The sequence below is a fragment of the Aegilops tauschii genome, chromosome 7 (assembly GCF_002575655.3).
Source record: "Aegilops tauschii subsp. strangulata cultivar AL8/78 chromosome 7, Aet v6.0, whole genome shotgun sequence".
Lineage (NCBI taxonomy): Eukaryota > Viridiplantae > Streptophyta > Magnoliopsida > Poales > Poaceae > Aegilops > Aegilops tauschii.
In genome coordinates this window covers 614,312,588-614,454,371 of record NC_053041.3, presented here as the reverse complement: position 1 = coordinate 614,454,371, position 141,784 = coordinate 614,312,588, and the positions used below count along the sequence as shown (strand labels likewise).

The 141,784-nt window shown below is 45.2% G+C and overlaps 3 protein-coding genes and 1 pseudogene across 5 annotated transcripts; 2 read left to right on the top strand and 2 right to left on the bottom strand.

Moving 5' to 3' along the window:
• The first annotated feature begins 17,180 nt into the window (after positions 1-17,180).
• LOC141027506 (protein FAR1-RELATED SEQUENCE 5-like) lies at positions 17,181-17,837 on the top strand. The gene has a single exon (XM_073504569.1). It carries the CDS (start codon positions 17,181-17,183, stop codon positions 17,835-17,837), a length of 657 nt encoding a protein of 218 aa, XP_073360670.1.
• A 19,196-nt stretch (positions 17,838-37,033) lies between these two features.
• Positions 37,034-75,916, bottom strand: LOC109744110 (citrate-binding protein-like; annotated as a pseudogene).
• Positions 70,738-74,412, top strand: LOC120968346 (uncharacterized). Of its 3 annotated transcripts, XM_073505403.1 has the most exons (5): positions 70,738-71,119; positions 71,331-71,482; positions 72,791-72,940; positions 73,254-73,316; positions 74,097-74,412. In XM_073505403.1, the coding sequence occupies exons 1-3, from the start codon at positions 71,025-71,027 to the stop codon at positions 72,892-72,894; spliced, it is 351 nt and encodes a 116-aa protein (XP_073361504.1). In that variant the 5' UTR covers positions 70,738-71,024; the 3' UTR covers positions 72,895-72,940; positions 73,254-73,316; positions 74,097-74,412. The 3 variants fall into 3 exon arrangements, 2 of the variants coding, with proteins under 2 accessions (XP_073361504.1, XP_045087004.1); XM_045231069.2 differs by lacking the exon at positions 71,331-71,482 and having other exon boundaries at positions 70,761-71,119; XR_012189855.1 differs by lacking the exon at positions 70,738-71,119 and adding an exon at positions 71,120-71,207 and having other exon boundaries at positions 71,331-73,316.
• Positions 75,917-95,658: 19,742 nt separating the features above from the next.
• LOC109744111 (uncharacterized) lies at positions 95,659-97,826 on the bottom strand. Its single transcript, XM_020303204.2, has one exon. The coding sequence runs from the start codon at positions 97,824-97,826 to the stop codon at positions 95,820-95,822; it is 2,007 nt and encodes a 668-aa protein (XP_020158793.1). The 3' UTR covers positions 95,659-95,819.
• Positions 97,827-141,784: the final 43,958 nt, after the last annotated feature.

Sequence of the window (141,784 nt, the reverse complement as noted above, 5' to 3'; positions counted from 1 at the left end):
GCAAAACTTTAATAAGGCAACATTAGTCCGAGATGGGTACTCCCTCCGTCCGGTGAAAAATGTAATAAAAAAAATTTAGGATAAATTTTGGAGTAGAGAAAAAAAATGCATTGGGAAGATGCAAGCCAACATCTCTCTCCTTTTTAATTATCCAACCCTCAATGAGCTACTCCTTCCATCCGGTGAAAAGTGTACATGTAGAAATTTTAGAACAAATTATGGAGTGGAGTAAAAAATGCATTGAAAATGTGCGAACCACCATCCCTCTCCTCTTTAATTACCCAACCCCCAATAAGCTAAGTGCATGTAGAGATTAAGAAGACCATGTGTAGAATGTTATTGATCTTGATTACCGTGTGATGAGAGAGAAATATTTTTCTTCTTCTTTAAAGTGCATTGGGAAGATAGAAGTTCACTCTTCTGTGGACAAACTTTAAATTCAAATGTACACTCTTCACCGGACGGAGGTAGTAAGTGCATGTAGAAGTGAAGGAGACCATGTATAGAATGTTATTGGTCTTGATTACTGTGTGATGAGAAAAAATTATTATTATTTTACTTTAAAGTGCATTAGGAAGATAGAAGTACACTATTTTATGGATAAATTTTAAAGCCAAACATACACTCTTGATCAGACGGAGGGAGTACATTCTAAAAAGTGATTGTGCCTCTTTTTTGAACACACTCACTCCTATGAACGTACATACATACACTTCACTTTTGTGAGCACCTCTAAGATATTAAGCATGCACTACATTTTGAGATTAACTAAATCATCGCAGACACCTCGTAGTCGATGAGACCGTCTTCTCCCACTGAACGAACACCACTCGAACTTCCTTGAAGTTGGTTCTTCCTAAACTTGTCAAATATCACACAACTTACGAATAAAGTATAATTATACTTTTTTTCCGTCTAAAAAAAACTCAATAAAAGTAGCCCCATCACCATTCCAGCGCAGGTTCATCAGGTTGCAGGTCAAAAATCATCATATTCTCCCTGCCAAAAAAACACCATCATATTCGAAAGTCAAATCGTTCTTGTAAATCTTTTTTTCTTTAATATGTACATGTATTCAGTAAGTAAACTTGCAATATTGGATTCTGAGGAGAATACGCCGAACGTATAGAGTCGTAGACAAAAACTGTACCGAAAAGAGCAAAGGTGCTAACATGCAATTTAGCTTGGTAAAAACGAGCGACACGCGTGGTGGACTGCTTGATCTAATGACGAATACCATAATTCACTGCAGCTTAACAAGAATTAGAAAACCTAGAAGTGCCCGGTGCAGGTTCTTCGTGTCAAGTCGACTCACATGCATTCTTCTACCGGGTACCAAGCCGGGAAACGAAGAACGTCGGCCAGTCCATCTCAAACAAGACGAGCTAATGACGGTTAAGCCCACGGACCCAGCCAGTCATCCTCTCCATTGCTCCCGTCTCAAGGTCGCCAATGTACATATGCCTATGGAGACCCTTGAGTAGCACCGCGCCACTCTTCTCCCCTAACAAACTAAAGTACATTGAGCTTGTTTCACTTCGCTCGGGCTCCGGTGGCTTCAACCTGACAAGACGAGTGTCGAGCCACCCGCCGGCAGTAGCACCATCCTCAGTCTTCCCGTTGTCTTGCCGCGTGCAGATCTCTAGTCGGAGCTTTGACCATGGCAGAAATAACACGGAGAGCGTCCCGTTGGCCGCGACGCTGAGTTGCGGCTCGTCGTAGGATCGGGAACAAACATTTGCGTTGGTTGTCGGAACGGCAATCTTTGTCCGAGATACCCGATAGGTCTCCGCGTCCACGTCAAGAGTATATAACTTCGAGCAGTTCATTGACCAGTCCCCAACGATCCAATGCACCTTGCCGCGAGACACAACACCGTCGGGATGCCTGAGTGGCCTATAGTCACGGATCTCCGGATCAGCATCGAAACTTAACACCGTAGGCGTGCTCCACCTGGCCTCGCCGGATGAGAATGTGTAGAGGTGGGGCGGGCGCCCATGTTCTATCACACCCATGATTATCACTTTGAAGAAGATCGAGTAGCCTGGTAGGGGTTGCGTGCTTGACGAGCAGTCGGCACTAGTTAGGATGGCGTAGCCGCTTTTGCTGAATTCGAAAGTATTGCTGAGCGGGGGAAGCACGTCGCACACGCCGGCGAGGGGATTGCACATGGCTAGACAAACACGAAGCTCGTACTCGTAGTCGTAGGCGAGAGGATCCTCTGCGGTGAGGCGCACGAGGAGGAGGCCGCGGCGTGCGGTGAGCGGCACATATTTGATGGCTCCTCCAATCATTAATCAATGATTTTACCCTAAAAGAACATTAACGTTCGTTAAGGAGATACTACTATATGGCAGGTCTCACATCCACATTGTGCAAACCATATATATAGTCCTAGGTGCATCGTGCCTTGGCACATGACGGTGTTGGAGTACTCGAGTGGCCTATAGTTGCCGAGTTTAAGAGCATCAACAACAGCTGCCCTATTCTAGGGCACAGAAGGTTGATGGAGTAAAAAAATGGGAAATGATCTGCCCCGGCGCGTTGGCCCAAATTTGGGCAGTCGGCCCGCAGCTGCACGACTGCGCACACTACCACTGTTGGGTCTCCCTCCCGCAGGTATGTCGTCTTCCTCCTCCGCGTTCACATCTCTCCACCCCCCTCCTTACCTGCAGCTCCCCCCCACAACCCCTACCTCTCGCTGACTGGTCCTCTGCTCCTCGCAGCCCGGTGGCCGGTGCTCTCCACTCCCCGCGCGGCCCGTTGGCCGGTGATCTCATCGTCGCCGGTTGCAGTTCGACGTCGGTCGTCGCGCCGCTAGCATGCAACTCCCGTGGCCACTTTGTCGCAGCTTTGTTTTCCTCGGTTGTAGGAAAACCAAACGCCCATGGTAGCATCCCCGACCACCATGCGTTGTATTGTCTACTCCACAACTTACTTTTGTAGACTATTGTTGGGCCTCCAAGCGCAGAGTTTTGTAGGACAGTAGCAATTTTCCCTCAAGTTGACCTATGACGCCTATTCGTCGCCGTACCCCCACTACGGTGCACCGGCGCCCCCATCGTCCTACGGCTGGTCTGCTGGCAACTCGACGTTGGATACGACTGTCTCCTCGCTCGTCCCTGCTGGTGCTCCACCTCTGGGATTTTATGCGCCCAACTACGCCACGCCTGCTCCCGTGGATCACGCTGCGGCCTCATCGCCGTTCTACTTTGCGCAGGTGCTGCCCCTTCTCCGAAGTCGCTACCTCGAGTGGTACGTCGATGGTATCCTGTTGTGCCCACCACTGGAATGGGTGGAAAGCCAAGGAACTTGACAGGGGCGTCGCCTATCTCCTTGAAGCTTTTCCATATAGTGAGAGTAATTTAGAGGAAGAAGATAGAACTAACATGTGGGCCCCACATGTTGATGGTCAAAGTTAACAGAGTTGACTTTTTTAGCCCCGACGGGTGGGCCCAACCTGTCATAATCGGGTTTAAAATGCTCGAAACCGTACTTAACTCAAATTGGCAGTTTGTTTGCATAAAATTAGACGTAGAGTGGTAGTTCTTAGCTAAATTTTATAGAGTGATAGTTTGTAGTCAGGGTTGGTTAGAATGTGGTAGTCTTTTATTGAACACTTGGTTTCCTAAGAAGCTTCATATGTCCGCCTCATAAAAAGAAGAAGTTTTAGATGTATAGGACAATGTCTGTGCGTTGCAACGGGGTATAAATATTCTACTAGTACGTTAGTTTGTGATTTACATGCTCATATTAATGTGATCGTGTAAAGAAATGTTTATCAAATCCTGCCCGTGATTTACCTTATACTTTTATGAGAAGTTTGATAAGTAAATTAAAGTGAAATTGGGTCAGAAGGTAAGTAAATTAATATGATTGATTAACATACGGGAAGGTTCCATGGATGAATAGTGCGAAGAAAAGTGAAACATAAAACCTTATATTCTTTTTAAGCAGTAGAGATTTATAATTTCCGCGGTGCTTGTAAAGACTTTAGGGTGTTGATTGCAATATTCTAGGGGTCTTGATTTCAATATTATCATGCTATTTATGGGGATGGACACACGTGGCCCTTGTTATCCTTGAGTAGGGTAGGATCATATCACCCTTTGTGCAGGCATATGTTGTGATTCTTTGTTCCCAACGCGTTATGCTGCCGGAATTTCCAGCGGAAGTTTGCACGACTAGTCAAAATTTTGTCCTTGTTTGTAAGGAAACGAAAACTTTAGGATGCTAGCTGCAAATTGTTAGGGACTTCGTGGCGAGATTTTGTCGTCTGGGCGGATGTTTTTTTAGAGGATTATTACTAGAGATAGCTAGTGCATGTACCCCCCAAAAAATAGTAATAATAATTTTTTACTAATAAAGCAAGGTGCGTTTTGCCAATTTTTTAATCCGTTCACCACCGAATATATATATATTTATATCTAAGGTGGTACTAAATTTTCGTGGCCCATCTGCTACAAAATAAAAAAAATTGTCCAGAATTTCGTATGTGGGCAGCACGCGCTAAGGCCAGAGAAGCCACCCATTTATGTCTTGCCCACGTAGCTGGGAAACCTTATTTGTTGCATGGAGCAGCATATAGCTGGAGCTTCGCATAAGTCGCCCAACGTCGGGCCGGCACATTTTCTTTTTTTGTGTGTGCCTATTCTATTTTTCTTTTTCCCCTTATAAGTTATTTTTTCCTTTTTCCCATAAATTTATTATTTTTTTATTTTTTTCGGAATTTTGTTTTTCATACACATTTTCGTTAAATCTTCAAAATTTCAAAATTTGTTCCCATTTTCAAAAATATTTGGAACTTTAATTTTTATTCTCGTTCCATATTTGTTCAAAATTCAAAAAATGTGCGCATTTCTTCAAAATAATAGATATTCGAAAAATATTCCTTTTTATTGAAATTTAAAAATTCGAAATATTGTTCATGATTAAAAACACATTTTTGAAAATGGTTTTCAATGTTGAAAACAAGTTTCCATTTAAAAAAATCACAAATTCAAAAAAATGTCCGTTTCCTTGCCTTACAAATGGTTCCTGTTTTCAAAAAATGTTTGTAAATTTTAAAAAATCTTCCTATTTCAAGTTTTGTTTACCTTTTTCCAGAATTAATGATTTTTTCAAAAAAAAATGCTCGCGTTTTTTTATAAAAAAATCAGGAGGGCACCACAACCTTGACAAGGAGGCGGACCTGAAGTAAAAAGGGCACGAGTTGGGTTGTGGCCGTCACTCCGACCAACCCCACTACTATAAAGATCTTGCGGGCCAAACATGACCTGTTAGAACACCACAGCTCTCCGCTTTGTCGCCCTGTTGTTGTGGAGACCGTTTTGATAGACAGATCAATTATCTCTCTTCCCGTTGCAAGGCACGGGCATATGTGCTAGTGATAAAAAAGAAAACTAGTGCACGTACCTAGAACGATCGAGGCTGAAGTATGTAGTACGTTTCAAAAAAAAGCCGGTATGATTCAGTCAGATATGTATGCGTGACGCGTCTTTACTCGTTCCTCTTTTTAAGCCTTGTTGATGCGCGCCAGCAGCTTCAGGAAATAATAATGGTAAAAAAAAAAACAAGAAGGAACGCGTACGCCAGCAGCGAGATTCTGCTCCGTCCAGGGTAAAAACGAGTCTGCTTGATCTAATGACGATCGATTACCATGCATCTTAACAAGAATGAGAAAACCCACGGTGCGTCTTCTTCTTGTAAGTCTGACTCACATGCATGCTTCTACCGGTACAGGCCGGGTACCAAGCCCGGAAACGAAGAACGTTGGCCAGTCCATCTCAAACAAGACGAGCTTATGACGGTTAAGCCCGCGGACCCAGCCAGTCATCCTCTCCATCGCTCCCGTCTCAAGGTCGCCAATGTATATATGCCTATGGAGACCCTTGAGCAGCACCGTGCCACTCTTCTCCCCTAACAAACTAAAGTACATTGAGCTTGTTTCACTTTGCTCGGGCTCCGGTGGCTTCAACTTGACAAGACGAGTGTCGAGCCACCCGGCAGTAGCACCATCCTCGGTCTAATGGTGGCGAAGGAACACCATTTCCGTTTTGGATCCTTCACGATAAAAGATGGGTCGGAGATTCGTTTCTGGAAGGACAACCGGCTAGGCAATTCCAGCCATCGAGAACAATATCCAGCTTTGTACCGCATTATTCGCAATAAGAATGATCCCCTGGCGCAGGTGCTCAGTTCATTCCCGCCGAATATTTCTTTCAGGCGGGATTTGATTGGCCCCCGTCTTATGTCATGGCAAAATCGGCTATCTATATTGGAGTCGGTTAACCTGACAGAAGGACGGGACGTGTTTCGCTGGAACCTCACTACATTTAGGTCTTTCACAATGGACTCTATGACCGTATACTCACGCATGAGGTCCCAGTGAATAATAATAAGAAAATTTGGATGTCGAATACGCCACTAAAAGTTAAAATCTTCATGTGGTATCTACGAAAGGGGGATGTGCTAACCAAAGACAATCTCGTCCGTCGCAATTGGCAAGGAAATAAGGACTATAGTTTTTGTACTCATGACGAGACAATCAAACACCTCTTTTTCCAATGCAAGTTTGTGCGTTTTACGTGATCAGTTATCCAAATAGCATCCAATTTGTATCCACCCGAGTGTTGCTAATATTTTTGGTCATTGGTTGGATAGAATTTTAAATAGGTTCAAAAAGCTAATTCAGGTAGGAGCATTTGCCTTATTATGGGCGCTTTGGCTATGTAGAAATGAATTGGTTTTCAAGGGCAAAAACACCCCCCCTTTGCAGGTTATTTTCCGCTGTATGCACTCGCTCCATACGTGGTATATGTTGCACCGAACGAAGGACCAATCTGCAGCTCTCCCCCTATTTCTATTTTTGCCTCTTCTCTTCATTGTAAAACTTGTGATACGTTCCTCCTTTTCATTTAATGCAGCCTTTTATTTATGATGATGGTGATGCAAGTAGTACTGCTACCTACTATATTAGGTTGCGATTGGACATATTGATCGAATCTTGAGATGAAATGCTTGGCTAGATATTTGAGAGATAGCGAGACAAGTCGAAATACTCCAACGCCAGCCGAGTAGCATTCTGTCATTTTTCTCTCCTATTCAGCTCAAATATATTTGCATTGCTTTTCTTTCAATCTGCCTAGGTGGTTTCAACTTGACAGTGTGAGTGCAGAGCCATCCAGCAGCAGCACCATCATCACTCTTTTTACCGTCCAGCCACTTGTAGATCTCTAGCCAAAGGCCTGGCCTTGCAGAAATAACACCGAGGGCGCCCCATTGGTCGTGATCTTGAGTTGCGGTTCATCGTAGTTTGCGGAACTTCTCATCCACGTCCGAGAGACTTGAAACGTCTCCATGTTCACCTCAAGATTGTATAAATCCGACTGGTACCCAATGCTCTAGTGCACCTTACCACGACACACCATTGTGTCGGGATGCTAGACTGGCCTACACTCGTATACTCGTGGATCTCCATGGTAGTGTAAAAAATTGGGTTTTTCGGCGGCCTCCACCTAGCCTTTGCTGGATGATAACATGTATAGGTTTGTCGAGCGCCCATGACAAAGAAAGCCGAGTAGCCTGGTGGACAAGTAGGAGGCCGCAATGCGTGGTGAGCGGCACCGCGCCGTTGAAGAGGCAAGAGTCGGCCTTGTTGGGGAAGGAGTCGAGGGAGCAGAGTCTGTGTTCGGTCCTGGAGTCCAGACGTAGAAAGTCATGAAGGTTATGTCCCTAATACAGGGCCCGATCCGTTCTTGATTGAAGAACCTAGCTAGGAAGGTCAATGACGCCCCCTATCATCTGACCACGGACGGCGGAGGAAGGAGGCGCCGCCTACAAGGTGGCTCCATGGCTTGCACGTCATGGCACAGCGGAAGAGAATGGTTGTATACTTGTATTCTCCACTTAGAGGAGGATCTTGCGGCGACGTCCTTCGGGAGCGACACCACGGTGGCAACCATCGCCACCACCGTTGTCTCTTCCATCTTTCAATCTGTAGCATGACCACGTGTGCAGCCTAAGTATGATTGGATCTTCGAAGGAGGATTTTGTATCAGCAATGTTTGTTATGTCCTGGTTTGCTACAACTTATGATTTCTGTGGCTAAAGCAATTGACCCACAGCTGGGAGGCCCACTACTCGGAAGGGTTTCATAGAGTGCCTGGTTTGAGGGTTCTGTTGGCTCTCTTCAGGTACGAACGAAGAAGGGGCATGGAAATCCTTATGGAAAACTGAGGTACCAGGAAAAATCAGAATGTTTTTATGGCGGCTTTCGAAAAATCATTCACCACAAAGATGTGAGGACCCTTGGCGGCACTCGCTCCAGGAAGATGTGAGGACTCTTGGCGGCACTCGCTACGGGAATTCGAATGCACGACATCGAGCTGTTCATGGGCCCTAGTCGATGGGGAACTAGGTCAACGTTTGGTTGCTACGACGAAACCTAATGCAAAACAATGGCTCTTCTCTCTTCTCGAGACATTATCACATGAGCAATTTGTGAAGATGGCGGTCACACTGTGGGCCATATGGTCGTCTCTCGACGTAAGGCTATCCATGAAGGAATCTTCCAAACACTATGCAGGTTCATTTAGGATTTCTCAACAAAAAAATGCAGGTTCATTTCGGAGCGCCCGCGAGTACACGAGTTCAACGTCCAAAGGAGCTCCCATAGGGAAATCCTAAAAGCCATCTTGATGCGGCTGTAAGACCAGGCAGGGGGGGGGGGTCGGCATTGGCTATTTGCAGAGATAACGTTGGAAGCTACCTTGGCAATTCCTCTCTGGTCATTGAAGGAGTTTGTGACCCTTTCACGCTGGAGGCAATAGCTTGCCGAGAAGCCCTATGATTAGCACAACATTGTTATAGCTTCTGACTCAAAGCAGGTGGTGGAAGATATAAAGCAAGGCAGCAATGGCGAGCAATCATCACGAGATCAAAACTAGAGTAGCTACTTTTAATTGTAACTTTTTTATTTTTGAAGGTTGTGCGGTCAATGTCGAGTTTAGCTAGAATTTCTCTTTCGCTAGCCCGGGTCGTCATGTTTGGTTTGGCCAATCACATAAGCAAAATTATGTCCCACTAGCTGTACTTTTTGATTAATAAAGTTGGCTTTACCCCTTGAAAAAAACTACCACATTCCAACCAACCCTGACTACAAACTACCACTACAAAATTTAGCTCAGAACTACTACTCTACATTTATTTATTTTTTTGCAAAAAACTACCATGTCACAAAAGTGGTCAATTCGACGGCTTAACAAGGATTATGACAGGTTGGGCCTGCATGTTGCGCACCTTATTAGGGTTGACCATTATGACACTACGACCCAACATGTTAGCAATCTCTCTCCTCCATCCACTCCATTTTTCTCTCATGGACATTCTCTGAAACACCTTGAGGCGCCCAAAATGTTCCTCCTCCACCATCGCTGCCGGACCTCGCTGGTGAGGTGAGCTCTGCCATTGAATCTTCCCTTTTGCAGCCGCATCTCACCTCTCTCTCTCTCTCTCTCTCTCTCTCTCTCTCTCTCTCTATATATATATATATATATATGCCGTCGGGCTGCTCCTTATGGCCTTGGGCCGTCGTCATCGTGGCGGCTGGGCCGTCGAAGGACGACCTACTACTGGCGCTCCGGGCGACCCTGCGTGGACCCGGGCGACCCAAAGCACCGGAGTAGGACGTTGCGGTCTGGCTGCCCATCTAGCCATGTGAGGCACTCGTACCGCTCTTCCGCCTCACCGATGCCAAAGAGGAATGGCCCCAGCCCAACGCAGTACACGCAAGGCACTGGGACGCCAAAACGGGTGGAAGGCCAACGAACTCGGTAGGGGTGTCGGCTCGCTCCTTGAAGGTTTTCCGGCCATTGAGAGGAATTTCAGCCCTGACGGGTGGCCCGGCCAGCCTGTCATAATCGGGTTTAAAATGCTCGAAACATTACTTAACTCAAAGTGGCATTTTGTTTGCAAAAGTTTATGACGTAGAGCGGTAGTTCTTAGCTAAATTTGTAGAGTGGTAGTTTGCAGTCAGGGTTGGTTGGAATGTGGTAGTTTTCTTTGTTAAACACTTGGTTTCCTAAGAAGTTTCAGATGCCCCCTGATAAAAAAGAAGTTTTAGATGTATAGGAAAATGTCAATGCGTTACAATGGGGTATAAATATTCTATTAGTACGCTAGCTTGTGAATTACCTACTTGTATTAATGTGACGGTGTAAATAAATGTTTATCAAATTCTGCCCCGTGATTTACCTAAATTTGGTAAGTAAATTAAAGTGAAGTTGGGTTAGAAGGTAAGTAAATTAAGGTGATTGGTTACCCTATGGGGAAGGTTAGACGGAGAAATAGTGGAAAGAAAAATAGAACATGAAACCTTGCATTCTTTTTAAGCGGCAGAGATTTCTAAATTCCACGGTGCTTTTTCTTTAAAGGCGGCGCAATGTTTTCTCTACAGTCCGCACTTGATCTTCTAATAATCAACCTATTAGCTCGAGTGCAGAGTTGAATATTCGGATAAGAGAGCGGCAAAATGGCTCCCGGGCTTATCTGCTCCCGCCATAAACAGTGAAATCGAAATAAAATACTACTCCCTCTGATCCAAAATAATTGATGCAACCTCTATACAATCTCTATACAATGTTGTATAGAGGTTGCGTCAATTAAGATTGAGAGAGTAATTTTTTAAAAAAAAATCTGATTTTTTTGGGAAAGATGTTTGAGTACATGATGTGCAGGTCAATTTTCAGCGTGTTTGGACATCTGAGTAGCTCTTGGCAAAAACAAAACTGGGTTTGTAAAAAAGTTTACTATTTGTTCTGACTGATTTTTTTTCTGAGAGCTACTCAGATGTTTGAATGCGCTGAAAATTGGCACAGAACTCACACACTTAAATATCTTCGATGCAAAAATATATATTATAAATTTTTTTTAGTATTTCACTGAATTTACTGTTCACCAAGATCAGATGATCTCGAGTGCAGAATTGAATATTCACATGAAATAAGCCTTTTATGCAATCTAATTTTCTGCCACTAAACATATTCTTCGGGGTACTAGTAAGCTGATCCATCCACACCAAAACATAATGATTTACCCAACAGATTCTGAAAGTAAATGACATACAATTATGAGAGGATGGTTCCTTGAAGTCAAGTTCATGTGAATCTATAGCGTAAACACTGAAAACGATTAGCACACCGGCCAATATATCTCAAAGGGCACGACCTTCCAGTAGGTAACCTTACCGCAATACATGAGACTCTTCATGACCCCTGTCTTAAGATCGACAGCGTAGAGGTTCATGCAGTTGTCCTTGACGAGCAACGTGCCATTCTTCTCTGCCAGAAAGGTCAAATGCATCTCTTCTGCTCGAATCTGTTTGGGTGCTTTTAGCTCGATGACTCGGCTGCATAGCCATCTACCGCCACTCTCACTCCCCTCACTAACTTGCCACATGCATATTTTTACCTGGAGGCCTGGCTTTTGCAGGTAAAGCAACGATAGTGTCTTGTCAGCAGAAACAATAAGTTGTGGTTCTTCATATGTTCCAGATAAAATGTCATGGGTCGGGTTCATAATCTTCATCAGGGAAACATGGCAAGTCTCAGCATCTACATTAATAATATGCAAGTGACTGTGGCTTGGATAATACCCAATAAGCCAGTGTGCCGTGCCTTGGCACACGACAGCGTTGGAATGCTTGAGTAGCCTGCAACCATCGAACTTTACATCCTCATCAACCAAAATTGTAGGCGTGTTCCACCTCCCCTCGCTGTATGAGAACGTGTGGAGGATGCACGGCTCGTCATCTCTAACACTGCTGTAGATGACTAGAACTTTGTACAAAGTCGAGTAGCCCCATGGCAATGGAGATTGTTGCTTATCGTTGGAGGAACAATCTGCATCGGTAAAGATGGCATAGCCACTCTCGCCATACCTCCAGCCGCTCTCGAGTGGTGGGAGCTCATCGCACATGCCGGCGAGCAGATTGCACACAGCCAGGTGGACGGTGACTTGTTTTGAGCGGGCCCGGGCATCGCAGGAGTCGAGAAGCACCAGAAGGAGACCGTGGCGCGAGGCGAGTGGCGTTGCGTGACTGAGGTCTCTTGTGCCGCCTCGAAAGAAGGAGCCGAGGAAGCGGCGATCAGGCCCGAACACCGATCCCGGCGTTGGGGTGAGGTGCTTCGCTCTGCCTTTCTTAGTGAAAAAGCCAGAAACGAACGAGGACGTCCACTCCAGCCTCCCGCGGCGGACGTCATCCGCAAGGCGGCTCCACCGCTTGCACGTACTGGCACAGTGGAAGAGGTCGCCCATGTCCCCCACGTGCGCGAGGATCTCGCAGACCATGTCGTCCGGGAGCGACATCGCCGTGAGCTCTTCAGGGACGACCATGTCTCGCGTGAGCTTCGCCGTGCGATCGGAGGGACACTCGTGATAGATAGACTTTGCGTACGTGTCTAGCTAGGTCCACCGGCCGTGTATATGAAAACCTTGGGCCTGGCCGGTTTGGACTCTTCGTCGAACTCATCGTGTCCGAATGTGTCACGAGCTCACGATGTTTTGGAAGTAGAAACAGGCGACAGGAGCAGCACACGGCCGGGACACCTCGAGATACTACTACGTGGGAGGCCTTCCCGGTTACGAATTGTAACACACCGCGGACGTGAATTCGATCGTGACTCCAATTCGGATCCGGGCCTTGAGGTCCTTCAAAACCACGTCCTCGAGACACGTTGGGGCCTCCTCGTACGGGGAGTAGACTCGTCCAGTCACACACTCCGATGATCGCGGTACGGCAGAAGATGAAAGGGACGGTGGCGCAGGCCGCGGCGTCGCTCCCGGACGATGTGGTCCGCGAGATCCTCGTGCGCATGGACGATGTGACCGACCTCTTCCGTTGCGCCATGACGTGCAAGCAATGGCGCCGCATTGTAAGCAAGGCCTCCTTTCTTCGCCGCAGCTGCTGGCCAGACCATGATACGGCGTCGTTCCTCCCTGGTTTCTTCCTCTGGGAGAAAATCGTTATCAAGGACGACCATACGTTTGTGACACGCTTCGTCCCCACGCCGGGGTCGGTGTTTGGTTCTGACCGCCGCTCTCTAGAGTCGTTTTTTCCGAGAGCAGCAACAAGTGGTACAGGAGGCCATAAAAGAGGCCTGCTGCACAACGCGGTGCCGCTCGTCACTCGCCACGGCCTGCTCCTCGTACGCCTGGATGCACCCACTGGCAAAGGCAAAGGTTGCTTGGTCTCATCTGTCCGCCTGGCTGTCTGCAATTTGCTTTCGGGCGCATGTGACAAACTCCCTCTGTTAGAGTGTGATTGGGATTTCGACAAGAGCGGCTATGCCATCCTGACCAGCGCAGACTGTACAAGGAACGACGAGCAGCAACCTTTGGTGCCATCAGGCTACTCGTCTTTCTTCAAAGTGCTCGTCATTGGCACTGACATGCATTACCGGCCACACAACCTCCACACGTTCACGTCCGGTAAGCTAAGATGGAGTTGGCCGAGTAAGCTAATTTTTCCTGCTAAGGAGAGTGGTAGTTACTACTTGCCGCTTAGGCACCCCCGCGCCGTTGTATGGCGTGGCACGGCAAGTTGGCTCGTTCATTACTTCACAATGCATGACCCGATCTTGCATACCATTGAAGTGGACGCCGGGACCTTCAACATCTCCTCGACTAAGATAGATACCTCGGGCGAACTGATCAGAGCTCCAAAGTATAAACCTCACAATTATGATGAACCACAACATACTCTCCTTACTGTCGATGTTGACGGGCAACTCTCGTTTCTTCATGTGCAAAGGCGAGGCTCCCAACTAGAGAGATGGACGCGGCAAGAGGATGCCGCTCCTATAAGGTGGCTCCGCACTCAGGTTATTGAGTTAAACCCACCTAGCAAGTCTTTTATGTTAACACTTCTGGAAGAGAAAGGTGGCATGTTGTTCGTCAAGGATGACTCCGGGAACATGTACACTATAGATCTTGAGACAGGGGCGGTGAAGAAATTTACCAACTTTGGCACAATCAAGCGCCGGCAGCTTGTCCCCCTCGAGATGGATTGGCCGGCGTTCTTTATGTCTTGTCTCGGTGCACACGAACCTCACTCGAAGAAACCATCCTCATAATTGCCTTTTCCTTTTACCTAGTTATAAAGATATATGAGGTAAACCATTATATATGATTTAGTGTGGGTGAACTCTGGCCTTTGTCAGTATTTTTGTCATGCTGCAAGTAACAGTGGTTTGAAAAATTATGCAATATAATGTATTGTTCAGAAGCCGGGAGGAAGGCCCGACCGGACACCGGGATGCGCACGCGCCTCCACCACCTCAGCCACGCCACCAGCACTGTCCACTGATCCACGGCAGGGCTGGCCACCTGCGGCCCCTGCCAGCCTTAGTCCTCGCCACTGAACGGGCCGCCAGCGCCTGATCCAGCCGGATTGGACCGGGACCGTCCCGCACGGTCCTCCCGAAGGAGCGGCCGGCACACCAGCTCGCGGACACTTTTTTCCTTCTCTCATCTCCGATCACTGACCGGACACATCCGTAAACATTTGAGATGACCGGCTGTAGATGCTCTTACAGAGCGATGCACTGGACCGACCGGGGTGATTTGTAATCATGGATGTGCCACAACATTTTCTGCATTAATATCTGAGGGAAGATAGAGACATATGTAGTCTAGAAGTCAGGCGAAGTCCCAGTCGAGTGACGTCAGCGTAGTTGTGGTGCTGCAAGTAGCATGGCTAGATGCTGCAAACGGTGGTGAAAAATGTTGCAACGGTACCGCAAGCAATGACAACATATGCTACAACCACTCTCACAAAAATGCTACAACCGTCAAAGGAGGATGTTGCGACCGGTGACATAATGTGCTACAGACGACGAGGGACGACATGCTGCAACCAACAAGACGGATGTTGCAACTCTCAGGAAAAAAATGTTGCAAACGATGGGATAAATGCTGCAAGGTTGACTGATACTTCATTAAATCTCAGTCGACTGATTTTTAGCAAGCCCGATCCATTAATCTATTGCCTCATCATACTAATTCAAAATTCTTTCCTTCCACTTGCCAATCAAATGTACTCCAGTCCCTAATTCATGAGGCTTGCTCCGGTGCACCCCCCTAACTCAATTTCCTAGGGGTATTCTTGACCCCCGCCATCTATTTTTTCTCCGGCCCGCCGCTGCCCATATCCAAGCCCCGTAGCCCATATCCAAGCCCCGTATAACCCGTATAACCCATACGTATGTATACGGTGACATCCCGAAAAAAAAGGATGACACGACCCCACAACCAGGTAGGACCTGCCGATGGCCGATCCATCAATCACGCAGCTCAATCAATCACGCAGCTCCATCATTCACGCAGCTCCTCCATCATTCTGGTGAGGTTCTGTAGGAATATCGGCGGCAGCGATCTTATCGCCGGCGATCTCGTCCGAGAGCGCGCGCGGCACCGTCGTCAACCTCCAGCGCTCGCAGGTACCGCATCCCGTTTCCCCACGTTTGTCTCGCTCGCGGCAGCATCAAGCGAACTGCCGCTGTTTTCGTCGTAGTGGTTAACCTAGCGGGGCGGGCAACCTAGCTTTCTGGCGGTCCAGGCCATCGCAGATCTTGTTTTGGTAGTGCTGCTCGTCGTGATATACACAGTGATCCCGCGGGCTAAAGTGGGTTTCTTCTTTCTAGGGTTAACCTAGCGTCGGTTGCCGTCGGTTGTGTGCACGACGGCTCCGTTATTTGATGCGGCGGCTTACCTAGGTATCCGGCGATCCAAAGTAATCATGACTGGTGCCGTGGTCTAGGAATCTGGCGGCGCATGTTATCACGGGTAGCGCTGCTTCTCGCGATCCAAAGTGATCACGTACTGGATTCGTGGGACGTACCTTAACGCCGCTCGGTGTGGAGAGGGGGGAGGATCCATGGGTGATCAGAGGTTGTTGGCGTCGGTTGTGTGCACGATCTGAACGCCCTCAGTTGGGGCGCCCTCCGGTTGGTGTAGTTTATTTAACATCCGTGATCGTGCGCTAGGTGTTGTATATGTCAGCATTGATAATGTTTGCACATGTGATGATACATATTAATTGTTGTAGGAAATGGCGGACGATGAGTTAACTGATATGATGTATGACATGGAGTTTGGAGAACTGATGAAAGACTGGATAGAAGATTGGTCAGATGATGAAAATTCAGATCGTGGAGATAGGTCAGAGAATGGGAACGTATTGGAAGATCTTAATGTGAGTGGCATTATCATGTTGTAATTTTTTGGTGGCATCCGACAATATTATATTTTGAAAATTTATAGATGGATGAACATGATGATGGTCAGGAAAACAATGAGCATGATGATGGTGAGGAAAACAACTCGGAGATCTCGAATGAAGATTACATTAGTCAGGTATGGAAGTGGAATTTTTTGTTGGCATGCATGCAAATTGAATTAATCCTGGAATATTATATGATAAGTACTTATGTATTTGTGTTATATTTTTCAGCTCATTTCTGAATGTCATAATGCGTACGACTATTACGGTGAATCCGACGCGGAGACAGGCCTTGATGTCGAATCATTAGCTGCACCTGATTCTGGGGAGTCGCAATCGTCGGTCATCATGAGTGAGGTATGTATGTAATCAATGTTGTATGGAAGTAATGTTATACCATAGAAAACTGTTTTCATGGCTATGTTATGATTGTGTAGGTGACAGAAGTTGAGGGGAAAAAGAATGTCCAAGATACTGCTAGTGCAGATGATAAGAGGGATATGTTCATGCAGATAATACAAATGACTTTTACGTCTCACGAGGCTGCGTATGATTTCTACAACAGCTATGCTAGAGATAATGGTTTCAGCATTAGAAAGAATAGGGTCAGGTATAGCAAAACCGAGTCACGTCATATGCGTTATAGGCGGTTTGTTTGTTCCAGACAAGGAAAACGAGACAGCAGGTTGCTAACCGAGGAAGGACACAGCCGTAGGCTCAGACCCGAGACACACTGCCACTGCGAAGCGCACCTGACCGTGAAGCTTGACCAAAAGCGTGGGTTTGGTATGTTCATAGTTTTGAGGACAAGCATAGCCATATCTTGGCAGGACCGGACGAGGTACCTTTTCTTTGGTCCCACAGAAAAATCAAAGAGTACCGGAGAGCTGAGATACTGTCCATGGGAGCTGCAGGGATTAGAATTCATGACATGATGGATTCCTTCATCAGCAAACATTTATGGTATGGCGGTGTTGGTTTTACCAGGCGTGAAATATACAACCTTTGTGCCAGGGAGAAGAGGAAGCTGCTTTCAAAAGGTGATGCTGCCACAGTCATAGGCATCATGGTCAGTAGGAAACAGAGGGATCCTAGCTTCTTTTTCGAGTACAAGCTAGACAAGGAAGGACATATGAATAGGATGTCCTGGTGTGACTCCCAGTCTCGTCATGACTATGAGGACTTCGGCGACGTGCTTGTATTTGACAGCACGTACAAGATGAACCGGTATGGTATGCCATTCATACCCTTTGTTGGTCTTAACAATCACCGGAAGACCACTGTTTTTGCTTGTGCCATAGTTTCGGACGAGACCGAAGAGACATATGTGTGGCTGCTGGAGACTTTTTTGAGGTCCCTGTGTCAAAAGATGCCGAAGAGTGTTATCACGGACGCCGACGCTGCGATGATCAAGGCAATTCGCCAAGTCTTTCCAGACGTGTGGCACCGTATATGTACGTGGCATATAGAAAAAAAATATGAAGATTCACCTCAGTCACAAGTCCTTGAAGGAGTTCCGAACTCTTCTGTACTACAGCACGTCCACGGCCACGTTTGAGGAGAGATGGCACGCGTTTTCCAAAAGATGGCAGTCGGAAAAAACTGTGACATGGTTGAGACGAATGTATAAGAAGAGGAGACTGTGGGCCGCGGCTTATCTGACAGAGGGTTTTTGGCTTGGCATGAAAAGCAACCAGAGGAGTGAAAGTCTAAACTCATGCCTTCACCTCCACCTAGACGGTGAAATGACCCTGGTGGATATGATTTTGCACTATGAGAACGCCCTTGTACGTATCCGTGAGAATGAGGCACGAGATGATTGCACGGCCTCACAGAGTTTACCGGTGCCAGTTACTAGCTCGAGGGAACTTGAGATAGCTGCTTCTCACGTCTTCACTCCAGCAAACTTCTATATGTTGCAAGCTGATCTTAGGAAAATTGGTGGCATGGAGATTGTAGAAATAAAGCTCGGAAACGGATCACAGCAGTACATCGTGGTCTGGAAGAATAACCGGAAGAGCCGTTTTTGGGTGGAGTACACTCCAGTAAATTCCGCAGAAACTATAAGGTGCAGCTGCAGAAGAATGATTCGAAAGGGTCTACCTTGCAAGCACATATTCCATGTACTGAAGTACTTGAATATATCTGAAATACCAAAGTGTTTAGTTCTTGTGCGGTTCACGAAAGACGCAAGGTTGGGACTGCCCGCCAGGCGCACAAGCGATCTGTTGGGATTTGGATGGACTGGAGCAGCTGAAAGAATGAAATATAGCCAGGTCAGTGTGTTGGCTTCAGAAGCTATGCATGCAGCATGCAAACACCCAACTTTGTGGGATCAGTTACAGGAGAGTTTGAAGACCGTGATAGCTAAGAGCCATGAGTATGATCAGCTAAAGGAAAATTTGAGTAAGAAAACGACTGATCTTAATACTTGTGCAATTGAATATGTAGACGATGGTGAAGGCAACATAGTTGAAGTTCATGATCCTATTAAAATATCAACGAAAGGTGCAACTAAGGTAGATGAGAACCGCCCTATGTCGAAAAATGGTAGGCCACTTTCGTACGACGAGATCAGAATCAGGTGCGGCGCATGCAAATTGCTAGGGCACACTAAACGCAGCAAGAAATGCAAACTAAATAAGAAGTAAGTTTTTGTATGCATTGTAGGTTATATTTGTTTTTAACTTGTCATTCATTAACTTTTCCTGTTATCCTATGCACAAGCATGGTGGGCGAAGAAGAGTAGAACAGTTGCTAAAGTTATGTTAGGATGAATCCAGTGATCTAATAGTGAGGTGTTTACAATGTGTTACTGCATACATGATACATGATATATACTATTGCAAGAGGCCAGTACCTTGAGATAGTGCTTGTAGCATATATGGACTAAACAGGAGGCGGTCACTAGGGACTTTAATCATGGAAAATGGATAGCATTTTAGCCATTGTAATGATGGCATCTGTTGTGTTGTCCACTGTAGTTATATTATATTAGAAAACTAGACGATACCCGGCATGTTGTTGCGGGAATGTTTTGCAATATATTCATAGAGAAATGGTTACGTGTAACATGTATATGTTGTTGCGGGAATATTTTGTTTGCATGTTGTGGTGGACCTTTCTCCATACATGTTGAATGACGAGGTGGCAAACTTGCATGTTAAGAGAAATAGGTTAGTGGTGGCTAGTTGTTTAGATATAGAAGATGTAATTATGTGTGGTAATAATTAATTTTTTTTCACTCCTTTGGTTCACCACCATTTAGATATAGAAGATACCAGCTCACTTTGGTCTATAGTATAGATTTCGTACCAAAAACCCACCATTTTCCCCTCATAAAGAAAAGAAAAATCCACCATTTTATGGCTTGTAGTGTAACTCGGGCCGCTTGTCGCGATGACGTGGAGGGGGGGTGACGGATGCCGTTAGACGGCGCGACACACGGCCGCTCCCGTTGCCGAGCCCATTTAACAATTTTTATTTTGATTACAGCCCGTTTAAATGGGCCGCGCTGGCCACCTGGTCGGGGCGGTTCTTCCCTCGCGATCTCCACGCGCGTTCTATCTATCCACTGCGACCGCCGCCGCCGATCCACGTCTTGTCGCCGGTCACGTTACGTCATGGTTTCGTGGAGCGACGAGTCGAGCTCTTCTTCGGATGGCGAATCCGTGACTAGCCTGCAGGTACGCTCCTACTATATAATCTCCAAATAGTGCTAGGCTTAGGGTTCTTCATTTCCGGTATTTAACGCAGGGCGTTGATTTGTGCATTATCTCTGTTGTTTCGTTTAGCTTCCTACGACTATCCCTTCCTATGAATGGAGTGGCATTGCTCACGATCTGTCTTCTCGTTGTCTGCATCGAGAACCTTGTGTCAGGCTAGTTGCTTTTGATTCCTTGGACACCGGCAGATGTTTTCTTGCTTGTGGTCAGAAGATATGTTGTTCCGTACTGTAAATATATGTTTAAATTACCTCGTGCTCGATTTACTTCGCGGTAATCCATTGTTCTGCCCAAAATTGCATACAATTTCAATTAATTTGTGCATTTACAAAGTCCGTATTTATGTTTTTTTATGGTCTAATATTTGTTTTAGCACATAATAGCATATACTTGTAGTTAATTGATCCATATATATATGTATATCATTGCATGCTACATTTTGTGTTTATATGATTGAGACCATATTTTTAGTGCATTGCATGTAATTGTATTGCATTTGTGCATATATGATTGAGACCATATTTTTTCATACTGTAGGAAGAAGTGAAATGTAACTATGTGGAATGGGTAGACCCGAAGTGGTCAGTGGCTATGAAGTTCTGCCTGAGAGAACTGTGGAGCATGTATGATGAGAAGCTGAGACAGAATATTAAGAATGCTGAAGAAAAGTGCATGTTAATTGGAGAAAAGAGGAGGACGGAGGAAGAGCTGAGATTTTTCAAAATGGACTTTGCTAAACTGGTGGGTGATAAGGAGGATGCTCTCACGCAGTTGGGCAATGCAAGATTGTCACTTAGCGATCTCAAAGAGGAGCTGGAGAAGAATAAGATGGCAGACCATTGTTGTGCCAATCTACATCAGGTCCTAAGGGTAAAGGCTGAGAAAGATCGGGACCGGGTGGTGCTAGAGAGAGACCAAGTGATGAGAGAGAGGGACTAGCTGAAGCAAGAGAAGAAAAAACTTGAGTATATTATTGCAGATTTTCTCAAACAGAAACATGGGTACGTTGATAAGATCAAGAAGCTGAAGGAGATTTGTGATGAATTTTAAGTATGTTTTGTGGTTTATTGTTGAACAGAATGATCAAGTCCTATCTGCATTGTGGCCAGTTCATTTGTGTAAGGTCTAAGTATATTATATTAACCAATAAATTATATCACTTTCGAAATAGTTTGCCCTTGTTTGACCTGCATCCTAATGCGGGTTCTCGGCTAAGCACTGAAATTCTTTTGCTTCCACAGTAGCTCTAAATCGTACTAATCAAGGGGGCGAAATAGTAGTTGATCATGTGATTGATGGTGCTACTGATCCTGATCTTCATGCTGCAGAAAAGGAAAAGGCTAACAAAAATGCAGCAAAAAAAACTGTGCAACGTGATTTCAAGCAACACATAACGCCAAGGGAGTCTGGCGCAAGACACGAGGAATATCCACCCGCGGACGCCGATCCCGAGAGATCCAGCGGCAATCATGCGCACGGGATCCCAGGCGGATCTGCCTACTCCACCAATCGCAGGATCCACGGGTGGCCCGTCTGCGTCCGACACACGGGCTGTCTCCACCGAGCGGTCGGGCGGGACCGGACCTGGCGCGTCCCCCCGCGCGAACTGGCGCTCGTCGACTGGGTCGCCCGCGCGGGGACCGGATCTGTCGTTGTCTCGGGCGCGGGATCCCACACCGGATGGCACGACAGCCGAGGTTGATTCTCAGGCAAACAAAAAGGAATTTATCAATTTTTTTTCTTATTGTTGAATAATGCCAAATCAAATCAAAAAAATATGCAAAAGTAAAAAAGAAATGACTTACTCTTCCATGACAGAAAAGAATGAACACAGCAGCAAAAAACATTAAGGTAGAACGAATGAAGGGAAGCAAAAATTTATTGGTACGAAACGTACAGTCTGACTGCATTACACATACACAAGTATGTGTGAGCGACCAAAAATCCACACAAAATCCATGGTATCGTGCTTATTATATGAATGATAGAAAATCAAAGTTGTCCATGCCGGGAAACGTGCTTCCGGACTTAAAACAAACGACTAAAACTAGAATCTTGAATCATGTATGATGTCTTCACGCCATGCTTTTCTTTGCGATGTCGCGGATTTGTTCTTCACACATTCGAGCGTGTTGGTAGGTGAGAGAACCAACTCGGCGACGAGACGCCTTCTCCTTGCATTAACCGTGCGCTGCAATTTTTAGAACAAGGTTTAATGAATAGAAGTTGGTATTATACGACAATTGTACAAGTGTACGAACAGAGAGGACAAATTACCTGGGTAAAATCGGCGGTCCATCGATCCCCGTCCCAACGCTCCATAACTTCAATCACAAAAAGGCCACAAGAGTTCCTAATATATATGCAAACATTAGTCACCGTGCACACGAACATGTCTTTCGTAAGTAGAAAATGATGAACCATAACTCACCCGTCCTCTTGTAGTGGCATGTCAATCTGAGGTATGATAGGCCACTTAGTGACGTCTGGATATTTGCCAGGTGTAATACGGTTTGCCTCTTCCATATCAATTGCTATTGCTAGTCACTATTTGAAAGAAAGTAGTAGTGAGAAACCATATGACATTTCATATGAAGAATGCTCAATGTTGGGGAGAGTACCAATGCTTTCACAGTGTCGAGAGAGAACTCGAGAGGATAGAGCGAATCAAAAACTCGGAATTCTTTCTTGAGGTTTTGCATCACCACGGTGATCCAGTGTGTATTGCCGACGTTCAACGGGATAAACGACTATGCTTGTTGAAATGAGTGTTAATGAACTAGTAAGAACATATCGTACCTTATCACGGACGGTATACTCGTCCAGAACCCTACGTACTGCTCCAGCTCTGCTCATCGCACTATCCATGTTGTATTTCGAAGGTTTAGGGTTGTCTCGTGCCTTAGCATGATCAACAAGGTATTTGGACCTCCAGGCTGGACAGAGGTGCCCAACGCGCAGAGCCAAATGTGTCTGATAAGCATCGATAATCTGCGTAAAATAATAGAACATTTTATTTTCATAGGTGACACATAGATTATGCACTTAAATAGCAGGACATGGTAATAGATCTTACGTCATCCGCCAGCCATGTATGCTCAAGTACCGGTCGTATACTCTCCACAGTCACAGAGGTGCCACGTTCATTGTAGTAAACTCTTTTTGTCATATTCTTCTCAGACCGAGCAGCTGCCTCCACAAACGCAACAGCAGCATCGATGAGTTCCGGTGTCAAATCGTCCTTAACAGAGCCTTCCATGTCATTGTCACTAAACAGAGCTGCATGATAAATTACGAACGTCACGAACGGTGAGTACATGAAATTGTAGCAAATTAAGCACTAAGATAGCTACTAACGGTACCTCTAGTTGCGGTAGTGTTGCCGGATGGCTTAGTACCACGAGCGCTTCGCTTGCCGGGCTTGTCAAGTTTAAAGGGGGATTCAAATTTCTTGGGAACAGTTCGTCGGCGCTTCCCGGATATAACATCGTCTTCTTTTGCGGTTGCTGCAGACTTTTTCCCCTTGCTCTTACCCACCATCCTGTCGATAGAACTTGCAGAAATGTCAATGTCGGACGATTCTGCTCGAGGAGAATTACCTACAATCCAAGGGTTCTCCGGTGTTGCGCCGCACTCATCAGTAGGCTTCGTTGTCTTGTCAACATTTAACTTGGCAGGTGTTTTCTAGTTAACAAAGAAATAATGTGATAGGTTCAGTTAACGAAAATGAAGATGCATAATTGAGATAAATGAAGACAAATAAATGAAAACATACTTCCTCATCATCGTTGTTCTGGTTTACAACAGGCTCGTCAGGCTGTGTCAAATCAATCACCGGCTCTAGACCGTCAGAGTCATCCTTGTACATGAATTCTTTTTTTTCTAGCGGACCATTCTCAAAGGAATCCACTTCTAGGTCGGCATCGTTTTGCCGGAAGCCGCAGCAGCCGCTGGCTTGTACATCACACCATTTTGGTTCAACTTCTCTAACAATCTCTGCATTACATAAAAAATATTAATTAATGTCGGCATGGTTTTGCAACTTCAAAAATGTTGTAAACATAGAATTAAGGGTGTGTCACCTCGGCTACTTGTTCCGATATTTCCTTCATTTGGCTGCGTATGTAATCCATACAGCGCTTCATGATGAGGTTCATCATCTCGTCCGCGTTTGAGGCTAACTTGGACTTCTTTGCCGCACCAACGACAGGCTTCATTTTTGGCTTTTCTGGTTTGGGTACTTTGCGCTCCTGCGCCCTATACTCCTTGGTTATGTTGTCTTCAATCTGCATGTGAAATACAAGTATATGTGATCAATAAAAATATTAATACAACTAATTATGTTATATAAAAGATTTAAGAAGTACCCAACGTAATGAATTACCTTGATGTTACCACGGCCACGGCCGTGGTCATAATCAAACTTGTCTCTCCTTGAGGCTGCAGCTTCAGTCCAATTCCTCATTAGAGGTTCCATGGACAAGCTAGGATTGAATGCGCATTCACCTTCCAGAGGCTGAACCTTCTCCCAGTACAGGTACTGCATGAATATGAAAAATTACAATTAGTACTATACAGCAGGTAAATTAGCAATCATATATTTTTTGCAATGGTACAAGTCTGAAAGGTGTACCTGTAGGAGAGCTAAGTTCCCTCTCGGCCATTGGCGGAGGTGTTTGCCTTTCCTCACGTTGCGAAGGCAGTCCAGCAAAACCCGGAGGGTGAATGCATTCCAATTAATCTTGAATATGCACTTCACATCGTTCACCAATGCGTAATATTGCTTTGGTACAGTCTTGCTCGACATGGGAGCAAGAACTGTTCCAAGCAACACGAGGACAACTCTCCAAAGGAAATCGTCGTCGGCGAATTTATTTTTTGTGATGTCCACAATCAGATCATCGATGACTATGTTACCTGTGGTCTTGCTCACGAATTGAGGCGGCACTCGATCTTTAACATCCTCACCTTCCTCACCGAGAATACCTTCTGCCGACAGTCCATGGTTCTCCAAGGCCAAGATGCACTCAACATCCACGGCACCGAGAGACACTTCGCCAACCAAGTCTTGTATAATGAATCTGCCCTTGCTAGGATCAAAAATCTCAACCATGTACCGGATCAACAGTGTATGCATCTTCAACGAAGGTATCTGAAGCATGCTACGGAGTGGTGTTTCGGCAAGTGCGGCCCGTTGACCGGAAGATAGACCGGCAATAAGTTTGCACCATTTTTCTACGGCGCAAACAATTTCTCCGTTGAGTTCATCCATCCTGTTAAAAAAATATACTTGGTTATAGTACCATATATTATGTAATCAACTTTTTTCCTAACATATTGTTGCATAAAACATAATAATGGAATACACTATCCCATAGTAGATAGAAAACTATACAACATAATTTATTCATACTGAAACATTCAGCAGAGACACGTGCAGCAGATAAAATGACAGTTTAACAAGTACTTATTTAACCAATTAGTTTCATAATAAAAAGCAACATAATTTATCTAATCATTTATTTTCATATGGTACTGTACAAATAGATATAAGAATCGGTGACAGTGCCTAATTAACAGTAAATCGAAAAGAAAAAAACGAAATTATGCATAGTGGAACATGCATCAAACAAACGTGCAACACATACAATATTAGTCGGCGTCTCATAGTTGTAACATGCATGTCTTAGGGCATTGCTATAACTTAAAGTGACTATGCTATAACTAACACTGATTAAAAATTGTTGTTTATTCATCAATCCAACCTACAAGTGAAAGACAACAAACAACATGCAGAAACTAATTTGCAATCGTATGGCTATCTAATCTAATACACGCACAAATAAATGTAGTGTCATAGGCCTATCTAATCTAATACACGCACAAACAAAAAACATCTACTCCAACAGATGTAATGCGAAGATTATGCGCTAATTAATCTTAGTCCTATCGAATCTAACACACGCACAAAGAAAAGCATCATGGATGCGGTACGGTTGCCAACATATTGGATCGCTCGATGAAGATGGAAGTTGTCGGTGTTGTAACATGGACGCAGTTCGTCCACGATGGCCAGCATGCGCTGACGATCTGGATGTTCTCGACGATCTTGCTGGGGTTGGGCCGATGCTAGGTACGCAGCTGTCGTCGACTCGGCGGTAGGAGCCGTCGTAGACGACATGAAAGACGATGCCGAGACTATATAGGAGGAGGAGGATCTCCTAGGTCGTCGTAACCACCAGGGAAAGAACGCCCGTGATCTTTGCCTTCCTTGGTTGAGGAGAGGCAGTACGTGCTCCTAAATTAAAGGGATAGGCTTCCCACGCTCGAGTTTTTTTTTTGTAGATTCCGATCCGGGAATTGTGTAACAAATCGCAGCTGCTCCTCTCTTTGAGCGACGAGGGGCTCGTTTCATGTACTTTTTTTCTTTTCTTTTTCATATTAGAAAATTTTGATATCAAATAATTATTTCAACTCAACCAAATGGCCCCAAATTTTTTTCACACAATGGGATGACCATGGACATCATGCATGCCAGTTCTCATCGATTTCCGACACTCGATGCATTTACTAGGATTTTGCCGGCGAAAAGAACCTGAAACGCTGCCCGGACGTGACGCAACGTTCGTTCGGTGTCAGGATGGCTCACATGTTGCATGGGGGCCTACATTGGGCATCCTCACATGGTGCCAAAGTTTGGTGTCATTTCATGCAGGCCAGCACATAGCACATGTGCAATCACCATCATTCGGGTCTGCCGTAGGGGGAGCCCGAAGGACGTTGTTTTTCTGGATTCAACCAAATGGCCCCAAATTTTTTTTCACACAACGGAATGACCATGGACATCATGCATACCAATTCTCATCGATTTCTGACACTCGATGCATTTACTAGGATTTTGCCGGCGAAAAGAACCCGAAACGCTGCCCGGACGTGACACAACGTTCGTTCGGTGTCAGGATGGCTCACATGTTGCATGGCGGCCTACATTGGGCATCCTCACATGGTGCCAAAGTTTGGTGTCATTTCATGCAGGCCAGCACATAGCACATGTGCAATCACCATCATTCGGGTCTGCCGGAGGGGGAGCCCGAAGGACGTTGTTTTTCTGGACTCAACCAAATGGCCCCAAATTGTTTTCACACAATGGGATGACCATGGACATCATGCATGCCAATTCTCATCGATTTCCGAACTCGATGCATTTACTAGGATTTTGCCGGCAAAAAGAACCCGAAACGCTGCCCGGACGTGACGCAATGTTCGTTCGGTGTCCGGAATGGCCCAGATGTTGCATGGGGGCCTACATTGGGCATCCACACATGGTGCCAAACTTTGGTGTCATTTCATGCAGGCCAGCACATAGCACATGTGCAATCACCATCATTTGGGTCTGCCGGAGGGGGAGCCCGAAGGACGTTGTTTTTCTAGAGTCAACCAAATGGAATTTTGAAAATAGAATGAAAAATGTATTTAAGAAGTGAAACAGAAGACAACATACATTCATGGAATTTTGATTTTTATAACTATAATAAGAAATAAAATACAAAACATATACTTCAATTTTAAAACTCTAAGAAGAAATAACATAGAAAAATATATTTGATATACCTTTTTTGAAATAGAAAACAGAAAAGATATATTATAATAAAGATGAAACATATTATATTGCATTTTTTGAATTTTAATAGTGTGAGAATAACTGAAAGAGTAAAAATATATTAGATTTTAAATTATTCTACATATAAAAATAAAATAAATATTTGATTGAATAAGTGAAATATAAGACATTAATTTTTCATACACATTGAATAAGTGAAATATAACACATTGAAGCAGCTCAGTTTTAAATGTGGTAATAATCTGCGCGCGGGTGAGGTTGGCCTGGGACGGCCCACCTGAATTAGGCCCAAGCGAGCGTCGCGCCGGGCACATCCCAGCGGTGCTGGGAGTTATGTCCCACCTTGCCAAGCGAGGGGAGCTCGCACCGGTTTATATACTGGGCTGAGCTTCCCTTTTCAAGTTCCTTTCTAAAGCGGGCAGCACATTGCCTAACCCTGTCCGTCCCTGCCCAGTGGGGCCTACTAGCTGCCTATTATCACAATCTGGTGGGCCTGCATCCTGGCCCATTAAATGATTGGGTTGCTAGTCGTATGCTGGCCGTTGAATTGTGTGGTATGCAGCTAGTAGGCTGGCTTTTTTGTCATATTTCACTTTTTGCATTTGTCACCATTATTTGTTGTTCTTCAAATCACCCCATAAAAGAATATAACACAACAATTTTTCACACATTCATGAATTTTCTAACTGTCAGAACAAATAATACAGAAAAATATATATGTGATTCAAAATTATTTCAAAGATAAAACTAAAAAGAAATATTTTAATTAACAAGTGAAATGAAAGAGAATGTATTATCTTGCATAATTTGAATTGTAAAACTGTCGGAATTAATGAAAGAGGAAAAATAGATTTGATTTTCAAATATTTGAAATATATATAAGAAATGAAATACGTAAACATCATGGCAATGCACACATTTCCATTGCAACCAGTAATTTAGGTTAACTAGGATTGTTTTCAAACACAAATGTGAGATTATGATAACCTTGCAGGGTTAAGCTATGTATTTGAATCTAGAACCAAATTAACGCAACCTTAGAGTTGAAGAACTGGCTGATCCATATATCAATAATAATGCTCTATTTTCACTTCAAGCTAGCATAAACCTATATAACCAAAAGCCAGCATGGCCTGCAGTCTACCTAACCCATCATCCTAGGCTTACAAAGTTCATGAGCACCGCAAAATAACAGCAACAACTACTAAAACATTGCAACAAAGTAAAGGCCACATCTTCAGCAGGAAGTAGAGTCTTCTTTTTTATCCTTCCAGTCTTGCCACGTTGATTCTCCACCCCTGCTTCGCTGTGTACACTTCACTTGCTACTCGCTCTAGCAGTCTTGCTCCCACCTCCAGCACCTTTTTTGTGGATCCTTTGTCTGCAAAATAGATCAATCAACAACCCAATGGCTCATTAGTTTGATTATAGAGAAAGTAGTAATTGGATTATTTTTGAAAATAAAAGGATAACATATGCGTTACATTAACAACTGCATTACATAACTTAACAATTTGAACACATCACATTTGCACTACATAAACTTCATCAGTACATAACTTAACAGTTACTGCAGTTCTCTGGGTTTGGTAGCATGGTACTATATGAACCAACGTATTAAAAACTACAGTATTCTTGCGTATACATATGAGATAACATGGTTTGACTAAAACAGAGATTTTTGGAGTATTTACAATAGATACAACTGTTTGGTATGCTGTAAATTGTGCTGCCTAGCCATTGCAATTAAGCACTCACAAACTCTGTTTTTTAAAAGAGGCTACATTTTTCATGCAGAGAAATAACTATAGTTTTCCCAATACTGCAGTACTAAAATCACATTTATTAGGGGCAACCAAACAGCTCACTGTAAATACAACTAACATAATCTCAAATACTGAAGTATTCTCAAAGAACTTAGAACATAGTATGCTATCAAACGGGTCCAAACTGACTCACACAGATAGACTAACTGAAGACACTGACATGCCATCACTTTGTTTTCTTGTCCTTCAACTTGTTGATGCGCTCTGAGTGACGAATGCCCATACGGATGTAGGTCTCCGCTTCAATCGGCATGGTCCTGTCTCCGAGCTGCGGCATCCCTGGACCCACAATCTGCACGTCCGCCGGCTGCTCCTGGACAACATCATCCTGCTCCTCCTCTCCAGCACTGTCGTCCAGCAGCAGAACAACCTCCTCTTCCCCGCTCTCATCCTTGCTTTGCTCCACATCTTCGCTATCACTCACATCCTCGCTATGCTCCACATCTTCACTATCACTGTCATCCTTGCTCTGCTCCATATCACTGCCAGAGTGAACATTGGACTGATCAACCGAAGCAGGCACCGCGAGCAACACTCCGACAAGATCTGGCACTGGAATAGGAGGGGCGCAACGGCGGGAGCGGTACATGTACCACCTCGCACGCTGACGCGGATCCAGGGAGTTCTCCGCTTCGTTCATAGCCCAGAGGAAAACCTGGACTGGAACAACTCCTCGAGCAAGACCAAACAACGATTTCTTCTCATTGCCCGTAAGCACTTTGATGAGACCCCTACCATGGTCGATGAACATCTGCAAGCTGGGAAACCAGCTGCAGATCTCCTCCACATTCGCCCTCTTCTCCAGATCGCCCTGACAGAACTTCCCAACTGCCTCCTCCCACTTTTCTTGAGCGCGGCGGCAATCACTTGCCGACCGCGACCTCCTTCCCTTCTTGGCCCCCATCGCCGGCAACGCCAGATGTGAGATTTGAGCTCACGGAGTGAATGGGGAACAGAAGCAAAGACCTAGGGTTCGTATCTGCCAGATGAAATGGGGAATTTTTTCCATCTCCAGCTGATAACCACGTGTGAGGCCAGCCTGGTACGGCCCACCCAAATTGGGCCCAAATCAAAGCCGCGGCGGGCACTGTTTCGGGGTGGTGGGAGTTTAGTCCCACCTCGCCAACGGAGAGGAGCTCGCACCGGTTTATAAACCCACCTGAGCTAATCATCTCAAGTTCCTATCTAAAGCAGGCAGCTCATTGCCTAACCAGTCTCTCTCTGCCCCGTTGGGCCTACCGGCAACTTATATACAATCACCGCGGGCCTGCATCCTGGCCCAATGGGTTACTAGTCGTATGCAGGCCGTGGGGTTTCATATAAATGCTGTTGGTAGGCTGGCATTTTTTTATTATTTATATAATTTTTTTGCATATGTCACATGTCTAATTTTTTGCATATGTCACATGTCAAATTTTGCAAACAAGTTTGAATCATTAAATTTTCAAATTTTAAATTAAATATAAATTTTAAAAATATTAAAAATATTTGGACCAAACATTTCCACCATGTGAGGATACCCAAAGTAAATTTTTAAATTTGTATTCAATTTTTTTGCATATGTCAAATGTCTAATTTTGCACACAAGTTTTAAACAAAATATGTCACATGTCTAATTGTTTGAATATTTCACATGTCAAATTTTGCACACATGTCAGGACCACCTCCAAATCACCTCAAATTTGGCACACATGATATCTTGCACAAACAAAGCTTGGTTTCCAAGGTTTAAATTTTTCTCTAATTTGTTTTTGAATTTATAATGACATCTAGACTGACTGGTCAAAACATCGGTCTATACCTCAAGGGGGCATTGTAAAGTATTGTTTTTCCAAATTTTCTTTCATAGCCATGTTTGGCACATGTGGGTCACCATGTACAAGAAAATTTGGGTGATTTGGAGGTGGTGGAAAAAATCACGTATGTTCAAAAGCCGGCTTAATGACCAAATGGCCCCTCCTTAATGCGATGATTTTTTCGACCACCTCCAAATCACCTCAATTTTAGCACACATGATATCTTGCACAAACAAAGCTAGTTTTCCAAGGTTTTATTTTTTTGAATTTTTTATTAATTTATAATGCCCTCTAGACTGACTGGTCAAACCATCGGTCTATACCTCAAGGGGGCATTGTAAAGTATTATTTTTCCAAATTTTCTTTCATAGCCATGTTTGGCACAGGTGGGTCACCATGTACAAGAAAATTTGGGTGATTTGGAGGTGGTGGAAAGAATCGCGTATGTTAAAAAACTGGCTTAAGTTAGACCAAATGGCCCCTCCGGAATGCGATGATTTTTTCGACTGCCTCCAAATCACCTGAAATTTGGCACACATGATATCTTGCACAAACAAAGCTTGGTTTCCAAGGTTTTAAGTTTTTTCTAATTTTTTTTGAATTTATAATGACCTCTAGACTGACTGGTCAAAACATCGGTCTATACCTCAAGGGGGCATTGTAAAGTATTGTTTTTCCAAATTTTCTTTCATAGGCATGATTGGCACATGTGGGTCACCATGTTCAAGAAATTTTGTGTGATTTGGAGGTGGTGGGAAAAATCACATTTGTTCAAAAACTGGCTTAAGTTAGACCAAATGGCCCCTCTGGAATGCGGTCATGTTTTCGACCACCTCGAAATCACCTCAACTTTGGCACACATGATCTCTTGCACAAACAAAGATAGGTTTCCAAGGTTTTATATTTTTGAATTTTTTATTAATTTATATTGCCCTCTAAACTGACTGGTCCAAACATCGGTCTATACCTCAGGGGGGCATTGTAAAATATTATTTTTCCAAATTTTCTTTCATATGCATGATTTGCACATGTGGGTCACCATGTTCAAGAAAGTTTGGGTGATTTGGAGGTGGTGGGAAAAATCACATTTGTTCAAAAACTGGCTTAAGTTAGACCAAATGGCCCCTCCGGAATGCGGTCATTTTTCCGACCACCTCCAAATCACCTCAACTTTGGCACACATGATCTCTTGCACAAACAAAGGTAGGTTTCCAAGGTTTTATATTTTTTTGAATTGTTTATTAATTTATAATGCCCTCTAGACTGACTGGTCAAAACATCGGTCTATACCTCAGGGGGGCATTGTAAAATATTCTTTTTCCAAAATTTCTTTCATAGGCATGTTTGGCACATGTGGGTCACCATGTGCAAGAAAATTTGGGTGATTTTGAGGTGGTGGGAAAATCACATTTGTTTAAAAACTGGCTTAAGTTAGACCAAATGGCCCCTCCGGAATGCGGTCATTTTCTCGACCACCTCCAAATCACCTCAATTTTGGCACACATGATATCTTGCACAAACAAAGCTAGTTTTCAAGGTTTTGTATTTTTTTGAAATTTTTATTAATTTATAATGCCCTCTAGACTGGCTGGTCAAAACATCAGTCTATACCTCAGGGGGGCATTGTAAAATATTCTTTTTCCAACATTTCTTTGAAATTTCTAATGCCCACTTATATTTGTTTATAATGCCCTCTTATATTTTCTTTGAAATTTATAATGCCCTCTTATATTTTCTTTCTATTTTTTTGAATTTTTTTAATTTATAACGCCCTCTTATATTTGTTTATTTTTTAATGCCCTCTTATATTTGTTTATTTTTTTAATGCCCTCTTATTTTTTTGAATTTTTTTATTTATAAAGTTAGGTTTCCAAGATGGCTACACTGGCCCATGCTTTTCCTTTTGTTTATTTTTCCCTTTTCCTTCAGTTTACATAAAAATTACCTGAGCACTAAAAAATTAACATAAAAATTACATGACCCCTCAAATAATAACATACCAAAAATTCAAAAGGTATTTTTATCAAACACATCTTTTTGAATATTTATATTTTCTTTTCTTATAAATAAGTGACATTTTCAAAATTCTAATAAGTAGGGTAATATAACTTTATTAAAAAATAAAGTAGATCTTATTTTGAATTCCTTTTTTTGCACACATTATTTTTAACTAGTATTACATTACTCTTCTAAATTTACATTTAATTCCTTCACACTTTGATGATGGAATATTTGCTCTGTTATTGCAACATTGGTTCAAATGATGGAACATTTGATCTTTTTGCTTATTCAAATTATGCATTGATGGAATGTGTGAGGATGAACAATTATCAGTAACTTTACGAAACCCCATGTACTATAATTCATGACAGCCAATTTGGAACATTGCGAGATTCAATATTTGGTATAATTGGCACATGCGCACAGCATGTTGCACTTGCCCACAGCATAGACAAGTGTTGCAGCATGTCTGAAGCAACACTGAAGCGCCATTTGTGATCATTGCACCATCGAAACAACAAGTAAACATGAAGGAAGCATTCACCACCAATAAAGTTAAGGCCACACATATATAGATAGCATTCTAGGTTACCACCACAGGTACCAGGCAGTTCACAACAGATCCAATTCAGACACACAATACATTACATTACATTACATTACATTAATAGAGGTAGTTTCCAACCAGTACAGACCCAGATGCAGCTTTCCAAAAGTAAAACATCATCAAATATACTGATGATGAGTACGGATTCCAGCTTCTGATGATCAGCATGATGTAGGACTAGAGGTTAGGGTTTCTCAGGACCTTCAGGAGGGCAGAATGCTCAGCCCTGATCTTGTACTCATCACTGGAGATCGATGTAGCCCGGCAATGTTCCATCAGATGCTCCAATAACCCAGACCTGGGCTTGGGCTTGCTGCAGAAGGGGCAGCGGTACTTTTCCGTCCTCCAGTTGTGGTACATACCAGGTCCTTGGGCCCTGATCTTCAACACCACCTTCTCTTCAAACGACTCGACGTTCCCCTCGACCACATCATCTCCAGATTCATACTGGACACATTAATGACTGACATTAATACATTATGCATTCAAATACTATAAACACGTAATAGTAACTCAATGCACAAATAACATTTCAACTAGGCCTTACCTCATACGGCTCATCTTCATCAGAGTCATATGGGTAGAACCCAGTCTTGTCCCACTTCCTCTTGTTTCCCACAAGCTCCTCTTCCTCTTGCTATATTGTCAAACAAGCACATCAATTACAATGAATTGAATTGCAGTTCAAAGAATGTCATTACAGACAAAATTGTGAATGTGAACCACATTGGTATGTTGCAAGTGACCAAATGCTTTCCTTATAAATACAGAATCTAAGCAATCAATCAACAGACAAATGCTTTCCTTCATAAATGCTAATGAAAATCCAAGCTGAATTCTTGACATTCCCTGGATTAACCCAACACTTTTCTTTTGAGGGAATCCCCCCCACACTACTTAATGGAAACATATATAGTATATTTTGTTGCTAGGATCCTGCCTTGGAATGTTTACTTCATAGTTATACAATGGTGGCATCCTAGCTGCATATTTTTGTAATTCATCATAAGTATTTGCACAAGAGGAAAATCTCTGGCCAGGTTAATTTTATGAGGCTGGACAATAGGCCTGCCTACAACATTTGGTTTATAAAATTTTGGGCAAGGACAACATTTCAAGGCCATGTTACTGTTTTTGAGGCCACCCTTCTGCAATTGTAAAGTGAGTTATCTCTTAGCCCCCTAAATATAAAATTACATCCATTGCTACTAATTACAGAAGCCAACTACAAATTTTAATATGCAAAAATTACTGTTTTTGGGATAATGCAGCAAAGCTCCTACACATATTAACATAATGCAGTAGTTAATTAGGTACAACTTCAACTATAAATGCATACATTTCCAACAAACATCTAAAATTTCCTTACTTACCTAAACAACAACAAATTATACTATAGATGAATCTTGTATCATCTAAACCAATTCATTGGCACATCAAAATTAATGCATTCCAAATCAAATATGTTTCCATCCAGTATCATTGAACCACATATCAAATCAAATAATCATATATGTCTGCAGCATTGAACTACAGACTAATAATCATATGACGTCTATCTGACCTTAAATTTCCCCTTAAATAAGGTATTCAACCTCATACTAATTAAAATCTAACAAGCAAAAATTCCAGTACTAACCACTGAAAAAACCCCAAGGTGCTTTTATCTCTGAAGCAACGGCATTGGAGAGGATGTTCAATGCTGTAAATATCTCTGTAGCAACGGCAAAATTCCACTACTAACCCAAACTAAATAAGCATAGACTGCCCCTTCCCCTCTCCTTCAGAAGCCCCAAGCCAACACAAACAAATCCAGCCCTTGAGAAGGTCTTTTTGATTAACATGACAACACCCATTACATGAGCACATCCTTCACTATATTTACAACCAAACTAATGCACCATCTAATCACCTCAGGTAGACATTTTCCAAAAACACAAGGACATGCACAACCCATCTCATAGCCTCTGCCTGACAGGCATCAATCAAGCATCAAAGAACTGCAACTATGACAACATGCATCAATCAAGCATCTAAGAATTGCAACTATGACAGGCATAATCCCTAGAACGAAGCATCCATTTAATTAATCATCAAGCCAAAGAACTAAAGCAGGCACCAACCCAAACCAATAGAGAAGTATATATTTGACTAATCCATCGTCTAATCCTCAAGCCAAACACCTAAAGAATTGCAAAAATTCCACTACCAATCTAATAAGCATCTGAAAAAACCCCATCCCTCAATCCGGCTACTTCTAACCTAATCTAATAATCGTATGAGGTCCACCATTCTTGCACGCATCAAATACACAAAAACCCTAATGCAGAGAAAAACCTACATCCAACAAATCTAACCAAAAAACCTTCTGGCCACAAACCCTACAATCTAAAAACTACCATATTAAAGTGATAAGCAGATACCTTCTGCTCCGCCTGCTCCTCGCCAGAGCCGGCCTCCACCTTCTCCACCTCGTGCGCCTCGCCAGAGCCCGCCTCCACCTTCTGCGCCTCGCCAGAGCCCGCCTCCACCTTCTGCGCCTTGCCGGAGATCGCCAGAGCGGGCGCATCTGGCTGGACTGCGCCGCTGCAGCCCGCCCCCGCCTTCTCCAGATCTGCAGCGGGGGAAGCACCGCGCTGGACGCCGGCACGTCCCCTCACAAAGGTGCCCGCAGCGACCTGCCGCGCCTGCTCCACCAGATCTGCGCCCCAATCGGGGCGCTCGCCTCCTGCGTCCGCCATGGCGATGGAGAGGATGCGGAGAGGAGAGGGAGTGGGGAGTGGGGAGTGGGGAGAGGGAGACGATGCGGCGGGGGGAAATGGTAGGCGATGCGGCCGGAGGTGGTTGCCGTCCACATTTATATGATGGGACGGTTTTGGAATCTACCCGTGACACGTGCAGCCCCACGCGCGGGCGGCTCCACGCGTGCACAAAACGCCGCCATATACAAATACGTATACGGCCGGGCATACGATCTAACTGGGCCCGTACGGGCCTCCCAGGGCTCCTCGACGGCTATACGCGGGGGCAACAAAGACGATCGTGCCCCTCGTTATAAACCTTTTTGGTTCATCCTGGCCGTCGATGTGTTTTTCCACCTCGCGTTCAGCCGGGGGGGAGCACCGGAGCAGAAACGCTAATTCATGCCCAAATCTTGCAGGTTGATCTCTTACATTTTTCAGTAGGGAGTCTTAGTGTACACCTCGAACTTGAAGTAGTGGAGGTCGCCGCCGTAGCCTGGGACGACCAGCCTCTCGTCGCCGTCAATGAACACGGTGAGGGCGATCCTTGGACATCTTGGACCACGTTGAGCCCGAACCACCGGTCATAGATGCAGCCGTCGACGACCTTGGTCTCATCGTTATAGTACACGAGCCGTCCGCCGTAGACGTGCAGCATTAGTGTCGTGTTCCTCGGCGGGCCTGCCGCGCCGAACACCTGCATCACAGACACCCCCGTCGTGCTGGCCGGCACGTAGCCGTACCCCTCGAACTGCAACACCCCGGAACTGTACGTTATCTGCACCACCGATAGGTCGTCAAACAAACAAAACTCCATGGCTGATTTATGATTGTTCTATGCGAAAATGAGAACGGCGATGGCGTGGACAGGCTCGCGTGCACCCGGTTTGTGGTCGAATTGGTGGATGACGCGTTGCATGCTTCAATGTATGCGGTCGTGGGGACACAGGGAGACTACGTCCGTGACAACAGTTGGCTACGAAGACGGCGCCGTAGAAACGAACGGCTGAACACCGGTCCACAATTATGCTATCCCGGTGGTACAACTGGCTTGTCGCGGTACAGAACAACGACCGTCGGCTGCAAGTTAATGATGGGCCTCCCCTCGTCCCAATCCCAAACGATCCATTCAAAGCGGCCGACCCGTGCCGGCACTAATACTAATAACTAAGACTAGCCACAATGGATAGTAACATAGAGTAGTAACATGCCCATGTTACTACTCTATGTTACTACCTCTATAGTGGGGAGTAACATATGTGTGGTAATATGCAACACTTCATTTATGAGGCTATAGACTCATGTTGCCTTGATATGTGTGATGTTACTCATACTACTAAGACTAGCCACAATGGGTAGTAACATAGACTAGTAACATGCACATGTTACTAGTCTATGTTACTACCTCTATAGTGGGAAGTAACATATGTGTGGTAACATGCAACACTTCATTTATTAGGCTATAGACTCATTTTGCCTTGATATATGTACTCATACTACTAGTAACTAGGTATGTTACCACTTTCCTCCATTTCTTCATTTATTGCTTGCCACATCATCTATTTTATCTCACTAGTGCAGAACCGGGCGCCGGTTCGTAAGGGCCTTTAGTGCCGGTTCCACAACCGGCACTAAAGAGTGGGGACTAAAGGCCCACCCCTTTAGTACCGGTTCATCATGAACCGGCGCTAAAGTGCCACCACGTGGCACGATCCAGGCCCGGGTGCGTGCAGGACATTAGTACCGGTTGGTAACACCAACCGGTACTAAATGTTTGGGGGTGTTTTGGTATTATTTTTTATTTTTCCTTTAATTTTGTGTTTTCAATTTAATTTAGTGATTATTTTAGTTGTTAAATCATTAGGTGAAAGTACCGCAGATTAGTTTCGACTGGATGCATGTTGATCCTAGCTAAGTGATCAAGTATATGCCATCCATATTATACTTGATCACCTAGTGATATAATATGGATATGGCATATACTTGATCACTTAGCTATGATCCATCTAGCTGAAACTAATCTGCGGTTTCTTTCATAAATAATATAATAACTCATCATCATCATCATCATCATCATCATCATCATCATCATCATCATATTAATATAAAAACTCTTGCATCATATCATCAACACAGTATACTAGCTAGCTAAAAATCATCATAGTCGTCATTACCACTATTTAATTATCATAGTCGTTACCGCTATCTAATCACCACCAACACTAGCTTAAAGAAAAAACATTCACTTGTACCAGAAGCAAAGATATCATCGAGTTCAACATGGTCATGATATTATAAGCGTTCATAACACCATCAAAGCAAATCATCCTTTGAGATTAAGTTCAGGACGAAGAACACGGACATGAGAGGACAAGTACTAAGAGCATGAACTAGCTAAATCACTCCTGCTGCTCTCTCTCAGGTAAAATAGCATAGAACATGTATAGCTCTCCTGATTCATCATACTGGAGCATGCAGATGAACCTGTCTCCTAATCATGGGCTGCACTTCTCATTGCTGCCCCCTAGTACTTCTCTGGGATCGTTAACAATTTTGCACCAATCTTTCACTATTAAGCATTCATCGCTTTTAGAAATCCTGAATGCAGTCATGTGCAATGTAGGATATCTTGGCCGTAAGCTAACCATTGACATGTGACCTTTAGTCTCGATCCACTGAGGCAAAACTGTCATCGGGAGTCCCTGTTGAAGAACATCGTATAGTAATTAATATACTTAGCAATGAAAGTTTAGCAAAAAATAATGTATGCAAAAGATGCACTGAGGACAAATAGTAAAAATCTTACCATCTTTCCTAAATAGATGTGACCGTAGTTCAATACGATCACTATTGGTTGCACGTTTTGAGTACTAACATTTCTAAGTGCAGGAAGAAAATTTGTCTTGACAGTATGAAGATCCTCAAGCCATGAAACATAATGACTTATCTCCTCGCAGTTTAGTTCAGCTCCGGGACAGTAGTAGGTCCTGTCTACCAACCGCCGGACATGTTTGCTTGAATGGAAATAAGCTGTCAATAGAAATTAGTTGTCAACTATTTTTGAATAAACAATATCAAAGACATAAATATGGTTGAGAAACTCACATAATGGTAGAACTGGAGGCGTCTGCACATCGACCCAGATGTCTCTATTACCTTCAATATCATCTTCCGGACGAATATCAAAGGTGATAACCATATCAGGCTCAAATGCATAAGCCTTACATAGTGTTTGCCAAGTTTTGCATTCAAAATAGGTGTACATGTCTGCATTGTATAATTTGACGTTGAAAGTATAACCATGCTCGGTCTTCAGGTAAACTCTCTTTACCTCCATAGTTTCCATAGCACTGAAACCTATCTTATCCAAGACAAAAATTCTTGCATGGCAGGGGATGCGCTAGTAGAATAGTGAAAATTTAAAATTATAAGTTGAAGCAAATGATGCATATATAAGTCATGCTTAATTACGAAAAAAGACTTGTCGTTGTGACTTACTGTATCCACTTCGAAGGTCTCATCCAGCTTGATGCTGAGGCGCCTAACATCAACAAGGAAATTTCTGTCGCACAGGCCGCGCTGGTCTTCACAGTATTCGCACTTAATGAAATCTTTTTCGTCGTCAGACGACATTTCCTATTAATTAGATCATCAAATCTCAGATATCTAAATTTTCTTACTAAAAATAAACTAGTTCTAGTAATTCAACTAATTCAACTAATAATTTACTAAAAATAAACTAGTTCTATTAATTTTCTTACTAAAATATATAAAGTAGCTATATATAGTAATATTTTAATTAGATCATCGAATCTCATATACCAAAATTTTCTTACTAAAAATAAACTAGTTCTACTAATTCAACTAGTTCAACTCCGCATTTACTAAAAATAAACTAGTTATATTAATTCAACTAGTTCAAATAATCTCATATACCTAAATTTTCTTACTAAAAATAAACTTGTTCTATTAATTTTCATACTAAAAATAAACTAGTTATATTAATTCAACTAGTTCAAATCTCATATATATACCTAATTAATATCTAGCTAATTCATCTAAAATTGACATTAATATTTAACATCTTTTCCATATAATTCATCTAACATTAACATTCTAACACATTCTTATCTACGTAATTCATCTAACATTAATCTAAACAACAGAAAACAGAAAATAAGTAAAGAAATATGTGTGTGTGTGTGTCTGTGTGTGTGTATGTGTGTGTATGTGTGTGTGTGTACGAGCGGGGGGCGGCGGCTTGAGACGGCGACGCGACGGGGGCGGTGCGACGACGGGCGGCAGGGCGGGGGCGACGACGGGGAAGGCGGGCGGCGACGGCAACGCGAGACGGCGACGACGGGGACGGCGACGATGGGGGCGGCGGCACGAGACAGCGACGACGGGCGGCGGGGGTGGCGAGGGCGGCGCGCGCTGGGCGACGGCGCGGCGGCAGTGGCTATGTCGCGTGAAGCAGTTGAAGAAGAAGTGGTGGTCGATGAAACTGAATTTTTTGTAAGTGCCATATATATAGGAGGGGCCTTTAGTACCGGTTGGTGGCTCCAACCGGTACTAAAGCCAATTTTCGCCAGGTCAAGCGGCGGGAAACGGCCCCGTTTAGTACCGGTTGGAGCCACCAACCGGTACTAAAGGCCCACGCATTAATACCGGTCGGAGCCACCAATCGGTACTAATGGTTGTGCGCTGCCACCGGCGGTGCACAATGTTTAGTCCCACCTCGCCGAGCGAAGGGCAACCGCACTGGTTTATAAACCCAGCCGCGGCTGCTCCTTCGAACTTCTCTATATAGCAGGCTTCAGGGCCTAACTATGGCGCGCTGCCCTGTGAACCTGCTGGCCCTTCTGGGCCTGAATATGCACACCCTAGGTCTGGCAGGCCCACTGGGCAGAGCCCCAACAATTTTTTATATAGTTTTTGTCTTTTCTGTTTTATTTATTTTCTTCTATTTATTTCTGAGTAGTTTTTTTGCTGTATTTAGTTTCTTTGTGAATATTTTTGCTTTCTCGTCCGAAACCCTGATACTCCGAAAGAGATTATCCAGTTTGTACACGAAGTGCGTCCAGTTTTCGCCGTGACCCTCTCTACTCTTTTGCACATGCTATGCGGGTGAAATGATGATACCATGCCAAGTTCCAACATTTTCAGAGTTCATTTTGTAGTGATTTTCAATTTCACGGACATTTAGCTCTCTAAACAAATCGATAAATGACTGAAAAATAGCAAATGATGTCAGAACATGCTGGAAATTGATGACGTCGCTTTGAATGCTGCATACTGAACGTAAAAATAGTCTGGAGTTCAAATAAGTTTAAGAAACATTGAACTGCCCGTGTAACAGATGAGTTCTCGTCCGAAACCCTGATACTCCGAAAGAGATTGTCCAGTTGTTACACGAAGTGCGTCCATATTTCGCCGTGACCCTCTCTACTCTTTTGCACATGCTATGCGGGTGCAATGATGATACCATGCCAAGTTCCAACATTTTCAGAGTTCATTTTGTAGTGATTTCCAATTTCACGGTCATTTAGCTATCTAAACAGATTGGTAAATGACTGAAAAACAACAAATGATGTCAGAACGTGCTGGAAATTGATGACGGCGCTTTGAATGCTGCATACTGAATGCAAAAATAGTATGGAGTTCAAATAAGTTTAAGAAACATTGAAGTGCCCGTGTAACAGATGATTTCTCGTCCGAAACCCTGATACTCCGAAAGAGATTGTCCAGTTTGTACATGAAGTGCGTCCAGATTTCGCCGTGACCCTCTCTACTCTTTTGCACATGCTATGCGGGTGAAATTATGATACCATGCCAAGTTCCAACTGTTGGAAATATGCCCTAGAGGCAATAATAAAATGGTTATTATTGTATTTCCTTGTTCATGATAATTGTCTATTGTTCATGCTATAATTGTATTAACTGGAAACCGTAATACATGTGTGAATACATAGACCACAACATGTCCCTAGTAAGCCTCTAGTTGACTAGCTCGTTGATCAATAGATGGTTATGGTTTCCTGACCATGGACATTGGATGTCATTGACAACGGGATCACATCATTAGGAGAATGATGTGATGGACAAGACCCAGTCCTAAGCATAGCACAAGATCGTGTAGTTCGTTTGCTAACAACTTTTCTAATGTCAAGTATCGTTTCCTTAGACCATGAGATTGTGCAACTCCCGGATACTGTAGGAATGCTTTCGGTGTACCAAATGTCACAACGTAACTGGGTGGCTATAAAGGTGCACTACAGGTATCTCCGAAAGTGTCTGTTGGGTTGGCACGAATCGAGACTGGGATTTGTCACTCCGTATGACGGAGAGGTACCTCTGGGCCCACTCGGTAATGCATCATCATAATGAGCTCAATGTGACTAATGAGTTAGCCACGGGATCATGCGTTACGGAACGAGTAAAGAGACTTGCCGGTAACGAGATTGAACGAGGTATTGGGATACCGACGATCGAATCTCGGGCAAGTAACATACCGATAGACAAAGGGAATTGTATACGGGATTGATTGAATCCCCGACATCGTGGTTCATCCGATGAGATCATTGTGAAACATGTGGGAGCCAACATGGGTATCCAGATCCCGCTGTTGGTTATTGGCCGGAGAACGTCTCGGTCATGTCTGCATGGTTCCCGAACCCATAGGGTCTACACACTTAAGGTTCGGTGACGCTAGAGTTGTTATGGGAAATAGTATGTGGTTACCGAAGGTTGTTCGGACTCCCGGATGAGATTCCGGTCATGACGAGGAGCTCTGGAATGGTCCGGGTGAAGATCGGTATATTGGAAGAAGGGTATTGGAGTCCGGAATTGTTCCGGGGGTACCAGGCTATGGCCAGCATGTCCGAAAGGGGTTTTGGAGGCCCCGGCAAGCGTTGGGGGGCCTTATGGGCCAAGGGGAAGGGGCAAACCAGCCCACTAAGGGGCTGTGCGCCCCTCCCAACCCCTTTCACGTAACCAGGAGAGGTGGGGGCGCCACCCCTAGGGCAGACGCCCCTCCCGGCTTGGGGGGCAAGTTTCCTAGGGGGTGGGGGCGCCCAAACCCATCTAGGGTTTCCCTTGGCCGCCGCCTCCTCCTCTAGATCCATCTAGAGGGGCCGGCCCCCTCTCGCCTTCCCCCTATATATAGTGAGGGGGTGGGAGGGCAGCCATACCCTTCCCTTGGCGCAGCCCCTTCCTCCTCATACATCTTCTCCTCCTCCGTAGTGCTTGGCGAAGCCCTGCCGGAGAACCACGAGCTCCATTGCCACCACGCCGTCGTGCTGCTGGAGTTCTCCCTCAACTTCTCCTCTCCCCTTGCTGGATCAAGAAGGAGGAGACGTCCCCGGGCTGTACGTGTGTTGAACGCGGAGGCGCCGTCCGTTCGGCGCTAGATCGGATCTTCCGCGATTTGAATCGCCGCGAGTACGCCTTCTTCAACCGCGTTCTTGTAACGCTTCCGCTTAGCGATCTTCGAGGGTATGAAGATGCACTCCCTCTCTCTCGTTGCTAGCATCTCCTAGATTGATCTTGGTGACACGTAGGAAAATTTTGAATAATTGCTACGTTCCCCAACAGTGGCATCATGAGCTAGGTCTATGCGTAGATTCTATGCACGAGTAGAACACAGAGTAGTTGTGGGCGATGATTTGTTCAATTTGCTTGCCGTTACTAGTCTTATCTTGATTCGGCGGCATTGTGGGATGAAGCGGCCCGGACCGACCTTACACGTACACTTACGTGAGACGGGTTCCACCGACTGACATGCACTTGATGCATAAGGTGGCTAGCGGGTGTCTGTCTCTCCCACTTTAGTCGGATCGGATTCGATGAAGAGGGTCCTTATGAAGGGTAAATAGAAATTGGCATATCACCGTTGTGGCCTTTTGCGTAGGTAAGAAACGTTCTTGCTAGAAACCATAGCAGCCACGTAAAACATGCAACAACAATTAGAGGACGTCTAACTTGTTTTTGCAGGGTATGCTATGTGATGTGATATGGCCAAAAGGATGTGATGAATTATATATATGTGATGTATGAGATTGATCATGTTCTTGTAATAGGAACGACTTGTATGTCGATGAGTATGACAACCGGCAGGAGCCATAGGAGTTGTCTTAATTTATTGTATGACCTGCGTGTCAATGAAAAACGCCATGTAATTACTTTACTTTATTGCTAACCGTTAGCCATAGTAGTAGAAGTAATAGCTGGCGAGACAACTTCATGAAGACACGATGATGGAGATCATGATGATGGAGATCATGGTGTCATGCCGGTGACGAAGGTGATCATGCCGCGCCTCGAAGATGGAGATCAAAGGCGCAAGATGATATTGGCCATATCATGTCACTTTATGATTTGCATGTGATGTTTGTCATGTTTACATCTTGTTTGCTTAGAATGATGGTAGCATAAATAAGATGATCCCTCACTAAAATATCAAGAGATGTGTTCCCCCTAACTGTGCACCGTTGCGAAGGTTCGTTGTTTCGAAGCACCACGTGATGATTGGGTGTGATAGATTCTAACGTTCGCATACAATGGGTGTAAGCCAGATTTACACGTGCGAAACACTTAGGTTGACTTGACGAGCCTAGCATGTATAGACATGGCCTCGGAACACAAGAGACCGAAAGGTCGAACATGAGTCGTATAGTAGATACGATCAACATGGAGATGTTCACCGTTGATGACTAGACCGTCTCACGTGATGATCGGACACGGTCTAGTCGATTCGGATCATGTATCACTTAGATGACTAGAGGGATGTCTATCTAAGTGGGAGTTCATTAAATAATCAGATGAACTTAATTATCATGAACATAGTCAAAAGGTCTTTGCAAATTATGTCATAGCTTACGCTTTGGTTCTACTGTTTAAGATATGTTCCTAGAGAAAATTTAGTTGAAAGTTGATAGTAGAAATTATGCGGACTGGGTCCGTAAACTGAGGATTATCCTCATTGCTGCGCAGAAGGCTTATGTCCTTAATGCACCGCTCGGTGTGTGAACCTCGAGCGTCGTCTGTGGATGTTGCGAACATTTGACATACACGTTTTGATGACTACGTGATAGTTCAGTGCGTAATGCTAACGGTTTAGAATTGAGGCGCCAAAGACGTTTTTAAAACGTCGCAGAACATATGAGATGTTCCAAAGACTGAAATTGGGATTTCAGACTAGTGCCCACGTCAAGAGGTATGAGACCTCTGACAAGTTTCTTAAGCCTGCAAACTAAGGGAGAAAAGCTCAATCGTTGAGCATGTGCTCAGATTGTCTGAGTACTACAATCGCTTGAATCGAGTGGGAGTTAATCTTCCAGATGAGATAGTGATGGTTCTCCATAGTCACCGCCACCAAGCTATTAGAGCTTCGTGGTGAACTATAACATATCAGGGATAGACATGATGATCCTTGAGCAACTCACGATGTTTGACACCGCGAAAGTAGAAATCAAGTAGGAGCATCAATTGTTGATGGTTAGTAAAACCACTAGTTTCAAGAAGGGCAAGGGAAAGAAGGGATACTTCATGAAACGGCAAATCAGTTGCTGCTCTAGTGAAGAAACCCAAGGTTGAACCCAAACCCGAGACTAAGTGCTTCTGTAATGAGGGGAACGGTAGCTGAAGCAGAACTACCCTAGATACTTGGTAGATGAGAAGGCAGGCAAGGTCGACAGAAGTATATTGGATATACATTATATTAATGTGTACTTTACTAGTACTCCTAGTAGCACCAGGGTATTAGATACCGGTTCGGTTGCTAAGTGTTGGTAACTCGAAATAAAAGGCTATGGAATAAACGGAGACTAGCTAAAGGTGATATGACGATATGTGTTGGAAGTGTTTCCAAGGTTGATGTGATCAAACATCGCACGCTCCCTCTACCATCGAGATTGGTGTTAAACCTAAATAATTGTTATTTGGTGTTTGCGTTGAGCATAGACATGATTGGATTATGTTTATCGCAATATGGTAATTCATTTAAGGAGAATAATGGTTACTCTGTTTATTTGAGTAATACCTTCAATGGTCTTGCACCTAAAATGAATGGTTTATCTAATCTCGATCGTAGTGATACACATGTTCATGCCAAAAGATATAAAATAGTAATGATAGTACCACATACTTGTGGCACTGCCATTTGAGTCATATTGGTATAAAACGCATGAAGAAGCTCCATGTTGATGGAACTTTGGACTCACTCGTTTTTGAAAAGATTGAGACATGCGAACCATGTCTATTAGTATATATGCATGAAGAAAGTCCATACAGACGGATTGTTTGGACTCACTTGATTTTGAACCACTTGAGACATGCAAATCATACCACATGGGCAAGATGACTGAAAGGCCTCGTTTTCAGTAAGATGGAACAAGAGAGCAACTTGTTGGAAGTAATACATTTGATGTGTGCAGTCCAATGAGTGCTGAGGCACGCAGTGGATATTGTTATGTTCTTACTTCACAGATGATTTGAGTAGATGCTCAGAATATTTACTTGATGAAACACAAGTCTGAATTATTGAAAGGTTCAAGTAATTTCAGAGTGAAGTTGAAGATCGTCGTGACAAGAGGATAAAATGTCTATGATATGATCATAGAGATATCTGAATTACGAGTTTGGCACACAATTAAGACATTGTGGAAATTATTTCACAACTAATACCGCCTGGAACACCATAGTGTGATGGTGTGTCCGAACATCATAACTGCACCCTATTGGATATGGTGCATACCATGATGTCTCTTATCGAATTACCACTATCGTTTATGGGTTAGGCATTAGAGTCAACCGCATTCACTTTAAATAGGGCACCACGCAATTCCGTTGACACAACACCGTATGAACTATGGTTTAGAGAAACCTAAGCTGTCGTTTCTTAAAAGTTTGGGGCTGCGACGCTTATGTGGAAAAGTTTCAGGCTGATAAGCTCGAACCCAAAGCGGATAAATTCATCTTCATAGAATACCCAAAATAGTTGGGTATACCTCCCATTTCAGATCTGGAAGCAAAAGTGATTGTTTCTAGAAACGGGTCCTTTCTCGAGGAAAAGTTTCTCTCGAAAGAATTGAGTGGGAGGATGGTGGAGACTTGATGAGGTTATTGAACCATGACTTAAACTAGTGTGTAGCAGGGCACATGAAGTTGTTCCTGTGGCACCTACACCAATTGAAGTGGAAGCTTATGAGAGTGATCATGAAACTTCGGACCAAGTCACTACCAAACCTCGTAGGACGACAAGGATGCGTACTACTTCAGAGTGGTACGTAATCCTATCTTAGAAGTCATGTTGCTAGACAACAATGAACCTACGAGCTATGGAGAAGCGATGGTGGGCCCGGATTCCGACGAATGGCGCGAGGCCAAAAAATCCGAGAGAGGATCCATATATATAAAAACAAAGTATAGACTTTGGAAGAACTACTTGATGGTCGTAAGGCTGTTGGGTGCAGATGGATTTTAAAAGGAAGACGGACAATGATGGTAAGTGTCACCATTAAGAAAGCACGACTTGTCGTTAAGATGTTTTCCGACAAGTTCAAAGAGTTGACTGCGATGAGACTGTCTCACTCGTAGCGATGCTAAGAGTCTGTTGGAATTATATTAGCAGTTACTGCATTATTTATGAAATCTTGCAGATAGGATGTCAAAAAATTGTTTCCTCGACGATTTTCTTGAGGAAAGGTTGTATGTGATACAACCAGAAGGTTTTTTCAATCCTGAAATATGCTAACAAGTATGCAAAGCTCCAGCAATCCTTCTAAGGATGGAGTAAGCATCTCGGAGATGGAATGTATGCTTTGATGAGATGATCAAAGATTTTGGGTTTATACAAAGTTTATGAGAAACTTGTATTTCCAAAGAAGTAAGTGGGAGCACTATAGATTTTTGATGAGTATATGTTGTTAACATATTGTTGATCAGAAATGATGTAGAATTTCTGGAAAGCATACAGGGTTATTTGAAAAGTGTTTGTCAATGGAAAACCTGGATTAAGCTACTTGAACATTGAGCATCAAGATCTATAAGGATAGATAAAAAATGCTTAATAGTACTTTCAAATGAATACATACTGTGACAAGATTTTGAAGGAGTTCAAAATAGATCAGCAAAGAAGGAGTTCTTGGTTGTGTTACAAGGTGTGAGTATTGAGTAAGACTCAAAACATGACCACGGCAGAAGAGAGAGAAAGGACGAAGGTTGTCCCCTATGCTTTAGACGTAGGCTCTACAGTATGCTATGCTGTGTACCGCACCTGAAGTGTGCCTTGCCATGAGTCAGTCAAGGGGTACAAGAGTGATCCAGGAATGGATCACATGACAGCGGTCGAACTTATCCTTAGTATCTAGTGGACTACGGAATTTTCTCGATTATGGAGGTGGGAAAAGAGTTCGTCGTAAAGGGTTACGTCGATGCAAACTTTGACAGTAATCCAGATGACTCTGAGTAGTAAACCGGATTCGTATAGTAGAGCAGTTATTTGGAATAGCTCCAAGTAGCGCGTGGTAGCTGCATCTACAAGATGACATAGAGATTTGTAAAGCACATACGGATCTGGAAGGTTCAGACCCGTTGACTAAAAACCTCTCTCACAAGCGAGACATGAACAAATCCCATGGGTGTTGGATTCATTACAATCACATAGTGATGTGAACTAGATTATTGACTCTAGTGCAAGTGGGAGACTGTTGGAAATATGCCCTAGAGGCAATAATAAAATGGTTATTATTGTATTTCCTTGTTCATGATAATTGTCTATTGTTCATGCTATAATTGTATTAACTGGAAACCGTAATACATGTGTCAATACATAGACCACAACATGTCCATAGTAAGCCTCTAGTTGACCAGCTCGTTGATCAATGGATGGTTATGGTTTCCTGACCATGGACATTGGATGTCATTGATAACGGGATCACATCATTAGGAGAATGATGTGATGGACAAGACCCAATCCTAAGCATAGCACAAGATCGTGTAGTTCGTTTGCTAAGAGCTTTTCTAATTTCAAGTATCGTTTCCTTAGACCATGAGATTGTGCAACTCCCGGATACTGTAGGAATGCTTTGGGTGTACCAAAGGTCACAACGTAACTGGGTGGCTATAAAGGTGCACTACAGGTATCTCCGAAAGTGTCTGTGTTGGGGAACGTAGCAGAAAGTGAGTCCAAACAATCCATCTGCATGGAGTTTCTTCATGCATATATACCAATAGACATGGTTCGCATGTCTCAATCTTTTCAAAAACGAGTGAGTCCAAAGATCCATCTACATGGAGCTTCTTCATGCGTTCTATACCAATATGACTCAAATGGCAGTGCCACAAGTATGTGGTACTATCATTACTATTTTATATCTTTTGGCACGAACATGTGTATCACTGCGATCGAGATTCATTTTAGGTGCAAGACCATTGAAGGTATTATTCAAATAAACAGAGTAACCATTATTCTCCTTAAATGAATAACCGTATTGCGATAAACATAATCCAATCATGTTTATGCTCAACGCAAACACCAAATAACAATTATTTAGGTTTAACACCAATCTCGATGGTAGAGGGAGCATGCGATGCTTGATCACATCAACATTGGAAACACTTCCAACACATATCGTCATCTCACCTTTAGCTAGTCTCCGTTTATTCCGCGACTTTTATTTCGAGTTACTAACACTTAGCAACTGAACCGGTATCTAATACCCTGGTGCTGCTAGGAGTACTAGTAAAGTACACATTCATATAATGTATATCCAATATACTTCTGTCGACCTTGCCTGCCTTCTCATCTACCAAGTATCTAGGGTAGTTCTGCTTCAGTGACCGTTCCCCTCATTACAGAAGCACTTAGTCTCGGGTTTGGGTTCAACTTTGGGATTCTTCACTAGAGCAGCAAATGATTTGCTGTTTCATGAAGTATCCCTTTTGCCCTTGCCCTTCTAGAAACTAGTGGTTTTACTAACCATCAACAATTGATGCTCCTTCTTGATTTCTACTTTCGCGGTGTCAAACATCGTGAGTTGCTCAAGGATCATCATGTCTATCCCTGATATGTTATAGTTCATCATGAAGCTCTAATAGTTTGGTGGCAGTGACTATGGAGAACCATCACTATCTCATCTGGAAGATTAACTCCCACTCGATTCAAGCGATTGTAGTACTCAGACAATCTGAGCACATGCTCAACGATTGAGCTTTTCTCCCTTAGTTTGCAGGCTTAAGAAACTTGTCAGAGGTCTCATACCTCTTGACGTGGGCACTAGTCTGAAATCCCAATTTCAGTCTTCGGAACAACTCATATGTTCTGCGACGTTTCAAAAACGTCTTTGGTGCCACAATTTTAAACCGTTAGCATCACACACTGAACTATCACATAGTCATCAAAACGTGTATGTCAGATGTTTCGTAACATCTACAGACGACGCTCGAGGTTCAGCACACCGAGCGGTGCATTAAGGACATAAGCCTTCTGTGCAGGAATGAGGACAATCCTCAGTTCACGGACCCATTCCGCATAATTGCTACTATCAACTTTCAACTAAATTTTCTCTAGGAACATATCTTAAACAGTAGAACTAAAGCGTAAGCTATGACATAATTTGCAAAGACCTTTTGACTATGTTCATGATAATTAAGTTCATCTGATTATTTAATGAACTCCCACTCAGATAGACATCCCTCTAGTCATCTAAGTGATACATGATCCGAGTCAAACTAGGCCGTGTCCGATCATCACGTGAGACGGACTAGTCATCATCGGTGAACATCTCCATGTTGATCGCATCTACTATACGACTCATGTTCGACCTTTCGATCTCTTGTGTTCTGCGGCCATGTCTGTACATGCTAGGCTCGTCAAGTCAACCTAAGTGTTTCGCATGTGTTCCGAGGCCATGTCTGTACATGCTAGGCTCGTCAACACCCGTTGTATTCGAACGTTAGAATCTATCACACCCGATCATCACGTGGTGCTTCGAAACAACGAACCTTCGCAACGGTGCACAGTTAGGGGGAACACGTCTCTTGAAATTTTAGTGAGGGATCATCTTATTTATGCTACCGTCGTTCTAAGCAAATAAGATGTAAACATGACAAACATCACATGCAAATCATAAAGTGACGTGATATGGCCAATATCATCCTGCGCCTTTGATCTTCATCTTCGAGGCGCGGCATGATCACCTTCGTCACCGGCATGACACCATGATCTCCATCATCGTGTCTTCATGAAGTTGTCTCGCCAACTATTACTTCTACTACTATGTCTAACGGTTAGAAATAAAGTAAAGTAATTACATGGCGTTTTCATTGACACGCAGGTCATACAATAAATTAAGACAACTCCTATGGCTCCTGCCGGTTGTCATACTCATCGACATGCAAGTCGTGATTCCTATTACAAGAACATGATCAATCTCATACATCACATATATCATTCATCACATCCTTTTGACCATATCACATCACATAGCATACCCTGCAAAAACAAGTTAGACGTCGTCTAATTGTTGTTGCATGTTTTACGTGGCTGCTATGGGATTCTAGCAAGAACGTTTCTTACCTACGCAAAAGACACAACGTGATATGCCAATTTCTATTTACCCTTCATAAGGACACTTTTCATCGAATCCGATCCGACTAAAGTGGGAGAGACAGACACCCGGTAGCCACCTTATGCAACTAGTGCATGTCAGTCGGTGGAACCTGTCTCACGTAAGTGTACGTGTAAGGTCGGTCCGGGCCGCTTCATCCCACGATGCCGCCAAATCAAGATAAGACTAGTAACGGCAAGTAAATTGACAAAATCGACGCCCACAACTACTTTGTGTTGTACTCGTGCATAGAAACTACGCATAGACCTAGCTCATGATGCCACTGTTGGGGAACGTAGCAGAAATTCAAAATTTTCTACGCATCACCAAGATCAATCTATGGAGTAATCTAGCACCGAGGGGAAGGGGAGTGCATCTACATACCATTGTAGATCGCTAAGCGGAAGCGTTGTAAGAACGCGGATGAAGGAGTCGTACTCGTAGCGATTCAGATCGCGGTTGATTCCGATCTAAGCACCGAAGAACGGTGCCTCCGCGTTCAACACACGTGCAGCCCGATGACGTCTCCCATGCCTTGATCCAGCAAGGAGAGAGGGAGAGGTTGGGGAAGACTCTGTCCAGCAGATGCACGACGGCGTGGTGGTGGTGGAGGAGCGCGGTACTCCAGCAGGGCTTCGCCAAGCACTACGAGAGACGAGGAGGGAGGGAGGTAGGGCTGCGCCAAGAGGGAGAGCAAATCATGTGTTGGGCAGCCCCCATACCTCAAGTATATATAGGGGAAGAGGAGGGGCTGCGCCCCCACCTAGGGTTCCCTCCCCAGGGGTGGCGGCAGCCCCCAAATCCCATCTGGGTGGCGGCCAAGGGGGAGAGAGGGGGGCGCACCTAGGGTGGGCCTTAGGGCCCATCTGCTCCTAGGGTTTGCCCCCTCTCCTCTTGAGGGCGCCTTGGGCCTTGGTGGGAGGCGCCCCAGCCCACCTAGGGGCTGGTCCCTTCCCATTATTGGCCCACGTAGGCCTCTGGGGCTGGTGGCCCCACCTGGTGGACCCCCGGGACCCTCCCGGTGGTCCCGGTACGTTACCGATAGCACCCGAAACTTTTCCGGTGACCAAAACAGGACTTCCCATATATAAATCTTTACCTCCGGACCATTCCGGAACTCCTCGTGACGTCCGGGATCTCATCTGGGACTCCTAACAACATTCGGTAACCACGTATATCTATTCCCTATAACCCTAGCGTCATCGAACCTTAAGTGTGTAGACCCTACGGGTTCGGGAACCATGCAGACATGACCGAGACGTTCTCCGGCCAATAACCAACAGCGGGATCTGGATACCCATGTTGGCTCCCACATGTTCCATGATGATCTCATCGGATGAACCACGATGTCGGGGATTCAATCAATCCCGTATACAATTCCGTTTGTCTACCGGTATAGTACTTGCCCGAGATTCGATCGTCGGTATCCCGATACCTTTTTCAATCTCGTTACCGGCAAGTCTCTTTACTCGTTCCAGAACACATCATCCCGTGATCAACTCCTTGGTCACATTGTGCACATTATGATGATGTCCTACCGAGGGGCCCAGAGATACCTCTCTGTTTACACGGAGTGACAAATCCCAGTCTCGATTCGTGCCAACCCAACAGACACTTTCGGAGATACCTGTAGTGCACCTTTATAGCCACCCAGTTACGTTGTGACGTTTGGTACACCCAAAGCATTCCTACGGTATCCGGGAGTTGCACAATCTCATGGTCTAAGGAAATGATACTTGACATTAGAAAAGCTCTTAGCAAACGAACTACACGATCTTGTGCTAGGCTTAGGATTGGGTCTTGTCCATCACATCATTCTCCTAATGATGTGATCCCGTTATCAACGGCATCCAATGTCCATGGTCAGGAAACCGTAACCATCTATTGATCAACGAGCTAGTCAACTAGAGGCTTACTAGGGACATGGTGTTGTCTATGTATCCACACATGTATCTGAGTTTCCTATCAATACAATTTTAGCATGGATAATAAACGATTATCATGAACAAGGAAATATAATAATAACCAATTTATTATTGCCTCTAGGGCATATTTCTAACAGTCTCCCACTTGCACTAGAGTCAATAATCTAGTCCACAACGCCATGTGATTAATACCCAAGAGTTTACTAGAGTCAATGATCTAGTTCACATCACCATGTGATTGTAATGAATCCAACACCCATGGGGTTCGTTCATATCTCGCTTGTGAGAGAGGTTATTAGTCAATGGGTCTGAACCTTTCAGATCCGTGTGTGCTTTACGAATATCTATGTCATCTTATAGATGCAGCTACCACGCGCTACTTGGAGCTATTCCAAATAACTGCTCTACTATACGAATCCGGTTTACTACTCAGAGTCATCCGGATTAGTGTCAAAGTTTGCATCGACGTAACCCTTTACGAAGAACTCCTTTTCACCTCCATAATCGAGAAAATTCCTTAGTCCACTAGATACTAAGGATAAGTTCGACCGCTGTCATGTGATCCATTCCCGGATCACTATTGTACCCCTTGACTAACTCATGGCAAGGCACACTTCATGTGCGGTACACAGCATAGCATACTGTAGAGCCTACGTCTAAAGCATAGGGGACGACCTTCGTCCTTTCTCTCTCTTCTGCTGTGGTCAGGTCTTGAGTCTTACTCAATACTCACACCTTGTAACACAACCAAGAACTCCTTCTTTGCTGATCTATTTTGAACTCCTTCAAAAACTTGTCACGGTATGTATTCATTTGAAAGTACTATTAAGCGTTTTTGATCTATCCTTATAGATCTTGATGCTCAATGTTCAAGTAGCTTAATCCAGGTTTTCCATTGAAAAACACTTTTCAAATAACCCTCTATGCTTTCCAGAAATTCTACATCATCTCTGATCAACAATATGTCAACAACATATACTCATCAGAAATTCTATAGTGCTCCCACTCACTTCTTTGGAAATACAAGTTTCTCGTAAACTTTGTATAAACCCAAAATCTTTGATCATCTCATCAAAGCGTACATTCCAACTCTGAGAGGCTTACTCCAGTCCTTAGAAGGATTGCTGGAGCTTTGCATACTTGTTAGCATCTTTCAGGATTGACAAAACCTTCTGGTTGTATCACATACAACCTTTCCTCAAGAAAATCGTCGAGGAAACAATGTTTCGACATCCTATCTGCAAGATTTCATAAATAATGTAGTAACTGCTAATATAATTCCAACAGACTCTTAGCATCGCTAAGAGTGAGAAAATCTCATCGTAATCAACTCCTTGAACTTGTCGGAAAACATCTTAACGACAAGTCGAGCTTTCTTAATGGTGACACTTACCATTATTGTCTGTCTTCCTTTTACAATCCATCTGCACCCAACAGCCTTACGACCATCAAGTAGTTCTTCCAAAGTCTATACCTTGTTTTATACATGGATCCTCTCTCGGATTTCATGGCCTCGAGCCATTCGTCGGAATCCGGGCCCACCATCGCTTCTCCACAGCTCGTAGGTTCATTGTTGTCTAGCAACATGACTTCCAAGACAGGATTACGTACCACTCGAAGTAGTACACATCCTTATCGACCTACGAGGTTTGGTAGTGACTTGATCCGAAGTTTCATGATCACTATCATAAGCTTCCACTTCAATTGGTGTAGGTGCCATAGGAACAATTTCCTGTGCCCTGCTACACACCAGTTGAAGTCATGGTTCAGTAACCTCATCAAGTCTCCACCATCCTCCCACTCAATTCTTTCGAGAGAAATTTTTCCTCGAGAAAGGACCCATTTCTAGAAGCAATTACTTTTGCTTCCAGATCTGAAATAGGAGGTATACCCAACTGTTTTGGGTATTCTATGAAGATGCATTTATCCGCTTTGGGTTCGAGCTTATCAGCCCGAAACTTTTTCACATAAGCATCGTAGCCCCAAACTTTTAAGAAACGACAACTCAGGTTTCTCTAAACGGTGTCGTCTCAACGGCATTGCGTGGTGCCCTTTTAAAGTGAATGCGGTTGTCTCTAATGCCTAACCCATAAACGATAGTGGTAATTCGATAAGAGACATCATGGTATGCACCATATCCAATAGGGTGCAGTTATGATGTTCGGACACACCATCACACTGTGGTGTTCCAGGCGGTATTAATTGTGAAACACTTTCCACAATGTCTTAATTGTGTGCCAAACTCGTAACTCAGATATCTCTATGATCATATCATAGACATTTTATCCTCTTGTCACGACGATCTTCAACTTCACTCTGAAATTACTTGAACCTTTCAATAATTCAGACTTGTGTTTCATCAAGTAAATATTCTCAATATCTACTCAAATCATCTGTGAAGTAAGAACATATCGATATCCACTGCGTGCCTCAGCACTCATTGGACTGCACACATCAAATGTATTACTTCCAACAAGTTGCTCTCTTGTTCCATCTTACTGAAAACGAGGCCTTTCAGTCATCTTGCCCATGTGGTATGATTTGCATGTCTCAAGTGATTCAAAATCAAGTGAGTCCAAACGATCCATCTGCATGGAGTTTCTTCATGCATATATACCAATAGACATGGTTCGCATGTCTCAATCTTTTCAAAAACGAGTGAGTCCAAAGATCCATCTACATGGAGCTTCTTCATGCGTTCTATACCAATATGACTCAAATGGCAGTGCCACAAGTATGTGGTGAAGGAAATATGCCGTAGAGGCAATAATAAAGTATTATATATTTCCTTATATCATGATAAATGTTTATTATTCATGCTAGAATTGTATTAACCGGAAACATAATACATGTGTGAATACATAGACAAACAGAGTGTCACTAGTATGCCTCTACTTGACTAGCTCGTTAATCAAAGATGGTTATGTTTCCTAGCCATAGACATGAGTTGTCATTTGATTAACGGGATCACCTCATTAGGAGAATGACGTGATTGACTTGACCCATTCCGTTAGCTTAGCACTCGATCGTTTAGTATGTTGCTATTGCTTTCTTCATGACTTATACATGTTCCTATGACTATGAGATTATGCAACTCCCGTTTACCGGAGGAACACTTTGTGTGCTACCAAACGTCACAACGTAAATGGGTGATTATAAAGGTGCTCTACAGGTGTCACCAAAGGTACTTGTTGGGTTGGCGTATTTCGAGATTAGGATTTGTCACTCCAATTGTCGGAGAGGTATCTCTGGGCCCACTCGGTAATGCACATCACTATAAGCCTTGCAAGCATTGTGACTAATGAGTTAGTTGCGGGATGATGTATTACGGAACGAGTAAAGAGACTTGCCGGTAACGAGATTGAATTAGGTATCGAGATACCGACGATCGAATTTCGGGCAAGTAACATACCGATGACAAAGGGAACAACGTATGTTGTTATGCGGTCTGACCGATAAAGATCTTCATAGAATATGTGGGAGCCAATATGGGCATCCAGGTCCCGCTATTGGTTATTGACCGGAGACGTGTCTCGGTCATGTCTACATAGTTCTCGAACCCGTAGGGTCCACACGCTTAACGTTACGATGACAGTTTTATTGAGTTTTGATGTACCGAAGGAGTTCGGAGTCCCGGATGAGATCGGGGATATGACGAGGAGTCTCGAAATGGTCGAGACGTAAAAATCGATATATTGAACGACTATATTCGGACTTCGGAAAGGTTCCGAGTGATTCGGGTATTTTTCGGAGTACCGGAGAGTTACGGGAATTCGTATTGGGCCTTAATGGGCCATACGGGAAAGGAGAGAAAGGCCTCAAAAGGTGGCCGCACCCCTCCCCATGGTCTGGTCCGAATTGGACTAGGGAAGGGGGGCGCACCCTTCCTTCTTTCTCCTTCCCCCTTCCCTTCTCCTACCCCCACAAGGAAAGGAGGAGTCCAACTCCCGGTGGGAGTAGGACTCCCCCCTATGGCGCGCCTCTCCCCTTGGTCGGCTGCCTCCCCCTTGCTCCTTTATATACGGGGGCAGGGGGGCACCCCAGAGACACAACAATTGATCCTTGAGATCTCTTAGCCGTGTGCGGTGCCCCCCTCCACCATATTACACCTCGATAATACCGTTGCGGAGCTTAGGCGAAGCCCTGCGTCGGTGGAACATCATCATCGTCACCACGCCGTCGTGCTGACGAAACTCTCCCTCAACACTCGGCTGGATCGGAGTTCGAGGGACGTCATCGAGCTGAACGTGTGTAGAACTCGGAGGTGCCGTACGTTCGGTACTTGATCGGTCGGATCGTGAAGACGTACGACTACATCAACCGCGTTGTGATAACGTTTCCGCTGTCGGTCTACGAGGGTACGTGGACAACACTCTCCCCTCTCGTTGCTATGCATCACCATGATCTTGCATGTGCGTAGGAATTTTTTTGAAATTACTACGTTCCCCAACATGTGGTACTATCATTACTATTTTATATCTTTTGGCACGAACATGTGTATCACTGCGATCGAGATTCATTTTAGGTGCAAGACCATCGAAGGTATTATTCAAATAAACAGAGTAACCATTATTCTCCTTAAATGAATAACCGTATTGCGATAAACATAATCCAATCATGTTTATGCTCAACGCAAACACCAAATAACAATTATTTAGGTTTAACACCAATCTCGATGGTAGAGGGAGCATGCGATGCTTGATCACATCAACCTTGGAAACACTTCCAACACATATCGTCATCTCACCTTTAGCTAGTCTCCGTTTATTCCGCGGCTTTTATTTCGAGTTACTAACACTTATCAACTGAACCGGTATCTAATACCCTGGTGCTGCTAGGAGTACTAGTAAAGTACACATTCATATAATGTATATCCAATATACTTCTGTCGACCTTGCCTACCTTCTCATGTACCAAGTATCTAGGGTAGTTCTGCTTCAGTGACCGTTCCCCTCATTACAGAAGCACTTAGTCTCGGGTTTGGGTACAACCTTGGGATTCTTCACTAGAGCAGCAAATGATTTGCTGTTTCGTGAAGTATCCCTTTTGACCTTGCCCTTCTAGAAACTAGTGGTTTTACTAACCATCAACAATTGATGCTCCTTCTTGATTTCTACTTTCGCGGTGTCAAACATCATGAGTTGCTCAAGGATCATCATGTCTATCCCTGATATGTTATAGTTCATCACGAAGCTCTAATAGCTTGGTGGCAGTGACTATGGAGAACCATCACTATCTCATCTGGAAGATTAACTCCCACTCGATTCAAGCGATTGTAGTACTCAGACAATCTGAGCACATGCTCAACGATTGAGCTTTTCTCCCTTAGTTTGCAGGCTTAAGAAACTTGTCAGAGGTCTCATACCTCTTGACGTGGGCACTAGTCTGAAATCCCAATTTCAGTCTTCAGAACATCTCATATGTTCTGCGACATTTCAAAAACGTCTTTGGTGCCACAATTTTAAACCGTTAGCATCACACACTGAACTATCACGTAGTCATCAAACGTGTATGTCAGATGTTTCGTAACATCTACAGACGACGCTCGAGGTTCAGCACACCGAGCGGTGCATTAAGGACATAAGCCTTCTGTGCAGGAATGAGGACAACCCTCAGTTCACGGACCCATTCCGCATAATTGCTACTATCAACTTTCAACTAAATTTTCTCTAGGAACATATCTTAAACAGTAGAACTAAAGCGTAAGCTATGACATAATTTGCAAAGACCTTTTGACTATGTTCATGATAATTAAGTTCATCTAATTATTTAATGAACTCCCACTCAGATAGACATCCCTCTAGTCATCTAAGTGATACATGATCCGAGTCAAACTAGGCTGTGTACGATCATCACGTGAGACGGACTAGTCATCATCGGTGAACATCTCCATGTTGATCGCATCTACTATACGACTCATGTTCGAACTTTCGATCTCTTGTGTTCCGAGGCCATGTCTGTACATGCTAGGCTCGTCAAGTCAACCTAAGTGTTTCGCATGTGTTCTGAGGCCATGTCTGTACATGCTAGGCTCGTCAACACCCGTTGTATTCGAACGTTAGAATCTATCACACCCGATCATCACGTGGTGCTTCGAAACAACGAACCTTCGCAACGGTGCACAGTTAGGGGGAACATGCCGGTTGTCATACTCATCGACATGAAAGTCGTGATTCCTATTACAAGAACATGATCAATCTCATACATCACATATATCATTCATCACATCCTTTTGACCATATCACATCACATAGCATACCCTACAAAAACAAGTTAGACGTCCTCTAATTGTTGTTGCATGTTTTACGTGGCTGCTACGGGATTCTAGCAAGAACGTTTCTTACCTACGCAAAAGCCACAACGTGATATGCCAATTTCTATTTACCCTTCATAAGGACCCTTTTCATCGAATCCGATCCGACTAAAGTGGGAGAGACAGACACCCGCTAGCCACCTTATGCAACTAGTGCATGTCAGTCGGTGGAACCTGTCTCACGTAAGTGTACGTGTAAGGTCGGTCCGGGCCGCTTCATCCCACGATGCCCCCGAATCAAGATAAGACTAGTAAAGGCAAGTAAATTGACAAAATCTACGCCCACAACTACTTTGTGTTCTACTTGTGCATAGAAACTACGCATAGACCTAGCTCATGATGCCACTATTGGGGAACGTAGCAGAAATTCAAAATTTTCTACGCATCACCAAGATCAATCTATAGAGTAATCTAGCACCGAGGGGAAGGGGAGTGCATCTACATACCATTGTAGATCGCTAAGCGGAAGCGTTGCAAGAACGCGGATGAAGGAGTCGTACTCGTAGCGATTCAGATCGCGGTTGATTCCGATCTAAGCACCGAAGAACGGTGCCTCCGCGTTCAACACACGTGCAGCCCGGTGACGTCTCCCATGCCTTGATCCAGCAAGGAGAGAGGGAGAGGTTGGGGAAGACTCCGTCCAGCAGCAGCACGACGGCGTGGTGGTGGTGGAGGAGCGCGGTACTCCAGCAGGGCTTCGCCAAGCACTACGAGAGACGAGGAGGGAGGAAGGTAGGGCTGCGCCAAGAGGGAGAGCAAATCATGTGTTGGGCAGCCCCCATACCTCAAGTATATATAGGGGAAGAGGAGGGGCTGCGCCCCCACCTAGGGTTCCCTCCCCAGCGGTGGCGGCAGCCCCCTAATCCCATCTGGGTGGCGGCCAAGGGGGAGAGAGGGGGGCGCACCTAGGGTGGGCCTTAGCGCCCATCTGCTCCTAGGGTTTGCCCCCTCTCCTCTTGAGGGCACCTTGGGCCTTGGTGGGAGGCGCCCCAGCCCACCTAGGGGCTAGTCCCTTCCCATTATTGGCCCACGTAGGCCTCTGGGGCTGGTGGCCCCACCTGGTGGACCCCCGGGACCCTCTCGGTGGTCCCGGTACGTTACCGATAGCACCCAAAACTTTTCCGGTGGCCAAAACAGGACTTCCCATATATAAATCTTTACCTCCGGACCATTCCGGAACTCCTCGTGACGTCCAGGATCACATCCGGGACTCCGAACAACATTCGGTAACCACGTATATCTAGTCCCTATAACCCTAGCGTCATCGAACCTTAAGTGTGTAGACCCTACGGGTTCGGGAACCATGCAGACATGACCGAGACGTTCTCCGGTCAATAACCAACAGCGGGATCTGGATAGCCATGTTGGCTCCCACATGTTCCATGATGATCTCATCGGATGAACCACGATGTCGGGGATTCAATCAATCCCGTATACAATTCCCTTTGGCTACCGGTATAGTACTTCCCGAGATTCGATCGTCGGTATCCCGATACCTTGTTCAATCTCGTTACCGGCAAGTCTCTTTACTCGTTCCGTAACACATCATCCCGTGATCAACTCCTTGGTCACATTGTGCACATTATGATGATGTCCTACCGAGTGGGCCCAGAGATACCTCTCCGTTTACACGGACTGACAAATCCCAGTCTCGATTCGTGCCAACCCAACAGACACTTTCGGAGATACCTGTAGTGCACCTTTATAGCCACCCAGTTATGTTGTGACGTTTGGTACACCCAAAGCATTCCTACGGTATCCGGGAGTTGCACAATCTCATGGTCTAAGGAAATGATACTTGACATTAGAAAAGCTCTTAGCAAACGAACTACACGATCTTGTGCTAGGCTTAGGATTGGGTCTTGTCCATCACATCATTCTCCTAATGATGTGATCCCGTTATCAACGACATCCAATGTCCATGGTCAGGAAACCATAACCATCTATTGATCAACGAGCTAGTCAACTAGAGGCTTACTAGGGACATGGTGTTGTCTATGTATCCACACATGTATCTGAGTTTCCTATCAATACAATTTTAGCATGGATAATAAACGATTATCATGAACAAGGAAATATAATAATAACCAATTTATTATTGCCTCTAGGGCATATTTCTAATGGTGTGTTGGGTTGGCACGAATCGAGACTGGGATTTGTCACTCCGTATGACGGAGAGGTATCTCTGGGCCCACTCGGTAATGCATCATGATAATGAGCTCAATGTGACTAATGAGTTAGCCACGGGATCATGCGTTACAGAACGAGTAAAGAGACTTGCCGGTAACGAGATTGAACGAGGTATTGGGATACCGACGATCGAATCTCGGGCAAGTAACATACCTATAGACAAAGGGAATTGTATATGGGATTGATTGAATCCCCGACATCGTGGTTCATCCGATGAGATCATCGTGGAACATGTGGGAGCCAACATGGGTATCCAGATCCCGCTGTTGGTTATTGGCCGGAGAACGTCTCGGTCATGTCTGCATGGTTCCCGAACCCGTAGGGTCTACACACTTAAGGTTCGGTGACGCTAGAGTTGTTATGGGAAATATTATGTGGTTACCGAAGGTTGTTCGGAGTCTCGGGTGAGATCCCGGACATGACGAGGAGCTCCGGAATGGTCCGGAGGTGAAGATCGGTATATTGGACGAACGGTATTGGAGTCCGGAATTGTTCCGTGGGTACCAGGCTATGGCCAGCATGTCCGAAAGGGGTTTCGGAGGCCCCGGCAAGCGTTGGGGGGCCTTATGGGCCAAGGGGAAGGGGCAAACCAGCCCACTAAGGGGCTGTGCGCCCCTCCCAACCCCTCTCACGTAACCAGGAGAGGTGGGGGCGCCACCCCTAGGGCAGCCGCCCCTCCCGGCATGGGGGGCAAGTTTCCTAGGGGGTGGGGGCGCCCAAACCCATCTAGGGTTTCCCCTGGCCGCCGCCTCCTCCTCTAGATCCATCTAGAGGGGCCGGCCCCCTCTCCCCTTCCCCTATATATAGTGAGGGTGTGGGAGGGCAGCCATACCCTTCCCTTGGCGTAGCCCCTTCCTCCTGATACATCTCCTCCTCCGTAGTGCTTGGCGAAGCCCTGCCGGAGAACCACGAGCTCCATTGCCACCACGCCGTCGTGCTGCTGGAGTTCTCCCTCAACTTCTCCTCTCCCCTTGCTGGATCAAGAAGGAGGAGACGTCCTCGGGCTGTACGTGTGTTGAACGCGGAGGCGCCGTCCGTTCGGCGCTAGATCAGATCTTCCGCGATTTGAATCGCCGCGAGTACGACTCCATCAACCGCGTTCTTGTAACGCTTCCGCTTAGTGATCTTCGAGGGGATGAAGATGCACTCCCTCTCTCTCGTTGCTAGCATCTCCTAGATTGATCTTGGTGACACGTAGGAAAATTTTGAATTATTGCTACGTTCCCCAACACCAACATTTTCAGAGTTCATTTTGTAGTGATTTTCAATTTCACGGTCATTTAGGTCTCTAAACAAATCGGTAAATGACTGAAAAACAGCAAATGATGTCAGAACATGCTGGAAATTGGTCACGTCGCTTTGAATGCTGCATACGGAATGCAAAAATAGTCTAGAGTTCAAATAAGTTTAAGAAACATTGAAGTGCCCGTGTAACAGATGAGTTCTCGTCCGAAACCCTGATACTCCGAAAGAGATTGTCCAGTTTATACACGAAGTGCGTCTAGTTTTCGCCGTGACCCTCTCTACTCTTTTGCACATGCTATGCGGGTGAAATGATGATACCATGCCAAGTTCCAACATTTTCAGAGTTCATTTTGTAGTGATTTTCAATTTCACGGTCATTTAGCTCTCTAAACAAATCGGTAAATGACTGAAAAACAGCAAATGATGTCAGAACGTGCTGGAAATTGATGACGTTGCTTTGAATGCTGCATACTGAACACAAAAGTAGTCTGGAGTTCAAATAAGTTTCAAAAACGTTGAAGTGCCCTGTAACAGATGAGTTCTCGTCCGAAACCATGATACTCCGAAAGAGATTGTCCAGTTTGTACACGAAGTGCGTCCAGTTTTCGCCGTGACCCTCTCTACTCTTTTTCACATGCTATGCGGGTGAAATGATGATACCATGCCAAGTTCCAACATTTTCAGAGTTCATTTTGTAGTGATTTTCAATTTCACGGTCATTTAGCTCTCTAAACAAATCGGTAAATGACTGAAAAACAGCAAATGATGTCAGAACGTGCAGGAAATTGATGACGTCGCTTTGAATGCTGCATATTGAACAAAAAAATAGTCTGGAGTTCAAATAAGTTTAAAAAACATTGAAGTGCCTGAGTAACAGATGAGTTCTCGTCCGAAACCCTGATACTCCGAAAGAGATTGTCCAGTTTGTACACGAAGTGCGTCCAGTTTTGAAGTGAGTGGAGAGAGTGAGGGGCGGCCGACGGGGAGGACCGGCGCGGGGGATTGAGTGGGAGACCGAGTGAGTGGAGAGAGTGAGGGCGTAAACATTGTAAAAATATACATACAAATTACATTGATTATCAATGATCTTTTTGTGTACAATCTGAATTGTCAATATGAGTCCTCAACGGTTTAGAAACCGGTGAAGACTCATATTGCGACCACAAATTCTACACATAGAGTTCAATGACGACCAAGTGCTTGTGATAGTTTGAGAAGTAACATATTTAAGGTGGTAAAAATCTTGCTAGGGGAGCGAGGTGGGACTAAAAACAGCCTCTGCCACAACATCTTTACTACCGGTTCATGCCACGAACCGGTACTAAAGGGGCTGGCCGGGCCCCAGCCCCTTTAGTACCGGTTCGTGACATGAACCAGTACTAAAGGTTCGCACTGAACCGGTACTAAAGATCTCCCGCCTAGCCGTTTGAACCGGCACTAATGGACACATTAGTGCCGGCTCAAATGCAAACCGGGACTAATGTGTCTCACATTTGACCCTTTTTCTACTAGTCTAGATATGTGTGATGTTACTACCTATGTTACTCCCACTGTGGGTAGTCTAATAACTAGCTATGTTACCACATGCCTCTCTTTCTTCATTTATTGCTTGCCACATCATCTATTTAATCTATGTTACTACCTATGGTCTGCAGCGATGGACCATCTGACCTCGGATCGGCGGTGGCGGCATGGAGGGCCTGGTGGTTGGGTCAGCGCCATGCGTGGTTTGCCCTCCGGACAGATCTGATCTGCCCAGTGCGGCTTGCTTGATGTGCGGCGGCTCAGATCGGCGGCGACCCGTGCACACGATGCTTGATGGAGGTTCTTCGAGCGGATCCGGGTGAAAACCTCGTTCTCGGCTTGATGCCAAGACCGGCGTTGGCGGCACTCTTTTGTGTCATTACCTTCTTGAAGGCATCGCCGCGGAGAAGCTCCAGACCTCTATCTGCTACCTTCGGGGGAAACCCTAGATCAGTAGATCGGATGACGGCGGCGTGTTGGTGTCGTTTCCTCCTTGGGGGCGTCATTCTTGGAGGCGTACACGGGATCGAGGGACCAGTGGGCGGCGTTTTTGGTGGAGCGGTGCTTCATCCTACACATTGATGACGGCGGATCTCGGTGGCGTGGCGCAGTGGAGACTCGGCGCCCGATGCGCGGTGATGGACTCGCACAGGAGGAGGTAGTTGGCTGGCGTCATGGTGGCATTGATGGCAGAGTGGCCTGACAAGGTAGAAACCTCAATATCTGCTCTGAAGACGGACCTGTGGAGGGTGGCGGCGACGACACATGTGAGTGCGTCAGACCAGTTTATGCCCCAGACCCGGTATGTGGCTCGGCTGGGGCTTCTGGCTTTTGATGATAGGCTTAAGTGAGTGGTCTGGGTATTTGGCCCAGCTAGCACCCCTTCATCATATGGATAGGAGTAGTGGCATATGTAGCCAAAATGGAGGATTCAATCATATTGTTGTAATACTTTGTAAGGTCCTCGAGAATAATCAATAAAGTGGCCGCATGCATCTCCCAGATGCAGAGGCCGGGGGTCATCCTCCTTTTCTAAAAAAACTACCTATGTTACTCCCATTGTGGGTAGTCTAAAAGCAATCTGTCTATCCTCTCCCTTCGTGCGCTGCTTAAGACAAGAACCACATGGCTATCGCGATGGCGATGATAGAGGCCGGAGATGACGCATTCGAGTTCCTCTCTGATCCGGTTGACAGGTATGGCTTGCGGCTACAAAATTTTGTTCCCAGTAGTACCCGCTGTATGTAGACTCGGATCTTAATCCCGTGGAGGTTTATTTTTCTAGATTTCCCCTAACGGTTCTCGCTGCCGTAGAATCGTTGGTGGCCGGGGAAGCAAGCCAGCCTCTGCTATGTATGGCCGCTGAGTCGAGCATTGGAGATGCCGGCGATGCTCCAGAGACATTAGAAGTAGATTTGAACAGTGCTTGCAATGGAATCGCCCTGTCCACACCAAACATAGAGCATTCCATGGGCAAAGACGAAAAGCAATCTCTGAACATCCAGAAGAATCATTCTGGGTTTCGATTGATGCCATTGTACATGATTTGAATTGCCTGAACATCCAGAAGAATCGTTCTGGGTTTCGATTGAGGCTATCGTACATCATTTCGTCCTGGAGAAGCGAATTTCAAGTAGAGGAACAACGTCATGCTCAAATGTGAAAACCCAAGTTTGAAAGTGCTTGTGGGCGTCTTACCGCAAAGCATGGGTCTATTATCTTCATCCAGCCAGGAGCTCTGTTTGGGTACAACTTGTCCAGTTTCGCTTCCAGAACTCGAACAGCTCCTGACATGCCATTGCTTTTCAGTCCTTTCCCTGTCCCAAAGTTCCTTAAGATACTACGGCCTTTCATTTCCAGACGGTAGGGTTCTTTCAGCGATAACCATTTCCAGTTGACAAGATGTTCACAAGTCAGGCATAAATGTTAGATTCTTGAAACACTTTTTTGTTGATCAATTCTGACTGTTTTTTTGCAAGCTGGAACGCAGAGTGTTTTTAAGGCACATTCATGAGAATTAGGCATAGTTTGGAATTTTGACATACGTCCAGTTTTTCAACTTATGGACATAAGATTATTCTAATGAAATTGCTATACATAGAATCATGACAGGAGCGTGCTGCATGGTCAATTAGGAAAAATCTCCTATGATTTTCAAACAAAAAAATATTTTCAATCAAGTTTTACCTGCTGCCAAAGGGTGAATACCATGTGTTTCAGGACAAGGCGCTGTTGGTGACTTGAATCCCATAGCGGTTGATTTCCTATGACAATGTCAGGTTCAAAGGTTATGCCAGTAAAACACTCATAGGCAAACACGTTTTTGCTGAAAGCATGAATGCCCAGAACGCTGATTATGTACCATAGCAGTTTGTACTTCAGTTGAAGCGAGACCATGTAAGCAAAGCTTGTACTTCAGTTGAAACGAGAACATGTAAGCAAAGTTAGCAATTTGTCAACAAGAAAGAATTGATTGTATCACTACAATAAATATGTCAACTTGTGACCTTCTCTTAGTGACCCCAGCTGAATTGGTCGTAAATCAATGGCCATTTCGCTTGGAAGGGCTCAAACCCTGAAATTGCTTACACCAAATGGTCACAAAGCAGACAAGAGTGGCCAATGACCTTATTTCTACCTGATTACGACCAATATAAATGGTCATGAGGTTGTGAACGTGGATGCATTGGTACTTATTGCTATGACTAGGCGCCACCTCATCAGTTTTGCCTATGTGTCATGTCCATGTGTCAATTTTTGCCCTAGGTTGTGAAGCAACCTATATTTCTATCATTCCCAAAATTCCCAAAAAATTGGGCATTCTTTACTATCCAAACCATTGCCTCATGAAAATATTCAACTCCATTTGCCTGGTAAATCTTCCTCGGCAAATTTCTAAAGTTTTTGTTCAACTCGAACTGTTGTGAAGGAAGTACTAGCTAGGCATATCCTAATGAACTGAATTTTTGCCACATCTTCTATATTCCCAAATTATTGCTCTCCACAAAATTTGAGCCCCATCTAACAATACATGTGAGTGTGGCTTCAACATTCATATTTCTGTCCAGTGTGGTACGTTGCAAAGCAAGTGACACCTAGGCTCCTCCATTTGAGCTGCAAATTTTCCAAGATAGTGTCCTTAGTAGATGATCATCCTCGGCCAAAACTCAGGCCCATTGGCCATGCACATTTCCCATACCACTAATCAAACACTTGGGTGCTAATTCATGTTTGAGCTTAGTTCAGTCTCCTCGTGAGATTCTTATATTGCCTTCTTCTTCCTGACACCTATCAGGGGAGTGCCCAACCTACTTGACATGCCTAGGCTACCCAGAACGCATGGCAACGCCACGGTCACGCGGTGACCACGCGGCGGGCATGCGAGTCTACGCGCTTTCGAGTTGGGGCCCTGGGCCACCATCCAAACACCGACGTATCACCACCAAACCATGTATTTCTGATTAAATAGATACTTATGTAACTATATATGATTTTTGGAAAAAATAAAGAGCAAACTATAAGGCAGCTGCAGTTCAAATTTGACCCGCTTCCTACTGAATCGGCGGAAATTTGTCTTTTTCACGAGAGGTGGATCAAAACTTTTGAAACCCAACCATTATGTCAATTGTGCATTAAATATGTCCTAGTATTTTATAAAATTGATTTGGTTCAAATTTGCAACAAATATATGGTAGGTCATTCGCAAAAAAAAAAACTCATTTTGGGCACTCGAAAAATGGAAAATTGATTTTTCATACAAAGAAAATGAAAACTCCCTTAGGCAACATTGTTTTCCATTCCAATATGCACCCTTGTGCACAATATGAGATCATTTGAACAAACTAGGCAATGAATGTGGCCATAAGATTGATCATTTGACTTGAAAGCCATGAATCTTCACACATGATAGCTCGTTTCTAAGAACACTTTTTTAAAAGAATTGTCATATTACAAGTTTATTATTTTTCCTGGTAACTTGGTCACATATGATGACACAATGCGAAGGTTTTCCAATTTGATTTTTTGTGAATTTTTTATGCCCGTCTCAAAATGCGGTCAAAACGGCGGGAATGACCGTTCCTAGCTAGTGGTTGAATCTTGGAATTTTTTTGGTGTTTCTCTGATTAAATAGATACTTTTGTACCTAGAAATGATTTTTGGAAAAAATAAATAGCAAACTATGAGGCAGCCGCAGTTCAAATTTGACCCGCTTCCAACTGTAACGGCGGAAATTTGTCTTTTTCACCAGAGGTGGATCAAAACTTTTTACACCCAACCATTATGTCAATTGTGCATTAAATATGTCCTAGTAATTTAGAAAAATGATTTGGTCCAATTTTGCAACAATTATTTGGTAGGTTCTTCACAAAAAACCTCATTTCGGGCACTCGAAAAATGGAAAATGACTTTTTCGTCCAAAGAAAATGAAAATTTCCTTAGGCAACATTGTTTGCCATTCCAATATGCACCCTTATGCACAATATGATATCATTTGAACAAACTAGGCAATGAATGTGGCCATAAGATTGATCATTTGACTTGAAAGTCATTGATCTCCACAGATGATAGCTCGTCTCTGAGAACACTTTTTCAAAAGAATTGCCGTATTACAAGTTTATTAATTTTCCTGGTAATTTGGTCACATATGATGACACAATGCGAAGGTTTTCCAATTTTTTATTTTTTTTTGAATTTTTTATGCCCGTTTCAAAATGCGGTCAAAACGGCGGGAATGACTGTTCCTAGCTAGTGGTTGAACCTTGGAATTTTTTGGTGTTTCTCTGATTAAATAGATACTTTTGTACCTAGAAATGATTTTTGTAAAAAATAAATAGCAAACTATGAGGCAACCGCAGTTCAAATTTGACCCGCTTCGTGCTGAATCGACGAAAATTTGTCTTTTTCACCAGAGGTGGATCAAAACTTTTTACACCCAATAATTTGGTCAATTGTGCATTAAATATGGCCTAGTATTTTATAAAAATGATTTGGTCCAATTTTGCAATAATTATTTGGTAGGTTATTCACAAAAAAACCTCATTTGGGGCACTCGAAAAATGGAAAATGACTCTTTTGTGCAATGAAAGTGATAACTCCCCAAATCAACATTGTTTGTTATCCCAAGATACACATATGTGCTCACTATTTGTTCATTTTAGCAAGCTATAAGTGGTTAATATGTTGAAGGTTTACCCTGAATTAGAGGGTGAAAATCATAAGAGAAACAAAAAAAACTACCTAAGCTTAATTCTGATTGGTGGAGTCACTAGTGGCTTGGATCGATGACCTGGCAAACATCAGTCCATCCATCCGCCATCGATCCATCCCATCCGACGGAAGCAAATCCCCACCCAAACCTTCTCTCTCGCGCGAACCCCACCCTGCCCTCCTCTCTCTCGCGCAAACCCTAGCGCTGCACTCCTCCCTTGCCGCCGCCACCTCCGGCACCAGATCCTGGCTGCCGCTTCTCCCTCTGACCTCACCGCTGGCGCTCCCCCCTCTCCCCCTCCCTCACCTCCCCTCACCTCACCGGAAGAGAAGAGGGAGATCGTGCGCGCGAGCAGGTCAGGCGGTGGCGGCGGCTCCCAGATCCGCAAGGGCTTGGACCTGGAGCTCCGTCCCCATGGCAGCGGCTAGCGTTCCTCCCGCCACGCCGCCGGCCAGCAGCAGCAGTAGATGCCGCCCGCCGCCATGGCGCCGCCGCAGGCCCCTCCGCAGGTACGTAGCCTTCCGGATCTGGCCAGCGCGGCCGCAATCCTCCTCCTCGTTGGTCGCTGACGTTTGCCGGCACTGGTTTTCTGAGCAGGTCGGCCAAGCCCCGCCTCCCTCCCCTCCTCGCTTAATTCTACCCCCGCCTCGCGGTTTCGCGCAGGGAGGCTCTTCTGCTTCGATTCGCGCGCTGAATTTATTTGCTCTTTTGGGTTTCCAGGTCAGATCTGTCGAGTTCTCCCGGTGCTCCCACCCCGGCCCGCCACCACCACCGGTTGCCGGTCGCCGGAGAGGACGCCACCACCACCACCACCATGGCACCCCCGCGCTATCTAGAGTCGTCAAGCACCAGAGCGACGCCGTTTGTGAAATGTCAATACTTGCGTAATCTGACTAGAACTAGATTTTGGTGGTTCTCTTTTGGTAGAACTTTTTAGATGTATTCTTTCTTTCGTAGCAAGTTGGTGGTATGTCAGTACTCGGTAGTATGTCTCTTGATATAGTTGGCTCTTGCAGATTGTGCTGCTAGTCCAGATACTGGAATCTTAGGTGCTACGTTGACATGCTGGTTCATGGGTGACAGCTATTTTTAGGATTTGGGAATCATTAGTGGGATCAGACGGCCCATTGTTGTTGCCAAAAATAGTGTGATGTGGTTTCGCTTGTGTGCCATATTCTCGCACCAAGTCTTGGTATATATATGCTGATCCCATGTTGAACCTGAGCTCAATTATTTTGGGAAATACTGAGACATCAGATGGCCTATCATCATCTATACGTAGCTGTTAGTTGACTTATAGTTATGTATGAGCAGCTCATCTGGGGGCAGTACTATTGGTTATTATTTATAAGAAGTCATACTGTTTGTTATCTAGAGTATAGATATGCCCCAAGCCAAACGTGTGCGCTTGGACTGTCAGACTATTTTAGGCTCAACTGAAACTGAATCTCGGTAGGAATCATTATGTACCCATGGTGTATTGTTTATGATTTGGATGGCTTGGAGTGGGCCATTTTCTGTCAGAATCTTGTGCCGATAGCTTTGCTTTAACTAGTAAGTTCAGTTTGGGGAAAGCCAGGATGTGTTTGAAAAAACCATTTAGTATGCTTGATCGTGAGTCAATGACTTACATTTTTTTGGGGCTGTGGTTACAAAATATGTAATCAAGGCAGTGCACAGTTGCAATGCTTAACCTTGCAGCACTAGGGGCACAAGTGGCATCATCATATGGCTGGTAAAAACAACTAAATCTCATAATGTGAAACGTTTTTCACTTTTATCATATTGGTGGATGAGATGAATCTAATGAGTAACTTATCTATGAACATAATGTCAGACGATGTTCATCTGTAGTCTGCACCATGTACTGATGTGATTCTGATATAATAATTGTAAACATAGATGGAGGTTAGCAAGCTCCATTGAAGCTTCGAGAGGACATCGCGTGTTTAATGCTTTCAAACTGCCTACTTGAGTGCCTTTTCTTTTTTTTTTCCGCAAAAAAGGCCATTTGGTGTGCATGTGATCAGTATCATTTGCATAGTATTTCAAAGGCCATTTTTATTTAATTTCATCTCAATTATGTTATTGATTACTGGTCCTTCATGCACTTAAGCAATATATTTTCATAATTATTGTTGCTCCACAACCATTATACAGCATGTCTCTTTTTCATGCAGATTTGGACTGCGGCCCCATCCCCTCGCTCACTGCTTCGATCTCTTCGTATGCAGCCGTCGGCGCCGCGCATTGGACTGCGCCGGCACCGGGGACCATTGGATGAATTTTTCTTTTTGTCTACAACGCTGACGGAACCATTGCTTAATTTTGTGCGTGTGTATAGATTTTTTTATTTTGTTGGCTGTTGCAACCCAGCAGCGGTGCTTCCATTTTACCGTATGTACTAGTGTGCTAAAACTTGCAAAAGACACAAATCTTGAGCTTTCTTTATCGGCTTGCTGCTGCTGCTCCTTGTGTACTATGATTGATGTTGCTGTAGTTAGTGTTGTAGAGGAAGAAAGCGGATGTATTTAGATTACTTGCTTCTGCTGCTTATATATAGACATGTATGTATGTTTACTTCATTTCTTCCTTGTCTCTCCTATCTCCTCCTAATGAATTTGTTTGTTCGATTTGGATTAGCAAGCTTGTCCCTGGACCAGATGTTCAAGTACAGTCTCATCCATCGCATCAACCTGGAGTCAGGTATGTACTCGTCTTGTTGAACAAATGGGACAGATGCTTCATCGCCTAATGCTTGATGCTTGATGCATGTATCATGTTTGTTCATTGGTAAACATGTAAATCATGGCTGGCCTGATGCTTCATGGCCTCATGTTTGCTTCAGTGGTAGCACATTCAGATGTATTAATTAATTTTATACATGTTCGTGAATTTGGACGACGATAACAAACTGTAATCATGAATACTTGTCTAAAAACTTGAAAACCCATCTTGTTTAATTTGGTGATGTTCCTCCATGCTAAGAGCCAATCTGCTGCACTATTATTTAGTTTTCATCACCGGTTTTGATTTCGCTGAAATTATTTTCTTTTGTATGCTTATAGTATATTAATTCTCATTCTAGCTCTAAATGTTGTTTGCGGCATCACCATCAAGTACGCCATCAAAGTAATTCACCACTCCACCATCAACTATGCTTTGCTCTACTTGCTCTCCTTAGTTTTGCGCTTTGCTGTAAAGCACAAAGAAAATTGAAGCTATGTAGATGATTTGATCTGAAGAGGGTCAAAGAGAAAATGCCCACGTGTTTACTGCCTTATTATGTTCTGCTTGAGTTGACACTATTTATGTCCAAACCTGGGTTTATACTCTTTGCTTGTCGTCATCACTCATCGGTTGGGCTGTTTACTTAATGTATTTGTTTTCAGATTTGCTCCATCATATTTCCTTATGTACATATATATGTTGGTTGTAATCTGCTTGAACGATCCAAGTACTTGATATTCCATTCTTTTCTTGTAGGTGAATGGAGCTTGTGTCGTTGGTAGAACTCCGTTGATGACTTCTTCCTATGTTGAAGAGCATGTTCCGTGGTATCCAAGAGTAGCTAGCTTTACACTGGCAGAGCGTTTTATTTGTCGATCGCAATATTTGTGATTGTGTGGAATATTGTATGGTTATCTAGGTGAAGTTTGAAGTTCCTGGGCATGCAATATTTGACGGTTAAACTAGTTGTTGTGATGTGAACGAGTGTATGGAGTTCCATATGTTCTGTTCCGTACAGAATGTATTGTAATAAACCTATTTTGGTTGTTATTTGAAGATTTTCATACGCTTCTCTCTTCTTTCTGTTTGATATATACTGCTTATTAATAAGCTATGAAAAAGCGATGTGGAACCACTGCCATGAAAAATCTGACAATTGGGACCCATTACTGGAGCTGAAAAAAAACTGGAAATTAAAAAGAAATGGACCGCAAATGCCCTAGAAAATAAAAAGGCCAAATTGTTGGGCCAGGCCCATGTAGCTAGAGAAAATTAACAGAAAAATATACAATAAAAAGGCTGTATTAGTGGGCTTGGCCCATGTAAAACGTCGAATTGGACCGGGCTGATTCTTATCCACGTCAGCTTGGCACGCTGGATCCCTACGTGGCATGGGGAGGTTGCTAGTGACCAAAAATTTGGTCAAAGAACCAACGACCTTTTACAGAAGGTTGTTAATTTCAGTTTACGACTGCCAGCTTTTGACCTTCTGTTTTTGGTCAAAAAAGGTCGCAAATGAAAAACTATGACCTTTCAGCGGCCAATAGTGAGGGTCACAAGTTGACATATTTCTTGTAGTGTATACAAAAGAAATGTCACCTTTTTTTTAGTAACTCAAAAGAAAGGTCACTTGAAGCTTGGTGATCAGGGCATGTACAGCAGTTCTATCTTAGGATTGCCACGTAGGATAAATGATGAGGTGGAGAAGAAAGAAATCATAAGAAAAAATTTGTCTTCTCTTATTTAAAAGAAGACAAGAGATGATCTCTTAGCACAATATGTCTCACCATATTTTTAGGAATAACTAGTTATTGAAGATAAGGCTAAGAGATGATCCATTGTAGACATATTTTTTTATCATCTTTAAATTAAATGCAAGACTTAAAATAAGACTATCTTATCAATTATTGTACATGCCCTCAAGCATAGCACAAATGTTACGCTGCGACCGACGTGGTACGTATCCAATTATTGTTAAACGCGCGGCCGGTCCAGCCCACTACCAAACGCACCGCACGTTACGTGCCATCCCGTACTTGACGCGGAGCAAACGGGGCGTAGAAAACTCCGTCATAACCGCTTCGCCGTCTAACACCAACAATCGCTCCCACGGCGTCTCAGGCCGTCACGTGCACACAATAAAAATCCCCTCAACCACCCCAACTAATACCTCGCACAGTCGCACGTCCCGCATCCCGAGCTGAACGAACGCATGGCGATACCGTGAGCATGCGAGGACGAGCGCTCCTGCGAATTTTCTAAGCAATCATAGTGAGAGATTGATGCGACTTACTCCTACGTTGAGGAGGATCTCGGAGCGCGGCTTGGTGGGCTCCCGGCGCGGAAGGGCTTGTCGTCGCAGTAGACCCAGAACCGCAGCAGGCCGTCGGCGCGGAGCTCGTAGGCTGCTCCTGCGACAGGTCGTACGGCTTCTGGAGCTTGAACTCCTCGGTGACCTCGACGGCAGTGAAGCCGGCCGTCGGGTCAGCGCCGGCGGCCGGGCTGCACGCGTGCCACAGCGTCGAGAGCACGACCAAGACACTGATCCATGGCGATGGCGGCAAGCGCTTGGCCATGATCAAGGGAGTTACCGCTTCCGATGGCAACACGTTCTATATATTTAAAATTTTCTGCTAGTAAGCATTTTCTTTGGGTGAATGCACTTAAAATTGGCACGGGCATCACACACTTAAACATCTTCCATGAAAAAGAATCCGATCTATTTAAAATTTTCTAGTATTTCGTATGATTTTACTGTTCACTGAGATCAGATGAGCTCGAGTGCAGAATTAAATAGTTGCATGAAATAAGCTTTTTATGCAATCTAATTTTCTGCTAGTAAGCATTTTTTTGGGTTACTAGTAAGCTGATCCATCCACACCAAAACATAATGATCTACTAAACAGATTCTGAAAAGTAAAGGAAATACAATTATGAGAGGATGGTGTCTTCGGTGGATCTTCTTGGATCAAGTCTACGTTTGTTTCTCTGTAGGTTAGATCCTTTCGATCTATACTTCTTTTCATCGGCGACGGTTATTCTGCTAGTGTGCAGGTCATTTGGAGCCTAGCACAATGACATCCCAACTGCCTACTATAACAAGGTTTAACCGGCTCCATTGAGGGACGGACAATGACAGCAGTGCGCCTTCGGCTCATTTCGATGCTTGTAGTCATCACCAGGTGATCTACAGACATGGATGTAATTATCTTTATACTACCAAGACGTTTGATGAGTATATCATAAGGTTTTTCCGTCAAAGAAGTAACTAATTTAAGTCGCCATGCGAGCACTCAAAGAGATTGTGTCCTAGATAAGCCGCCAGGCCTATAAAGCCAGATCGAGAAGTTCAATATTCCTAAGGCTGGTCATAGTGGGGAGTAATTTAGACTAGTGTCATGCATATGACACTAGTCTATGTTACTACCTTCATAGTGCAAAGTGTCATAGAAGTAGTATCATATATGGTTGCATTTATTAGCTTATAGACTCAACATTTCTTGGGAAGCGCTATATGATGGTAACATAATATGTTACTCCAAACACCTCTCTCCTTATTAACTAGGTGCCACATAAGTAAACTTATTTTGGGATGTGTTATGTTATTATCTAAGTTACTCCCACTATGACTAGCCTAAAGCCCAAAATCCCCGGGTGCTTTGGTGTGGTCATAACCTCCCACAATATTCAGCTAGTCTTTCTCTATCCTCTTCGGTGTCCTCACAATTTTTTCTTGATAGCATTAATGTGATGGCACAAATCGCGAGGTGCCTTTGAAACACGAACCAGACTGCCTATGCAACCGACTTAATAAGGACCTCCTTGACCCCAATAGTCAATAGATAAGATTTTTCCATCCATCCACAAATTTTATTTCAGACAAGATCCTTCAAATATTTGAAAACTTTATTCTTCGAGTTAACGAGATCTGTGGGCACTCCCAAATATTTCTTAGAACGTGACTCATTTTCAATATTCAAAATAAGTGTAATGTCATCTCTTACTACACGTGGGCATCCCTTACTAAGAACACCGAAAATTTCTTAAGGTTTATCCTCTGCTCCGAAGCTTGACAATACGTTTGAAGAGTCTGAGAGCCTGAGATACTCTCTGACCCCCCCCCCCCCCCCCCACACACACACACACAAAAGGCCATGGGAAACAACAGGCTATTATCTGCGAATAGTGGGTGGTTCATCGGCATTGATGACAAGGCCACTTGTAATAATCCACTTAAGTGCAATGACTTGATTTGTTTTTTAAAATACATGAAAGGCTCTCTACTGCCAACAAAAACATGTATCGAAAGATAAAGTCTCCCTGCCCACGCCATGCATTGCAACCCATATGGCTAGTAAACAACAATTTATCGGTGGTGCGACGGGCATGGTGAAAGCATCGACCTAACCAGAGGGCGTTGTAGCTCGAGAATTGAGATCCCCGCGCACATGCCCATCTGCATGACGCGTGGCATATCCGGCGGCCCGGACTCCTCGTCCCGTTGATGCCTGACGCGCACGTCGCATGGCAATGGCTTCGACCACAACCTCGTGTCCCCTCTCCTCCCGCTACTACTTCATCTCCCGGTCACGGCCGCTAGTTAAACATGCTATAGAGGCCATGTCATTTTGGGACATTCATCAAATCATGTTATTGTGCTTCTGAAGAACATTCTCTGCAAGCTCAATCTCACGTAGAGAACATTTTCCCTCTACACCTAGCAAAGCTTACACTTGTTCACTTATTATGACGGTTCACCAGGGCCTCTTTCATCCTCCCTTTTCTGCTCACTCGTAGGGGTCCAGACCCCCACAAAGAGGGAGGGAGTCGACTGAACATCTCAGCCATTGGGTCGCAGATTCATACGATCCCGGAACTGTTCCACCTGGAAAACCTGATGCGGGGTCTGGCTAATAAGAAGCAACAATAGAGAATCTCGCCTAGCTCGAGGCTGCGCCTCAGTGCCCTCTGTAAGTACTTTATAGTAAAAAGAACTACCTTTCAAAGCACGTACCATTATGGCTAGCTAAAACGAAAGGAGATAAGATAGATGTTCACTTTCATCGACCAATGTACCTTAAATTCCTACACGTAAATTCAAGAACTAGAGAGAGTAAATGAGACGTTCAAAGGGTGAAGCTAACGCTCACCTGGTCACTAGGGAGTCATCGAAGTCTGAGTCCACCGAGCCGGGCTTTGGAGATGAGGCCTTTTGGCGAAGCCAGTCAATTTTGGGCCACCAGACGCTGCAACTGAGGAAAAGGCCCTATGGAGTGAAGGGAAGCATGTACATTGTCACACTCCCCGCCCTCCAAAGGTGCCTAGAGGACGGGCCAGACGCAACGGAGCGACGCCCCAGGAGCGGATTCCCCACGAGCAGGGGGACAGGAGATTGGCCATCTCGCCGAATATTCACGAAAACATCTATTGGAACACCAGCTGTCGCCGGAGCCGTAAAATCTAGAGTGGGAGAGTTTGCCCTAGCCGTCTAGGAATTTTTTTTTTTGAACTGGAACCCTAGCCGTCTAGGATTAGGGAAGGAAACAAGAGGAAGTAGCAACGGCATATGAAGATCGAAATAACTTTGGTGGAATATCAGACTCTAATTCAATGTTTGGGGAAGTGGCAACAATAGTGGATCTGACTATATGGTTCCAGAAAAACGATCATCCATGTAACAATCGCCAAACCTGGCTGATCCAGAAAAAGGGATCACCCTTGGCACCAGGATAATCGATCCCCGTGTCACCACCACCACCATCTATCTTTGGGTCAGTCCTGTTGACTGAAATGGCACCACAACGCCGGCAGCATTCTCAACTGCCCGTGGATCTGAAAAGCGCCACCAAGCTAGCCAATCGGCGGCCAGCAAGGAGATACAGAAGCAGAATTTGTATCAACTAGCGACACATCTGCTGCATCTAAACTAAACCAATTTCTGGTAGGTTCTCATAAAGTCGGGGCCAATAGCTTTGCAATTTCAGGATGTGTAATTGTACAAGGCTTAGTTTGGCAGCAAAGTTTTTAGAAAACTGTGGTAATTGAAACTGTAGTATTCCGATGAATGGGCAAGAAATACTGCAGTTACTTCAAACCAATATTTTTCTCAGTTCTGCATGTGTTTGACTGCTGCTGTTTTACCAAAGTTTTAACCAAGTATTTAACCAGGACGTACATGATTGACCAAGAGCACGTGGCAACTTAAGTTCCTTAATCAACTAGATTAAAGTAATAATACAATCTTAGCAGTGTTGCCATCATATCTCTCCCTAATAATAAAGCACGGATTGACTTTGTCGGGTTCACCGTCACAATGCGCTTTCTTCTCATGTCATAATACGCTTTTATGATTTGTATGGACAAAATTGTAATATAAACGAGGTGGTACTAATGTTGCCATCGGTATAGAAAACGACTCGAATCGCTACTTTGTGCTACATTGTCCCTCCTACTTCGTACGCCAGCCATACTGGGCCGATATGGTGATGGGCTTCTCCCAGGCTTCATTGGATTATGATCCAAAAAAAATAGCAGCTCCGTTAGAGGAAAAACAGAGGAGGGGGAGGGGCGGCGCTCATAGCGAGCTGCAGCTGGGGTCCATGGGAGGAGCTCGGGCTCCTCGGTGGCTGCCTGCTGCGTGGATTGGTTTGGGCGCACCGGGTCAAGGCCGGCCTTCGGTGGGGCGCAGTGCGAGCTCTCTGCTCGGGCAGGAGGTGGCTGAGATGGGGCGCGGCGCTCCCCTCCTGCTGCGGCGCACGAGGGAAGGAGGAGGGGGTCGACAGAAAGGAGACGGGGAAGTGGAGGAAAGGGGGCAACCGAGGCGTCGGAGTTGGAGGCGGGGCAGAGAGCCAGCGGGCGGCAGAGGCACAATGGTCCGCCGGCTGCAGGCAAGACGGGATGCCCGCTGGAGGACGCGTGCGATTGTGTGTGAGGCGGCCTGCTACAGGGGCGTGCATGCGGCGCACGGGCAGGGTGGTTCGGCGAGGCATCGAGCAACATGATGGGCGTGGGCGGGGCACGCTGCCCGGGCGAGAGGAGGGGCAATAGGGAGGCGTGGAGGATGCGGTCGTCGCTAGCGGCGGGGCCGCCCGCCGTCAACGCAGACGCAGCGGCCGTCCATGGCGGCTTAAGTAGATGTAGGAGGACGAAGAGGAGCTTCCGAGGGCTAGCGGCGCCAGCAGGTTCAAGCTCTCTGTAGAGGAGAGAGAGAGAGGGAGAGAGAGAGAAGAGGAGAGGAACAAGGCAGAGTATGCACAGTACGTGTATGCGTACATGGATTTCATACGCAGCTAACAAACTCACGTATGCACAGTAAGTCCACACTCATGCACTGTACGACCGCCATCGACGAGGAGCTGGTTCCGCCGGCCGCGGCGACGTCTTACGCACGGCCGCTGTCGAAGAGTAGTCCCTTTTTGAATGTTCGCGTGTTGGTGAGGAAGGAGCTCCCCCTTTCTGAATTTTACATGACAATTTCTGCAGCTACATTGGATTTGTTCATGACCATCACCATGAATGTTCAGGTACGAATTTCTACTGGAGCATCAACACTCAGAACAATATCTATGCATGCAGAGAACATATACAAAGATGTGTGTCAGTGTGTCTATCAAACAATTCTAAACACTGCATGCATGTATTTGTTTATGTATCATTTACTGTTCACAAGTTATTATGGTCTCTAGGTAAGCTTAATGTAATTTCACATGAGACAATCATCATGCACATACCAAAAGAATATTAGTTTGGATGGGCATGAGATGACTGAATGATTGTCACTCATACAATAAAAGCACCTAGAAAGAATATCATATGGAATCAACCCTCTGAATTTTCAATGAGAAGATTTTGGATCAAAGATACCTTAACGTGGAATAGAGAAACCACCATAGCCATAATTATTATCGAAAGTGGTTGATATTTGTTATGAACTATTTCGACTACAAATAATAGGAAATAGGCCAAACATTTACTAGACTCGGAGAGGACGGGGCGTGCAATGGTGTTGTAATAGGCAGACGCCGAAGTAGATGGTGGCATATTGACCCGCTTACATATATTGTTTTTCTCCCGTTGCAACACATGGGCATCTTTGCTAGTTATTTCTATACGTGCGTGTACTTCTAGTCGGGCCAAAATTCCATGTGCGTGTATGTGCGCTGTTTGTACTCCCGGCTGGAAGAAGAAGCACCCAAAGAGACCGACTATACGTACGTGATCAAACAAAATTGGCTAATAAGCAGGAAAAGTAGGAGGCAATCTCATCAGGTATAATTATGTCGACGTAGAGGGTGACGTCGACTGTGCTTCGTTCGGTTTAGGAAAAAGAGGTCTACATCAAAAATATCATGGTTTCTGGGATACTGTGGTTTACAAAACTTCAGTTTTTCAAGGAGCCAAACGCATCAAAGTATTCAAAACCATTGTTTTTCAAAAAGTGTAACGCCCACACGTGTGGGCGTTAGCCAACTCACCCACACGCCTCCATCACCGTCCAGTAACTTCTGCACGAATCTTGGCACGAATTAGCTGATTTTGTATGCCACGTAGGACAACTCGCGTGTGTGGTGTGTGAGAGAGGTCGCCCACACATCCGTTTTACCACACGGAGGGGCCGGTGTGTGGGCGTTTAGCAGTTCGCCCACACACCAGTTTTCAGTCACGTACAAGGGCTGGTGTGTGGGCGTTTGCCATCTCGCCCACACGCCTGCCTCCTCTCCCACACCCAAGCTGTCAGTTGCCATGCGTTTTGCAGTGTACATGGCAACTGCCCTAGTGTGATTGCAAGCAGATGGCAACTCTCTCTCTTTTTTTACACGAACATGTCAGTTGCCATATATTTTGTATGGTACATGGCAAACTGCCCTAGCGTGCACGTAAGCAGATAGCAACTCTTTCTTTTTACATGGCAACTGCCCTAGCGTGCTTGTGAGCACATGGCAACTCTCTCTTTTACCCGAACATGTTTTTTGCCATGCCTTTTTTTGTAGTGCTACATGGGCAACTACCTAGTGTTAGTAGGTGGCAACTCCTAAAGTTTTGAAATCATGGCAACTGCAGTAGACCAGACCACACATGGCAACAACTGTAGTTGTCCAAAAAAGGCAATCTGGAACTTTGACCTGAGATGGCAACTGCAGTTGAGCAAACATGGCAACTGTAGTTGTCCGACATGGCAACCGTAGTTCAGCGACATGGCAACTGCACTTAAACAAACATGGACGAGGGTCCGGCCCATGGCAACTGCGCGCGCGCGGTAAAGTGTCACGTGGGGCGTGCGGGACCACGAGGTACGAGGCCTGACGTACCGGGCGTGTGGGCGTTATCTATTTCGCCCACCACTACTAGGAAAAGGCCTACTAATGGCGCACCTAATTTGGCCATTAATGGCGCATTAGTGGTGCGCCATTAGTAGCACGCCATTAGTATATTTTACTAATGGCGCACCACTGGTGCGCCATTAGTATCTGGTATACTAATGGCGCACCCCAGATGCGCCATTAGTATATACAACAGTGCGCCATTAGTATGCCTCCCAGGGGGCCATGTATACCCAGGTGCTTTGGCATACTAATGGCGCACAACAACAGGATGCGCCATTAGTAACTTCGGCATACTAATGACGCACTGTTTAGTGATGCGCCATTAGTATCTTTTGGCATACTAATGGCGCACTATGATGTGATGCGCCATTAGTATGAATATTAGGTTTTTTATTTATTTTTTTTTCTGTTTTTTGCACAGGTTACAAAATGTATAATTAGACAAAATATAGACAGCACACATCAACAACAGATTCATCGAATACAATAGAAGATTAGTCTCTGAATACAATTCATCATTTTAGTCTCCGAATACAATTCATCATATTAGTCTCCGAATTAAAAAGACCGAACAAAGATAGAACATTATATTACAAGTCTCGAGACCGCGAGTTTGTCTTCACATTACAAGTCGATATCGATCATCTAAACTACCATCACATAGAAGAGAGCTGCGGTCATCACGATGAGCATCATCACGATGAAACTCGTCTTCATCCGGTTCCTCCAACGCTCCCTCCCCTCTCCCGCTAGATAGCGGGCATATCTAGATTCGGCCTCGGCCCTAGTGGCGTACCCTTTGTAACTGTTACCGCTGAATCGGTGAAACCTGTCTCCGACACTCCTCCCAGTCGTCGTAGACTCCGGGAACCTTACCCTTGTACACGACATACCACGGCATCGCTATGCAGTAGCCAAACGAAACGTTAGTACCAATTCACAGACAATACATAAGCAATATATAAGTATGCAACAGAACGATCGGAAGAGAAAAGCAAGACATTAATAGCATCGATTACATCTAACTTGAAGGACTCTCGAAACCAAAGAGACATACTACAAGTTCATTAAAGTTTAATTACAACATGAGCCAATCGATGTTTCAGAACTAGACACAGCATCACTGCTTTCGACTCGACTCAAGGGACCGGAGCGTGGATGAAGCCGCCGTCTATCGTGGGAGTCATGAAACAACGGGCGTTGTCAGCCTGCATTTGTAGGATTGTGTCGATGTCACTGTTGGACGGTTGATTTCTGAGGTAGAACTGCCCCGAGGTACGAAGGACATCTTGATGGATGCTTTCCGCAAACTCCGACTGGATGCGAAAGAATTCTTGTCTGATGTCCACGTCCTGGATTGCCGACACGCTCGCGGCCCAATCTTTGAGTCTACTCGGTAGCAGAAGTTGATGATGGTCCCGTACGATCGCCCGCATGTGATGGATGGCGTAGTAGGCACCCTTCTGACCGCCAGGCGGCTGCTTGACGCAGCAGAACGTCGTATTGTGGGAGAACACGTGCTTGCCGTACTTACGAATAGGCCTGGTGAAGGTGCCTCCAGATTTGACGTAGCCGGGGAGAACATCATCAAGAACCTTCTTGACATTTGTGTAGTCTACGTTCGACTGACGGTCCGGGTCGAAATACGTGGCCATGGAATATTTGGGGCTTAGGAGGATGAGCGTGCAATGTGTGTCACTGCAGAAAACACGGAATGTTAAAAGAAAAACGATCGAAATCTAAGAATTCATATGTTACGGGGCGGTTGAGGGGAGGACTTACTCGGGAAAGTAAGGCACGAGGAAGTTATCCTTATCTTGGTTTGCCAGAATGATGCCTTCGAGGTAAGAACTCGCGACTTGCCGGTCCCCAGCGCTGCCCAAGATCTTGGCACGCATGTAGAAGGGGTCGACTATCACGATGCCCGGGGTCTTGTCGCGAATGATCCGCATCTCCATACTCAGCGAAAATAGCCGAACGAAGGTGTAGTGCAGCGGATGAAGGTTCAACATAGCGTGGATGTCATCAAACCGTAGGACGATCGTACCCCCGATGGAGTTATCCACAAAGCCCCTGCCCTCTGGCACCTTGGCCGCGAAAACCGGGTATGCAACATCCTTCTCTCTGAGACGCCGCTTCTCCAAAGAAAGAACACTGTCATGCAGACTCCGCATAGCACCGGTTGCAGCATCGAGCATATTTCTCGGTAGCATCGGCCTACCCGCCACATGCACCCTCCTCGAGATATCCGCAGTTGAAGGTGGCCCGTCCTGAGCACGGATCGTACTCGCTGCCGGCTGGCCCGCACCCTTGTTAGTCTTTCTTTTGCGTGCCTTCTTCTTCTCCTGTAATGGGACCGAGTTCTGCTCACAGACCGCCTTCTTGAGTGTGTTGGGGCTGATCATATTTCGCACCTCGCCTATCTGAGGCTCAGTGAAGTCGGCAGCTGGAGGCGTCTCCTGAGAGCTGAACTGCAGACGACGCCTGTTGCAACTTGGCTTCTCCGCGGTACCAGCTAGATCGCACACGTCTTTTGTTGGGTTGGGTTCTTGAGAAGGAGGCCCCATGAAGTCGCCACCGTCCCCATGATCGGCAAAGTACTGATCGACGTTGGCAAATGTATCGTCGTCGTCGTCGTTCTGATCCTGTGCCATATGCATGTTTGGATCCAGTGGCATAGGGATGTCCGGCACCGTTGCGGCGGTCTTGCCATGGGGCCGACTTGGCGCCGGCACGACTGGCGGTGTTTTCTTTGGGGTGGTGTCCCCCGCCCCCAAACGAATCTGGATCTTCGGCCAAAGTAGGGGCCAGCTCAGGCAGGCGCTGAGGGTCATCACGTCATCATCGTCGGCCCCGATGGGTCGAATCGGAGGTAACAACTCGTCGCAGCCTGGCAGCACCCGAACCAGTTGAACCCTAAACAAGTTGGGTGGCATCTGGGTACCGTGGAACAAGGGGTTGCCCGGTTGAACGATTTTGCCCTTGGCGACATCGACCAACTCGTTGTTCACGAAGTGCAGGAGAGTGCACGGAACGTCGGCGGCGCCCTGCGAAAACATGTAGGGCGTTAGGGATGCCCAGTCAAAGGCAAGGAGATGAAGTCCTCGGCTGAGAGAGGCTTAATTAGTTACCGTGATGATGGCGTCGAGCTCGGCTAATGTCGAGGCACCACCAACGGCGGGCGTGCAGTTGACGGAGGGGCCGCTTGCTACAGAGGTGCCGGCCGGCGTACACCCGGGTGCATTAAGCTCCCGTGCCGGCGTCGGAGACACCAATGCCGCCTCCGCCGGAGACACCAATGGCCCCGCCATCGCGTTCTGCGAGTTGCTGGCCGTGAAGCTAGGAATCGGGGGCGGCCCCTGTTGGCCGCCCGCAATCCACGCACTAATCCCCTGGATCAAGGTAGGCACAATGGCGGTGATCGTCGCTCCGAGTTGTTGTTGCACTTGCTCTTGGACAATCTCCGGAATCCGCGCCACCTGTGCCCTGAGTTCTTGTACCTCGCGCGCCTGGCTTTCCGAGCTGGTCTTTTTCTCCTTTCGCCCACCAGTGTTATAGTATGACGACCATTTTGTCGACAAGCCTTTGCCGGCCACACGACCAGCTGACGTCGGCTTACTGAGCTTATCCTTGTTCTTCATTACATTCAACGCCCTATTTAGAGTGGTGTCCCAAGGGTTGCTCTTAGTCGACCCCGCGCCACTGCTTTCAGTCGCCTCCGGAAGGAATGTGAACCATTTAGAATTTTGGCTTCATTAATTAGAATGCAACCATATGGAGCTAATTACGCGGGGGTGTATTCCTTACTAGAACAAGCTCAAGCGCCCTGGTCTTCGGATCCGTGGTAAGCTCCTTTGTTTTCGGGTCCTTCTTGTACCGGGCCCTGACAAAGTTCCTGGTCTGCTTGTCACCGTATTTATCGAAGAGGGGCGGTAGGCCTTGCTCGGCACGGTCCGCCTCCTCCTTGTCCCATATAGGCTCCGCCACTCTGTAACCGCCGGGACCGAGTGTGTGTTCCCCTAAGTTCAGCTCCCGCATTTCTTTCCCCCACTTACTTGATTCGGAGTTTGCGGTGCTCGAGCAATTGATCTTGAAGTCGTTGTAGTCATCTTCGGTGATCGAAGGATTTTTCTCCTTGATCTTCTCATAACTCTCACCTTTCTCGATCATTCTCTTCACATTGCTTTTCCAAGTAGACAGGGCCTTGCTCATCTTCGTGAGGGCAGCATTGTTCACTTTATTCCCTTTGAGGCTTGTGTTTTCAAATTCAGCGGGGAACTTGTATCGTTCGTGCAGCTTCGTGAAGAGGAGGTTGCGCAAATTCCCTCGGTCAGGATGCCTCAGGTTCTCGGTGTTGATCGAGACGGTGCTCCGGAGAATGCACCCGAGCTGAAGCGAGTACCCCTTGACTATTCGTTCGGGCGCCGTTGGATTCCCGTCGGAGTCCACTTCAGTAACTTCCTCCTTGAGGGTGCGGAGCACGGTCGGGCGCCGGTCCTTCCGTTGCCTCTTCGGTTGGCTGCCATCTGTGCGTGCGCCGCCATCATCAGTGGTGGCATCCTCGGCGGCACCATCAGTGGTGGCATCCTCGGCGGCACCATCAGTGGTGGCATCAGTGGGGTCATCCTCGGCGGTACCATCAGTGGTCTCAGGATCGGTGGGGAAGGCGGTGTCCTCATACAAGTGAGGTTGTTCCTCCATTTCCTAGGACAGCTTCCAGAATGGCTTGACGCCCGAACCCCCGGCCTCATCGTTGTTGGCCATGTTTCTCTCTAAATAGGAAAAAAGTTGGGTCAAAAAGTTGGTTATTGTCAAGGAACAAGATCATGGTCTCATCATTTAGGGTTTGTCGACACCGAGGCATCCTAAAAGCTAAGCTTTTATCATTGAGGGTTTTTCGACGCCGAGGCACCCTAAAAGCCTAAGCTTTCATCATTTCGGTTTTTATCGACACCGAGGCACCCTAAAAGCCATGCATTAGTCACAAGTACGCCGGGGCACTTGATCCTACTTAATTAACTACTAAGATACCCCGGCCCATGCATTAGTCACAAGTACCCCATATGTCCTATTTTTAGCAAAGTCATGCTAAAATTCACGGAAAATTTCAGCATGACCTTTTCTGAAAATAGGACATATGGAGTACCCGAATTTGCCGGAACGGAAGTTAATCGACATTCCGGCAAATTCAAGGGCCTCTCGGGTGGACAAGGCAAAAAAGGCCTCCATCACAACATGGAAAATACATTGGTATGTGAAGAGGTGAAACAATATATGCATCTCCAAGCAGTACCATTCAACATTTTGGACAAAACACTACAAGCAACATGAGACACTGAAAACAATTGCTACCAATGAATCTACACTTCTATAACAAAATAAATCAGAAACTTAGTCTGTCATCATTAGGCAGCCACCATTAGTTATTCCGTTATGTTAAAGCAAATAAAACAGAGAATTGACTTGTGCAATCTGCAGGTAGCAGTAGCAGGGACGCGCAGGTTACTGCTGGTGGCATCTGAGATGTTTCACGAACGTCGGGTGTGTGCCAATGTATGCAAAGAATTGAAGATTGAAAAAGTTTCGAGCTACGCTGGAAGTTGATTGTGTGATGAGCTTCTTTTAAACGACAGTCGCTTTCAGAAAGAGATTGTTTGGTTTTTGTAATAGACTAAGTTTTTGTAATAGATTATGTTAAAGCAAATAAAATGAGTTCAATACTGATAAATGTTAGGAGTGTAAGAAGATTCAGTTAGCACTGTAATCCATTAGCATAAGTAAAACTACAGTGGTAAATTCAGTTACTGTACTGATGTTACATCAGAGTTTGAAAATTCAGTTATTGTACTGACTAAATTCTCCTTGCAAGCAGTACTATCATGCCAGAAACCATTTGTGTGTGAGTAATACTGTGATTTGGTCTAGAGTACTCTTATTTGCAAGGAGTACTCTGCAGTTGTAGGAGTAATTCATTTGGAAAACTGGGTAAAACTGTAGCTTTTGCTCTAGAGTACTGTGATTTGTACTCCCAGCTGACTAGAGTAGGAATAGTTACTGTTATTTGCTCCTACAGCTGACTAGAGTAGGAGTATTTCACCTGCATCACAGTGATACATTCATAGGCCGGGTCTTGAGGAAAAGGTAGATGTACTTATAATTCAGACGAAAAACAAAATTATTGTCAAGTCATTAAACAAGGGAAATCTATCTATCACAACCGGTGATCTATTTTCAGCTTGACAAGTGCATCATCATATTTGTCGCTTTTACATGTGTTTGTTTTTCTTAGCTGAACCTGACAAACCTGAGGGTGCATCATCATATTTGTAATGACTGAAAATATTTACTTCAGGAAATATTTACTACTGTAGTTTCTGTTACAAACAAAAAAAAGACTGAAGTTTGTCCTAGCTATATTTCAGGATGATTTTTCAGTTGCTCATGCTTTTTACACCTAATTTTTTGCTACTGTTTTTTTAATTTGCTACTGCTTTTTTTTATTTGCTACTGTTTTTATACCTAAACAAAATTTCCCTAGCTATATTTGCTACTCTTTTTTTATTTGCTACTGTTTTTATACCTAATTTTTTTGCTACTGTTTTTAAAATTGCTACTATTCTTTTAAAATTGCTACTGTTTTTTATACCTAAACAAAATTACCCTAGCTATATTTGCTAATATTTTTTATTTGCTACTGTTTTTATACCTAATTTTTTTGGTACTGTTTTTTAAATTGCTACTGTTTTTGCTACTACCCTAATTTCCTAAAAGATTTCTAACTTTGCTAACTGTGCTAGATTTGCCCTAAAATTTACTGCCCTAACCCTAAAATTTGCAAACCCTACACCCTAAAATTTACAAAGGGGAAGGAGGAGGCCGGAGGGGGAGGGAGAGGTGGGGGCAGTACCTGAGGAGGCGGAGGAGGCCGGAGGGGACAAGGAGGAGGTCGGAGCGGCGCGACGGTGGCGCGGACGAGGAGGAGGGCGAGGACGAGGACGACGGGGCGGCGGCGTCGGGAGAGGAGAGGGGAAGGGGATCGAGGGCGACGTCGAGGGGCGAGGAGGAGGTCGGGGCAGCGGCGTCGGGAGAGGAGAGGGGAAGGGGCAGCGGCGTCGGGGCGTCGGGGCGGAGACGGGGACGACGGGGCGGCGTCGAGGCGGCGGGGCAGCGGCGTCAGGAGAGGAGAGGGGAAGGGGATCGAGGACGAGGGCGAGGGAGAGAGAGGGGATAGGTTATCTTCCAACAGGTACATCCATACTAATGGTGCACCTCACCCTGGTGCGCCATAAGTACATCCATACTAATGGCGCACCTCACCCTGGTGCGCCATTAGTATTTTTTTTTGATTTCTGCTCGAGCCAACAGGTTATCTTCCACCTGACCTGATCCACACCAAGTTCCCTCTACTAGCTCGACTGGTCAGCAGCCAGTTCTCACACCAGGAGGTCCTGGGTTCGATTCCCAGGCTCCACAATTTTTTTATGCATTTAAAATGCTATTTGATATTTATTTGTGTTTAAATATGTTCAAACTTGTTTAAATCATAACAGTAATATTTTTTATAAGACGGTAATAATTTTTTTAAAAATATCATCAAACAGTAATGCCGGTGGAGCGGGGGAGGGTGCGCGGGGTGCGGGGGGCCGGTGGACCGGGGGGTGCTCGGCGGCGAGGGGGACCGGATCTGGCGAGGTGGGATAGCGATCGAGATGGAGGGGGATCGAGATCGAGTGTCCATGAAATTTAAAAATATTCATGATAGTTCAAAAAGTGCCCATGAAATACAATCGAGAAATGAAGGCTACGATTTAAATACAATCGATCTTAGCTAGCTATCTGTTCACAATCTTCTTGCCCTTCTTTTTCGCAAATGGAGTTCTTCTGTGGAACGGACGTCCTTTAGGTAGGGTGGTCCTGCTTCTTCTTGTGGTGTATGCTGCTACTTCATCATCGTCGTCATGTTCGATTCTCGGGTTGCCGTACTTGTCGAAGTCTTGCTCATTGGCTACTCCATCCATTCCGATGATCTTCCTTTTGCCTCTCCTCACGACAACACGACTGGGCTTTGACGGGTCGGTAATGAAGAAGCATTGGTCCACTTGGGAAGCCAGTACCCATGGCTCATTTTTCGCGGTGACGTTTGCGCCCGCGGTCTTGGATTTGGCTTCGGGTATAACCATGGTGGTGAAATACCGGTCTTCTTTTAGGACGCTCTTGGCCCATCTGACACGGAACATCGGGACCTTCTCTCCAGCGTAGCTCAGCTCCCAGATCTCCTCGATCCTTCCGTAGTATCTGTCCTTGTCGTTACCGGTGTAGGATTCCATCGTTACCCCGGAGTTCTGATAACCATCGCTCTTCATGTCCTTGGCCTCGGTGTAGAATGTGTAGCCGTTGATATCGTACGCCTCATAGGTCATCAGGTTGTGCTCGACGCCCTGTGACAAGGCGAGTATGAGTTGTTCTTCCGCGGAAGAATCCTCATGTAAAGGGTACGACAGAAGCTTCTTCTTGAACCAACGCGTGAAACATGAGTTGTGCTCTTTGAGTATATCTCCGTCCGTCCTCTGTTGGCCTCGGTCATTGTACGTCTTCTTAATAAAGGTTTTGTGCTCTACCACCCAAGGATCGACCACGTCTATGTGTTGTAGCGCGACTAGGTTTGCTCTTTCAAAGTCGGCGAGTCGACCCTCGAAGTCGACATGCATTTCACGGCGACCCTCACGGTGACCCCATCCAGTGAGCCTGCCGAGGTGCCTATTGACGGGCAGACCAACGGGGTTCTCGATGCCTAGATAATTCGTGCAGTAGGAGATGCACTCTTCGGTCAGAAAGCCCCTGGCTATGCTTCCCTCTGGACGTGACATGTTGCGAACGTATCCTTTGATGATACCATTCATCCTTTCGAACGGCATCATGCTGTGCAGGAACGTCGGCCCGAGTTGGATGATATCGTCCACGATATGGACCAGCAGATGCACCATAACGTCGAAGAATGCGGGCGGGAAGTACATCTCAAGCTCGCATAGTATCAGCACGATCTCTTCCTGTAGCCTTCTGAGTTGCCTCACGCCAACAGACTTCTGAGAGATGACGTCGAAAAAGTTGCATAGGCCAAATAGCATTTCACGGACGTGCGCGTCCATGATCCCACGGATTGCAACTGGAAGTATCTGCGTCATCAGCACGTGACAGTCGTGAGACTTCATCCCGCTGAACTTCAGCTTCGCTAGGTCTAGGTATCTGCTTATCTTCCCCGCGTAACCGTAAGGAAGTTTTACTCCTACGAGGCAGGTGAAAAACTGCTCGATCTCCTCCTGACTTAGAGTGAAGCACGCGGGAGGGTAGTCATTTCCGGTCTTCTTGGCCTTTTTGCCTTTGGGACGACTTTCCGTGTCCTGCTTCACCTCATCATCATCATCATCATATATAGCGTGAAGCTCCTGCCTGATGCCCATTGATTTCAAGTCTGCCCTTGCTTTCGGCCCATCTTTGGTCCTCTCTGGCATGTTGAGCAGGGTACCAAGCAGACTCTCGCACACGTTCTTCGTGATATGCATGACATCAAGGCTGTGAGGCACATGGTGGATCTTCCAGTACGGCAAGTCCCAGAAAATAGACCTCGTTTTCCATACCTTCAGCAGCGGCTCTGGCGCCTTTCGCTTCTTTCCCGGCTCTGGCACCTTTTGCTTCTTTCCCGGCAGTGGGCAGTCTTTCCAATTTTTCAACAGCTCGTCTATTTCCTCGCCGCTCCTCGTACGCGGGCGTCCTCGGGGTTCGGTTTCACCATCGAATAGATCCTTGCGTTTTCTCCACGGGTCATCGTCGCGAAGCCACCTTTGATGTCCCATGAACACGGTTTTCGAAGACCCGGGATCTCTATCTAGCTGGCGATACGTTGTGTCATCCATGCACCTGACGCATCCAGAAAATCCGTGGACCACCTGCCCCGCGACATATCCGTAACCGAGATAGTCGTGCACCGTCGTGAGCAGCGCGGCTCTCATAGGGAAATATTCTTTCTCTGCGGCGTCCCACGTATTGGCTGGCGTTTTCCACAGCGTGTCAAGCTCCTCTTTCAGCAGCCCCAGATACAGATTGATGTCGTTCCCTGGTTGTTTCGGTCCTTCAATTAGCATACTCATGTGAATGTACTTCCTCTTCATGCACAACCAGGGGGGAAGGTTGTACATCCACACAAACACAGGCCAGGTGCTATGTGTGCTTCTCTGGCTGCCAAACGGATTGACTCCATCGGTGCTCGCGTCCAGCACGATGTTCCTTGGATCGTTCCCAAATTCTAGGTCTTCGAAGTTCAACGCTTGCCACTGACTCGCATCCTTAGGGTGACTCAGCATCTTGTCTTTTTTATCTATCTCCGGATCATTTGCGTCATCTTCTCGCTTCTTCTCCTCCCTATCCGCGTGCCAACGCAGGAGCTTTGCTACCTTAGGGTCCGCGAAATACCGCTGCAGACGAGGAGTGATCGGAAAGTACCACACCACTTTTCGAGGAGCTTTCTTCCTCTTCTTGTATCGAGTGACGCCGCACACCGGACATATGGTAGACTCCGCGTGCTCATCCCGATAAATGATGCAATTGTTCATGCACACATGGTATTTCACGTGCGGTAAATCCAGAGGACACACGATTTTCTTCGCCTCCTCCAAACTGGTCGGGCACTTGTTCCCCTTGGGAAGACGTTCGTGCCAGAATGACATGTTCTCGTCGAAGCATGCGTCGGTCATTTTGTGTTTTACCTTCATCTCCAGAGCCATGAGCGTTACTTTCAGGCGGGTATCCTCGGGCCTGCATCCTTCATACAATGGAGTAACCGCGTCTAACTCAAGTTGATCCATCTTGGCTTTCTCTCGGGCGGCAGCTCTTGCGTTATCCGTCTGCTTGAGAAGCAGCTCTTGAATATGAGGGTCCTGCACCCAGCCCATCGATGGTCCAGCGTCGTCTGCTCCGCCGGCATCATCATCTTCATGATCATGCCCGTCGTCTGCTCCGGCATCTTCCTCATCATCATGTCCTGCATCTTCTGCATAATGACTGTGTACAGCATCACCGTCGTGATCATCTCCTGGGGATTCTTCGTCTTCTCGCCCGCCCGAGCCGCGGTGGTTGTTTTGCTGCCCTTCCTCATTTCTTGCCCGGCCCCATGGACGACTTCGTAGTCATCTTCATCACCTTGCCACCGATAGCCATCCATGAAACCACGCAAGAGCAGGTGGTCCCGCACCTGCCCGGATTCCGGGTCCGCAATAAGGCTCTTCAGCTTGCATCTTCGACACGGACATCTTATCTCCGTCTCGTTCTTTTGAAGCATCTCGGCCTTCGCGGACCTCAAAAACCTATTCACGATGCCTTCGGTCATCATGCGGACCATGGTCGCCTGCGGGGTAGAGCAAAACGATATTTTAGAACCAAGAAAAAATTTGGCATGACTTTCCCTAAAAATAGGACCAAAAAGAATGCTTAATGCCAAAATTCTCGCCGAAACGGAAATGAATCAACATTCCGGCAAAATATTGGCAACTATCGCATTTCAAATACCGGTACACCTCCAAACACAAACACATATGCAACACCACAAACATATGCAACACCACGAACATACATAGATCTAGCTAGGCCATAAAAAGTGCATGTGCACATTGTTGTAGGGAGAACAACATAAATATAGCTTCCCCCCTTACTTACCTATCAAAACAAGGTAATTTAACCACTTAAATTGAATGAATCTATGGTGGAAATGAGATGAAAAAGAGGAGGCACCCGAGACAAGGAGGAGGTGGAGAGAATGAAGTGGGGAGAAAGTGAGTGTGGGTAGGAGAGGCTGTCCAAAATATCTTGTTGCTGCCCACTTACTAATGGCGCACCAACTCTAAATGCGCCATTAGTAATCCAGGTTACTAATGGTGCACCTTCTGGTGATGCGCCATTAGTAGTTTTGCAAAAAAAAACATACTAATGGCGCACTGTTCCACAGTGCGCCATTACTAGTTTAAACTAGTAATGGCGCACGGTGGAAAAGTGCGCCATTAGTAGTTTTGCAAAAAAGGGAATAAAAAATATAATAGAAAAAACAACATTAGTGGCGCACTTTCCGGCAGGTGCGTCATTACTAGTTACAACTAGTAATGGCGCACTGTGTCTGGATGCGCCATAAGTATGTTTGGACAGGCGCACTAGTTAAATTTTTTTTTTGATACTAATGGCGCACCCTGGGCCAGGTGCGCCATTACTAGTTACAACTAGTAATGGCGCACTGTGTCTGGATGCGCCATTAGTATGTTTGGACAGGCGCACTAGTTAATTTTTTTTGATACTAATGGCGCACCCTGCGCCAGGTGCGCCATTAGTAGTTTCAACTCTAATGGCGTATCAGAAGGTGGTGCGTCATTAGTATATACTAATGGCGCACCGCTTGTCTGGTGCGCCATTAGTGTCAATCCCATCTATAGCCATTTTTCTAGTAGTGCACACGCACGCGTGTAAGAGGGACCAGGAGGGGAAAAACAGGCGTGTGGGCGCTAGTTATTTTGCCCACACACAGGCGTGTGGGCTGGTCCTCTTAGGCACCACACAGAATGTGTGGGCAGATCCCTTAACGCCCACACGTTATCGGCGTCCTTGTTTTTTTACAAACCGCAATATTATCAGAAAACTTTGAAAAAACCTTGCTGCCAAACGCAGCCTTCTTTGTGCAAGGTTAATAACCACGTACCATATTATTGTTTCATTTCCCGAACAACAAAATTGCTGATACTGCAATGCGGTAGCAGAAACTGTAGCATTCAGAAATATCCGGTAACTAGCACCATCACCAATCATATCAGTCACCAGGTCACCAGATAGAATCAAAACGAAAAGAGACAGAATTCAGAGAAAGCACATGGTTGCAATTCAGAAAAGAGGATTTCAGGGTTTCAAACAGCAATTGAACATCAGGCTGTATATAGAATCGAATCGAAATCGAACTCAAATCCTACGAAATGTGAATCACTGCATTGCATTCACCACCGAGTTCAGAGAAGCAAGTTTGCAATCCAGAGAAAACAAGCCAACTGACCAATCACCACGGCATGAGTTCAACTAGAGAATCGTCACGAACTAAGTATGGGATCGATCTATCTAATCTAACAAGAAACTAATCGTAGATTTGAAGCTTCTGGTACTCGTCGCCAGCGATGGCCTGGGTCATGATGGCCTCGGGGTTGACCACGCCGTCGTTCTGCAGGAAGATCTTGAGCACGTTCTTGGAGAAGCCGCTGACCATGGCGGCGCCGGGCTGGGTGGACGTCACGGGCGTCGACTTGGAGTCGCGCAGGTTCCAGAACACCACCTGGGGCACGGCGTCGCCGTAGCCGGCGTCCCTGAACTTGCGGCAGATGGCGGCGTAGTCCGTGTCCCACGACCCCTCGCCGTAGGGCATGCCGTTGTAGACGCCCCGCCCGCACGCCTCGCCGAACTCCATGTCGCTGTAGACGAAGACGGTTCTGATCATCTTCTCCGGCGGCAGCTGGGCCTCCCTGGCCGTGGCGAGGATGCGGTCGAACACGCCCTGGAAGTTGGTGCTCCCGTGCCACTCGAGCTTGGCGACGAACCGCATCTTGTCCCGCAGCGTCTCGCCCTTGATCACGTGGATGGAGGGCCTGGTGTGGAACGTGATCACCTTGCCCGCCCACGGCTCCTCGCTGAGCTCCGAGGTGAGCACGCCCAGCGCGATGGCCACCTCCATGGGGGTGCCCTCCATGCTCCCGGACACGTCGCAGATGGAGATGCAGTTGCGCAGCGAGCCCTTGGCGCGGAGGTCGTCCACCATGCGGCACCACTGCAGCTCCGCCACCTCGTCCTCCTCGCCGCGGTAGGCCGCGGCGGCGATCTCGTGCGGCAGGACGGCGCCCGCCGCGATCTTGGCCTTGCCGGCCTCCACGTCCTCGAGGTACTTGGCGAAGCGCTCCTCGTCGTGCTTCTGGAAGAGGGCCTTGTAGCGCCGCATGGCCACCGAGGCGACGCGCGCGTAGGGCACTTCGTCCCACCGCTGCGCGCACATGTAGACCTCCGGGAGCTCCAGGGCCTTGCGGATGGGCGCCAGGACGTCGCGGCGGAGGCGGCGGAGGACGCGGTAGCTGTAGTGCTCGTCGGAGAGCTCGGCGTACTCGGGGTCGGAGTCGCGCGGGAAGAGGCGGCAGGCGATGGCCTCGCAGAGCAGCGTGGCGCGGTCGAAGGAGGAGCCCGGCGTGGGGCACCACTTGGCGGCGAGCCCGATCTTCCTCTTCTTGCCGCCGGGGGCCATCTGCTTCATGTCGGAGGCGAGCAGGGCGGCGAAGAAGTCGGCCACGGCGTCAAACAGGAAGCGGTACGCGCGGTCGCCGTAGTAGGTCTCGAGCGACTGCACGGCGAGCTTGGCCATGGTCCGGACCTTCTTCGGCACGCCCCGCTTGGAGGCCTTCTTCTGATCGACCTCCATGGCCTCCGTCTTCTGCTCCGCCACCTCCGTGACGGACCTGGTAGCGGCCTCGCGGGCGCGCTTGCGGCCGGCGAGCCTGGCGCGGAGGCCGACCCGCTGCTCCGCGAGCTGCTTGCCCTCCCTGCGCGCCTTGTCGGCGGCGGCGCCCTCCTTGGCGAGCCTGCGCACGTCCTGGCCACGGACGAGCCGGAAGAGCAGCTCGGGGAAGTCCTTGAGGTAGCCGAACTCGGCGAGCGCGGCGACGTTGCAGGCGAGCGTGCGCGGGTGGTGGTCGTGCAGCCACAGCGCGGCGGCGTAGAAGCCCTCCCTGTCCGACTTGCCGGTGCCGCGCACGCCGCGGAGGTTGCAGGCGAGCTTGAGCGCCGTGAGCGGGTCGCGGGCCCAGGCGGCGGCGAGGAGCTCGCGCACGCGCGCGGCGGGCGTGGGCGGGACCACGTGGAAGAAGAAGTCGACGCAGGGGTCGCCCGAGTTGGCGTACGTGGCGTTGCAGTTCTCCGTGCGCGCCCGCCGCGGGGCCAGCGCCGCCTTGGCCTCGGCGGCGGACGGCGCGTTGAAGGCCGCGTCGAGGAGGTCGAGGAACGGGTGCGACTCCGGGGCGTCGTCGGCGGGCGAGGGGCGCGCCGCGCGGACCAGCGGCGGGCCCAGGAGGAGGCGCGGCGCGGCGGGACCCGTCTCCGTCGCCATGGATGGCTGCTAGGGTTTGGAGGTGGAGGATTCGAGGCGGGTGGCGGGTTCGGTTTTCGTGACGATGGAAGATTGCGATTCGAGGCTGAGAGGTTTGGTATTAATAACAGGAGTGGGAGGGTTAAGTCGGTATCTCATGGCTTAGGTCGGTGCCGGATTGAGTTACGGCCCAAATTGACGTCGCATTAGGAAAAAGGAAACCTTTCCCTGCGTGCTGCTTCCCTACTCCTCCTCCTCTGTTTTCTGTAAAAGCAGAGTACATGTATATACTGTATTTCTTGGTTTTTTTTGCGGGTACATATACATTTTCTTGTGAATGATCCGAGATCCAGATGGAGATGTCTGCTTTTGTATGCATATAAATGGGAAGATAGTGCCGAGTTTCTTTTTTAGAAAGAGGAATTTTGCAAACAATTTGTGAGAATGTGATTACAAGATTATCAAACAAATGCTGTTAACGAGGGTGCATAAATTCTATGTGTGATGCCGAAAGGGGCGAGCATGGGCGTGATAGCGAGCAACCGTAGGGGTGCTTTTCTCGGTACTAGTGGTTGGGGTCTGCCTGAGAGGGTTCCTTTGCGTTGCCATCTTGGCATTAGTCTGGCTTGTGCTGGTGTTATGTTGGCTCTGTATATTGGGTTGACTCATTATATTGTACTTGTTTTGACTTGGCTGAATGCTCTGATAACCATGCAAAAATGTGTTAAAAACATCGGCAATAAGCAAATTGAAGAACTCGACTCATTTGAGGCATGTCTCCTGGATCTAGGCTGGAAGGGAGCATGCTATAATTAAATTACCCCACCAAACCCCTTTTTCTTGGCTTAGCCGATATATAATGAATAAGTCATGCAGTTCATACCATAACAAGTGTATCAGCTTAAACATAATTTAGTTAGGGAGCATGGTTCATACCAATGTACAAATGGGCCAAACTGTTAGCTAGCATATCACCAAGTTCATCAATCACACTAAGCATCACATCAAACAAGTTCCTCAGTTACATCAAAGTAACCACAAGGATCAAAGAGGTGACGTGTTTCTGTTCATGCAACATCCTCATACCCCCAGCCATCAATTGTTACCCAGGAACACCTATGCAGGAAGTCATTATGAAAACAAAAAGACTGATATTTTTAACATCGCCCGACAGTGTTTGCTCTGGTCACCGGATCTACCATTGAAAGCATATTGATACTTGTCACAAGAAATCAAGAAGTCTTCCATCAACTATCGGTTCATCATCGCAAGCACACAAAGATCTGTAGCATAGCTCGAGAGGCTCGAGAAACTGGAACATGGGAGGACAATTATACAACTAATGGCAGCAACATCCACAAAGAAGCCATATTTGATGATAAGTGCTCACCAATTCGACACTAGTAACATCTGAATCCTCAGGATGCATGAAACTCCAGTTGTCAATATATGGCTAGAACATCCGCATGTATAATACTACAATTTATCCCTAAAATCAAGGTTCATTTGAAGGAACTTGCTTCCAGAACTCTGCAACAATGACCTTTTCTTAATAATGGGCAGATTCTGCAAGAAAATCATTCTGTGTAAGAAACGGGATAAAATCAAGCGGTTTACATAACTGTAAATGATTTTCAGTGACAAACAGATGAAAGAAGGACAAGCAGTTTACCTAGTTGTCAGAAAACCTATTAAGGAAACCTATCTTTCACAAGACCGATGGTCAAGATGTAACCTTAGAAACTGTTTCAGTGCCCAAAAAAATTCAGATAGATCTGTATGCAATTTGCCATTAAGCCTTTTACATCATTTTCTTTTATAGGAGGTTGATTCATCTTTGACGACAAGTGAATAACATTAATAGTACGCATGACCAAACATCCCAGAGAAAATGTTCCATCAACTCATGAGAATATTTTCATATTGTCAATAACAATCAGGAAAATAGAGGTTGACCAACAATTTTATCATGAGTTCAAGCAAATGGAAGCATATTTATCATAAGTTGTTCCTTTCGCGAAGAAATATCATAGAGGAATGAACATATCCCAATATACTGGCTATAGAGGTACAAGTACTACCTCTGTACTAGTTTATTAGTCACTTTGTATTTAGTGTCATATTTTGACCATGATTTTAACTAATAAAACATAATTTATACTTAGAAAAATAATATTATCGGGAACTATGTTCAAATACAAATTGAACGATATAAGTTTTGGTGACATTCATTAACATTTTGTTAGTTAAGTCTACAATCAAAGTTTAACACAAAATACGAAGGGGACCAATAAACCAGGACAAAGGTAGTAGAAGCTTAGACTATGGACTAAGGAGATTACCTCATACAACACATATTTGCCAAAGTTTGTTCGAAATAACTTTCCAAAATTTTCAATGCAAGTCTCAATGAGAACCTATGAGGGAAAAAAGAGCACCTACATTATTGTTGGGACTAGGGGTTATGAGACTGTGGGAGCATAGTAATTTTGGGGTCAGGGGTGTTATGTGACTAATGGGAGAGTAGTAATCTTGCGATTTGGTTTTATTTGAGACATGGTCACCCTTAAATCTTATATATTACACTACTACAAGAATGAATGTAGATCTCTTGAGGGATGAAAGTACATGCTCCAAGAGAAATGTTGTTGAATAAATAAGTTGAAAGTTAAATACATTTATGAGTATCACCTCAAAAAATATAAGAAAACTAATTACTCTCACATGGTGGTGTTAACGAAGTTTGGTTCATGCCATTTTCAGAGGTAGATAAGATGAGAAGTTGAATGATTTGTTTAAAATGTACTGAGCTAAACACATCATACAAAATATTATACAGGAATCTCCGCACATAGCTCTTGTGACCATTGTTACCTAAGTAAGTGTATGCGGTTGCATGAGTCCTGCATCACAACATTGAAAACGTAGTTGGAACGGACAACATTGGAAAACTCTAATTAATAAAATGCTCCATATTTTCTCTGCTACTGCCAAAATGCCCCATCTTTCTCTTCAATTGATCAAACACAACATTGCAACTTTTGCAATTGATAAAATGCCACAGACTACAGTTGCTCATATTTTTTTGTTAAATGACAGAAATGACATGGATGAAGACACCAAAATAATAGAAGAATTTCAGCATATGTCATCTTGTCAGATGCCAAAAAATTCAAATTTTGGAAAAAAACTACAAGAATAAATGTAGATCTCTTGAGGGATGAAAGTTCATGCTCCAAGAGAAATGTTGTTGAATAAATAAGTTGAAAGTAAAATACATGTTATGAGTACCACCTCACAAAATATAAGAAAACTAATTACTCTCACATGGTGGTGTTAACGAAGTTTGGTTCGTGGCATTTTCAGAGGTAGATAAGATGAGAAGTTGAATGATTTGTTTAAAATGTACAGACCTATACACATCATACATAATAAAAATATACCGGAATCTCCGCACATAGCTCTTCTAACCATAGACTACAGTTGCTCCATTGTTAATCTCTCTAGGTTGCCGGTCACAAGGATGTTCTTGAAGGGGATCCTTACCTAACGAAGCATATGCGGTTGCATGAGTCCTACATCACAACATTGAAAACGTAGCTGGAACGGACAACACTGGAAAACTCCAATTGATAAAATGCTCTATATTTTGTCTGCTATTACCAAAACTCCCCATCTTTCTCTTCAATTGATCAAACACACATCGCAACTTTTTCAATTGATAAAATGCCACAGACTACAGTTGCTCATATTTCTTTGTTAAATGTCAGAAATGGCACGGACGAAGACACCAAAATAACAGAAGAATTTCAGCATATGTCATCATGTCAGATGCAACAAAATTCAAATTTTGGCCAAAAACTTGGACTACCCAGAAAAAACTGACAAGAATACAAAAAAACATTCCTATATAAAAGCACCACTTAGAATGGATACTATTGATCTACATCACACAAAAATATTAATCTGTTTTAATCAAATAACCTAATCCACTGATCACATATTGTTATATGTGTGGAATAGCATAATCTTTTGTTTAAATACATGTGCCCTTCTTCCTCATGTATTCTCTTTCTTCTTCAAGGATTGGAAACATGATTATAGCCTGCTTGCTGATTCTACTTGTTGGCCACCCCGTTAACAGTTCGGTTATTGAAACGGTACTCAAGAAAAAATAATTGTATGTAGAGAATGTTGTACCTCATGGATGAAAAGTTAATGTGGCACTTAACTCATGAAAAGCCAGTTAGTTCTCCAGTTAAAATGCTATATTTTTCTTCAGTTATATTCTTCTGGTATTTTTTCTTACCATGCATTAGTTAGTTATTGCAATTTTTTGCAAGATGAAGCCAATTGCTATAAGTTTAGTAGCTTTACGATCCATTTTAGTTCATAAAAAATGTAGTTCAGACTATTCAAGGTTATAACAATTGCATGAAATTATTGTTATGTTGCCTCCAAATTTCCTTAGTGATCTGTCATCATTGTAGACATTAATGAGGTAGGCAAAGTAGTTAAAATTTGTCTTGGTGTTGCAGAGACGGTGAAGCTCTGCAATATGGATGTTTCTGCAAACCTCTGTCATACCCAAGAAGTTGGCCGACCATTTGTCAATCCCAAATCCCTCATCCCAGATCCATTTGATTCTTAGCACTGGACAAAGGCATCATCTAACTCCTATGGCTATTAAACCCATCATCCCATGTGACGGTTTCCTGAACTAGGGGGTGCCAACCTATGTGACCTACAGTCCATGGGTGATAACCCACAAGTATAGGGGATCAATTGTAGCCTTTCTTGATAAGTAAGAGTGTCAAATCCAATGAAGAGCTACAAGTAGAATTAATATTCCCTTCAAGTTCTATCGACTATCGATACAACCCTGCGCACACTTCACATTCGCTTTACCTAGAACAAGAATAAAACTAGAAGTACTTTGTAGGTGTAAAGGGATAAGTTTGCAAGATAATAACGAACGAGAAAAAAAATAAAAGTTAGGTGTTGTTCTAACAAAAGTACAATTAGGTTAGTATAGCGAGTGTGGAAAAATGGTGGTAGGATTTGCGGAATTGTCCCTAAGCAATTGGCTAAGTTAGTAGACCGACATGTAAGTTGTTATGTGGGAGAGGCCACTGCTAGCATGCCATCCCTTACTTGGAATTCTATGCACCCATGACTGGAACTATCAGCAAGCATTCGCAACTACCAAAGTTCATTAAGGTAAAACCCAACCATATCATTAATATATATTGCCACCCCTTTAATCCCGTATGAATCAATTTCTATGGTAGGAAGAAGCTTCTGTCACTCTTGCCCTCTAATGCATAGTCCTATGAACATACAACTAACCCTATGTTGTGATCCACACGCGCGCTCATATGATGGGCACCAAAGGACAACAACATAACCACAAGCAAATTAAACCAATCATAGCATTTCACCAATTACCACAAAGGACAAAAAAATCTATTCAAACATCATAGGATGGCAACACATCATTGGATAATAATATGAAGCATAAAGCATCATGTTCAACTAGGGAGTACAACGGGTTGCCGGAGAGTGGACCGCTGAATATAGATGAGGGAAGGTGATGGAGGTGTTGATGAAGATTGCAGAGTTGTTGGAGTAGATCGCTGATACGTCTCCAACGTATCTATACTTTTTGATTGCTCCATGCTATTATATATTCTGTTTTGGATGTTTAATGGGCTTATTTATACACTTTTATATTATTTTTGGGACTAACCTATTAACCCAAGGCCCAGTGCAAATTGCTGTTTTTTGCCTATTTCAGTGTTTCGCAGAAAAGGAATATCAAACGGAGTCCAAACGAAATGAAACCTTCGGGAGCGTGATTTTTGGAACAAACGTGATCCAGAGGACTTGGAGTGGACGTCAAGAAATCAACGAGGAGGCCACGAGGCAGGGGGCGCGCCCTCCACCCTCGTGGGCCCCTTGTGGCTCCACCGACCTACTTCTTCCTCCTATATATACCTACATACCCCGAAACCATCGAGGAGCAACACGAAACCCTATTTCCACCACCGCAACCTTCTGTACCCATCAGATCCCATCTTGGGGCCTTTTCCGGCGCTCCGCCGGAGGGGGAATCGATCACGGAGGGCTTCTACATCAACACCATAGCCTCTCCGATGATGTGTGAGTAGTTTACCACAGACCTTCGGGTCCATAGTTATTAGCTAGATGGCTTCTTCTCTCTCTTTGGATCTCAATACAAAGTTCTCCTCGATCTTCTTGGAGATCTATTCGATGTAACTCTTTTTGCGGTGTGTTTGTCGAGATCCGATGAATTGTGGGTTTATGATCAAGATTATCTATGAACAATATTTGAATCTTCTCTGAATTCTTTTATGTATGATTGGTATCTTTGCAAGTCTCTTCGAATTATCAGTTTGGTTTGGCCTACTAGATTGATCTTTCTTGCAATGGGAGAAGTGCTTAGCTTTGGGTTCAATCATGCGGTGCTCGATCCCAGTGACAGTAGGGGAAACGACACGTATTGTATTATTGCCATCGAGGATAAAAAGATGGGGTTTATATTATATTGCTTGAGTTTATCCCTCTACATCATGTCATTTTGCCTAATGCGTTACTCTGTTCTTATGAACTTAATACTCTAGATGCATGCTGGATAGCGGTCGATGTGTGGAGTAATAGTAGTAGATGCAGGCAGGAGTCGGTCTACTTGTTGCGGACGTGATGCCTATATACATGATCATGCCTAGATATTCTCATAATTATGCACTTTTCTATCAATTGTTCGACAGTAATTTGTTCACCCACCGTAATACTTTTGCTAGCTCGAGAGAAGCCACTAGTGAAACCTATGGCCCCCGGGTCTATTTTCCATCATATAAGTTTCCAATCTATTTTTACTTTGCAATCTTTACTTTCAATCTTTATCATAAAAATACCAAAAATATTATCATCTCTATCACATCTCACTTTTGCAAGTGGTCGTCAAGGGATTGACAACCCCTTTATCGCGTTGGTTGCAAGGTTCTTATTTGTTTGTGTAGGTACGAGGGACTTGCGTGTGGCCTCCTACTGGATTGATACCTTGGTTCTCAAAAACTGAGGGAAATACTTACGCTACTTTGCTGCATCACCCTTTCCTCTTCAAGGGAAAAACCAACGCATGCTCAAGAGGTAGCAATCGCCGTCACATGATGATTGCCCCGGCGGCGTTCTGGCGCCATCGGGAGAGAGCCCCCTCCTCCTTCTTCTTGCTTGCCCCCCTAGATGGGAGGAGGATTCTCCCTCTGGCCCTTGATCTCCATGGCTCCCGAAGCCCAGGAGCCCTCTGAGATTGGATGTCTCTTCTGTTCTCTTCTATTCCGCGTTCCGGTTTTCTGGCCGAAAACCGTTTCTTAAATTCCCGGAGATCCATAACTCCGATTGAGCTGAAATTTTGAGGTGATTTTTATCTGGATATTAGCTTCCTTGCGACCGAAGGATACCTCCAACTGACCTACATGGGACCCACAAGCCTCCCAGGTGCACACTAGGTAGGGGGGCGTGTCCTTGCGCTCTCGCGTTGATTCTTCTTCCCAAAAATCACATATATTCCAAAATAAATCTTTGTAATTTTTATAGCTTTTGGACTTCGTTTGATATGGATATTGTGCGAAACAAAAACATGCAACAAACAGTAACTGGCACTGGGCACTGGATCAATATGTTAGTCCCAAAAATAATATAAAATGTCGCCAAAAGTATGTCAAAGTTGTAGAATATTGGCATGAATCGATTACAAATTATAGATACGACAGAGCATATCAATGGGCCGAGCCCGCGGTCCATCGATCTCAACAAGGAAGAACTCCGGAGGCCTCGAACCCAGTCATGATCAAGACGGACACTGCTAAAGACTTGGCGTACACCTCAACGACAACTCCAAATCGGCGGCGAGTTTATTCCTAGTTGCCAACCGACCATGTGTAATCCTAGATATCCCTGGTGCCTTTATAAACCAGAGGGTTTAGTCCATAGAGACACAATCATAATTACCCGACTTAGGGTTTAGAATACAACATACGATCTCGAGGTAGATCAACCTGTAATCATCAATAATCAAGCAGGACGTAGGGTTTTACTTCTTCAAGAGGGCCCGAACCTGGGTAAATAGAGTTTTCCTTGTCTCCTGTTCACCATCGTTCCAAGGTCCACAACTCGGGACCCCCTACCCGAGATCAGCCGGTTTTAGTACCGACAACAGGTCCATTCCCTATGCTAGAGTTCAAACTATCAAATAACACTACAAAAAAATACACTTCCGTGATGATACGGGTTTGTCATAGTAGGTCACGTTTTCTGTCATGCATGTACATCCATGACAATTTTATGACAGAATCAACATAGTCATACCTGTGCTGTCGTAGAAGTGTTCCATGACATTACCAAAATTATCATCACGGAAGTGTCCACTTCCATGACGATAAATCACGCGTCATAAAAGTGCTTTCGTCAAGGGTGACTGACACGTGGCATCCACCGTAACGGGACGCCGTTAAGCTATTGGGTCCGGTTTTGGATCCAATAACCCGCTAACAGCCACGACCAATGCCGATTTTCCACATGTAAAATTCTCATTGGCTGACGAAACCATGTGTCAGCTTCGCGTTGGCACAGGTGTCACTCATCCAATGGGCGAGATGCGCCTATGATACGTTGACACGTGGACCGGCCCAAATGTGGCCCATAAAGATTAAATGGGCCGGCCCAACTAAAGGCCCACAAGATTTAGCGGGCCATAATGGGCCGGCCTAGCTAAAGGCCCACAAGATTTTGCAGACCATAATGGGCCGGCCCAGCTAAAGGCGCAACATTCTCAGTTAAGGCTCGTACGGCCCATATAAAAATGACTCTAATCAAGCCCGACTGAACTTCCGGCCTGTTAAAGGCCCGTGTAGTAGGTCGGCGCATTTATGGCTCATCTGAATTTTGGCCTGTGGACGATCTGCATTGTAAATGGGCCACCATTTTGGCTGCTAAGACCAGTGGGTTATTTGGCACAATCAGGGCCCAATCTTACTTTCGGCCTATTAAAGGCCCATGTTTTTTATGGGCTCGACACATTTACACATGTAAACGTCCTATTATTACTGAGGGTCCAAATTATGTTTAGGCCTGTTAAAGGCCCACTATGGGCACAGGCCTACCAGAAAAATATGAAAGCTTATGCTGATTTAGGCCCAGATATTTTTAGTGGGCTATATGCAAATTTCGGCCCAGAATCATTTTTAGCCCAATTGGAATGGGCCCGACGAATGTTGGCATGTTGGGCTCCTACGAAGCTTTCAGCCGAATACATTACTAAGATAAACCTACACTATACAAAAATAGTGTCGTAATTACTGCAGCCTTTGGCAGCATCATAAATGTTGTATCACAACAAAATAAATTCCAACCATACAACAAAAGGCCTGTTGGCATAAAGATTACAGTCCTTGCAGATAAAAGCACCATTAGATGTATAGAAGCATAGATCATTTGACCTACGTGCTAATGTTTCAGGCTGTAGAATCTGATGGAGCAGTACGATCTTCCCCTTTTTTCCGCCATTGCTCTTGAACAACGAAGCAAATGTCTGATAGTCTGGTTTTGAAACCATTCATATCTTCCCGACATTTGTGAAAGTGCTAGTTATCGACTAGAGGGGGGTGAATAGGCGATTTTTATGAAAGTCTTCAAAACATGAGAGTTTCGAAGACAGACAATAGAAATGAACATATTGATATGCAGCGGAAGGTAAACTACACTAAGCAACCCATAGTCAAGTATGCAATGAAGTGAAAGCACGAAGACCAAAAGCAGCTAGGTAGTAAAGATCAGGATGGAAGACAATATGAAGCCAAATAACAATAGTAGTCACGCAGTGAAGTCAAACAGGTAATGCAATCAGGCAATGACTTCACGAAGACAAACTGTAAGTAAAGAGAGGGAGAGGATAGAACCAGTCACTTGTTGAGGACACAGGATTTGTTGGACCAGTTCCAGTTGCTGTGACAACTGTACGTCTGGTTAGGGAGGCTGAGATTCAACTCAGAAGACCGCGTCTTCACCTTATTCCCCTTGAGCTAAGGACACCCAGTCCTCGCCCAATCACTCTGGTAAGTCTTCAAGGTAGACTTCCAAACCTTCACAGACTTCGTTCACCGGCGATCCACAATGACTCTTGGATGCTCAGAACGCGACGCCTAACCGGCTGGAGGATTCACAGTCCTCAAGTGTAACAAGTCTTCAGGTCACGCGGACAGAAAGACTTCAGTGATGCCTAACACTCTTTGGCTCTGGGTCTTTGGGCTTTGTCCTCGCAAGGATTTCTCTCTCTCAAAAGCTTCGGAGGTGGGTTGCTCTCAAACGACAAAAGCCGTGCACTAACTCTGAGCAGCCATCAATTTATGGTGTAGGGGGTGGGCTATTTATAGCCACTAGGCAACCCGACCTGATTTGTTCGAAATGACCCTGGGTCACTAAGGAACTGACACGTGTTCCAACGGTCAGATTTCAAACACACGCGGCAACTTTACTTGGGCTACAAGTAAAGCTGACTCTTCCAGCTCTGGATAAGATTTTCTCTGATTGTCTTCGCTCGAAGACATAGGATTTTGGTTGAGCATCACTTCAGTCACTCTGACTTTGTTCACTGGGACCCCACTTAACAGTACAGTGGTTCCTACGACTCAACAAAGAAGAAAAGGGAACAACAAAACAACTAAGTCTTCGCACTCCATAGTCTTCACGCAATGCCTTCTCTTGTCATAGTCTTCAATGTGAATATCTTCACATACCACCATTGTCTTCAATGTCTTCATACATTTTTAGGGGTCATCTCCGGTAGGTAAACCGACTCAATGAGGGACTACTACCTGTGTTATCCTGCAATTCTCACAAACACATTAGTCCCTCAACCAGGTTTGTCGTCAATACTCCAAAACCAACTAGGGGTGGCACTAGATGCACTTACAATCTCCCCCCTTTTGGTGATTGATGACAAACTGGTTGAAGTTTTCAACGGGGATAAAAATATGTGAAATTGTAAAGGATTTAGGTATTGTCTTCATAAGTAGCAAAAGGCTCCCCCTGAAGATGTGCATATAAGTAATTTGCTTTTGGAATGCAAATGCACATGGCAGGTTGTACTTGTGGAGATCCTCTTCAACTTATGAAGACAATTCATCATGCATGATTTGATATAACAAAGATAATGACATGCACAATGAAAAATGGACGTCTGCAAAAATGACTAAGTGCGGAATTTATACTCGCAAATGCGGAATTTATCGTCGCATCACAGAATAACAGAAAATGTAGCAGACGACCATCAAGTTTAAGTGTTACAACTCAAAGAACCAAATGTATCAAAAGCGAGAGTTGTAAACACTAGGGAAAATATAAAGCAACCGCCCATATGGACCCGCTTGAAGACTATCAACTCATATGCTTCTCCCCCTTTTGTCAGTAAGGACCAAAAAGGTTTGAAGACATAGATCCTCTACTCGTTCCCAGAAGGAGTAGGAGAGGATGCAGGGTCGGCGTCGGGGTTTGGCGGTGCAGACGAACTTGGTGCAGTGTCGATACGTGCTGAAGTTGGAGGTGGTGAAGTAGCATCATCTTGATCATCGATCACTCTTGCATTCACCGTTGCAGCGGAGGAGGAATAATCAGAGTCTTCAAGAGACGGAGTTCGATGCAAGACAGCACTCCTTGGAGGAGTGGAGTCAAACTTGAATCTTTCAGTGAAGCCATCGTCTTGAAGATCTGCTTCAGCACTCAGTAATGTCAAACTCTTCCATGACCTCCGACAGGTTTCATGAGTAACAAAGGCATTCTTGGTGGCAAGATTGTGAATACGATTGACGTACACCAAGAGGCTTTGCATCTGACGCTTCAGCCAGAAGTGATGCTTATCCTGTTTCTGATGCAGGACAATGAGAAGTTCTCGGTCATTGAGAACACGAGATCGCTTCCGAGGCCTTTGAGCAATAGTGCTTTCAGTGGCTTCACTTTGAGCATGGTGAGGTAAGCGTGTATTTCCAGCCAAAGGATAAACACGAGTGACGGCCTGGACTCCTTCAATGGGTTGCGTGAAGCTTTGGTGATCAGCATTGTGAAGAAAAACATGCTCCTTGGCAGGCTCTGGGTATATGGCTTCAACTGACATATCAACCTCTGGCAGAAAGATCAGATGGTTGCGAGAAGAGGGCTGATAGTTGACAGCTGAGTGTAGCTTGATGAGGCGCATGACCCACAGAGCGTATAACTTCAGTCCAAAGAGATCAAAGCCTGATGCAGCCAACTGCCTGATAAAGAAGTCTTGAGCATTGAAGCTGATGCCGTTGAAGATATAAAAGACCAAAGTATTCATTGCTCCTTCAAGTTTTGCTGCTGAAGAATGTCCTTTGACAGGCCATAGAGTTCGCCTGATGATGTGATAAATAGTGCGGGGCAGATACTCTAGGTCTTCGACAAAGAACTCCTTTGGGTAATCAGCGTCATGTGGCAGAGACTTCATCATGCTCAGCATTTGGCTCATGTTGGGCTCTGGCTTATGGAAGATACTCTCCAAAGCATTGCGGTGAAGCTCACAACCAGGTTCATATAATTCTCCTGGAGTGGGCAGGCCGGTTAGCTCAATGATGTCAAAAGCTTTGGCTTCATGATGGACATTGCCTGTCATCCACTCAAGGACCCAAGTCTTCGGATCCCTGTTGTAGCCGCGAATGTGGAGGGTGGCATAGAATTGAAGCAGAAGTTCTTCATTCCAACGCTCCTTATCAGTCACAAAGTTTAGCAAGCCAGCATCACGGAAGCAGTCAAGGGCTTCTTCAAGGCATGGCAATCCAGCAATGGCTTCGCAGTCAAGACGCATATGAGGAAAGATGCGCCCTTGATCATAAAGAACACATGAATAATAACTGCGCTGTTGATAGCTCCAGAACCGATCTGATGAAATCCTTGGCTTGGAATAGGGATTCTTGGCGCTATCAAAGAAAGTGTTGTGCGCAATGAAGCCATTTGCATTGAAGGACCCTGGTGAAGTGGCAGTACCTGGAAACCTGGGCAGTCTTGGCTTTGGCTTCTGGACCTGTAGCCTGTGCTCGACATGATAGTCAAATTGCGGACCAGCAGCAGGAGGAGGAACCAGAATAGGCCATCTGACCGTGACCAGCTGACCATAGTTGTATGCTTGCTCAATAGTATGTGGCCTGGGAGGCGGTAGAGGAGCAGTGGCAGTGGCAGTGGCAGTGACTTCAGGCTGCAGATTGGCATCAGGTGCAGCATTGACTTCAAGTGCTATTACTTCAGGCACCTCATTGACTTCAGGCGCCACATTAGCTTTAGCCATGACAACGTCATTGGCTTTAGTGTTGGTGTTGGTGGCCGCCTCAATGTTGTTAACCTCCACTTGAGTAGCTGGAGGGTCAGACACGTTCTCCTCGAGAACAACTTGGTTGGTAGGGGGTGTAGCAACTCGCGCTTCTTCTTCTCTTGGTTCTTCTTGGTCATCGGCTGATGCAGCCGGAATATCTTCAGCCATATTGGCTTCAGTCTCGGGGTTGTTCACAGTTGGAGAGGCTTCAGGAAAGACTTGGCGTGAAACGGATTGGCGCTCTTCTCCTTCTGGAACACTTGACAGAGTGACCTGTGGCCTTGGTCCTTTGCGAAGCCTGCGAAGTGCTGGCGACGCTTGTGGAGATGGAGTTGGTTGGGCCACAAAGTCTTCATCTTCAATCACCAGAGTGGTGACCTGTGTTGGGGGAGTAACTGGTGTTTCTTCTTGACGGGGGGATTCTTGTGGGTGATCAGCCCATGAGTCATCCTGAGCAATTGGCGTCAATGGACGACCAATGCTGACGAGTTCGCTGTTCGTAAGAACAGGCGATGATACCACGTTGTGCTCAATCTGAGGAAGGACTTCATCATCTTCAACATTGTCTTGATGACCAATGTCTTCAGCTGCGGTGGGGTCAACAGCTGGAATGTCTTTAGCCTCAGGAGCCTCTGTGGAAGCAGGCTCATGAACTATCATTCGACGTTCTTGTTGTGCAGATTCAGGACGAGCAGCAGAAATCGGCTCGACTACAAGGGGCTCTGTGGGAGCAGCCCGATCTCTCTTCTTGGTCTTGCGCTTCTTGGTGGGTGGAGCATCATCAGTGGTGTTCTTGGTCTTGCGCTTTCTGGCCTTGGCTTCAGCTACCCTTGTCTTCTGAAGCTCTGAAGCCACAGTGGGGACTTAGGCTTCACGCCTGTCATACTGGCTGGGAAGACAATGCGAGGTTCTTCCCGCCTGGATGGTTCAGTTTGGTCCACAGATGGCTTCTTCTTCTGCTTGGCAGCCATCTTAGGGTCGATGCCAGGATGCCCAAGTGCTTTGCGCTTCTCAGCTTCATTGTAAGCTTGAACACACTTGGCAGCAAGAATCTTCATGCGCTCATGAGAACCTTTGGCTTCATCACGTTTCTTGTGAAACGCTTCCTTGAGCTCATGCAGCATGACCTTGAAGTTTTGGACGTCTGCCACGCTGAGCTTGGCCATGTGCTTCTTGAACTGAGCCTTTTCATAATCGATCTTGTGCTTCAGCTCAACAATTTTCTGAGCAAGAGCCAGCTCAGGAGCAATGGCACCATGGAAGGAGACGCTCAGGCCGATGGGAAGTTGCAGATCATCAAAGCTGAGATTGGGGGTGTCAAACCACTCATCAATGAAGTTGTTCAATACTTCCACATCAAAGAGAGGCAAATCATTGAAGATTTCCGCCTCTTGCTTGCTCTTTATCAGCTGCTCAAGAGCGTCATCAGCAAGATCATCGTCACTTGACAAATCAATGGCGTCATTCTCATTCCTCAGAACAGCAGCAGGGGTCAGAACTGGTCCAGTGGTGTGCATAGGCTTCTTTTCCTTCTTCTCAGACTTGGAGATGCGTGAGAGATCTTCAGACTGCAAACTTGGTGCAGGAGGAGCACTGGCCAGAGGCTTCACCCGTGAAGCTTTTGGTGCAGGGGAAGGCTTCGAAGCTTTAGGTTTCTTCAGCTTCTTTGGCTTCGGTGGTGCAGGTGCTTCGTCAGAATCAGCGTCGTCTACAGGCTCATCCACGGTTGTCCCTTGAACCATAATATGAGTGATGAGACCCTCTAGGTTGTAGAAGGGCCCAACAAGATTGGGTTCAGCTTCGCGTGTGCCATCGGCACGAGGAGCAGAGGGGCCTGGATTGAAGTCTAATCCCCGCGACTTCTTGTTTTCTTTGGCAGAGTTCTTGGCAAACTGGAAGTTGCGCTTGAACAGATTGTCGTCACGACACCATAGCAATGAAGATGGGTCGGCATCTTCAGGCTGTGGTCCACGGACCTTGCAAGGGTAGAAGCCTCGTTCAATGGCTTCAGCTCTGGACCTGGGTGGAAGATTTTTGTACAAAATGTCTCCCCATGGTCGCTTGCTGGCATTCTTCTCAGCATATTCCTGGGTCAGGAACCTGTACTTGTACCATTGTTCTGCCCAATATCTTCGAATCCATTGGATTCGGGTTTTTCGCTGATTGTAGTCCTCTGGATCTGTCTTGTACAGCTCATAGAGTTCAGGAGGCAAATCTCTTGAGGTGTTCCCACGGCGCTGTCTGCCACCCTTCCTTGCAGACTTCTCTGTTGCCATGAAGTTCAGACTGAATGGCTTCAACACTGTCAAGGGCTTCCGTCTGCTAGTCAGACAGGAACTCGCTTCGGGAGAGTTGATGTGATGCTGTAAGAATTCTGCAAATGAATGCAGACTATGAGAACCAAGGGATTCTCCCACGGACATGTACCTGTGACAACATTAGAGATGCGAGGGAAGGGGAAGAGGTCATATGCATTCTCAGAAGATTTTGAAGATAAATCAGTTTAGAAGACATTGACCTCATAGCGCGAAGACATTCACTTATATGTTGAGAGTTGGTTCCAGATTTGTACGAATCCAAGAATAAGTACAAGTGAGGAATCTAACTATGTGTGAAGCATAAGTGAATATACTAGGCATTATATGAGATGCAGACATGATAGATCCAAATTTGTGGAGGCAGAAACCACTTTTGGTAGAAAGGATGAATCTATAGGATCAAAAAGACGGTAAAAAGAGGGTTTTAATTTACCACACGATGAACTGCTAGACGGAGTAAAAGATGAGGCTGAGCAGTTCGATCTTCCGTGCCCTAACTTGGCGACGGAGGACACCTACGGCGGTGGCGGAGAAGACGATGTCCGCGGCCGGCGTGAAGACGGCGTCGGAGAGGTCGCGGCAGCTAAGCTCTTCGTCGCCGGCGTCGTTGAGAGCTAGCAGTGGCGCTAGGGTTTGTCGAGGTGGAAGAAGGATTTTGACCGCGATTGGACATGTATTTATAGGGAAAGGGGACGGCACAACGCAATTACGCAGGTGCCCCTGGCGGTTCACATCTGAGGGACACGTGGCGAACATGCAACACATTTAGAGTTGTCCCACGTTCCCACGCCCGCCTGGACGGTCGGATGGTCGTTCCGGCTTCTCCAGGTTTCAGGCAATAAGAGTTGAACATTTAAAACAGATTTAATGTTTGTCTCTGTATCTTCTGCTGACAAGGACGGAGAGAAGACATTCGACAGTTTCAACAGAATGCATATGATTTGGATAGACAGAGTTTGAGGTAGGAAGCATAGAGAGGTTAGGGTCCGATCACATTCACTTAGTTCAAAAGATTCAAACGATAAGACATAGCTATAAGTGAATGCTGTAGAGGATAGAACGCTAATATATGTATATATCAGAATGCAACCAGATCAACATAGTGAAGATAATCATGAAGACAAGTTGAAATTGAAGACAAACCAAATGCGAAGACATAGCAAATGTAACGCCATGAGAAAAACACTTCAAACAGAAGAATTTGGTGGTGGCGTTACCCACCGTTTAGAAAGTATTAGACTCAGACACGACGCACAATTATCGTGGCACTCCGAAGTCAAATTCCGCGTTAATGTATTCACACTTAGAATGTAAGTCTTCATTGATTGAAGATATACTTTACTTCGTGTGTTGCACATCTAAGTCATCATCATGCATAAGTGTTAGGATGTGTGCCTGATCACAGGACATTTGAGGATTCCAAGATATTTAGCTCACACCGTAACTTGCAAAACCTTTTCTCATCCAAGGGCTTTGTGAAGATATCTGCCAGTTGCTCTTCAGTGTCGACGTGTATGATATCAATATCTTCCTTCATGACATGATCTCTGAGAAAGTGATGACGAATTTCAATGCGCTGTGTCTTCGAGTGCTAAACTGGGTTGTTGGCAATCTTGATGGCGCTTTCGTTGTCGCAGTAGAGTGGTACTTGTTTCAAATGGATGCCATAGTCCTTGAGTGTTTGCTTCATCCATAGAAGCTGAGCGTAGCAAGATCCAGCAGCAATGTATTCAGATTCAGTAGTGGAGAGTGATACACAGTTCTGCTTCTTTGAAGACCAACAGACAAGTGATCGTCCCAGAAAGTGACATGTGCCTGATGTAGACTTGCGATCCACCTTGTCACCAGCATAATCAGCATCCGATAATCCAACTAGATCAAACTCTGAGCCCTTTGGATACCATAATCCTAATGTTGGGGTGTAAGCCAAATATCGAAGAATTCGCTTCACAGCTAAGTGATGCGATTCCTTTGGTGCCGCTTGGAATCGAGCACACATGCAAACACTAAGCATAATATCTGGCCTAGATGCACATAAATAAAGTAAAGAACCAATCATGGAGCGGTATACCTTTTGATCGAACTCTTTACCATTGGCGTCAGGACCCAGATGACTCTTGGTTGGCATTGGCGTCGTGTAACCTTTGCAGTCTTGCATTCCAAACTTCTTCAGACAATCTTTGAGGTATTTCTCTTGAGATATGAAGATGCCATTTCTTTGTTGACGGATTTGAAGACCAAGGAAAAACTTTAGCTCACCCATCATTGACATTTGATATTGCTCTTGCATCATGTGTCCAAATTCATCACTGTATTTGTGGTTGGTGCAGCCGAAGATAATGGCATCCATGTATATTTGGCACACAAACAGTTCACCATCATATGTCTTCGTGAAGAGTGTGGGATCCAGGGAACCAGGTTTGAAGCCTTTGCTCTTCAGGAAGTCTTTGAGCGTGTCATACCAAGCGCGAGGGGCTTGTTTGAGGCCATACAGTGCCTTGTTTAGCTTGTACACCATATCAGGATGTTTTGGATCTTCAAAGCCAGGAGGTTGTGTGACATACACTTCGTCTTCAATCTTGCCGTTGAGAAATGCACTCTTCACATCCATTTGATACAGCAAGATGTTGTGATGGTTAGCATAGGCTAGCAGTATGCGAATAGCTTCAAGCCTAGCCACAGGAGCAAATGTTTCATCGAAGTCAATCCCTTCAATTTGAGTGTATCCTTGAGCAACGAGACGAGCCTTGTTTCTGACAACTTGACCATGCTCATCTTGTTTGTTGCGATATATGCATTTTGTGCCTATTATGTTGTGCTTGCGGGGGTCAGGACGCTTGACAAGTTCCCAGACATTGTTCAGTTTGAACTGTTGAAGCTCTTCTTGCATAGCTTGAATCCATTCAGGTTCCATGAAGGCTTCAACAACTTTCTTGGGTTCAGATATTGAGACAAATGCAAAGTGCCCACAGAAATTTGCTAGCTGTGTTGCTCTTGAACGAGTGAGTGGACCAGGCGCATTGATGCTGTCAATTATCTTCTCAATCTGTACTTCATTTGCAACTCGAGGATGAACCGGACGAAGATTTTTCTCTTGCTGATCATTGTCATCGTTAGGAGGATTGTCTTCAGGCTGAGCATTGTCTTCAGGTTGATTAGGTGCGGAAATGATAAGTTCCTCTTCAGGCTGTGCATCAGTCGGTATGATTTCTCCAGTTCCCATTAGCTTGATGGATTCGCTAGGTGGAACTTCATCTAGCACATTTGTCAGGTGCTCTCTTTGCGAGCCGTTAGTCTCATCGAACCGCACATCCACAGTTTCAACCACTTTATAGTGAAAGAGGTTGAAGACTCTATAGGAGTACGAATCCTTTCCATAACCAAGCATAAAACCTTCATGTGCTTTCGGTGCAAATTTTGAAGTGTGATGTGGATCCTTGATCCAGCACCTAGCACCAAATACTCTGAAGTAACTGACATTTGGCTTCTTACCAGTGAGGAGTTCATAGGATGTTTTCTTCAGAAGCTTGTGAAGATAGACACGGTTGATGACATGGCATGCAGTATCAATAGCTTCAGGCCAGAACTTTCTTGGTGTCTTGTATTCATCGAGCATCGTCTGAGCCATCTCAATGAGTGTTCTGTTCTTGCGCTCCATGATGCCATTCTGCTGAGGTGTGTACGGAGCGGAGAACTCATGAGTGATTCCCAATGTATCCAAGTAAAGGTCGAGGCCGGTGTTCTTGAACTCTGTGCTGTTGTCACTCCTGATATGCTTGATCTTGATGCCATAGTTGTTCATGGCACGGTTGGCGAAGCGTCTGAAGACATCCTGCACTTCAGTCTTGTAGAGAATTATGTGCACCCATGTATATCTTGAATAATCATCAACAATGACGAAGCCATAGAGACAAGCAGTAGTAGTGAGAGTGGAGTAGTGAGTAGGGCCAAATAAGTCCATGTGTAGCAGCTCGAAGGGTTGAGATGTCGTCATGATTGTCTTCGAGGGATGCTTGGCCCTAGTCATCTTTCCAGCTTCGCAGGCACCGCACAAGTGATCCTTCTTGAACTTGACGCCCTCGATGCCTATGACTTGCTTCTTCTTTGCGAGAGTGTGTAAGTTCCTCATGCCAGCATGCCCTAGCCTCCGGTGCCAGAGCCAGCACTCTGAAGCTTTTGCAAGAAGGCATATGGCAAGCTGTGGCCCTGCTGAGAAATCTACCATGTGCAGATCATCTTTCCGGTACCCTTCGAAGACTAGAGACTTGTCAGATTCCATTAGTACAAGGCAACGATATTTTCCAAATATCACAATCATGTTCAAGTCACAAAGCATTGAGACAGACATTAAGTTGAAACCAAGGGATTCAACAAGCATCAGTTTATCCATGTGTTGATCCTTTGAGATTGCAACTCTACCTACAACCAATACCTTGCTTTTACCAGTGTCAGCAAATGTGATGTGACTCTTGTCAGATGGACGTAAGGTTGAGTCCATGAGAAAACTTCGATCACCAGTCATATGATTAGTGCATCCGCTGTCCATAATCCATTCTCAAGCATGAGGTGTCATACCCTTGGCACCACGTGCCATGAAGCAGTAGGTGGGAGCAGAGTCGTCCTTGTCATTAGCTTCAGCGTTGGTGAAGGAGCCATTGTCTTCAGTGTTGAAGATGGACTTGGCAACGTAGGCTGTAGCTAGAGCCAGACTTGCAACGCTAGGGTCGGACTCCTCCTCAGACTCCACCTCCGCCTCCTCAGAAGCAGACTCCTCCTCTGAATCCATCTCCTTGCTGACAAAAGCACGAGCCTTGCCAGATGAGCTCTTCTTATGAGATGAAGACTTGGATGAGGACTTGGAAGAAGACTTTGAGGATTTCTTCTTCTTCTTGTCATCTGAATCATATTCCTTGCTCTTCTTCTTCTTCTTCTTCTTCTTCTTCTTCTTGTTCTCATTGTCCCACTGTGGACACTCAGAGATGTAGTGTCCAGGTTTCTTGCACTTGTGACATGTTCTCTTCTTGTAGTGATGAGTGGAAGCTTCATCATTTCTTGAGCTGGATCGTGAAGACTTTCTGAAGCCCTTCTTCTTAGTGAACTTCTGGAACTTCTTCACAAGCATAGCAAGTTCCTTTCCAATGTCTTCAGGATCATCAGAACTGCAGTCAGATTCTTCTTCAGATGAGGAAACCGCTTTTGCCTTCAAAGCACGAGTTCGTCCGTAGTTGGGACCATAGATATCTCTTTTCTCAGATAGCCAGAACTCATGTTTGTTGAGCCTCTCAAGTATATCAGACGGATCGAGTGTCTTGAAGTCAGGGCGTTCTTGTATCATGAGGGCAAGGGTGTCGAACGAGCTGTCAAGTGATCTCAGTAGTGTCTTGACGATTTCATTCTTGGTGATCTCAGTGGCGCCGAGAGCACGAAGCTAATTTGTGATGTCGGTGAGCCGATCAAACGTGAGCTGGACATTCTCATTGTCGTTTCTCTTGAAACGGTTGAAGAGGTTGCGAAGAACACTGATCCTTTGATCTCTCTGGGTTGAGACGCCTTCGTTGACCTCGGAGAGCAAGTCCCAGACTAGCTTCGACGTTTCCAGAGCACTCACACGGCCATACTGTCCTTTGGTCAGATGACCACATATGATGTTCTTGGGGCAGTAGAATCCAGTTGAATGAACTTCTTGACATCAGTAGGGGTGACACCTTCACCAGTCTTGGGAACGCCATTCTTGACGACATACCAGAGGACGACATTAATGGCTTCAAGATGCATGTGCATCTTATTTTTCCAGTAGGGATATTCAGTTCCATCGAAGACGGGGCAAGCAGCGGAGACTTTAATTATCCCTGCAGTCGACATAGCTAAAACTCCAGGTGGTTAAACCGAATCACACAGAACAAGGGAGTACCTTGCTCTGATACCAATTGAAGAGGGGGGGGGGGGTGAATAGGCGATTTTTATGGAAGTCTTCAAAACATGAGAGTTTCGAAGACAGACAATAGAAATGAACCTATTGATATGCAGCGGAAGGTAAACTACACTAAGCAACCCATTGTCAAGTATGCAATGAAGTGAAAGCACGAATACTAAAAGCAGCTAGGTAGTAAAGATCAGGATGGAAGACCGTATGAAGCCAAATAACAATAGTAGTCACGCAGTGAAGTCAAACAGGTAATGCAATCAGGCAATGACTTCACGAAGACAAACTGTAAGTAAATAGAGGGAGATGATAGAACCAGTCACTTGTTGAGGACACAGGATTTGTTGGACCAGTCCCAGTTGCTGTGACAACTGTACGTCTGGTTAGGGAGGCTGAGATTCAACTCATAAGACCGCGTCTTCACCTTATTCCCCTTGAGCTAAGGACACCCAGTCCTGGCCCAATCACTCTGGTAAGTATTCAATGTAGACTTCCAAACCTTCACAGACTTCGTTCACCGGCGATCCACAATGACTCTTGGATGCTCAGAACGCGACGCCTAACCGGCTGGAGGATTCACAGTCCTCAAGTGTAACAAGTCTTCAGGTCACGCGGACAGAAAGACTTCAGTGATGCCTAACACTCTTTGGCTGTGGGTGTTTGGGCTTTGTCCTCACAAGGATTTCTCTCTCTCAAAAGCTTCGGAGGTGGGTTGCTCTCAAACGACAAAAGCCGTGCACTAACTCTGAGCAGCCACCAATTTATGGTGTAGGGGGTGGGCTATTTATAGACACTAGGCAACCCGACCTGATTTGTCTGAAATGACCCTGGGTCACTAAGGAACTGACACATGTTCCAACGGTTAGATTTCAAACACACGCGGCAACTTTACTTGGGCTACAAGTAAAGCTGACTCATCCAGCTCTGGATAAGATTTGCTCTGATTGTCTTCGCTCGAAGACATAGGATTTTGGTTGAGCATCACTTCAGTCACTCTGACTTTGTTCACTGGGACCCCACTTAACAGTACGGTGGTTCCTACGACTCAACAAAGAAGAAAAGGGAACAATGAAACAACTAAGTCTTCGCGCTCCATAGTCTTCACGCAATGCCTTCTCTTGTCATAGTCTTCAATGTGAATATCTTCACATACCACCATTGTCTTCAATGTCTTCATATTTTTAGGGGTCATCTCCGGTAGGTAAACCGACTCAATGAGGGACTACTACCTGTGTTATCCTGCAATTCTCACAAACACATTAGTCCCTCAACCAGGTTTGTCGTCAATACTCCAAAACCAACTAGGGGTGGCACTAGATGCACTTACAATTTGTCAACCACTATTTTTGTTTCCGACACAATGTCCATTAGGGATTGGACTTGTGTCTGGAGCACAGATATATCACCCTGTCTAGCCGGAAGATTTTGTTCAGTAGGCGATTTGGACGAGGTTACCTTGACAACCAACCCAGAATTACCCAGGAAGGTGCTTTTTGCACTGTTAGTGGAGAGATACTGACGCACTGTAGCAAGAGGTGACATTGTGCCTGTGGTAGCCTCGTCACCTTCAGGTGGTTGTGGCTGTTCAATCATTTGTTCCATAGCTTGCTGAAAGTTTGAACTTGTAGATTAGTGTACCAGATAAGTTACTATTGAGACAAAAACAAACAAAGTAGGTTTCACGTTTATACATAACTTATTTTGGTGAACTACTGTAATACATTAGCATGTATTGTAGTGCCAACTACATAATAAAATCACTTCCGGAACATATGTCCATGTAGCATGCCTACTATATTGTCTATTTCCTCACATTCGTTGACATCTAAGGATAAAGAGACATGGTTTAAAGTAGGATGAACATAGTATGACATCATTCATATAATGGGAAACAGATATAAAACAAATAGGCTATTGTATCATTGTGTGCGCACGTGAACATCACAACTAGGTTACAGATCAAGACCAAAAGAATATCCTTCATCTCTTTTAAACCATGTAAGGTGAAATGATACGTTAAGACAACTGTGTATAAAAGTGAATAGAGTAACTGTCATTGGCTGCAAACCAAGCAGTTAAATGAACACATCACAGTACCAATCAGTTCAAAGGCAGGAGGAGTAAGGACTTACAACAACGGCCTGAACTGGTGTGCTCATGCCCTTCATCTTGCTGGTGTGGCAATCCTTGTAGATTTGCACTGCATTCGGTTCAGGTTCTTTTTGGGCTCTTTCAAGAGGATTCGCGGCATGTCAAGCCCTGGTAAGGTTCTTCGCTTTGCATCGAATTAAAACACATGCTCCACCGCTTGTGCGGGCCCCCGTCAATTCCTTTGAGTTTCATTCTTGCGAACGTACTCCCCAGGCGGGATACTTAACGCGTTAGCTACAGCAGTGCACGGGTCGAGTCGCACAGCACCTAGTATCCATCGTTTACGGCTAGGACTACATATTTGGAACAAGTCAATATAGATACGATAATATGGCACAGAAAAAAGAAGGAACTAGCAGCTATTTACAAGAGCCTCACAGTGTGCAATATAGCTATGAGATCCTGTTGTCTGTTGCAATTTCACTTTAGAACGGTTGGTCTTGTTCTTCAAACAGTTAGCCTAGAAGAAGATACACTTGTAAGGCACATACATAAATACAAGTTCAATATGTGGTCTGATCAAATACATATACCCTACCTGATACTTTGGATCAGACCAATGTTTAACAAGGGTTGTCCAGTCTTCATCTGTAATATATTCAACTGGAGATGTTTGGGCGATTTCATTGTTAGCATTGCCTTCAAAGTGAGATTTTCTAAGGTGGTACCGATACTATCGCAGAGCAGACTGAAAAAAATGAGTGCATGCTTGTTTAGTTGCATCATCTTTCGGATCCAACTTGAACCTCATCTGTTGAAAAAAGAATGTGAGTCTTATTAGAAGGAAGCTAGAAAGTATGGCACAGAGCAAGACAATATTACAAATTGCGATGAATAACATTACTTACGGATAAATGGTCAAGGAAGGTGTTAAACTGGGTATTGTCTTTCTCATTCCTGTACTGGATCCACGTTGGGAGGATACGTGCATGACACCTAACATCAATGGCTGCCTCTGATACTAACTTGGTTGACTCTGTAGCATCACGTGGCCTTTTTAAACCTGCCTCAAAATGGATCTCCATTCTTCCTCCTTTAGATGTTAATTTGTCAAGCATTATCCCTGATGTCTGTTTCCGCTTGCGCTGTGGTGCTAGTTCAACAACGAATATGGAAAGTGTTAGTGCACATCAAACTGTGAGAGTACATATAAAGGAGCATGCAACTGCAACTTGACTCGGTCAGGTACCGTCTTGGTGTTGATGCTCATGAGGTTCATCTGATCTTGCCAAGTCCTGTTGTGTCAGCAGTGCTTCGGAAGTAGTGTTAGGTGTGAAGGCAGCTTGGGAATTGGCCAGTTCCAGATCAAACGAACGAGTAACTCGTTGAGATGCTGGTACAGTTGAAGCGGATGTTGCACCTGGTGGAGCAGGTGATACTGTGTTTGTAGATTTAGCCGGTGGACTTGGACCTTCTACTGCACTATAAGTACCAGCAGAATCTCGAGGGCAGATCCTTTTCCATTTCACCCAACGAGTAACACCATTCCCTACTATATTCTTTTCCTTGCTCTTTTTTGCCTTACAAAAGAATAAAATCGCTCTTCAGAACTCATTGATGTATGATACAGACAAGCAGTACTTTGATGTAAGACAACCGTATGAGGATGGAATATGTAAGAAAAACAGGACGGCATGACATATTCACAGCTACGATGTGTAAACTAAGCAGAAAGATTTTCAAGAAAATAGAAGTAATGCAAGCTAGACACCATATGAAAGATGCAACCAATATCACTCTGCCTTGTTAAAAGTGTCTTGTCATAAGTGGCATTTCGAAAAATTAGAAGTAGTACAATGTAGAAATCAATGCAAGATGCAACCACTATCAAACTGCCATGTTAAAAGCATCCAATCATGAGTGACTGATGCGGGATACAAAACAGCAATACTTTGATGTAAGAACATGGTATGATTGATAGATGCAGTGTATTCTAGACACAGAAAGGCATGTCATATGCACATGTATAACATATAAACTCAGCAGGTGCAATTTATTCAAAATAGAAGAAATACAGGCTAGACAACATATGCAACATGAAACCAATTATCACACTGTCAACTTAGAGCAAGCACCTGCGATGGTGGAGTATGAGAGATGAACTCATCATGTAGACTTGCGACTTCAACTTCATTAGAAGTAGCTGTGGCAAATCTAGAGAGTCTTTGTTTGCGTCAGTCCGGAGGACCACCAACATCTCCTAACTTACTCTTTTCCTTCCTATTTTCTGATATTGCCTTATGAAGTCAAAACCAAAAGAAGATGAATAAAATTAGCTCTGCATAACTAGTTGATGCATGATACAGACGAACACTACTTTGATGTAAGGCAAGCGCAAGATAGGAGGATGGAATATATGCAAAAAAAGACAGCATTGCATATTCAGACGCACGATAGGAGGATGGAATATGTATGAAAAACAGTAAGCAGAAGGCATTTCAACAAAATTAGAAGAAATGAAGGCTAGGCACCATATCAACATGCAACCAATATCACTCTATCAGGTAAAAAGTGTCTCGTCGTAAGTGCCATTTCATGAAATTAGAAGCAGTACAAGCTAGAAGACAATGCAAGATGCAACCTACATCACACTCCCAAGTTAAATGTGCCTTATGGGTAAGTTATCGTTGCAGGTCTAAGTTGTAAGCTACGCAGATGCAATTCAACAAAATCAGCAGCAATACAAACTAGACATCATACGGAACACGCAACCACATATAACAGTTCCAAGTTAGAGCAAGCACCTGTGATGGTGGAGTAGGGGAGATGTGCTCATCATCTACACGTATGTTCTAGAAACAGGAACATGTGTCATATTCACATGCATTATGTGTAAAGTAAGCAGATGAAATTCAACAAAGTTAGAAGCAATACAAGCTAGACATTATACGCAACATGCAACCACATATAATAGTGCCATGTTAGAGCAAGCACCTGTGATGGTGGAGTAGGGGAGATGTGCTCATCATCTACACAGCTATGTTGACTGTCCAGCCTTGTGTTGTCTTGCGAATCTTGTTGGTAGGATGGCAGAGTAGAATCTGTGGAGACCCTCTGTTTTAGTTGCTCCGAAGGACCACCATCATCCACTGCCGGACTAATTTCTTTCAGCTGTATTGATTTTGCATTGTGAAGTCAAACTGATAAGAAAAAGGAATAAAATTTGCTCTTCAGAACTCATTCATGCATGATACTGACGAACACTACTCGGATGAAAGGCAAACACATGATACGAGGATGGAATATGTACGAAAAACAGGACGGCGTGACATATTCACACCTATGATGTGGTAACTAAGGAGAAGGCATTTCAACAAATTAGAAGCACTGCAAGCTAGACACCATATGAAAGGTGCAACCAATATCACTTTGCCAAGTTCAAACTGTGTGGCGCTTCAACAAATTAGAAGAAGTACATGCTAAAAATCATATGCAAGACACAACCAATATCAAAGTGGCGACTTAAAGGTGCCTTATCATAAGTTACTGATGCGGGATATGCAAGAACAGTAGTCTGATGTAAGAAAATGGTGTGATCAGATATAGTATGTTCAAGAAACAGGAACACGCGTCATATTCACAGGCATTACGTGTAAAGTAAGCAGATGCAATTCAACAAAGTTAGAAGCAATACAAGCTAGACATCATACGCAACATGCAACCACATATAATAGTGCCAAGTTAGAGCAAGCACCTATGATGGTGGAGTAGGGGAGATGTGCTCATCATCTACACAGCTACGTTGACTGTCTAGCCTTGCGTTGTCTTGCGAATCTTGTTGGGAGGATGGCAGAGTAGAATCTGTAGAGACCCTCCATTTCAGTTGCTCGGAAGGACCACCATCGTTCAATGCCTTACCAATTTCCTTCCGCTTTATTGATTTTGCATTGTGAGGTCAAACCGACAAGAAAAAGGAATAAAATTCACTCTTCAGAACTCATTCATGCATGATACTGACGAACACTACTCTGATGAAAGGGAAAGTCATGATACGAGGATGGAATATGTACGAAAAACTGGATGGCTTGACATATTCACACCTATGATGTGGTAACTAAGCAGAAGGCACTTCAACAAATTAGAAGCAATACAAGCTAGACACCATATGGAAGGTGCAATCAATATCACTCTGCCAAGTTAAAACTGTCTCGTCATAGGTGGCGTTCATCAAACTAGAAGCTCTACATGCTAGAAATCATATTCAAGACGCAAACCAATACCACACTGCCAACTTAAAGGTGTCCCATCATATGTGACTAACGCAAGATACACAAGAAGAGTAGTTTCATGTAAGAACATGGTGTGATAGACAGATATAGTATGTACCAAAAACAGGAAAGCGTGCCATATTCACACGTATCATGTGTAAGCTAAGCAGATGCAGTTTACACTAATTAGGAGCAATACAAGCTAGACACCATATGCAACATGCAACCAGATATAACACTGCCAAGTTAGAGCAAGCACCTTGGATGGTGGAGTAGGGGAGCAGAGACTTCGAACTTGTAATGCACTAGCAGTACAAGGAGAATCCGTATAGATGCTCCGTTTACGTTGCTGCAGAGGACCACCATCATCGCCTTCCTTACTCTTTTCCTTCCTCTTTTTTGATTTTGCCTTGTCAAGTCAAACCCACAAGAAAAAGGAATAAAATTTGCTCTTCAGAACTCATTGATGCATGATACTGATGAACACTACTTTCATGTAAGACAACCGCATGATAGGAGGATGGAATATGTATGAAAAACATGACGGCATGACATATTGACATGTATGATGTATAAAGTGTAAACTAAGCACAAGGTGTTTGAACTAGTTAGAAGCAATGCAAGCTAGAAACCATATGAAAGATGAAAGCAATATCACTCTGCCAAATTAAAAGGGTGGCCTACCAAATGTATTTGACCAAATTAGAAGCAATACATAGCAACATGCTAGAAATAATATGCAATATGCAACGAATAAAGGCGTCTCATCGTAAGTGATTGATGCAGGATATAGAAGAGAGGTAGTTTCATGTAAGAACATGGTTAACACATAGATGTAGTGTGTACCAAAAATAGGAAGGCATGTCATATTCACAGGTATAATGTGTAAACTAAGCAAATGCAATTTACCCTAATTAGAAGCATTACAGGCTAGACACCGTATTTAACATGCAACCACATATCACACTACGAAGTTAGAGCAAGCACCTGCGATGGTGGTGTAGGGGAAGTGTGGTCTTCAAGTATAGAGCTACGTTCAATATCTTCATTTAGGCTTGCTGTTTCTTGAGAATCATGTGGAGAGGATGAAACTGCACTCTTTACAAGAGTAGCGCGTCTCATACCAACCCATGGGCATGACTGTCTCATCATAAGCGATAGATACAGGATACACAAGAACAATAGTTTGATGTAAGAACATGATGTGATAGGCAGATGTAGTATGTACCAAAAACAGGAAGGCGTGTCATATTCACATGTATAATGTGTAAGCTAAGGAGATGCAATTTAACAAATTAGGAGCAATACAAGCTAGGCACCATATGAAACATGCAACCAGATATCACACTGCCATGTTAGAGCAAGCACCTCGGGTTGTGGAGTAGGGGAGATGAGATTTGGAACTTGCACTGAAGTAGGAGTAGCAGGACAATCTGCAGAGATCATCTGTTTCGGTTGCTCCAGAGGACCACCATCATTATGTGCCTTCGTCCTTTTAGATTTTGCCTTGTCAAGTAAACACACAAGAAAAAGGAATGAAATTCGCACTTCCAAATTCGTTGATGCATGATACTGACGAACACAACTTTTATGTATGGCAACCACATTGTAGGAGGATGGAATATGTACGAAAAACGCTAAGCATAAGGCATTTCAACAAATTGGAAGCAATGCAATCTAGACACCATATGAAAGATCCAACCAAAATCACTCTACCAAGTTAGATGTGTCTCATTATAAGTGGCACTTCAACAAATTAGAGGCAATACATGTTTGAAATGATATGCAAGATGCAACCAATATTACACTGTCAACTTGAAGGTGTCTCGTCAGAAGTGATTGATGAGGGATACACAAGAAAAGTAGTTTGATGTAAGAACATGGTTAATAGAAAGACGTAATATGTACCAAAAACAGGAACACATGTCATATTCACAGGTATAATGTGTTGACTAAGCAGATGCAATTTACCCTAATTAGAAGCTTTACAAGGTAGACACCACATGCAACATGCAACCACATATCACACTGCCAAGTAAGAGCAAGCACCTGCGATGGTGATGTGGGGGAATTGTGGTCATCAACTAGAGAGCTACGTTTACTATCTTCATTTAGCCTTGCTGTTTCTTGAGAATCATGCGGGGAGGATGACACTGCACTCTTTAAACGAGTAGCCCGTCTCACAGTAACCCACTGGGGTGACTGTCTTGTCATAAGTGATTTATGAGGGATACAAAAGAGCATTAGTTTGATGTACGAACATGGTTAATAGACATATGTAGTATGTATCAAAAAGAGGAAGACATGTCATTATCAAAGGTATAATGTGTAAAGTAAGCTGATGCAATTTAACCAAATTGGAAGCAATACAAGCTAGACACCATATGCAACATGCAACCACATTTGACAGCGCGAAGTTAAAGCAAGCACCTGGGATGGTTGTGTGTGGCAATTGAGATCATCAACTGCAGAGCTATGTTTACTGTCTCCATCTGCTGGCACTGCACCCTTTAGAGTGCTGAGACGCTTAGTGCTTATCTTTGAATTACACTGGAGCGACTTCTGTCTTTTCTTTTTTGTATTCATCAACACTGCGTCAGATTCTGAAATACCCATGCATAAAAAATAATAGTGTGAGTATGGGTTAAGTGTGTGCACAAGTAGTAGAGTGTAAAGGTAGCAGATAGCAGGTCGATGAGAAATAAATGACGGGAGACATATGATAGCTCTACAACATGCATGGCACACGAAATTACTAGATTCTAGGATTTTGAAATATGAGCACAGGGATGGCTGGGAAATGCAGATGCTCCTCCAGCACACCACAAGGTGTGGTCCTATGAAAATAACAGTCGACTGAAAACAAATAGGCCAGTCCATTTTTTTTGCACTGTTTGATGTACAAAGAACGGGTAGATCTCCTTCATCTACCTCCAACCAGTCGATGTTACGATCTTCCTCGAAACACCATCGACCACCGGCCCAGTCCCTTGCCTCCGCCCTCCCCTCGACCTCACCGCACCGCCGTGCTTGGCCCCGCCCCGGCCATCCCTTCAAGCCCCGCCGACCTCCAGATCGGGCGCAAGCAGCTCCTGCGCCCCACACCCCTATGTCAGACACCGATGCACCGCTTCCCTGGCGAACAGGCGACTAGGTGCTCCGCGCGCCTAAGCGGGTGCTGCTTCTTTTAATTGCGATTCGACTGACCCTGAATTGAAATCCAGGCGGGCTACTGACCTCTAGCAAAGGTGAAATAGTAAATGGAAGGAAACCTTGTGCATTTAGTATCACGAAGAAGATGCAGTACGAAGCGCTCAACTAGTTTCTTTCGTGGGATGAATACGGTGTGAGCAGAGACGTAAGATTTGCACGAATAAGGGAAGAGGAGTACCTCTTTCTGCTAGCAGTGTTGTGTCCTCCTTCTGTTTTTCCAACGATCTTCTTGTGGTTCGCTGGAAACGAGAAGTTGTGGAGGACTGTGGAGCCTTGGACGAAAACATGGCCAAGTTGTTGAGTGTGGTGCGGTGGCCATCTGTCGGCGTCCGGGAACCAGATCCGAGGCGGCGAACCACGACGTAGCGGGAACAACTTCGGTGCGGTGGACGGTTGCGATAGTGGAGCGGCAACGATGAAGCGCAGGACGGCGTGGTCAAAGTGGTTCTGGTACGGCGCACATTGTCGTCGGCGTCATGGAGGCAGCTCTGCTTTGGCTTCAGCTGCTAAGTCCTTGAGGGCGCTGCGGTTGCGGTTGCATTGGACGACGACGTCAGGGTACCGACTCCGGCGTGATGGAGGAGGGCGGCGGTGGATTGGGCGCGATGGGGTGGAGGACGGAGGAGGCTGGGGTTTCGCGGCTGGTGGAGAGGGCGTTTTGGCGCCCACAGAGTATGAATGGGGAAACGGAGGGAGGGGGAACTAAGGGTGAACAATGTTTCGGTTTGGGACGCGCTTGTATGAAATTTGGGGAAAGTTACAAACTTTGCCCCCATCTAAAATTTCAGAAAGATTGCAGGTTGGGGGTAGGACAGTAATCTCAGGTGTCTCAAATGGTGGGCGAGATAGATTTCAGCCTAGCGCATGGGTGTTTAGGCGCCCACGGCGTATGAATGCTTCTCGGAGGCAGTTGAGACTGGCGTCTTGGTGAAGTTACAAACCTACCCCGGTTTAGACCTTTGGACATCGGGCCGATAGGCTACACGTGCCAGAGTCAGGACAGTAATTTCCTACCACCAAGCATTAGTCTCGCGCGGTTTCGGGTGACCAGAGGCTTATTTGGCGCTTCGTTCAATATTTGGGAGCAGAAGCATTAGCGTTTTCGGTTCTCTTGAATTGAACTTTCAGGATTTGTCAAACTTCACAAATCTTTACTCTTGAAAATCCTAAAACTATGATTATTTTGGAATGGAGGGCGTACATTTGAATATACATTGTACACGAGTATATATTAAAAAATATGCAACTTACCTTAGTTCATGCATGGTTCCAGATATAATATCCTTGGTTGCAAAAAAATTGTTAGACATGCGTATGAATATATAGCATGTTCACACGCACAACAAAGATTGATGCCCCCTTTTAGATCTGATTTACAAATGCCATTATCTCGGGTTCAAATAGATGAATGCACTTCCTATGAATTTGAATCTTCGAAACCCCCTTTATGTTGAATTCAAGATGTATTCTATTTCGTAGCTAGCAATTTGGAATGTATCCATGTAAGTGACAAATGTATAAAGTGTTTCACACTAACAACATGGAGTGCACTAATTAATGTTTATATATGAATTGCAAAAGCAATGCATTGCCTGTATTTCAAACCGCTCTCACTCTATGGATCGATAATATGAAATAAACACATGCACATGCTAGAATTCAATAGAGTATCGGTGTCTGATAGACCGATTTTTGTTCATACGCAAATTGCAAAATTCATGATCCCATCCAATAATAATAATGCCATTTATATTTTAATTTAATGTGTAGAACCACCTTTTACACATGGATGCACTATGCCTCGGCCTGTTCTCACAAACGCGCTATATATCTCTCTATCTAACGCATAAGTGCACACACTTTATATACATCGGCATTTCTCTTTCACACATGCTCACAATCTCTCCCGGGGTGTCGGGGTGTCTCACGCACACACACTCTCTGTATCTCTCTCTCTCTCTCTCTCTTTCTGACTACTATGTACCACTCTTTTCACTAATCTCAGTTGGAAAACACTATTTCTCTCACATGCATATATACATGCGCACGGTCTCTACTAGCCCTTTATACGCACATATATGTGCCTACGTTTCTCCCGCACACACATTATCTTTAGGCCTCTGTCGCACACATTGCCCCCCCCCATAGACACGCCTCTCTCTTAGTAGTTGGCAGATATGATTCCATCAAATCATTCGGTAGGATATCCCTGACTGTTAGGCTGGATGGTAATACGAGGCAAAGTTTTACCCAAGTTCGGATCCTTGCAGTTGAGGAAAAAGCCTACTCCTGGCACTGTATATTAGTGATAGGGGTGTGTACAAAGTACACATGAATACCAGGCATTGTGCGTGTGTATACTATCGACGAACTAGCCCCCAGTCTTCTATAACATACTCGGGGCCTAGGGTTAGAAATCATATATAGTCAGCTTATCACCAGTGGGGATAGAGTCCTCCACGACTTTGGTAGCTTCGTGTTGTATGCCGAGTCCTCCACATGGGTCTTCGTATAATGCGTCTCGGTCCAACCTATGTGGCGCAGGATGGAACCGACCCATGAGTCCTCATGTTGAACCACCACAACTAGAAATGATGTGCCCACCCCAATTAGAAATGATGTGCCCACCACACCACACATGCAATCGGCCACTAAGAAAATAAGCATATACAATAGTACAATGTTATACATGAAAGTTAATTGCATGGTGCATCCAAAAATATTTGTTCTGCATTGTGAATGTTTATATTTTTTCCTAAAATATTAGTCACGGGAAAGAGAAACGAAGGGCATATCTCTCCTTGTCTCCACCGGACAACCCCTCTTTCTACACCACTTTCACGTACGCACACAAACTATCTCTCGGCCCTCTAAAAGTATGGATACCCATGACACATTCATGCGTGATGGTCACTGTATTTCAAGCGAAAGCACTATACGGTCGCTGGACTTCAGAATATGCTCATTACGGTCACCGTTTACATTCTCGTGGTGATCATACGGTATCTATCTCACGATACGTCACCATATTTTGTTGATGACACTGACGGACATTGTATTTGATGCGTGCTCCGTATTTTGTTGATGACACTTACGGTCATTGTATTTGAAGCGAAAGCACGATATGGTCACTGGACTTCAGAATAAGCTCATCACGGTCAACACATACATTTTGTGGTGCTAACCAACCTGTGGTTGGATGGTTAGAAGGACAGTGGTTTCTCGAGCCCACCAGGGTTAAAGTCCTGGTGCTCACATTTATCCTGGGTTAATTTCAGTATTTTTCGGCGATGTGCGTTCAGTGGGAGGAGACGTTCCACTCGACTACGAGGCACCTATGGTGACTTCATAAAATCTCAAGATCATATGCTGGCTCACTCTCTCGAAGATGCTCATAGGGGTAGGGTCTGCGTGTGTGCGCTTATAGCGGTGAGTGCTTGTGCGTATATATGAGCGCTTGCGTCTGTACCGTGTTAAAAAAATACATGTCATGATTATATGGTCACTGGCTCACCCGTACAACTCTGTATTTTGTTGATGACACAGTCAATTGATCAGTCAAACGTTCCACGTGGCGCAACTAGTGTTGCACCATCAGGGCGCGTAACCGTGGGGCCCACCTGTCAACGCGTATATGAAAGAAAGAAATGTTAGTTTGAGTCTGTAATGTGTTAATAAAATACATTTTAGGGTGATCATACGGTCACTGGCTCACCATACAGCTCCGTAATTTGTTGATGACACGATCAATTGACCAGTCAAACAATCCACATTCAGCAGCGCACATTACCATAGGGCCCACCCGTCAGCGCGTATATGAACGACAGAAATGGTAATAAATTAGTGGTCAGTGGGGATTTGATGTCGTGAGACCTCTGGTTGGCAGTCGTCGGCGGTGGGAGGGCGCGGTTATTGGGCTGTGGCGTGGGGATCGCCGGAGAAAAAGCTCGGCGAGGGGGGGGTGCTAGAGGGATGGCCAGGGCGGCGGCGGACTGGCGGTGGGGAGTGGTTTCGGGGCGGGCGGGGCGTCCTGGCCGCGCGGGCCAGCCGTGGGCGGCGGCGGTCGGCGATCCGGCCGGTGGTGGCTGGCGGCTCAGGGGGGTGGAGGTTGAAGATAAACTGCAGGCCCTTGATTTCGTATCCAACGGCTGGAAAATCTACTGACCAGAGATGAAAAAGTCAGTCGACTGACGTGTAGCCTCACCCCGCACGTACACATGCATGCACGCAACACTCGCACGAACACAAGCATGCATGCAGGCGTGCAACACTGACACGTACACATAACGAACACACGCACGCATGCAGGCGTGCAACACTGACACGTACACATGCACTCACGAACACACGCACGTATGCACACATGCATGCAACACTGAAACGTACACATGCACGCATGCAACACTCGCACGCCTGCATGCACACAGCACACGACACAAGACACACGCTCAACCTATACGTGCATGCACCCTTTGTTAAGGACATGAATTGTTACGGGTATTAATCTTCTTATCTGTGATAAGAAGAAGAACATTGATGTTTGTAGCGGTATTTATGAATCACAACGTATCAAACGGGCTATCAACGTATATATGAAAATTTTAAAATTCTCTTAAATTATATAGTAGGCTTATCTAGATGAAATAGATGACGTCACACTCAATGAACAATCATCGGTTTATGAAATGTCCGTTTCTGACCGCCCTGGCCCACCAAAAGTTCATATGCCGTGCGCTGGCTGCGTTGGGTCTCTGACATGCAGGCCATGTACCCAAAGAGCCCATACGTCAGTGGAAGAACGGCGCGGTGTCATACGTCAGAGTCGAGGGCGCCACTCGATGCACGCCCGGCTAAACACGCCTCCTTGCCGCATTCAAATGCCTCCATGAAACACGTGTGGAAGCCGAGATACCCACTCTGGACACACGTCCGTTCATGACCGGGCTGGCATTAAACGCAATGCCGGCCGAGCTCCTCCCTTTCGCCGTCTATTTAATCTCCTATTTAAACGAGGCGAAACGCCGGCCAAGAATCGCACACCTCTGCCGCTCCCCTATCTCCTCCTTCACCATCTTGTCCACTCTTACAATGGCTTACGAAGAGTAGTTATCCCGCATCCAAGCCGGCTGGGTGGCCCGCCGAGCCCGCCGGATACGAGCTATGCAGCTCGCCGATCCACCTCCCTTCCCTCGCCCGACGGAGCCAGTTGCCGCCCCAAGCCGGCGCGCGGTTCAGCAACTCGCCGCTCCAGGCCAGCTCGACGAGGAGCGGCGCACGGGCGTCGTCGCTGCCGTCCACGCCGCCGCCTCGTACCGTGCCTCCCGTGTCTGCGACCGCGTCTCCCGTCTCTGTGGCCGAGACTCCCATGCCGGCGGCCGCGCCATGCAAGCAGAGAGAGAAGCCGGGTACGCGAAGAGCGACGAGTCGGTGGCCAGCGCCTCCGAGTCCGCCGCCATCATCGAGGAGAAGTAGAACACGGGAGGCCGCCGCCGCTTGGGTCCCATGAAGGCCACCGCGGAGGCGACGCCGGCGTACAAAACAGGTGTCTTGCCGGATCCTTTTGTTGTGAGGACCTTCGTCGACCCCGCATGGCTCCACGGAAGCAGAGAAGCCCCCTTCCACCAGCATCTTGGGCATCAGCCAACCATATCAGTTGGGCAGTGGGGAAGCGAGCCGTCCTTTGCGCTGAAGCATATACCTCCGGGGCTCCCGGCAGTCCGGTGATCGTGCTGCCGGACATGAGGAACACAAATGTATCGGCGGGCGACCATTTAGGCCAGATATTATATACCTGTGCTGTCCAGAACTAGCACCGCTTAGTTGATTTGAATGTAATGAAATCCGTCATGTTTGTATGAAAATCTGGTATTTTATATGAATTCCGTCATTGTTTATGAGAAATATTGCCGTGTTTGCATGAATTTCGTCCGGTTGGTTGAGTTGCTGTCAGAATGTGTGCAGCTACAGTTGGATGGCGTAATATGCGGGTCGCCGGTCAGTCTGTGGCCGGCGCGGGCGGCGTGGTGGGACAAAAAAAGCACAGCTCGTGTGAGCTCGTCTCCAACGTGCGCGCTGGAGGATGCATGAGCCGAGCCATTCCTCGTTCATCGGTGGAAAAGGCACCGGTGGACAAAAGGGTCGCCAATACTTTGGCTACCCCGGGCAAAATCCAAACAGCCCCTCCCAGCAGATTCAAATCCCTCGTTCGCTGTGAAATTTTGCCATGTGTTGTTTTCATGGACTAGCAAGATGCCCGTGCATTGCACGGAACATCAAGATGCATTTTTTTACAAAACACCTGTTGTGATTGACCCATGCGGGAGTAATCCCATGTGTAAAACCTAATGATATCTTGAGAATTTTATCGGAAAAATGGTATCTCGAGAATTTAATCGAAAAAATGATATCTCGAGAAAGATGAGGGATAAGGTGAGGAGGAGTGGGGCGTGGTGGTGACTGGTGGTCGGACTGGGCGGAGGCATGGGGATGGACGGCACATTATGTCTAGGTTTGTATCTCTCTCACACACACCCACGTAGGTGGGGGACGTGCACGAAGATAAGAGGTGCACGCATGGCGCACGTACTCCCATCTCTTTCCCAACCACACCCGCGCGGGTACACGGTGGAGCTCATTTTTGTACGAAAAGGCAGCCCACGTGGTAATTTGACACGTGTACTGGTTATCCACTTGACGGAGGATCGTCTACCACAGGTGAACAAAAAAATTGCGACTTGACGCGTTATGTTAAAAAAGAGGCAAACCATGTGGGGCCTACCTTAGAGGCAAGGTTCTATACACTCGAGATGCTCTGTACGTATTACTTTTGATGTGTCCCGTCAACTCACAGAACGAGGAGAAGCTTGCTTACTACACCGTCTCCACCGCCCACGGGCGCGGTGGCTCGCAAGACGAGGTGAAGCTTGCTTACTACTACCTCCGTCCTAGTTTATTTGTCCCCATTGTATATTGTGTCAAATTTTGACTATAGATTGAACTAACAAAACGTTCGTGCATGTTACCAAAAATTATATCATTGAAAACTATGTTGAAATACGAATCCAACGATATAATTTTTTTGACATGCATTAATATTTTGTTAGCTAAATATTTAGTCAAAATTTGGCACGAACTACAAAGGTGGCCTACAAACCAGGATGGAGGTAGTAGTACTACGCCTTACGCCCGCTCCCTGAAGGAAATGTGCCCTAGAGGCAATAATAAAGTTATTATTTATTTCCTTATATCATGATAAATGTTTATTATTCATGCTAGAATTGTATTAACCGGAAACACAATACTTGTGTGAATACATAGAAAAACAGAGTGTCACTAGTATGCCTCTACTTGACTAGCTCGTTGATCAAAGATGGTTATGTTTCCTAGCCATAGACATGAGTTGTCATTTGATTAACGGGTATATGGAGAAGAGGAGAGGCGGCCAGGGGAGGGCCGCGCGCCCCACCCCCCTAGTCCAAATAGGACAAGGAGCGGGGGGCGGCGCCCCTCCCCCTTTCCTTCCTCTCCTCCACCTCTTTCCCCTCCACTCCTAATCCAACTAGGAAAAGGAAGGGAGTCCTACTCCCGGTGGGAGTAGGACTCCACCTGGCGCGCCCCTCCTGGCCGGCCGCACCTCCCCCCTTGCTCCTTTATATACGGGGGCAGGGGGGCACCCTAGAGACACAACAATTGATCGTTTGATCTTTTAGCCGTGTGCGGTGCCCCCCTCCACCATAGTCCACCTCGATAATACTATAGCGGTGCTTAGGCGAAGCCCTGCGTCGGTAGAACATCATCATCGTCACCACGCCGTCGTGCTGACGAAACTCTCCCTCAACACTCGGCTGGATCGGAGTTCGAGGGATGTCATCGGGCTGAACGTGTGCTGAACTCGGAGGTGCCGTGCGTTCGGTACTTGATCGGTCGGATCGTGAAGACGTACGACTACATCAACCGCGTTGTGCTAACGCTTCCGCTTCCGGTGTACGAGGGTACGTGGACAACACTCTCCCCTCTCATTGCTATGCATCACCATGATATTGCGTGTGCGTAGGAAAATTTTGAAATTACTACGTTCCCCAACAGTGGCATCCGAGCCTGGTTTTATGCGTAGATGTCATATGCACGAGTAGAACACAAGTGAGTTGTTGGCGATATAAGTCATACTGCTTACCAGCATGTCATACTTTGGTTCGGCGGTATTGTTGGATGAAGCGGCCCGGACTGACATTACGCGTACGCTTACGCGATACTGGTTCTACCGACGTGCTTTGCACACAAGTGGCTGGCGGGTGTCAGTTTCTCCAACTTTAGTTGAACCGAGTGTGGCTACGCCCGGCCCTTGCGAAGGTTAAAATAGCACCAACTTGACAAACTATCGTTGTGGTTTCGATGCATAGGTAAGAACGGTTCTTGCTAAGCCCGTAGCAGGCACGTAAAATTTGCAACAACAAAGTAGAGGACGTCTAACTTGTTTTTGCAGGGCATGTTGTGATGTGATATGGTCAAGACATGATGCTAAATTTTATTGTATGAGATGATCATGTTTTGTAACCAAGTTATCGGCAACTGGCAGGAGCCATATGGTTGTCGCTTTATTGTATGCAATGCAATCGCCCTGTAATGCTTTACTTTATCACTAAGCGGTAGCGATAGTTTTAGAAGCATAAAGATTGGCGAGACGACAACGATGCTACGATGAAGATCAAGGTGTCGCGCCGATGACGATGGTGATCATGACGGTGCTTCAGAGATGGAGATCACAAGGACAAGATGATGATGGCCATATCATATCACTTATATTGATTGCATGTGATGTTTATCTTTTATGCATCTTATCTTGCTTTGATTGACGGTAGCATTATAAGATGATCCCTTACTAAATTATCAAAGTATAAGTGTTCTCCCTGAGTATGCACCGTTGCAAAAGTTCTTCATGCTGAGACACCACGTGATGATCGGGTGTGATTGGCTCTACGTTCAAATACAACGGGTGCAAAACAGTTGCACACGCGGAATACTCAGGTTAAGCTTGACGAGCCTAGCATATAACAGATATGGCCTCAGAACACTGAGACCGAAAGGTCGAGCGTGAATCATATAGTAGATATGATCAACATAGTGATGTTCACCGTTGAAACTAGTCCATCTCACGTGATGATCGGACATGGTTTAGTTGATATGGATCACGTGATCACTTAGAGGATTAGAGGGATGTCTATCTAAGTGGGAGTTCTTAAGTAATATGATTAATTGAACTTAAATTTATCATGAATTTAGTACCTGATAGTATCTTGCTTGTCTATGTTGATTGAAGATAGATGGCCCATGCTGTTGTTCCGTTGAATTTTAATGCGTTCCTTGAGAAAGCAAAGTTGCAAGATGATGGTAGCAATTACACGGACTGGGTCCGTAACTTGAGGATTATCCTCATTGCTGCACAGAAGAATTACGTCCTGGAAGCACCGCTGGGTGCCAGGTCTGCTGCTGATGCAACTGACGACGTTAAGAACGTCTGGCAGAGCAAAGCTGATGACTACTCGATAGTTCAATGTGCCATGCTTTACGGCTTAGAACCGGGACTTCAATGACGTTTTGAACGTCATGGAGCATATGAGATGTTCCAGGAGTTGAAGTTAATATTTCAAGCAAATGCCCGGATTGAGAGATATGAAGTCTCCAATAAGTTCTACAGCTGCAAGATGGAGGAGAATAGTTCTGTCAGTGAGCATATACTCAAGATGTCTGGGTACTGCAATCACTTGATTCAACTGGGAGTTAATCTTCCTGATGATAGCATCATTGACAGAATTCTCCAATCACTGCCACCAAGCTACAAGATCTTCGTGATGAACTATAACATGCAAGGGATGGATAAGACAATTCCCAAGCTCTTCGCAATGCTAAAGGCTGCGGAGGTAGAAATCAAAAAGGAGCATCAAGTGTTGATGGTCAATAAGACCACCAGTTTCAAGAAAAAGGGCAAAGGGAAGAAGAAGGGGAACTTCAAGAAGAACAACAAGCAAGTTGTTGTTCAGGAGAAGAAACCCAAGTCTGGACCTAAGCCTGAGACTGAGTGCTTCTACTGCAAGCAGACTGGTCACTTGAAGCGGAACTGCCCCAAGTATTTGGCGGATAAGAAGGATGGCAAGGTGAACAAAGGTATATGTGATATACATGTTATTGATGTGTACCTTACTAATGCTCGCAGTAGCACCTGGGTATTTGATACTGGTTCTGTTGCTAATATTTGCAACTCGAAAGAGGGGCTACAGATTAAGCGAAGATTGGCTAAGGACGAGGTGACGATGCGCGTGGGAAATGGTTCCAAAGTCGATGTGATCGCGGTCGGCACGCTACCTCTACATCTACCTTCGGGATTAGTTTTAGACCTAAATAATTGTTATTTGGTGCCAGCATTATGCATGAACATTATATCTGGATCTTGTTTGATGCGAGACGGTTATTCATTTAAATCAGAGAATAATGGTTGTTCTATTTATATGAGTAATATCTTTTATGGTTATGCACCCTTGAAGAGTGGTCTATTTTTGTTGAATCTAGATAGTAGTGATACACATATTCATAATATTAAAGCCAAAAGATGCAGAGCTGATAATGATAGTACAACTTATTTGTGGCACTACCGTTTAGGTCATATCGGTGTAAAGCGCATGAAGAAACTCCATACTGATGGACTTTTGGAACCACTTGATTATGAACCACTTGGTACTTGCGAACCGTGCCTCATGGGCAAGATGACTAAAACGCCGTTCTCCGGAACTATGGAGAGAGCAACAGATTTGTTGGAAATCATACATACAGATGTATGTGGTCCGATGAATGTTGAGGCTCGTGGTGGATATCATTATTTTCTCACCTTCACAGATGATTTAAGCAGATATGGGTATATCTACTTAATGAAACATAAGTCTGAAACATTTGAAAAGTTCAAAGAATTTCAGAGTGAAGTTGAAAATCATCGTAACAAGAAATAAAGTTTCTACGATCTGATCGTGGAGGAGAATATTTGAGTTATGAGTTTGGTCTTCATTTGAAACAATGCGGAATAGTTTCGCAACTCACGCCACCCGGAACACCACAACGTAATGGTGTGTCCGAACGTCGTAATCGTACTCTTCTAGATATGGTGCGATCTATGGTGTCTCTTACTGATTTACCGCTATCGTTTTGGGGTTATGCTTTAGAGACGTCCGCATTCACATTAAATAGGGCACCATCAAAATCCGTTGAGACGACGCCTTATGAACTGTGGTTTGGCAAGAAACCAAAGTTGTCATTTCTTAAAGTTTGGGGCTGCGATGCTTTTGTGAAAAAACTTCAACCTGATAAGCTCGAACCCAAATCGGAGAAATGTGTCTTCATAGGATACCCAAAGGAGATTGTTGGGTACACCTTCTATCACAGATCCGAAGGCAAGACTTTTGTTGCTAAATTCGGAATCTTTCTGGAGAAGGAGTTTCTCTCGAAAGAAGTGGGTGGGAGGAAAGTAGAACTTGATGAGGTAATTGTACTTGCTCCCTTATTGGAAAGTAGTTCATCGCAGAAACCGGTTTCTGCGACGCCTACACCAATCAGTGTGGAAGTTAATGATGATGATCATGGAACTTTAGATCAAGTTGTTACTGAACCTCGTAGGTCAACCAGAGTAAAATCCGCACCAGAGTGGTACGGTAATCCTGTTCTGGAGGTTATGCTACTAGATCATGACGAACCTACGAACTATGAAGAAGCGATGGTGAGCCCAGATTCCGTGAAATAGCTTGAGGCCATGAAATCTGAGATGGGATCCATGTATGAGAACAAAGTGTGGACTTTGGTTGACTTGCCCGATGATCGGCAAGCAATTGAGAAATAATGGATCTTCAAGAAGAAGACTGACGCTGACGGTAATGTTACTGTCTATAAAGCTCGACTTGTTGCAAAAGGTTTTCGACAAGATCAAGGGATTGACTACGATGAGACCTTCTCACCCGTAGCGATGCTTAAGTCTGTCTGAATCATGTTAGCAATTGCCGCATTTTATGATTATGAAATTTGGCAAATGGATGTCAAAACTGCATTCCTGAATGGATTTCTGGAAGAAGAGTTGTATATGATGCAACCAGAAGGTTTTGTCGATCCAAAGGGAGCTAACAAAGTGTGCAAACTCCAGCGATCCATTTATGGACTAGTGCAAGCCTCTCGGAGTTGGAATAAACGCTTTGATAGTGTGATCAAAGCATTTGGTTTTGTACAGACTTTTGGAGAAGCCTGTATTTACAAGAAAGTGAGTGGGAGCTCTGTAGCATTTCTAATATTATATGTGGATGACATATTGCTGATTGGAAATGATATAGAATTTCTGAATAGCATAAAGGATACTTGAATAAGAGTTTTTCAATGAAAGACCTCGGTGAAGCTGCGTATATATTGGGCATCAAGATCTATAGAGATAGATCAAGACACTTAATTGGACTTTCACAAAGCACATACCTTGACAAAGTTTTGAAGAATTTCAAAATGGATCAAGCAAAGAAAGGGTTCTTGCCTGTGTTACAAGGTGTGAAGTTGAGTAAGACTCAATGCCCGACCACTGCAGAAGATAGAGAGAAAATGAAATATGTTCCCTATGCTTCAGCCATAGGCCCTATCATGTATGCAATGCTGTGTACCAGACCTGATGTGTGCCTTGCTATAAGTCTAGCAGGGAGGTACCAAAGTAATCCAGGAGTGGATCACTAGACAGCGGTCAAGAACATCCTGAA

Excerpts from the sequence above, each read along its gene's own strand:
- LOC120968346 (XM_045231069.2), top strand. The coding sequence starts at position 71,078 with ATGCCGCCCGCCGCCATGGCGCCGCCGCAGGCCCCTCCGCAG. Across the intron at positions 71,120-72,790 it reads CGCCGCAGGCCCCTCCGCAG|ATTTGGACTGCGGCCCCATC; the intron begins GTACGTAGCCTT and ends TTTTTCATGCAG. Across the intron at positions 72,941-73,253 it reads CGGAACCATTGCTTAATTTT|CAAGCTTGTCCCTGGACCAG; the intron begins GTGCGTGTGTAT and ends GATTTGGATTAG.
- LOC109744111 (XM_020303204.2), bottom strand. The coding sequence starts at position 97,826 with ATGGCGACGGAGACGGGTCCCGCCGCGCCGCGCCTCCTCCTGGGCCCG.
- LOC141027506 (XM_073504569.1), top strand. The coding sequence starts at position 17,181 with ATGGGAGCTGCAGGGATTAGAATTCATGACATGATGGATTCCTTCATC.